Source organism: Meriones unguiculatus, chromosome 17 (assembly GCF_030254825.1).
Source record: "Meriones unguiculatus strain TT.TT164.6M chromosome 17, Bangor_MerUng_6.1, whole genome shotgun sequence".
NCBI classification, from domain to species: domain Eukaryota; kingdom Metazoa; phylum Chordata; class Mammalia; order Rodentia; family Muridae; genus Meriones; species Meriones unguiculatus.
In genome coordinates this window covers 17337384-17458909 of record NC_083364.1, presented here as the reverse complement: position 1 = coordinate 17458909, position 121526 = coordinate 17337384, and the positions used below count along the sequence as shown (strand labels likewise).

General features: G+C 58.2%; 9 protein-coding genes across 24 annotated transcripts; 4 read left to right on the top strand and 5 right to left on the bottom strand.

Annotated features, from left to right (window-relative positions):
* Positions 1-11122: 11122 nt before the first annotated feature.
* Sppl2b (signal peptide peptidase like 2B) lies at positions 11123-25178 on the bottom strand. 4 transcript variants are annotated; one of them, XM_021648885.2, is made up of 15 exons: positions 25028-25178; positions 18410-18529; positions 17466-17648; positions 17032-17121; positions 16746-16885; positions 16515-16657; positions 16283-16379; positions 15666-15782; positions 14609-14690; positions 14377-14451; positions 14244-14306; positions 14057-14156; positions 13651-13728; positions 13077-13237; positions 11123-12404 (listed from the first exon to the last, which is right to left on the bottom strand). In XM_021648885.2, exons 1-15 carry the CDS (start codon positions 25073-25075, stop codon positions 12126-12128), a joined length of 1776 nt encoding a protein of 591 aa, XP_021504560.1. In that variant the 5' UTR covers positions 25076-25178; the 3' UTR covers positions 11123-12125. The 4 variants fall into 4 exon arrangements, with proteins under 4 accessions (XP_021504560.1, XP_021504561.1, XP_060227122.1 ...); XM_021648886.2 differs by having other exon boundaries at positions 16515-16654; XM_021648887.2 differs by having other exon boundaries at positions 12265-12404; positions 13022-13237.
* Lsm7 (LSM7 homolog, U6 small nuclear RNA and mRNA degradation associated) lies at positions 25165-30104 on the top strand. 3 transcript variants are annotated; one of them, XM_060371140.1, is made up of 4 exons: positions 25165-25236; positions 25774-25867; positions 26933-27004; positions 29861-30104. In XM_060371140.1, the coding sequence occupies exons 1-4, from the start codon at positions 25231-25233 to the stop codon at positions 29989-29991; spliced, it is 303 nt and encodes a 100-aa protein (XP_060227123.1). In that variant the 5' UTR covers positions 25165-25230; the 3' UTR covers positions 29992-30104. The 3 variants fall into 3 exon arrangements, with proteins under 3 accessions (XP_060227123.1, XP_021504536.1, XP_021504535.1); XM_021648861.2 differs by lacking the exon at positions 29861-30104 and adding an exon at positions 27683-27948 and having other exon boundaries at positions 25176-25236; positions 25777-25867; XM_021648860.2 differs by lacking the exon at positions 29861-30104 and adding an exon at positions 27683-27948 and having other exon boundaries at positions 25179-25236.
* Positions 30105-37124: 7020 nt separating this feature from the next.
* Positions 37125-47485, top strand: Lingo3 (leucine rich repeat and Ig domain containing 3). Of its 3 annotated transcripts, none has more exons than XM_060371137.1 (2): positions 37125-37242; positions 44176-47485. In XM_060371137.1, exon 2 carries the CDS (start codon positions 44223-44225, stop codon positions 45990-45992), a length of 1770 nt encoding a protein of 589 aa, XP_060227120.1. In that variant the 5' UTR covers positions 37125-37242; positions 44176-44222; the 3' UTR covers positions 45993-47485. The 3 variants fall into 3 exon arrangements, with proteins under 3 accessions (XP_060227120.1, XP_060227121.1, XP_021504588.1); XM_060371138.1 differs by lacking the exon at positions 37125-37242 and adding an exon at positions 39548-39858; XM_021648913.2 differs by lacking the exon at positions 37125-37242 and adding an exon at positions 39548-39922.
* A 3617-nt stretch (positions 47486-51102) lies between these two features.
* Oaz1 (ornithine decarboxylase antizyme 1) lies at positions 51103-53815 on the bottom strand. Its single transcript, XM_021648912.2, is given in 6 exon segments — positions 51103-51510; positions 51579-51664; positions 51742-51914; positions 51993-52079; positions 52081-52138; positions 53578-53815. Coding segments are annotated over 6 exon segments (684 nt in total). The 5' UTR covers positions 53724-53815; the 3' UTR covers positions 51103-51376.
* Positions 53816-64072: 10257 nt separating this feature from the next.
* On the top strand, positions 64073-67404 carry Jsrp1 (junctional sarcoplasmic reticulum protein 1). The gene is made up of 6 exons (XM_021648855.2): positions 64073-64190; positions 64461-64498; positions 65329-65434; positions 65722-65901; positions 66672-66748; positions 66864-67404. Exons 1-6 carry the CDS (start codon positions 64073-64075, stop codon positions 67338-67340), a joined length of 996 nt encoding a protein of 331 aa, XP_021504530.1. The 3' UTR covers positions 67341-67404.
* A 475-nt stretch (positions 67405-67879) lies between these two features.
* Amh (anti-Mullerian hormone) lies at positions 67880-70713 on the bottom strand. Its single transcript, XM_021648850.2, has 5 exons — positions 70084-70713; positions 69661-69803; positions 69365-69470; positions 69113-69275; positions 67880-69011 (listed from the first exon to the last, which is right to left on the bottom strand). Exons 1-5 carry the CDS (start codon positions 70481-70483, stop codon positions 68153-68155), a joined length of 1671 nt encoding a protein of 556 aa, XP_021504525.1. The 5' UTR covers positions 70484-70713; the 3' UTR covers positions 67880-68152.
* Positions 70714-70803: 90 nt separating this feature from the next.
* Positions 70804-77119, bottom strand: Sf3a2 (splicing factor 3a subunit 2). Of its 3 annotated transcripts, none has more exons than XM_021648926.2 (9): positions 76987-77119; positions 73935-74098; positions 73749-73820; positions 72938-72984; positions 72565-72674; positions 72140-72189; positions 71925-72065; positions 71757-71825; positions 70804-71679 (listed from the first exon to the last, which is right to left on the bottom strand). In XM_021648926.2, exons 2-9 carry the CDS (start codon positions 74058-74060, stop codon positions 70900-70902), a joined length of 1395 nt encoding a protein of 464 aa, XP_021504601.1. In that variant the 5' UTR covers positions 74061-74098; positions 76987-77119; the 3' UTR covers positions 70804-70899. The 3 variants fall into 3 exon arrangements, with proteins under 3 accessions (XP_021504601.1, XP_021504598.1, XP_021504599.1); XM_021648923.2 differs by lacking the exon at positions 76987-77119 and adding an exon at positions 76613-76757; XM_021648924.2 differs by lacking the exon at positions 76987-77119 and adding an exon at positions 76598-76724.
* An 11-nt stretch (positions 77120-77130) lies between these two features.
* Positions 77131-79267, top strand: Plekhj1 (pleckstrin homology domain containing J1). The gene is made up of 6 exons (XM_021648928.2): positions 77131-77264; positions 77355-77422; positions 77493-77559; positions 78517-78607; positions 78686-78749; positions 78834-79267. The coding sequence occupies exons 1-6, from the start codon at positions 77171-77173 to the stop codon at positions 78942-78944; spliced, it is 495 nt and encodes a 164-aa protein (XP_021504603.1). The 5' UTR covers positions 77131-77170; the 3' UTR covers positions 78945-79267.
* A 518-nt stretch (positions 79268-79785) lies between these two features.
* On the bottom strand, positions 79786-121237 carry Dot1l (DOT1 like histone lysine methyltransferase). Of its 7 annotated transcripts, XR_009587164.1 has the most exons (30): positions 120906-121237; positions 111295-111338; positions 109722-109796; positions 107114-107177; positions 105357-105585; positions 101850-101944; positions 101296-101358; positions 97219-97274; positions 96501-96580; positions 93821-93889; positions 93302-93408; positions 92586-92627; positions 91534-91641; positions 91213-91444; positions 90863-90976; positions 90358-90449; positions 90172-90273; positions 89798-89935; positions 89354-89479; positions 88707-89191; positions 88483-88618; positions 87828-87974; positions 87096-87225; positions 86029-86606; positions 85615-85820; positions 84918-84982; positions 83713-84663; positions 82489-83119; positions 81595-81713; positions 79786-81490 (listed from the first exon to the last, which is right to left on the bottom strand). XR_009587164.1 is itself a non-coding variant. In XM_021648917.2 (29 exons), exons 1-28 carry the CDS (start codon positions 120984-120986, stop codon positions 82524-82526), a joined length of 5211 nt encoding a protein of 1736 aa, XP_021504592.1. In that variant the 5' UTR covers positions 120987-121237; the 3' UTR covers positions 79786-81713; positions 82489-82523. The 7 variants fall into 7 exon arrangements, 4 of the variants coding, with proteins under 4 accessions (XP_021504592.1, XP_021504591.1, XP_021504596.1 ...); XR_002476836.2 differs by having other exon boundaries at positions 81595-83119; XR_009587166.1 differs by lacking the exon at positions 82489-83119 and having other exon boundaries at positions 120906-121235.
* Positions 121238-121526: the final 289 nt, after the last annotated feature.

Genomic DNA, 121526 nt, shown 5'->3' with positions numbered 1-121526 from the left:
GTCGCTGACGTTTGTCCCCGCAGCATTTCTGCATGTCATACCTATATCGGACTCTGTGTTTGTGCACACCTGCGACTTCAGCGCTTGAGAGGCAGTGGCCGGAGGATGGCTATGCGTTTGAGGCTAGCCTGGGCTACAGAGTAAAGGCTGTTTCTAGTTTTTAGAGAACAAACTTAGTAAAAGAAACAAACAGATAAACATGCTATTAAAGACACAAAAAAGTGGGGCTGGAGAGATGGCTCAGAGGTTAAGAGCGCCAGCTGCTCTTACAGAGGTCCTGAATTCAATTCCCAGCAACCACATGGCGGCTCACAACCATCTATAGTGAGATCTGGTGGGCAGGCAGAAGGTTGTATAAATAATGAATAAATCTTTAAAAAAAAAAATAAAAAGACACAAAAAGGTTGACAAGATGGCTCAGGGGATAAAGGCACTTGCAGCCAGGCCTAATGAGCTGAGTTCCCTGACCCAAAGTGGGAAAGGAGGCCCTGCCCTCTGCAGGCTGTCCTCTGACCCCAGCGCACAAGCAGGCGGCTCTCCTGGAGGAGGCACGCTCGGGCCCCGGCTTTCCCTCAGTGCTCTCTGGGAAGCCCACTCCACACAGAATGGTGCTACTTTTTCTTTTCTGATCTCATCTCTTCCGTGTGGACGAGGCTGGCCCCAAACTCATAACCTAATCAGCACAAAGCCACTTATTTTCACTTCATTTGCTGAGTGTGGTGGCGCAAACCTTCAATCCCGGCACTCAGAGAGGCAGGAGTGACAGGCCAGTGAGGGTTCCAGCAGGAGGCCCTGCCTCAAAAAAAGAAAAGAAAGGAAAAGAAAGAAAGAAGAAAAACAGTAATCATTTTATTTCATTCTGAAGCAGGGCCTCATGTAGCCCAGGCTGGCCCTTGGACTCCTGACCCTCCTGCCTCCACCTCCGGAGCGTGGGCGTGACAGGCATGTGCCACCATATCCCTGACACTCACGTGGGCCCGGCTGGGTTGTCACTCAGCTAATTCTGGCATCTCCAAGCTGAGCCCAAGCCAAAGCATCACATCCCGAAGGGAACCCGTCTCTGCTTGAAATGGCCACTCTGAACCACACCCACATGGCCACCGCACACACAGCAGAGGGGACAGGGCTGTGGCCCGGCCGGGACAACACTCAGGGTTTTATTCTTACACTTGCTCTTCTGGAGGGGAAAAGAAACAAACCGTCTTTCTGAATCACTCACCGAGGGACAGAGGCCATAAAGACGCATTGAACAATGAGGTCCCTGCCTCGGGTTGCAGGGGGGACCTCACGCTGGTCACACACACACACACACACACACACACACAGCTTGCTTGCTCCTTCCCTGAAGTCACCACCTGGCTCTGCCTAGTGTCTCCATTCACAGAGGACTCGCTGCCATTGACCCTGAGCACAGAGGTGCCATTCAGCACTCTCTCTCCACAGTAATTGCCCGGGGACTGCCCTGGCTGTAAGACACAGCCCCAAATGGGACAGATCCGACTCTGTGAACTCGGAGAGACCTGAGCCAGAGAGACCAGGCTACCAAGGACTGCTTCACGGGAGCCGGGCGTGGTGGCATATTCATTCCAGCTCTCGGGAAGCTGAGGCAGGGGAATTCCTGTAACTTCCGGACAAGCCTGGGCTACCACGTCAGACACTGTCACCAAAACTTAGGGGGCAGGTGGCCGCAGGCTGTGACCAGCTCTGGACCAGAACAGGGGTTCGAAGCTCCGGCTTAGAGGCCCAATCTCACCCAACACCTGGTCAGCAAGGTTTGTTGGGGGTACACGATGGTCCTCTGAAGGGGAGTGTTTGTCCTGGAGGACGTCTCCCCGAGATGCAAAAACATCCCAAAGCTTCTGCGACCCACCTGTACGGAGGGTCTTGCAGGGAACACTCCCATTCAGGCAGTGACCCCAGTGAGCGTGCAGGTCGCCTAAGCCCCGCTCTGCGGGCTCCGCTCGTGGTCTGTGGTGGTGCCCTGTCCGGGAGACTGCCCCCCCCGACTCCCCAGAGAATGCTCACTGAACAGGTGGGTCACTGAGCTCTGAGCCTACAGCACCTGAAAAGAGCAAAGGACTCTCCAGAGCAGCGAGCGAAAACCCGCAGACCGTGCCGGGAGCCTGTGTTTAAAGTGGTTATTAGGGATGTAAGAGACGCCTGGGTGGTTAGAGCATTGGCCGTTCTTGCAGACAACCTGGTTCCGGTCCCAGCACCCACACGGCGGCTCATGTGACTCCAGTTCCAGGGATCCCGACGCCCCTTCTGGCCTCCTGGGCATCAGAGATGCACATAGCCCACAGACATGCTTTCAGGCAAAACGCTCATACACATAAAACCAAAAAAAAAATAAAATAAAATAAATAAAGCTTACATTTAAAAAAAAAATTAAAAGGGGCTGGAGAGACGGCTCAGAGGTTAAGAACACTGGCTGCTCTTCCACAGGTCCTGAGTTCAATTCCCAGCAACTGCATGGTGGCTCACAACTATCTATAATGTGATCTGATGCCCTCTTCCGGTGCGCAGGCGGAGTGCTCTATAAATAATAAACAAACAAACAAATATTTTTTAAAAAAGTAAAAAAAGCCGGCCTCGATGGCTCACGCCTGTGATCCCAGCACTCGGGAGGCAGAGGCAGGTGGATCTCTGCGAGTTTGAGGCTAGCCTGGTCTACAAAGAGAGTCCAGGACAGAGAAAGCCTGTCTCAAACCAAAACAAAACAAAACAAAAATTAAAAATAAGCCCAGCGGGTAGGAGTTTGGGCGAGGGCGCTCACTGCAAGCCCGGAGGCCTGGGTTTGATCCCGGGACCTGCCTGGTGGGACCCCAGCCGCTGCACGCTGTCCTCTGACCGCTCAGCCTCCTTGGCACACTGCCCCACGAGCACCCCCCCCCCGACACACACACGCACAAGTAAACACAGAATGAAAAGAAAACTTTAAAAGCCAGGCACGGCAGCAGACTCCCTCAACGCCAGCCACTGAGAGGTGAAGGCAGGAAGACCAAGAGTTCTAGGTCACCCTCATCCACAAAGCAAGCCTGAGGTCAGCCTGGTCTACGCGAGAGCCTGTCTCAGAACAAAACAATGTTTGGGGGGGGGCGGAGGGAGGAAGGAACGAGGCCAGACTCACAGACACCAGAACCTGAACTATGAAGAGACAGAGGTGTAGAATGTGAGGGAGGTCTGGGAGCCATGCAGCCAACAGCCACCCCACTGGGGGATACACCGGCTTGTTTCTGTCCAGAAAAACCCTGTGCCCGCAGCGCCAGGAGCGGGCATCAGTGGCCAGGCAAGGAAGCTTCAGAGCGGCGCCCAAGCTGATCCCTAACAGACACACGGCAGAGTGTGGCTGCTCGGGCCAAAGCTGGCCGGGGCCTCCGGGAGCCCATGGAGACGGCATCCCAGAAGCAGGGAGGCCTGGCACAGACAGAGCAAAAACCCAGCTGGCCACATCTCTCTTTGAACCGGAGAAGACTGTAGAAGCCAGAAGCCTTTGCCAGCCTCTCCCGGGGTGGCCCTTGAATGGCATTTTTGTGAGGGGTTGGGGTAGGGAGGCCTGGGGCCTCTGACGCCGTCCTCGCTGGCTGCTTTTTTATTTTCTTGCTTGTTTTGTCTCATTTGACGGACTGTAGGTCTGCAGCAGAGGGCAGCCGGCCTTTGTGATTCCTGAGACTCCAGAACTCTGTGACCTCAGGCGCCCACTGCCACGCTCAGCTCAAAGTGGGTTTTGTTGTTTTCAAGTCAGGGTCTCTCTGTGTAGCCCTGGAACTGGCTCTGTAGACCAGGCTGGCCTCCAACTCAGAGATCTGCCTGCTTCTGCCTCCCTGAGTGCTGGTACTAAAGGTGTGCGCCAACACACACGCACGCACGCACGCACGCACGCACGCACGCACGCACGCACGCACGCACCGCCCGCCAGGCTGAGGGATCCCTGTGTTAAAATCTAAAGTCAAGCGGTGGAAGACAGGAGAGACAGCTCAGCAATTGGGAGCGATGGCTCCTCTGCCAAAGGACCTTCTTAGAGTTTTGAGCACCCGAAGTGGGCGGCTCAGGACCACTGGTAACTCCAGCTCTCTGAGGTCCTCCTCGGGCTCCTGCCCTTTGCACAACCTTCTCCGCCCCACAAACACACACGTGGCTTAAGATAAAGCTTTTTAAAACAAAATAAGGCGGAGAGCGGCCGGGAAGACCCTTGGAGTCAACCTACAGCACCCTGGTCACACACACACTCCAAGGCGAAGTCACGGCAGCCACAACTTTCATCCCAACCCTTGGGAGAGCAAGGCTGGGGGATTGATGTGAGTCAAGGGCAGGCTGGCTTAGGGCGAGGGCCATATATTGGGGCCAGGGAGGCGGCTCAGCAAACAAATGCACCTGTGGCCCAAGGTGACGGCTGGAGCTCCATCCCCAGGAGACAGACAGGTACCCAGGGCTGCCCCTGACCTGCACACATGCTTACAAGCAAAAGAAAAGAAACGGATTTGACGACGGAGCTGAGGCTGCAGCTGCCCCCTCCCCTCCCCTCCCCTGCCACCCATGGCCTGAGCGTCACTTTGTCTCTCTGGCTGCATGGAGGCAGTTTTTTTCCCTGACAAGTGGATATTTAAACTTCAGAGAATGATGCAAGATAGAAGATTCTGGAAGATTCTCCAAGCTGATAATCTCAGGCTCCAAAACTATTTTCTATAATGGGAAGGTAGGCAATTAAGCGGAATGAAAACAGAAGCCACTGCTGTTTGAAGGTGGCCTTGGGCCAGAGAGCCCCAGACACGCCTTTCCAAAGCCACAGAAAGGCAAAGTTGTCAGCCGCCTGAGGGAGATGGGAGGACATCCCAGACACACTGACCCATAACTCAGCGGCTGGAGAATTCTGCTCTCCGAAGTCCAAGGATGGCCAAGAAAAGCTTCCAAAGGCTCCTCTAAGGTCCAGACCACAGCTAACTAGAGACAAATCACAAGTGGTCAGATTGGCATCTGAGCCTGGGCAGTGGGCGTCTCTGCTGGACCCTGGCATAATCTGGGAAGCAGAAGGGGCTCAGGAGACTGAAGCATGAGGATCGTGAGCTTGAGGCCAGCCACGGCTGCAGAAAAGCCTGGGGCGTGCTCACCCATCACGCATGAAGCCCATAATAAAACATGGAGCGGCACACGCCTGTCTTCCCAGCACCCGGGAGGGTGGAGGCAAAGGAATGCGTGGTCATCCTCAGACAGCTACAGGGAGGCCTGCCTGGTCTCATGTCTGAGACCCTTTCTCCAAAAAGAAGAATTAAACAAGAGACTCAGCTGTGAGCTGGAGAGACGGCTCAGAGGGTAGGAGCACTGGCTGCTCTTCCAGAGGTCCTGAGTTCAATTCCCAGCACCCACACGGTGGCTCACAACCATCTGTAACGTGATCTGATGCCCTCTTTTGGCCTGCAGGTGTACATGCAGGCAGAACACTGTATACATAGTAAATCTTTAGAAAAAAATAAAATAAAAGACTCAGCTGTCATTTCAGCTAGTGGCAATGAGATGGCCCTGAGTATCGCCAGCTACCATGGTCACCCAAGCTATCCATCCCAACCTGAACCTCTAAGCCACGACATCTGGTTGACCTCTTCTTCACCTAACTGTATTAGTGACCAGGGGTTGGGAATGAACCGGGGGCGGGGGGGGAGAGGAATGCCTGAGGCTGGAGGCCTGGGGACCGAGCTGTGACCCTGAACTCAGGGTGCCTTCAGTTTCCAGCCTCCTGGGCATGGCAGGGGAGTCTCAGCTTCCGGCCAGCTTGTCCTCCATGCCACCCTAACACTTGGCAGTGCCGGTTCTCCACAGAGTGGAGCAAGAGGAAAAACAAGGAGCCTGAGACAGGATGCAAGGTCTTGGTCACAAAGACACCAGACACTGCTGGGAGTAAGCGGTGCAGGATGCCAGCCCAGCACTCGGAGGTCCTAATGCTGCGGTCTGGGGTCCAGGCAGCAGGGGGGTCTGGCCTGCCTGTGCTCCCAGCCCTCAACGCGGGAGTGCGGGCAGCTCTTTGAGCACACTTCTGGCCCTGTTCTAACCTCTTACTCTGAGACAGACTCTCACTCTAGCCTTGAACTTGAGAAGCTGGGGTGACAGGCCAGGCTGCCAGCACGCTTACCCCTCCCTGTCCTTTCTCCTCAGCTCCAGCCGCCCCCGCCCCCATCCCCCGCCCTGTCCTGGCCCCAATCGTGAAGGAAATCACTCAGCAAGCATAAGAGAAACTCAATCAGCTTGCTCTTTTTCTATCTCTCTTTTTGTCTCTGGCAGTTTTTTTGTTAGTCTTGCAAGGGAAGAGATGTTTGGGAGAAGGCATTGATGTGACCTCTGGAGTTCTGTCAGGACTATAATATGCCCAGAAGAAAGAGAAGCTGCTGCTGGTGTGGAAGGCACAGGCAGCCTCGAAACAGGGCGGGGGGAGGGGATGGCAAAGCTTAGAGGCTCAAAATGGAGCTAAGACACCCACAGCTCCGGGAAAGCATCTATGTGGAGCCTAAATTCACCAGGGGACTCGCTGCCAGGGCCAGAGTTCTGCCTTCCTGTCCCTGTCCCTAACCCGGGCTCCGTAGCTATATCTCTATTTCTCTCTGTGTCCGTCTGTCCCTGCCTGACTCTGTGTCTCGCTTCTGTGTCTCGCTTCTGTCTCTTTCTGTGTCTGTCTGTCCCCCCTCTCACACTCAACAGCCCCACCTGGCCTCAGGATCATCAGAGGGGAGCCCAGAGTCCTGCTCTGGCTCCTGAGAGAGGCAGATGGGACAGGTGTGGATGGAATCCGGCCACCCTGCACCCTCCCTGGCCAGCGCCAAGCTTCCCACACTGTGGCTGGAGACACAAGAGTGTCCTCCGCATGTCGCCACACTGCGTCCTGGGCTCGGCTCAGTGGGGACACTATGGGAGACCAGGATGAGGCAAATCCGCATACACTGCCTCTCGTCAGCCTCGCAGGCGCACATCACCAACGGTGCCATGACCCCAAAACCCCACACAGCTGTGCCCAGCTGTCCATGGCCACAGATGCAGTCCTGTGGATACAGGAGAAACACTCCACACAGCCACACGCCAGCCACTGCCCAGCCCTCTCGTGGCCACGGGTGCAGCCACACAGGAACACACAGTCACCTCTATCCTCGAGCGTACTCATAGCCAGCCTGGGCCGACTCCAGCCCGGAATGGCGTGTGGCATTTGGAGGCCAGCAAGGAGGTGCCCAGCACTTGCCAAGCCCCATCTCTGCTGACGGGGTTCGGGAGCCCCCAAGTAACTGGATGATTGGGGGAAGGAGGTGAGCGAGCCCAGCCCTCAGGAGACCCAGAACACAGCCTCTGTTAGGACTCACCCATGGGTGCCACGAGTGAGTTCTGATCGGATCCAGCGCAAAGCGCTGGCCCCAGGCAGCCATTGTCCACACACAGCCCCCAGCAGACATTAAAACACGCCCAGGGCTCCCTTAATGTCCCACCCTCCGTGAAGGCCCTCCATGGTCCCCTTCTCTCCTGAGACAGAATCTTACTGTCACCCTGGCTGACCTGGAACTCAGAGATCCACCTGCCTCTGCCTCCAGAGTGCTGGGATTAAAGGTGTGCACCCCACATCTGGCTCCCCAACTCACCAGAAGGGCCCCCTTTCCCTGCACCCACCGAAGGGGTCTCCTGGAAAGCTGGGGTGTGGATGGGGAGGTTTGGACGGGTGGGGTCCCTGGTCCCCCTCCGAGCCGCATCTGTGCACCCTGAGAGCCCTGACCTAGCTCCATTTGCTCAGCCCTGGCTGCTCCCAGCCTGCTCCCAAGCTTGCTGCCTGCACAGCCAGGGAAGCCTTCACCGGGTAGCCCAGCTTTCCACCCTTCGCTCAGTCACACACCCTGGAGCTTTGCAAACTACACATTCCATCTTCCCAAGGGAAATCTGAACCCCGAGGGGCTCCAGCTCACCGAGCTCCCGCCTTCCAGCCCAGCAGAGAGAGCCTCCCAGAGACAGCGGGACATCTGGGAGGCAGAGCGAGCTGGGCTTGCGGGGAAGGGCGGGGCCTCCCGCAGGTAGGAGTTCCCCGGGCGGGCGGAGTACCACCCTCTCGGTGGCCACACACCCCAAGCCCCTTGTCCTTTGGTCAGGGACCTGCCCTACTGACTGCACCAGAGGTTGGGGTTGGGGTTGGGTGCTGTCCACACGGGCAGGAAGGGAGCCTGGAATCAAGTCTGGGCTTGTCTAAAAGGGTGGGGCCCTGATCAGCTGGGTGGGCTTCCTGGGCTTCATGAAAGATCGAATTGGCAGGCAAGGGATGAGGGACAGAGGACGGAGCCTGAGGATTCTAGGGTCCCCTTTAGGCAATAGGCAGGATTGAGCTGAGTGTTCTCTTTCTCTCTCTCTCTCTGTCTCTCTGTATCTCTCTCTCCTGGAAGGGTAGCCCCAATGGTCTTCAAACTCACTTTCTAGCCATGGATGACCTTGAACTTCTGATTCTCCTGCCTTCACCTTCCGAGTGCTGGGGTGACAGGCACTCAGTACTGGGGAAAGACCCCAGGGTGCCTGATGCCAGGTGAGCTCTCTGGCAACTGAGCACCCTAAATTGTTTTGTCTGTTTGAGCAGAGTCTCATCATGTAGTCCTGGTTCTCCAGAACTCCCTATGTAGATCAGGCTGGCCTGGAAATCACAGAGATTCTCCTGCCTCTGTCCCCCAAATGCTGGGGTTAAAGGTGTGTGCCACAATACCCCGGGGATTTTTGTAGATTAAAAAAACCAAACAGCTGAGTGTGGTGGCATCCACTGTGATCCCAGCACTCAGGAGGCAGAGGCAGGCAGATCTCTGTGAGTTCCAGATCAGCCTGGTCTACAGCATGAGTCCAGGACAGCCAAGACTACACAGAGAAACCCTGCCTCGAAAAACCAAAAACCAAACCAAACCAAACCAAAACCAATGTGTGTGTACATGCCATGGGCACCTAACCCCCCTGGAGCTGGAGTTACAGGCAGCTGTGAGCTTCCCAACACCAACACGGATGCTGGGAACTGAACTCAGGACGTCCGAAGGAGCAGCAACCAACCCTGGGCTGAGTTCCACCCATCCATCCCTGACCTGTCTGCTCAGAGATGCCCTCCAGGGCTAAATCAGAGCAGCCATGTCCAGCCATCCTTTCCCCTGGGGCTGAGGAGCTGAACGCTGGCCTCGTATCTGTGCAGCATGAGCGCATCTTCCCTCCCAGGATCACTTCCTCCATCCCTTCATCGATTGGTGGGAGAAGCTCTCTGCCTCCTCTGTGATTTATTTGAGGGAGCCGTGCGCAGGGCTGGAACAGGGGCGTCCCTGAACCCTCCCCAGGTGAGGCACTGTGGCCTCCTCTCCCCTTGGCTGGCAGCCATGCCCCTGCTTCAAACACTACATCCTGGCTCTAGCTTCACCCATGCCCCACGTGCCTTGCTGGCTGCAGAGAGGTCCAGCTGATGGATGACGTTGTGCGCCTGGCTCGTGATGACGACACGGCACAGTAGTTGAGAGCGGGCAGGTGTGACCCCCTAGAGCTGGGCTCCAAACCCCATCAATCCGAAGTCTCCAGGGAGGCGGCGTCAGCTCGCTTCACAGGGAACAGCTTGCTGCCTCGCAGCTGTGGCGCTCACTTTAGAACCCGATGCCCTGGACTTCCTTTTCTTTTCGTAATTTATTTTTATTTTACTTGCATTGGTGTCAGATCCCCTGGACTGTTACAGACAGTTGCGAGCTGCCATGTAACTGCTCTTACACCGAGTCCAGGTCCTCTGGAGGAGCAGCTAGTGGCCTGCCCTTGGCTTCTTAAGAGCCCACGAAATCCTGCCAATAGAAAACAAGTCCCCCAAGCCCTGATAACCTCAAGGCTGCCACACCCACACTCTCTAGCTGGGCACCTGTCCCTTAAGTGACTCCAGGGTGGCCTCCTCCCGAGGAGACGTGGGTCTCGTTCTGCTTCATCAGGCTGAGTCCTGGGACCCAGGCGGTTCTGGGACTCACCTAAGGTACACCTGCAACCAGAGAGGAGCTCCCAGCCCCAGGTGCTCCCCGGGTAAAGGCTGAGCAGGACAGATGGATGCTTCAATGCATGTATTTGCAGGTGGGTGGGTGGGTGGTCCCACCATGAAACAGGGACCACGGACAGGGCAGGGAGGCCTCACTGCGAAGTGTGCCCGTGCGGAAACACTCCTGCCGGTAAGTTAACACGCCAGCACGGTGCAGCGTCTGCGCACGGTGGAGCATTCCTCAGCCGTGGGGAAGAACAAAGGAATATATGCACTTCCGGGTCAGAACCCCAAAGACTGCAAACAACATCTCACACATTACAGCCATGTCCATAGCTGCACAGGTCACAGCAGCTGAGGGGCAGGAGCAGCTGTGTGCCCAACACAGATGGTGGGTGGATGGGTGGATGGGTGGGTGGATGGATGGATGGATGGGTGGGTGGGTGGATGGATGGATGGATGGGTGGGTGGGTGGGTGGATGGATGGATGGATGGTGGGTGGGTGGGTGGATGGATGGATGGGTGGGTAGATGGGTGGGTGGATGGATGGATGGTGGGTGGGGGGGTGGATGGATGGATGGTGGGTGGGGGGGTGGGTGGATGGATGGATGGTGGGTGGGTGGGTGGGTGGGTGGATAGGTGGACTCTGACCTAAATAAGCTTTTCTTTCGATTTTTCAAGACAGGGTTTCTCTGTGTAGCCCTGGCTGTCCTGAAACCCAGTCTGTAGACCAGGCTAGCCTCAAACTCTCAGAGAGCCTCCTGCCTCAGCTGTGTTAAAGCTGGGATTAAAGGCGTGAGCCACCACAGCACAGTTGTGTTTTGTTTAAGACAGCCTCCCCACACAGCGCTGCCACACAGCCCAGGCTGGCCGTGAACCCAGAGGCTCCTGCCTGCCTGTGCTTCATCCTGGCTGGGGCTGTCTTCCTGACTGGATACTAGGCTGCTCGGCAGGAGTTGGGGAGCACATACACAGCTGGTCTCCACACACTGAAGACATTCCCTTCGTGCGAAGGGAAGCAGGGCTCAGGGGTGACAAGTGGTGAGGAGAGCTGGGCTCCAAGGTCTGCGCTCTCCCACTGCAGGCGCCATCAGGGCTGACAGCCAGGCTCCAGCCACTCTCCAAAGACAGGAGGCCGGATAAGTATGAAAAGCTGTTTAATCCCTGACACCCTAAAGCCGGGGCCCTCGGGTGGCACCACCTCTGGCCAGCTCAGAGAAGGAAGAACTGCATGGGCACCCAGTACAAAATGGCTTGTTAGGTCCGAGTGGCGGAAGCAGGTGGCCACAGTGCTCCTGGGCCTGTCTATTCTGGTCAGACAGGGTGCCTAGGGGAAGCCCTCCCTCCCCTCCCCAGAGCACTGCCCAGCTGTGGCCACCCGTCACCCTGCAGCGGACACCCCTTTCCATGCAAGTGTGGTGGCCACGGCCCCCAGGCTCCATCGCAGTTTGTGGGGACCCTGGCCTCGGCCTTGGTGACATGCAGCATGTGTGGTAGACTCCCTGCAGGCAGATCTGTCATGGAGTGCAGAGCCTGGTTGGTGAGGTAGAGGTCGGTCGCCGGGTCCGGAAGCCACTGCTGGGGCAGAGGGCTGTGGCCGTGGCATGGAAGGCTTCCACGTCTGAACTGAGGGCAGTTTGCTGGGGCCGTGGACCCATCCATGCGTGGCCAGCCTTCTCCACTCCACCCTGGCGTGGAGCCTCGGAAGGGGTACAGACCCCGGTGTTGGCCCAGGCCCTTGGGCAGGGTACCCACATTCAGGCCCCCTGTGGCCGCTCCCAACATAGAAACCTGTTGGTCAGGATGTTGCTCTGGCCCCAGAGAGCCCCGTCCTACCGAGGGAGGAGCGGCCGGCTGAGGCGTCCGCAGGGAGAGCAGCGGCAAGCACCAGAGCAGCGGCCTTGCATGGAGGGGCAGCGGGGGAAGCTCTTGGCCTGGTGCAAAGCTGAGCTGGGCGCTGGGTGCAGCTGTGGTGGGCGGGGCGGCGTGAGGCCTCAGAGGGCTGAGCACCATGTTAGGGAGGGCACGGCACAGGTCCACCACCTTGGGGGGGTGGCGGCTGTCCCTGCTCCCTGCAGGTCCCAGGTGGCCAGCATCTGTGTGATGGAAGGCTGCAAGGGCCCAGCTCTCGCACCTCCTCTTCCTAGGCCGAAGTCCCTGGCTGCACCACAGGGCTGGGCTGGGCTTGGTCCCCATTTGTGGGGCTCGGGAGACTGTCCATGGGACCATCAGGATCCTTGGTGGGGCCTTCAGCTCCTGCCTCCTCGGGCACAGGGGCCTCCTCGGGCAAGGCTGCCTCCTTGGTGGGCAGGGACCTCCTGGCTAGCTCTTCACTTGGAGGCCTCTGGGAGAGGGGGGCATCCGCCATTTTCTCTGGTGCAGGCTTGTCTCTTAGGGCCCATGGGGATTGAGGTGCGTCCTTCTACAGAGAGGAGGGGGCTGTGAGGCTGGGACAAGTAGAGGGCAGACCCCAGTGGGGCAGGGCCAAGCACAGGTGCGGGACACCTAGAGCAGGGGGGCATGCAGCAACCAGCCTGAGCCAGAAACCTCCAGCCCAACACCATTCGGCACACAGGCTGAGGAGCCCGGCCTCTGAGGCCGGGGGCAGCAAAGCCTGAGAGCAGCTGGGTGGGACCCCTGCTCTCCCTCTCTATCCCTCCCCGCCCCTGATGCTCCTCCAGAGCAAGCCAGCCATTCCTACAGTCCAGTCCACGCTGTGGGAAGCAGTGACCCTGGAGCCACAGGCGTGTGCGAGCACACGGCTGGCCCTGGGCAAACTCCCGCCTACCCCAGCAGCTGCCCGTGACAGCAAGGATGTCCTGGTGCACAGGGCCCACACAGCCCTCCACTGTTCCCCCCATCCTCTCTGGCTGGCTCGAGATCCGGGGGAAGGGGGGCTTTGGCAATGCATCAGAAGCATTCCCAGCCTTGGGTCACCAGAGAGTCCCCGCAGGAAATCACAAAGCCCCAAGCATGATCTTCCAGAAGCAAGGGACCCGGGCCAGGGGCTCAGTAGGAGCACAGGAGGTTGGACTCAACTTGACCTGGCGGCCTTAGGGGGCTATCGCCGCAGTCATAGCAAACCGGTATTCACCACAAAGCCGCTGCCTGTCCAGAAGGTGCCCAGCTCCCGGCGCCACAGTGCCACGGTGAAGCTGGTCAGCAGCGTGCAGGGGACCAGGTAGAGCAGTGCGGGCTGGCCACGCTGCATGAAGACAAGTGCCACGAACGTCACCAGGAGGCCCAGGCCGTAGGCTGCAGGGAAAGCCAGGGTCAGACAGCCTGCTCCTGGCAGGGCACCATGTCAACAAGGAGGGAACAAGGATAAGGAGTGGGGACGGCATGAGTCGCAGGCTGGGCATCCCAGAACTGTGGCAGCTGAGGCAGGAGGTCTGCCAATTCAGGCCAGCTGGGCAACATGAGGTCCAAAGAGAAAAGCCAGAGGGCAGTGAGGTCGGGGAGGACAGGGGTGGCTTCAGGAGCTTGTGCAGAAGATGCCGCCACCACGCCGGGCAACCTGGGCCGGACACACTCCAGGTACCGGCTACTCCTGCCCAGCCCCACCAGGTGACATTTGAAAGCAGCTTGGGACAGGTGGACCTCGGGACTGGGGCCAGAAGCTGAGAGACAACAGGCGGAGAAGGGCGGGCCAGCGGTGAGGCACCTACCAATGGTACAGGTCACAAAGTAGACCCTGGAAGACTGGGTCTGGATGTCAAACCTGTGGCAGTAGGCCACCAGCAGCCCTGTGGGGAGGACACAGTCACCACAACCGTGCATGGCCACAGGAGGCCGCAGTGGGACAGGAACGGCAGCACCAAGCCCACACTTCTGCATGTCCCCTTGGCTGTGCCAATGTCACGGGGACCCAGAGGGCTCAAGCAGGACCTGGAGGGGTCCTGCCACAGTGGACGGGGACAGTGAAGACGCATACACCCCCTAGGCAGCGGTGGGAACCTGCCACGTGTGCCACTCCAGAGGTCACCTTGTCCGCAGATCCTTCCTCAACTCCCTGCAGGGGCTTCATGCCCCGCAGCCCACCTGCCGGCCCTGCCCCACGCGCTCAGTCCCCACCTGGCACCAAGATGTCTCCGAAGCCCAGGAGGGAGAAGGGCCGGTCACACAGGGACAGCGGAGAGGTGTTCAGCCTGGGCACCTTCAGCACCATGGGCAGCTGTGGGGAGAGCAGGGCTTAGCCCAGAGGCTCTTGCCAGCACCCGCTGGAGCCCGAGGCCTGAGGCCCACGGGGCGGGTGGCCTACCTTCTCGTGGGTGGATGAGTTCGAGGGCCCAGTGGCCACCTCCACCATGATGCTGTTGCCGCTCTGCAAGAGACAGGCTGGTCAGGCGGGGCAGGGGAGGGGACAGGCGGCTGCGAGGGCGAGGTGGGCCTACCTTGGTCAGGTAGGGGGTGACGAAGACAAAGAAGACGTCATAGATGAAGAGCACCATCAGCAGCATCGTGCAGGCCTGCAAAAGCCAGCGCCTGAGGAGCTGCCCAGCCCGAACCCACCGCACCAGGCCGCCCCACCATCCTCCCCAACACCCTGGCGCCGCGTGCGAGCGCCCGCCCAGACCCTCCGGACCCGTCGGGGAGCATGCTGCCCTGTCCACTGGCGGCCCTCACCTTGAAGGTGGGCAGGCGGATGGTCTTCAGCATGTACAGGCAGAAGGCGATGCCCAGGGTGTCCTGCAGGATCCAGGCCCAGCTGGCAGGGGAACGCTCAGTAACTCGGAGCTCTGTCCCCGCCTCATCCTATAAGCAGCCACCCCGGCTGCCAAAGGCTGCGCCCACCCTGTCCACACGAGGCCTCAAAAGCCACAGTGCCACCAAGAGCAGGTGGCAGGGCTGCCCAGCAGCAGGGTTCCCAGACTGGCTTCAAGCAGATGTGGCGTGGGGCTCCGTGTGGGGTACAAGCCAGTGTGGTTGCTCCTGGACACTCAGCCGTGGCACTTAGGGGCTGGGACTGCTTGGACAGGGCCGCGCAGCCCACAGTGAAGGGCACAACCAGAGAACTGTGAGGGCGCGACTCCTGCTTCTGACCGTCACTGTAGCCACCAGGTAGGACATGTGGGGACAGCAGGGGCACAATAAGGCTGGGTGGGGGCTTGGCTCTCCCCCATTCCTTCTCCGAGGAGTGTCTGTTAGAGCGCCAAGTAGCACGGAGGCCAGGAGTGCTTGGCTGCCCAGGGAGAGACTTGGGCTGTGCCAGAGAGTGTCAGTGCCGAGCAGGAGCCAGGTGAGGACAGGCAGGCGGTCCTCCGGGCCATGGCGCCAGGCCCCTGCCTTCCAGTGCGGTGTTTATGTGTAAGAGCCCCGTGGGAATTCAGTGCAGGAGAAAATGGAGTGCCCCATCATTATGGGGGCGGATGGCAAGTGGCACCCGGGCATCAGGTGCTGCCTGAGCCCACGCCAAGACAGTGGGTGACAAACAGTGGCTCCGGGCCAGCATGTCCCCTTGCCCTTCCCAGGAGCCGGGAAGGATGGACAGAACCTTTATCTAGATTCCTATCAGGGTACGGGCTCCGGGCCAGGCCTGAATGAAATGGGACACAGGCAGAGAGCAGCCGCGGTGGACAGCCCTCCTGATGGACACACCAGGCCAGGCTGGGCAGTGGGGGCACCCGAGGACAGCAGAGACAAGTTGACAGGGTGGCTGTCAGAAGGACATGGCGGCACTTACTGGTCCTCGTTGCGGAAGATACCCCACACTACGGTGACAGTGACACAGAAGAGTGCCAGCAGCAGCATGCGGGCCTGTGGGCGCTTGTGGAAGTATGGCAGGTTGTTGTCGGGGACCCTGGAGGGGACCAGCCATCAGCACCCCTCCTGCCCACCCCCGTGCACTTCACCTCCACACCGCCCTGAGCCTCAGCTCTCACCTCATGCCCGCCGGCGCCTCCCATCCTTGAGGAGGAGCCCCTGACTATGCGGCCACATCTCTCAACTGGCCAGGCCCCTGTGGTTCCAGGACAGCAACCTGAAAGGCCCCTATCCTGCCAGCGCGGGCTCACAGCGCCCGGGGCTCCCTCATCCCGCCCCAGGCGGCTCTGAGCAGCATAGACCCGCAGAGGCCTGTAATGCTCACGCTCTCTTCTGGGCCTATCCTCCTCCACTCCCATGGGATCCCCAGCCATGCCTGTGGCTCAGCTGGCTATGAGGAGGCACGGCCCATGGGCGACTGGAGGCCACCCCCCAGCGACCAGCACTTAGCGAGCACCTGCTGTCTCTCTGAATGCGCAAGCAGGGTGGCAGCCGGCAGGAGGCAGGTGGGAGGGCACTGCCAGGCCCGGGGCTCACCTGCACGTGCAGAAGGGCAGCTTCCGCACGCAGGGCGCCAGGCAGCTGTAGAGACCCGTGGAGGAGGCCAGGCAGAAGATCCCGATGATCACGTAGACTGCGGGGCCAGGCCGGCAGGGTACCGGGAAGGGTGAGGGGTGGGACGGGCAAGAGATCAAAAGGGCGGCTAGAGCCTCCAGGATCTTGGGGGGGTCTGCTAGGGAGGGCAGGGACCGGCGGGCGGGCGGCATACCCAGGCGGTCATAGAAGTAGTAGAGCAGCACCAGCATGACGCAGCACATGACAACAAACACGCAGATCATGACGGGCGTCACGTCCACCGCCTCATCCTCCTGCTTTTCGGGCCCATCATCCCGCTTATGCTTCATGTACCTTCTTGGAAAATTTTGGGATCACCCAGGGCCACAACTGGGTGGCTGCCTCCCGGCCGCTCCCACGGTGCCTACTGTCAGGCAGCACTCACCTCTTCACGTCACGGCTGCCAGCCCAGTAGCCACCGAGGGAGACAGTGCCCACGGCCATGACGAAGATGATGACCATGTTGTAATCCATCACTGGCTCAGTTGGTGCATACAGTGCCGCTATTACCGAATGGCCGAAGCGCTGTCCCCAAGAGGAGAGTGGAAGGTCACCGGGCCCCAGCTTCACTCCAGACCCACACAGAACCTCCAGGATGTGCACCCAGGCCCCAGGCCCCACGCCCCAGACTCCAAGCCCTCCCTGTCCACTCTGCCCTGCCCGGTGCCTACCCTGAAGATGTCCTGCAGGTCCCTGTGGCTAAGCAGGGCCACGGGGATACTTATCTCCTCATACTGTGTCCTGTTGCCTCCCGGGGGGACCTGCAGGCAACAGGACGCGTAGGGTCACCCCAGCCCTCTGGGTCACCACCACGCCTCTTCCGGGCACACCACAGCCTGCTGTGCAGAGGGCAGTAAGGCCCGGGGTTCGGGTTGGCAGTACCAGGCACCAAGCCCTGGGGCTGCTCTGCACTGTCCTGCTCAGGGGCCACTCCACGTCTCCAGCCCATCAGCCTCTGGTCAGACCACAATCCCTGTGGCTGTGGCTTCCTCAGGGAGCCTGTGCCACCCACCATTCCAGCGCCCCACGGCTCTTTCAGCATGCAGAAGCCAGAGCACCCCAATGCTTCCAGAGTATCCCAGAGGTTAGAGACCAGGCACCCTACCAGCCTCTCCTTGCTGACTATCAGCAGCCCGCGTGCCCCACTGCCCTGGGCCAGCCGCACTTTCTCGTAGAAGGTACAGTTGCCCCGGGCCACCATTGTAATTTGGTTGGTGAAGTCTTCTGCAGGAAGGTCAAGGTAGGAACAGAGCTGGGTGTAGCTCAAATCTCGAAGCTTCATGAGAGACTGCGAAGAAGGATGGACTCAGGGTCACCAAGTCCCACCAAAAAGACAGGGAGTAGAGCACATACAAGCTATTGCTGCCGGCATGCTCACGGAGAAGCCAGGCCTGTCAACCCTGGCTGGGGTGGGGGACAGAGGGCTGCACTGAGGCTGAGGGGCGTGCACAACCACACAACATGCAAGGCTAGGAGCAGCTGCACCAGGACCACGGAGCCCTCACTCCACAGCGGCATGGCCTCAAACGCCTGGAGCGTGCCCTGGCCTCAGCGCTCACCTCAGTGCAGCAAGCACCGCTCAAGGCTGAAAAGGCATGCAGCCCACTGAGACCTCGGGCCTGCAGCCTGGGGGCCTCGTGCGCAGCCACACATGCACGCATGTGCACGCACACACACAGTACACAGAAACTCATGCACACACCATTAGCGTAGGTGGGAAGGGGTGAAGGGGCCCTCTCAAAGGACAGGCACCTCCCTAAGAACAGCGTGGGGGGACAAGCAGCCACGGAGGGATGGACATTCGGCCACCAGCTGTGGGCAGAAGTGACATGCAAAGGGCACAGACGTGTAACGACAGACCCTAGGTGCCTAAGGCTGTCACTTCTGAGGCCCCCTCTGCCACAGAGTGGTAGTGGTGGCCAGGGTCCCCAGCAGGCCTGCCTCCCCGTTGCCCTCAGCCACCTTCCACTCCTGAGCATGAAAACCCAGGCGCAGAGGCAGACCGCAGAAATGGGCGTCACCAGCAGCGTGGCCTGGCGTGACACTCACCACTTTGCTGAGGTCATGCGGCAAGTGGGCCCACTGCGGGTTGTAGATGATGCAGTAGTCCCTGCCCCGGGTCCCACCAGCCTGGGACACCACATGTAGCACACCGAACTCACAGGCCACCTGCAACGACAAGGCAGGCGCAGACTTCAGCTGCAGCAAGCAGCACTCAGAAAGGGGTGCTCATGGCCCTGGTCTTGAAGGACACCAGCGGGGGGGGGGGGGAGCGCAGACAAGGAGAAGGGCACCTTTCTGAGCAAGGCATGGTGGCACAGGACTGTCATCCCAGCACTTGGGAGGCTGAGGCAGGAGGACTGCTATGAGTTTGAGGCCAGCCTGAGCTACAAAGACCTTGTCTCAAAAGAGGGGGAGCTCCCTCACTTCTGTCCCTTGCACACTCCTCCTGACCAAACGTCTAGCTTCTGGGACAGGCAAAGCTGTCCATGCCCTCGGGCAGCCAAGTCACAGAATGGTGCCGAAGAGGGGCCTCCAAAGCAGGGAGCTGCAGGGACACAGCTAGTTCCCAGAGCCAGCTGCTCAGGAGCAGCCCTGCACAGGTGCCTGCAGCCCCTCACAGGGTCCCCAGCAGGCCTGCCTCTGCAGTGCTCTCAGCCACCTCGGATCCTAAGTGTGAAAACCCAGGTGCAGAGAGACTGAGGGCCCACCCACAGACCCTGGGTAAGGGGTAGGAGCCGGACCTCAGGAATGGTTGGCTCTGAAGACCAGCACCTACCAGGTCCGCCTCAGCCTCTCCCCAGTGGCTTGCTACTGGGGCTGCACAGGCCCTGAGGGAAGACGGTCACTCTCTGGACTACAGCAGAAAGGGGTCCTGGGACAGAAGCAATGGCTGCTTACATGCCCCGGACCCCTGCTGTGGCCTTGAGCTGGGGGTCCCCCCCAAACCACACACGGAGTCAAGGAAGGATATCTACAACCCCTAAGAGTAGCACATGGGGGACAAAGCAGGCCACAGTCAGCCCGGACACACAGCTGAGGCTCAGCTCTCTGCCAGAAGAAGGCTAGACACCCTGGCCTTCTCGTGGGCCTCTGGTCTGGCAGGAGCTGGAAAAGGGAGGCAGGTGCGGAGGTGCCGGCTGACTGTCACAGCTGGAAGAGTGTGAGCCAGAACAGGGCTAACGAGGCTCCACCTATGGCAAGAGGCAGACATGAAGGAGCAGGGGCTAGGAAAAGGTGTCTGATCCACCCTCAAAGGCGAGGTGGTGGAGCAAGGCAGAGGCTGGTGAGTTAGAGGCCGGCCTGGTCCACACAGGGTTTCACCATGGGGTTTTGAGTGGGCTGAGGCTGGCCAGTCAGTCCTGCCCAGCTCTTCAGCAGCAGTGCCCAGAATGAGGAGGCTGGAGGCGTCTCCCCACCCATGCTGCTGTACCCAGCCTTTCCCCGCTGAGGGAGGTGAGGCCATGACAGTGCTGAGTTTGAACCTGGCCAGAACATCCTTTTTGATAGCCTTACAGCCACCCAAGACCAATGGGTCCTCACTGCCCAGCCTCCACAAATAGGTTTTCAGAGCCAGGCAGTGGTGGTGTGCACACGCCTTTAGATCCCAGCACTAAGAGGCAGAGGCAGGCAGATCTCTTTGAGTTCAAGCCAGCCTGGTCTACAGAGTTAAGTTCCAGGACAGCCAGGGCTACACAGAGACCAAAAAACAAAACAAAACAAAACAAAAAACAACAACAACAAAAAACAAAACAATAACAACGAAAAAAAAAAGGTTTTCTGTTCAGGGCCTCAAGGGGCTCACTAGTTAAAGGCTACCTGATAACCTGAGTTCCAGCCATGGGACCCACAGGGTAGGAGAGAAAAGACTCCTATAAATTGTCCTCTGACTTTATCTGTGATGTAGCATGTGCATGCAAATACACAGAGACTGAAACACAAACTTTTTAAATTGTAGTCTCATTACATAACACTAATCCTTGAGTCTTAGAGTCCCTCGCATTTGTAAAAACACCATAAAGTGTCATAGCACAGCAGGTCCCTGCTGCTGACACCACCACAAACAGGCTGCCGAAGACAGAGAAATCAGGCTGGGAGGGAGCTCAGCCTGCTTCCTGCAGCTGCCTGCCACAGCTGGGGCAGTCACTGTGCAGGCTGCTGGGGTAGACTCACCCAACAGACCTGCTAGGACAATGAACCTGCCGTAAAGGATGGAGGGGGCGTCAGTGGCGTGACTGTTACAGGTGGAACCAACTGTTTGCTCTAGGTCAGCTCTAAGGCCTGCCTCACAGTTCACAGTTCACCGTCACGAGGCAGGGCGAACAGCAAGGAAGCAAGTGCTATTTTTGGCAGAGTCTCATGTAGCCCAGGCTGGCACCTGACTGAAGATGACCCTGAACTTTTGATCTTGCCATACCCACATCCTGAGTCATTTTTTGGTGGCAGGGATGGAATCCCTGTCTAAGCATTCCACCAACCAAGCTGAAGCCCTGCCCACAACTGCTAAGGTTTTGATGAATGGGATGCGCCTGTGAAGATGCCTTCTAGACCTGTGTTTACATCCATGGATCATGGCTACTACCAGCTTGGTGGGTCATAGAGGGAGCCAGCCAAGCTCCTTCGGTGAGCTGACTATTGCTGTGGCACAGTGGACCAACGCTCAGACACTCACCAGAGAACACACACATCAGCCCCCAAGGCTCAGGGCATGTCACTCAAGATAAGCAGGGGTGCCTAAGGCTCGGGACTCTACCACAACTTTCATAGGCCTGTTGAAAAGGCCAACCGGGCAGCACTGGGGAAAACAGCCCAGGACCCGCCAAGCTTGCCAGGAGACCCAGGGACGCACTTTCAAGACAGTGCTGCCAGCTTTTCAGGGCCGGCCGGCCGGCCATGCTCCTGCAAGGACACACCATAACTTCATTACCTCCCTAAAGCTCCACCTGGGTGGAGTCACTGTCATGCAGAAGATCTCTCTGGGACAAACAGCTTTTGTTTATGTCTCCCCCTACACCCCCGTAAGTCACCTGACACCTGGGCTCCTCAGGGAGAGACTGGGTGACGCCTGAGGACCTGCTGTGGAAACAGGCGGGAACATGGGAACACTGGCCCAGACACTGACCTGCAGCTAGCAGGACTGGCAGGCTTCCCGCCAGAATGCCTGCGTTTCTCCCACAGACCTGGATTGCCAGCTTCCCCCCCCCGGGGGGGGAGGGGCGACCTTAGCTAACTCAGATAAGGGGCCCCTATCTCAGCCTGAAACACTTATAAGGCCCTGGTCACCTCCAGGTGGCAGCATGGGGCAGGCCTGGTTGGCCCAGTCCCCACTGGAGGCCCTGGCCATGAGGCCCAAGCAGCTAGGGACCTTGTTTTCAGGCCTACACTACAGCGGCCCAACACGGGCTCTGCTTATCTCCAGGGAGAGCTGGGCCCTGTGATAAGCCATCACCAGCTCAGAAGAGCAGAGACCCCAGGACTCAGAGCGTTGGCCCAAGTCACCCCTGCCTCCTTCCTACCCTCCCCCAAAGAGGGGCACAATCAGAACCGATCCCCTGCACTTCTCAATGTGGCCCTACAGCCATGTGCCTCTCCTTTCAGGAGGGATTTGGGGGCTGCAGTGGAGCCAGAGTCCACACCCCAACTCCTCCTGCAATCCTGATCTTAACCCCCTCCCTCTCTCCTCCCAGTCCCACCCTCCCTTTGTCTTCCCCGATCCCGTTCCCCTAGTCCTTAGAAAGGGGGAACCCTCCTCCCCTACAAACTAACCCCAAACTATCAAGTCTTGTCAGGACTGACTGCATCCTTTTCCTCTGTGGCCTGGCAAGGTTGCCCTGCCAGGGGGAAGTGATTGAGGAACAGACAAGAGTCCATGTCAGCAACAGCCCCTGCTCCCCTTACATACTAGGGGACTCAGACTGAGCTACCTATTGGCTACATCTGAGCGGGGGCCTGGGTCCTCTCCATGCATGGTCCTTGGTTGGTGCTTCAGTCTCTGCAGGACCCCCTGGGCCCAGGTTTCTTGACTCTGCTGGTCTTATGGAGCTCCTGTCCCCTCCAGGTCCTTCTTTTCCTCCATTCTTCCTTAGGATTCCCTGTGCTCTGCCCAATGTTTGTGAGTCTCAGCATCTGCTTCGATGCCCTGCTGTGTGGAGTCTTTCAGAGGCCCTCTACAGTAGCCTGTCCCTCTCCTCAGCTGCTTCTGGTGTCTCTTCTATTTGCCCTTCTGAATGAGAATTATGCATCCTCCCTAGGGTCCTCCTTGTTACTTAGCTTCTTTAGGTCTTTAAGTAAAGTTTTATTGGCACACGAATAAGTCTTCCTGTGGATGAGCCCATGGTTCCTTCCCCACCCAGTAGCAGGGCAGCTGTGCCGGGGGCCTTCAGAGCAGACAGCACTGCCACCGCCCTTGCCAGAGCACAGGCAGCCCTGCTGTGGGCTCGGGATGGGCTCTGTGAAAAGTGGCTTTTGTGTAAAACGGAAATTGATAGAACTGCCTCTCTTCACAGTGGTCATTCACCAGCACAAAGGCGCATTCACGGTCACCTGCCCTGCAGCACACATGGCAGCCTTTCTACTCAGAAGCTGTGGATTCCAGCGCCACAGGAACAGCACACCAGCACTGAACGCATCAGGCTCTTTCAAGAGCCAGCTCCTAAGGCGTGGCCACACCCAAGAGGACTGGAAACCAGAAGCCCCCACCGCATGTTCACTCAGACACAGCCGCCAGTCCCCAAAACCATCTAAAAGGGGAGGGAAACCAAGAGGACACTATGGGGAGGAGGAGGCAGGTCGCCCGAGAAGGAAGGCTGGGCCCTCAGGAACACGAGGCCTGCATAGCGCACCTGGACCTGCTGCACGCTCCTTGCCTGGTAACAACTTGAGACATCAGGTCTCTCAGGCAGGGTCACAAAAAGGCAACGGGCCCAGAACTGCCACCAAGACAGCTCCAGCTCAGAGTTAATCTCCCTGTTGGGTACCCAGACCAGGCTGCGACCCAGCCAAGAATGGCAACTTGTCTGCTTCCCACCAGAAGTGGGGGAGGGAGGGCCAGTTGTCTGCGGGTGGGATTAGGTCCAGGCGACACATCATCTGCCCAGCCAGGACCAGGCCTTTTTGCGCCCACTGCTTCTAGCCCGGAGAAAAAAAGTTATCTTTTGTGGAAAGAGCTTCCCCAGGAGCAAGTACTTGCTGCCCACAGCGACTTCCTGTCCCATCCTTGGCAAACCCCTATTAATCCATCCAGTGTCACTGTCCCCCTGAAAAGCCCTCCATCAGACCAGAAAAAGAGACCTGCACAAAAGGGACAGGTCTTGGGGCAGGTCCAGCTGAGACTAGACGTCCAAGGGTGTTCTGCAGTAAAAAAAAAAAAAAAAGCCTCAGTGGAAATCACCTACCCGAAAAGGGCAGCAGCTTCCAGACAGGCCAGTGGCCTAAAAAATATGATGTTGCGCCCCTGGACTGCTGGCAGGATGTGGCAAGCCCTGACACACTTTCAAAAGCTCATGGCCAGCCAAGAGCGGGATGTGGGGATAAAGGGCCAAAGAGGGATGTGGGTCACATGCTTGGCGGGGCAGGAACCACGCTTGCGGGGAGTGCCTTAATGCTTAGCCAATCAGGAGGTGCATGCCAGTCGTGCCCGCACTGGGGAGGGAGGCTCAGGCAGAGCTGCAGGCTTACCGCCCGGCTGAGCTATAAAGAGAGACCCTGCCACAGAAGCCCACAATCTCAAAAAAAGAAAAGAAGGATTTAAAAAAATGATCCAGACCCTTGTTCCGTGAACACAGCCCATGAGAGAAGAGGAATAGGTGTACAGTAACATGCACTTAGGACAATACTCACAGGACGCCCTTCTGACCGTCCCAGGAAAACTCAACAACTGCCCTGGGGTTGCCCAAGGCTGAAGCACTCAGCATCCACTGGATCTGGAGGCTGGTGCCACAAAGAGCAAAACAAGGAATCTAACAACTAAGCCAGGTGTTGTGACACAGACCTGTCATTCCGTTACCTGAGATAAATGAGACCCGTGGTTTGAGTTCCAGGTTAGCCAAAGCCTCATAGGGTGTTCTGGGCCAGCCCGAGCAACATGGCAAGTCAGAGACCAGCCTGGACTGCGGAGCAAGCCGGAGTCCGGCCTGGGCTGTGGAGCAAGTTGGAGGCCAGCCTGGACTGCAGATTGAGTTTGAGGCCAGCATGGGGTTACATAGTGAGCAAGGCCAGCCTGGGCTATACAGTGAGTTCAAGGCCAGCATGCGAGTTATCTCAGAAAGCAAAGCACGGCCATAGCCAACCTTCCGCCTGGGCACCAAGTCGGGGCACATCCCCGCACACCCTGAGGACTCCATAGCAGCAGCTCGTCCCCCGCGTTCTGCACCGACCCTGAGGTGGGGACCCCCTCCGGCCCAAGGTCACGGAGCAGAAGCCGGGGCGCGGAGCTGCGAGCACCTCGGGGGCCGCTGCTGGACGCCCCCGGGGGAGAAGCCCGGAGACTCGCTCCAGTCTGCAGAAAGGGAAACTGAGGCTGGCAGGGGCGGCGGCGACGGTTGGGGGCCCGAGACGCAGGGCGGGCCAAACCCGACCGGAAGTCTCCGGTGGCGAGAGCCAGTGGACCGCAAGGTCACAGCCACGATCACGAGTGGTGTGGCCGAGCCGACCCGCCGTGGCGCTCACCTGGGCCGCGAGCAGCAGCAGGGCCACGGCCAGCCGCGCCGCCGCCATGTCCGCCGGTCCCACCGCAGCTCTAAGCGGAAGGTTTCCCGGCAACGCCTTCGGGATACAGCGACGCGCATGCGCCGAGTTTGCGCGTGCGCGAACGGCGCTCTCCTTAGAAAGGGGCGGGGCGGCGCCTGCCCAGAGCGGCGCGCGGCGGCAAGATGGCGGTGAGCACTGTTGGGTCTCGGGGAGATCGGGGCTGCGGGCACGAGGGCCGGTGGAAGCGAGAACCGGAGAACACAGAAGGACGAAAAAGAGGCTGAAGGACGCCTGAAGACGGATAGGGAGACAGGGACGCGGAGGGATGAGAGTCACGTGGGACTGCAGACCTGGCGACATGAGATGCTGATTGGGGACTTGGGGATGCTGAAGCGGGACATGGGGATACAGACCAGGTGGCATGGGATGCCGAAGGGTACAGATGCGGGACATGGGATGGTGACCAGGTGGAATGGAATGACGCAGGGGGACATGGGTTGCAGACCAGGTGAAGTGGAGATGCACACAGGAAATGTTGGCGATGCACACGAGGGACGTAGGCGTGCAGACTTGAGCATGGAATTCAGTTTGAATGGGAGATGGCGATGAGGATGCAGACAGGGTCATGGGGCTTTGGGATTGTAGGAGGGAGTCTCTGACTGCCACCCCCAGGCAACAGGGATGTGAGAGGGCTGTGCCTCTCTCATTGGTACCCCACCCTCCAGCAGGACAAAGAGAAAAAGAAGAAAGAAAGCATCTTGGACCTGTCTAAGTACATTGATAAGACCATCCGAGTGAAGTTCCAAGGTGGCCGGGAAGGTGAGTGGGCACTGCAGGTCTCCCTTACCAGAGCTGGTCTGCTGTCACAGCAAGCAAGGGAAGCCACACGCTGCAGGCTTTCACAAGGGCCAAGCTTGGTCATTCTGTACCAGTGAGGTGTTCCCCAACTGTGGGTAAGGAAACCCAAGTCCCAGGGAAAGGGAGCCAGGTGGGGTTAGTACCTAGACCAATATGGATGGATCCTGAAGGAGGGGGCCAAAAAGGAGCTGGATGGAGGCAACAGGAAGGAAGGTTGGAAGGAAGAAAGGAGTGTCCTCAAGTGCCTGGGTGTAGCAGGAATCCAGAAGGTTTCCCAGTGGCAGGAGGATTGAAAGTTCTAGGCTAGTCTGAACTATGTAGGGAAACCCTGTCTCCAAAAGTCAGTCAGGGTTGGGGCTATAGCTCAGTGGGTACAGTGATGGCCAGTGTGCCCTGGGCTCCCTTCCTAATACCATGTAAACCAGGCGTGGCTGTACCAGCCTGCTATTCCAACAGTAGGGAGATAAAGGCAGGAGGATCAGGCTGCCTAGGGAGTCTGAGGCCGGCCTGGGCAAGTGAGACCCTCTCAAAAACAAGCAAACAAACAAAAAATAAAACAGAAGAAAGCTGTTTTGTGTTACGTGGAAACTATGTAAAATTCGGTTTGAGTGACCATAAACTTCTATTGATACTTGGCCCACCACAAATTCACTATCTGTAGCCCCTTCCACACTGGAAGGAAGAGGGTTAGAATGGGAGATGGCGATGAGGATGCAGACAGGGTCATGGGGCTTTGGGATTGTAGGAGGGAGTCTCTGTCTGCCACCCCCAGGCAACAGGGATATGAGAAGGCTGTGCCTCTCTCATTGGTACCCCACCCTCCAGCAGGACAAAGAGAAAAAGAAGAAAGAAAGCATCTTGGACCTGTCTAAGTACATTGATAAGACCATCCAAGTGACCATCCAGGCTACCTACCACTCAGGGACACATTTCCCCATGAGTTTTCTGGGGGCAGCTCTCCCTTTGTCTGGGGGTGGGGTGGGGATGACAGCGTTCTCCTTCTCTCTCCTCCCCATGTTCCTCAAGCCAGCGGCATCCTGAAAGGGTTTGACCCTCTGCTCAACCTGGTGCTGGACGGGACCATTGAGTACATGCGAGGTGAGATGGCCGAGGTTATTGCAGGGATGCCGCTGGCCTGTTCCTGCTCCCCACAGCTGTGGACCTGGGGTGCAGGTCACTCCCTGAGAGCTCCAGTGTCTGACCGCAGCCTGCCAGGAGTGCCCCAGGCTTGACACGTCCAGCTCGTGCCCCTCAGCTAGCTGGCTTTCTCCGTAGCCCTTGGGACGGCATGAATAGTGGCCACTGTCCTCTGCCTGGGGTGTCTGCTCACATCAGCAGCTTCGGGGCCCCTTGGACTCTCAGCGGGCACCTAGCAGGCCCACCCCATAATGCCCTGAAGAGTTCTGCACCCATCAGGTTGTCCCCTCCCCAGCACTCGTGACAGTTTCTAATTGCTTACCAGCTCCACCTGCTGTCCACCCTGCCTCGGCTGCCCCACAGACATCTCCTTAGTGTTTATGGGGTGAGCATCAGCCCTCTAAGGGTCTTGTAGCACCCTGGAGATGGGTGGCTCTTGCTTAGCCACCCTTGTGGTGGTGTGGTACAGCCTGTGCTGGCCCAAGTGTCCCTGTGCACAGTCAGCCCTGAGACCAGAACGTCTGGTCTGTCAGAGCCCAAGAGAGCTGTGAGTAAGAACCGTCAGGACCCTCTGAGGCCCTGACTGTGTTCTGCTGGGGCGAAGGACATGCCCTCAGTTCCTCCTGTCTCATCCCCCAGACCCCGATGACCAGTACAAACTGACGGAGGACACGAGGCAGCTGGGGCTCGTGGTATGCCGAGGCACCTCAGTGGTACTCATCTGCCCGCAGGATGGCATGGAGGCCATCCCCAACCCCTTTGTGCAGCAGCAGGATGCTTAGCCACCAGGGGAGGGTGGCCTGACCCGGGACCACCCTTCTGTGGGTGAACTTCTGTTTGGTGTTTTGGTCTTTCTGGTTTTGTTTTGTTTGTTTTGTTTTTTAATAAAATTGCCCACTTAGGCATCCCGTTCTTGTCCCCCACCCCTTCTGCTTTGTCGCTCTGGTCTGAGCAGCCAGGGCTGGGTCAGGCCTAGCTGGGACACCAGGGCCTAGGGCAGACCACAGCAGGAGACCAGCACAGGGAGAAGCCTGGGCACCTAAGGTCCAGCAGTCCAGCTGGCCTCACCTCACAGCCTTTCCTCACCGGATGGGCTATGCCAAAAGGATCACACCTTGTGGACCTGGCCAGGACCTGGCCTTCCCCCCACATGGCACCCCCTCCACCCTGGGAGCAGGAGGACCTGGCACATGCAGGCACACAGAAGGACGCAGGGGCTGATGGGCCTGGGATGGCTACCAGGGCAGCAGCTAGGGCCGGAGCAGGGCTCTGCCTCAGGGCAGGCCAACAGACAGACTGCAGCTGTGCCCTGGCCTTCGCTGCTGGGGATTTAGAGAATTAGTTCTGTTCCTCAGAGTCCCTCCCCTTCATCTGGCTTCCTCCTGCTGCCCCTGCCTCAGGAACACAGATACAAAAGCTGGGTTGGACCTCACAGCCACAGCCCCCAGGACCAGTCAGCCCACTCTTAAGTTTCCCCAGGCAGGGGAAGCCAGGGTCAGGATCCCTACTCCTCAGTAGAGGAAACAGGACTTGCAGCCAGCCAACCCCACTTAGCACTCCCAGAACCCTCGGAGGAAATTGTCAGTGCCGCCAACCCTCCCCCAGCTCCCCCAAAGTCAAGTCAGCAAGGCTTGTTCCTGACCCCCTCAGAACTGCCACCTCTCCAGGCGGCGGACAGCCCCTCCCCGCCAGCATGTCGTGTAAGTTAGGGGAAGTGTGCCACCCTTGCTGAGCTCCAGTCTCGAGGGAGCACGGACAACCCTGCCCTGTCAGAAGGAACGGACAGGTCCCAGGCCCTGGAGATTCGGAGCGCAGAAACTGGCATGAATTCACTCCACTTCACCTGGGAGTGACTGAGCAGGCCCTAAAAGACCTAACCAAGCTGCCCATCGTGGGGGCGTCCGCACAAAGTGGAGTGTGCCCTGCCAGCTTCCAGGCTACTTTCCTTGAGGGCCTCATGCTGTGAGCAGGACCGTTGTACTGACTGCCCTAGGCCACGAAAGGAGGGTGGACACCGTGCTGGGAGCTGAGCCCAACTGGAAGGAGCTCAGAGCCTCCCTTCTCCCACAGGAGGGCCTGGAAGCCGCAGCCACCTGGTTTTCCGAAGACAGAAAACTGCCTACCCTGTCTCCTTGTGGCCCGCAAGCGTGAGGCCAGGCGTGGTGGCCACACCTGTTAGCCCCACACTTGGGAGACTAAAGCGGGGCATATGGTGGCTAGTTCCAGGACAGCCTGGGCTACAGAGTGAGGGCCCCCCCCCCAGCGGTCCAGAAACCCCGGGGCGATGGGGGAGGTTAGCGGGGAAAGGTGCTTGCCCTCAAGCCTGATGGCCTCGGTTTGGTCCTACAGAGTCGAAACCCAGCTCCTGCGGGTCCTCTGACCCCACGCGCACCATGGTACTTACACCCACAGATACAAACACACAAACGCGATGAAAACCAGCGGAGAACCTAGGGGGGACTGCCCGCACACTCATGTGAAACGGTAAAGAACTTCATGCTGCCGCGTTAAGATGTGACGGCCCAGAAGCTTGCCCACACAGCCCTGGGACAAGCGGCAGAGCGGGGTGCACAACATGTATAGGAAAATCCCGTTTGTGGTGAACATTCTTGTTTTTCGAGACAGAGCTTCTCTGGGTAGCCCTGGCCGTTCTGGAACCAGCTCTGTATAACAAAAGCCGACCTTTTGGCCTCAAAAGACCAGCCTGCCCCCGCCTCCTAAGTGCTGGGATTAAAAGCGTGCACCACCACAGCCCAGGATGGTGAACTTTTTTCTCTCTCTAATTTTTATAATTAAGAGGCTTGTCTGTACACGTAGGGGTGTTCTGCCTGTGTGTACGTCTCAGCACGGGGTGCCAGGAGCTCACAGAGACCAGAAGAGGACATGGCGCCCCCTGGTCAGCCGCTGTGACAGCCGGACCCGACCCTGTCCTCTGGAACAGCAGATGAATGTCTCCTTAGCCCCTGATTTGTGTTGTTTTCAAGACAGGCTTTCTCTGTGTAGCCTTGGCTGTCCCAGACCGTGCTGGCTAGAACACAGCCTGCCTCTGCCTCCCTGAGTCCTGGGATTAAATTTTATAAACATTTTGAATATCTTGTCTTCTTTGAGCGTGGCACACATGGGTGGGAGCACGGCTTGTGGGAGTCAGTCGTCTGCTTCCACGTGGGGTCCTGGCGATCGAGCATGCTCTCTTCCTCTGTCAAGCTTGGTGGGAAGCAGCTTTGGTCACACCATCTTGCTGGCCCTGATTTTTATTTTATTTGGTTTTTCAAGACAGAGCTTTTCTGTGTAGCCCTGGCTGTCCTGGAGCTCACTGTAGACCAGGCTGGTCTTGAACTCACAGGGATCCACCTGCCTCTGCCTCCCCTGTGCTAGGATTAAAGACACACATACCCAGGCCTGGCCCCTAATATTTATTTATTTTACTTACTTACTTATTTATCCTAACTTTTATTTTAAACTTGAGATTTCGCCGGTGTGTGACTGTGAGCTTTGCAGACAACAATGTCCTGTCTCAAAGTCAAAAGGTCGGACATGTCCACTGCCACCTTGGGGAGGGAGAGTGGTTTAAGGCCTCGGAGAGCCGGATCCAGCTCTGCGTGTTTTAATATTTTAAAAAGGAGAAATTTAATATTTAATGTTTTTCCTTAATGTTACACTGAATTTTTAATACTTGACTAGGAGTCGGAGGGAGACGCGCAGACATGGACGGGAGACAATGGGGGTTTAGGGAGAAGAGGCCGAGGGGGCGGGGCAGCAGGGAGCATCCAGGCCGCCAGCCGCCGCCCACCCAGGATCCCGGCCTCCGCCCTCCCCAGCCGCTCCCATGCGGATGGGCCAGCCCCGGATCCCGGCCTTCCAGCTTCCCAGCCTCTTCGGGGGCCGCAGCAGGGGCCTCCCGCCGTCAGCCCAGGGACCCGGCCCGCTGCGTGTGCCCGTCACCACGGCCCTCCGAGTCCAGGTCTTCGCAGAGAGGCCGCGGGTCCTGTGCCAGGAGGCCCCACTCGAGACCCTGCGGACGGGGACCAGCAGACAGGCCAGAGCTTGACCGCAGATCGTCAGGGCGCCCCCGAGAGGTCCCGGCGCGGCAGCTTCCAGAAGCTTCAGAAAGTGGGCCAGATCCTCCGGGCTCCAGCGGTCAGCACCTCCTCGCCCCGCCTGCCTGGTCTGCCTGCCCAGCCTCCAAGCCCCCATCTGCATTCTGGCGGGGCACCTACGCCCAGAAACTCGCACCCAACTCCTCCCAGCCTCCGCGGACCCCCGGCTACCCACAGCCCCTCTCCCCGGTGCTGCTGCTGCCTCCCTCTCCTCTGTGGCAGGGGGCCCTTCCCTAGCCACGCGGCACGTGGGGATACAGACAAAGGCAACACGGGGTGCTGGGAGGGATGAGGGGATGCAGTGCCCCGGGGGGAGGGGCCGGAGCTGTAGCTTGAGGATAGCCCGCTTGTGACTGCGCAGGAGACCCGGGCACCCGTGCCAGCACCACACAAATCAGGTGTGGAGATGCGCACCCATCATCCCGCGCCGGGACTTCCTGGAGGTGGGAGAGTTAGAAGTTCAAGGTCACCTTTGACTACAGGGGTACGGGGAGCAAGCGAGTGAGGACAGATTGCAGCCAGGGTCACAGAAAAGGGACGTCTCCTCTGTCTCACCCCGCAGGTCCATCCCAGACAGGCAGCGGGAGGCCTCGGCCCAGCCCTGGTGTGGTTCCGGAGGAACCCAGACGGCTCTGTGTAGAACGGAGCCTTCTGCCACCCGCATCGGAGACACGCGCTCTCTGCTCAGTGGATTGGACAGATGAGGCCTGACCGTGAGGAGCCGAAGGATCCAGGGGCTGATGGCTGATGGCAAACACCCCAAGGGAGTCCAGCCCCATGTCACAGCCTGAAGCTCTGGAATCTCCTTGCAGCGCCTCCAGAGAGGCCCAGTTACGTCCTCGATCCCTGATCCCGTGGGCTCTCTCCAGCTGTCCACATCAGGAACGGGGGCACCCAGGTCTCTCACACAATAAAAATTATAGTGGGTGAGCCTCAGACCTCTCCAGTCAGGACCTTCTCGGAGGCCTGTGGCCTCCACCCACAGCTCACGCGCCCTGCCCAGCAGAGACCACAGATCTTCCGGGCACAAAGGCCCCAAGGCCATTAACATTCCCATGCTAGGCAGCAATGTGGGTGTGAAGCCGAGGGGGATAGCAAAGGTAGGAGATGGAAGCTGACAGGGCCAGATTGGGCAGTGCAGGATTCTGAGCCCAAGTATGGGGCCACTGAGGCAGGAGGATCACGAATTCAAGGTCAGTCTGGGCTATATATTCAGACCCAGGAACAAAACCAAAAATGTTCTGGCCGGATGGCGCAGTGGTTAAAGGCGCTTGCCGCCTGACGCCCGTCCCCAAGACCCACATGGCAGAGGTGAGGACTGACTCCCACAAGTTGTCCTGTGACCTGGACATGAGCTGACCCACAACCACTTGGGGAACTGAGGCTCCAACAAGCCCCTGGTCGACCCACATTCCCCCTCGCCTACTGTCTCCCTGGCTACTAACCGTCAAAAATAGGTCTGTGATTCAGCCGTATCCGTGGGTCACTTGACACCACTCATCCGCTAACTGCATCCTCCAAGAGATGAAGTGACATCAGGAGCCCGGGCAGAGGGGGCGAGAGTGTGAACAGGATAGGACCCCACCTGGAACTCCCCCCCCAGTGAGTTTGGGGGCGTTCCAGGGGCGGGGCCGCTGCCTAGAATACAGTGATGGGCTGGGAGTAGAGCTCCAGCATGAGCTCTTTGAGCCCTGCCAAGACTTGGGTTCACCCTCGACAGGACACGACAAGCCACAAAACCCAAATCGATCCGGAAGCTCCCCAATTCCTTCCGAAACCAGAGGCAGAAGGAACATTTCCCAGCTAGTTCTGGGGCAGCAGGTCCCACGGACGAGGATGTGTTGGAGACGGACGCCGGAGGCTGGGGCCCCTCCCCACCTGGGCAGAGAGCTTTCACCGCCAGGTGCTGGCAAGTGAACCCAGTCAGGAGGCCGCACCTGTCATCCTGGCTCTTCAGGTCACAGCACTCTACATGGAGATCTGAGGCCGGCCTGCGCGGCAGAGCGGCACTGTCTCGGAAAACCTTTATTCGCAGCACCTCACCGAAGAACGCTGAGGCAGGAGGATGCTGAGCTGCAGGTTTGGGCTACATAGCTAGACCCCGTTCAGACATGGGCAGTGAGATGGCGCAGGTGAAGGCACTTGGTGATGATGGCTTGAGTTCTGCCCTGGGACGCTCGCAGGTTGCCCTCTGACCTCTGTGTGTGCAGTCGGGAGGCGGCGGCACACTCCTGTAATCTCAGCACTCGGGAGGCAGAGGCAGGCGGATCTCTGAGTCTGAGGCCAGCCTGGGCTACAGGGCTACAGAGAGTTCCAGGACAGCCAGAGCTACACAGAGAGACCCTGTCTTGAAAAAAAAAAATTGTGGTTGTGTGTATCCCAGCTTTTGAATTCTGGGGACTCCAAATTAGGTCCTCCTGCTTGATAGCAAACACCTTTACCTACTGAGCCAGCCGCTGGCCCTAGAAAATATTCCTTTTCTCCCCCTCCTCCTCCCCTCCCCCTCTTCCTCCTTCTCCTCCTCTTCCTCCTCCTCCTTTCTACGGATGTGTTGCCTGCATATCTGTGGGTGCAGTTTCTGAGCAAGTCAGAAGTGGGGTGCCGGGTGCCCTGGAGTCATGGGTGTTTGTAAGCTCCCCGTGGGTGCTGGGAACTGAACCAGGTCCTCTGTGAGAACAGCTGGAGCTCTAAGCACTGAGCAGTCCTTGTCTAGCCTAGAGGCCATCCCCTCCTTTTCTTTCTTTTCCTGTTTTGAGATAAACTCTACATGGTCCCGGCTGAACTAGAGGCCATTCCTTCAGAGGTTTCTCCGCGTTCCCTCTGGAGCTGAGTCCACACAGGAAGGACCCTCGCCTCGCCAGGCAAACCCGCTGTTCTCCTCCCCGCCAGGAGCGCCCTGTGTCCCCCAGTTTCCCTCCAGGGCCTGTTTGTGCCTTTTCCCATGTCCCCACTCTGTAACCGTCCGAGCACTGTTGTTGCGCGCAGGCAGGCAGCCGCACGTTTGCTCAAAGCCACGGGGGACATGGATCTGACTCAGTTTACAGAAGGGGCAGTTAGGGCTCGCAGAGGTCTGTCGCTGCCCGGAGGACACCTGGAACCCGCCCCCGCCCACCCTACCTCCAGGGACCGCTTGGCCTCTGGTTACACTGGCGGGGCCGCGCGGGTCGGCCCAGCAGCTCTCACCCGCGTTGGAGGGCACCACGTGACTGCGTCAATCATCATCCAGAGGGGAGGAGGCGTGGGGGCGGGGCATCACGTCTAAACCCAAGCCTGCGTGTCGGGGTCCTGACTGAAGGTCAGGGTGGACTCTGTCCCCGGAGGGCAGAGCTGAGCGGGCCTGCCCCTCCCCCACGCCCGCCCGCTCCCCCCGCCAGCCGGAGCCCCCCCTTCACTCCCAGGTGGTCCATCTCCATGGCAACGTCCCATCCGCAGGTGGTCGTAACCTTAGCAACCAGGTGCCAGCCACCCTCCTGCCTGGGCGGCTGTGACCCTCCTGTCACCCTCCCACGCAGCTCCTCAGCGAAGCAGCTCTGAGGAGCTGCGGGTGGGTAGGAGTGAGGAGAACTTCGGGAAGGCTGAGCTCAGAGAGGGCAAGAGACATCCCGTGGCCACACAGCAGCTGGCCTGGAGACCTCGCCCCCACCCTCCTCCAGGCCTTACACGCGAGTTCAGTGTCTATTAAGCACCAGCTGTATGCGCGGCTCGAGCACATCTCCGTCCTCAGCTGACTCCCACGGGTAACACAGCACCGGCTGGGGGGAGAGGGCAGAGACTGCCGTGGTCTCCAGAAGCCCCACGCTTTCTCCTGCCCGGACCGTGCCCATCGGGTTCGCCGTCAGCGATGTCGCTGGTTCAAGGGAGAGGTGACAGCCTGTCGGACCCCGAGCGTGTGCAGGGAGGCCGCGCTGCCGGGGGAAGGGGGAAGGGCAGACATAAATAGGATGAATGAGAAAATTATAGGATATCTTAGGAAATTGCAGGGAGGCTGGGAACGGGGGACAGAAGGCGGCCGGGTGGGGATGTGAGTCAGGAGGAAGCAGGGGCGGCGGGGAAGACGCGGGGAAGGCGCCCTGCTCCGTAGAGGGAACAGCACGTGCAAAGGTCCTGCGGTGGGAGCCAGGCCCCACCCCCCTGCTCTCCCTCTCCCATCTCCAGAGCAATGAGAGGAAGCGGCATGGAGCCCCTAAGCGCCCTGGGTTCCCCGGGAATTAGAGCTTCAGTCTGCAGCGCTGGATACTGGAGCTCCCTGATCCTCAGAGGTGGGCGCCAATCCTGGCCTCACACAAGATAGGTCGGGCCTGGAAGGGGACCCAGGCGGTCGGCTGATGTCCCCAACCCTCCCTGGCTCCACCTCTGGCTTTGGTTGTGGCTGTCTCCCCATCCAGGGCAAGCTCGGGACACATGTATCCCCCGTAGTTTTGTATGCAGTAGGCTCAACAGGAGCCCCCAGGACCGCAGAGACTCAGAGAAGGGATGCAACCTGCCTGGGATCACACAGCATGTCAGTACAAGACAGAGCCAGCCTAGTGTGATGCGAGGGTCTACCTCCAAGGATGTTGTGGGGGTCACTTTTTTTTTTCTATCTTTCCTTATCTTGGAAGGGAGCTCCTCATCCACTCCCTGGCCCCGTGGCTCCTGGAGGGACCCAGTCTGTGGCCTCCCAGGATGCAGTTTCTGGGCCTCAGGCCAATGTGACAGTCTGGGAACGGAGCCTGCTTGAGTCACAGGTGGCGGAGCCAATGCCAGGCTGCCACCGAAACGCCGGAGGACACAGAGGGCACACGGGGAGGGGGCCAACGCAGGATATGCCCCTGGCTCCCGAAGCTAGGCCCACAGGCCACCCCACACTGGGGACAAAGGCAGCCTGGCGGCCAGCACACTCACCGCACGGCAGGGAGGAAGGGGCCACATGCAGCCAGCTCCTGGGAGTGAATGATCTGGGGTGACACCCTGCCCTCTCCCACCTCTCCCGCCTGGGGCCCACCCCGAGGCCTGAGCCCCTGGCTGCGGCACTGCTGGTCCTGGACGGTCCACACAGCAAACTGCGGTCCCTTCCTGCTCAGTGTGTCTTCCTCAGGGAAACCCCTGGTTCGAGCCTGGGGCAGGACTCCAGCTGAAGGCCACACCTTTGTTTTTAAAGATTCGTTTTATTTTCTTTTACTTGTTTGCTTCTCAAGACAGGGTCTCTCATTGCAGCCCTGGCTGTCCTGGAACTCACTCTGTAGACCAGGCTGGCCTTGAGCTCAGAGATCCTCCTGCCTCTGCCTCCCGAGTGCTGGGATTAAAGGCCTGCACAGCCTGTTGATTTGTGACTGTCCCAGGCCAACCCCCCCCCCCTGTGTGGTGTGTGTGTGTGTGTGTGTGTGTGTGTACAGGAGCCTACAAACCAGAAGGGGGCATCAGAGCCCCTGGAACTGGAGTTTCAGACACTTGTGAGCTGACATGTGGGTGCTGAGGTGGGAGCAGCGGGTGCTCCAACCGCTGAGGCTTCTCTCTAGCCCCCCTCGTCTCGGGGTTCCCTCCGTATGACACCTCTGTAGCATATGCACGTGCCGAGGTGCCCAGCCAGGTCTGTCCCAGGCGCAGGTCTGCTCCAGGAAGGGGGGTAGCCATAGCGAGGGGGGGGGTTAGGTAGAGGAAGGCAGCAGGGAGCAGCGGGGAGCCAGTCAGCGAGGAGCAAGGCCACTGCGCCGTGCTGATGGTGGAGGCCTGGCCTGGGAGGGAGGGGACCCGGGGGAGGTGGTGGTTTCCAGAAGGTTCCAAAGGGACAGGCTGGCGTGTCCGGGGAGCCCTCCAGCCTTCCTTGGTGCTCGGCGTGGGGGGGGCCGGGAGGCCGGGGAGGCGCCAGGCACGCGGCATGCCGGGGGGCCGCGTCCCCGTCTGCCCCCGAGCCGCTCCAACACGTGTCGCGCGCGCCCCTGGCAGCTCGCGCGCGCCCCGGCCATGCGCACGGGGATGCGAGGCGGGGACGCGCACGGCGGAGCCCGGGAGGCGGCGGCGGCGGCGGCGGCGGCGGCGGCGGCGGCGGCGGCGGTGGCGGCGGCCGCGGCTCGTGGCGGCTCCGAGCGGTCCCCGCGCCCTGTCCGAGGAGGAGCCGCCCGGGTGAGTGACAGCGCTGCAGTCCAGGGACCCCCGCCGGGACCCCCACGCGCCTTCCTCTCCAGCCCCCCTGCGCCCCCCGGAAAACTTCGGGGTCCTCCTCGCCCCCGGAGATGCGGAGCCTAGAGGATCCGAGGGGCGCATCTCGGGACGCAGCCTGGGGGACGCGAGACGTGGATGCGCACTGCGGCAGGGGGACACCCGGCTTGGAGCTGCGGCTCTGCGCGCTGAGATCCCCCGCCAGCCAGCGCAGGGCGACGCGCGCCAGGCGGGTGGGGGGGTCTGCGCGCGGGACTCTGGCATATTCGGGATCCCGGTCCTGAGCGGAGGGACCGGGGTGCCGGGCAGGGGCCCCCGCTGGGCCGGCCTGTGAGCCGGGAACGGCCACCGTGGTGGGGGCGGCCGCCCACCCCGTCCCGGAGGCCTGCTGTCTCCCCTGGGGACTGGGCCTGGCCGGGGAGGCCGCTGGGCCCCATTCAACAAGTTGGGAGGCGCACGAGCTCCGGCTGGACAGGTCCCACCCCGCTTTGAGACCAAGGGCTCCGGCGCCACAGCCCCCGAAGCACAGGTGTCCCTCCTCCCGGGGGAATGGCTCAGGACTTGGGGGTCTGATGCATTTCAGAAGCGGCATTGATGCCAGGCGGCTTCTTGATGTGTGTGTGGGGGGGCAGAGCCGGGGCCAGGTCTGAGACCCTGTGGGCCTGAGTCGCATGATTGGGGGGGGGATTGGATGCCTGCCATTTGGTGGCGGGGAAGGGCTGTTGCGGCTTGGAACCTGGTGGGAACTTTTAGTAAGAACAGAACTGTCAGGCTGAGGGTAACCCCGGGGGACTCCCTGGAGGAGGCACACCAAGGCTGTAAGAAGGTGAAGGACAAGAGGCAGAGGGGCTCGGCTGGAAACAGCAGCCCTGAGCTCCTGGGGGCTTAAACAGCGCAGCCCTGGCTTGGATGGTGACAGGTGGCCCCGTGGATGTCTCCTGCGCACAGACACCCGGATGAAGTAGGGTAGGAGGAAGCAGGCACCCAGGATGGGGTGGGATCCCCTTGAGTTTCCTAATTGCGCTTCTCTCCCTGGTTCCTTTCTACAATTGACACCTTCCTCACCCCACCCCCACCTCCGGACCAGGGGCGACAAACCCCAGTTCCATCCCAGCCCTGAGACTGCACCAGAGCGGCTGGGAAGTTCGAACATTCAACTCCCACCGGCTCCTGCTTGGCGGGCCTCAGTGTTTCCATCTGTAGAGTGGGGGTGGCCACAGCCACCCACCCCCGGAGGCAGCCAGGCCTGGGATGGCGCCTGGCAGGGGAGGAGCGCGCGCTCCCGAGGCTTTTGTGCCTCTGCCCACAAGGCTGTCACTTCGGGCCCTCCTGACTCAGTACCGACTCACCAGGTAGGGAGCCTTTCAGGAGAACTTTCCCCGGCAACCTGGTTGGGGATGGGCAGCCCCCGTGAGCCACCCACACCTTCCCGTGTCAGTCCCGAGGCTTGAGAACGCGCTGAGGGGCTGGTGTGAGGCTCACATTCCAGGGCTCATGGGTGAGCGTGCTGGGTCCTCGGGCCCTCATCTCCCTCTCCTGTGAACGCCACCATGGTCTCGGGGCTAGCGGACAACCAGACGAGGCACAGGCTGGGGCTTAGGTGTTCGCCGATCTGGAACCTTCTTGTCCTTCGCTGCTGTGGTGGGCAGCCCACCACTCCCCTCAGGCCCAGGCTACTAAGGAAACTGGGTCAGGAACCCCCCTGCTCCCCAAAACGGTGGAAAGGGACCCGTGGCAGATGGGAGGCTAATTAGGGCCTTAACGAACTGCCATAGATTAAAAGCCCCAGGAGGGCTGAGATCTAGGACAAAAGAATGTACCAGCCGTGGGGCTGGGGGCTGGGAGTGTCCCCAAGAGTGTAGCTCAGAGTGGGGGTGCTGTGTGAGGGGGTGCCGGGCCGGTACTCACCCAGGCTTACCCCTGCCCTCTTACTGTGGCGGGGGACCCAGGGCTGAGGGACAGAGGCCACTGAAGCCCGTCTCCCAGCACTCGGGCTCATCCTCCCCCAGGACCGGACCTCAGACTCTTGTCCTAAGGGGGGACAAGGGAACAGGATCCCACAGCCATGCTCTGTCTCCCTTAGCTGAAGGCTTTGTCAGATTCCTCCCAGAATCCCTAGCCAGAATGTTGGGGGCTGGGAGGAGAGGCCCCTGTTTTCCAGACTGCTCCGTGGGGATAGATCTTGGGGGTCTCGATCAGGCCCCCACAATGTGATTCCGGCAGATGTCAGACCCCAGGGCGGCGAGCAAAACCATTTTCCCCTCCACAGGAAACGGTGCCTGGCTGCCGGAAGCCACACACCCGTCCCTCCACCGAGCCACGGTGGCCCTGGGTGTGAGTCCACCCAGCTGCTGGAAGAAGCCAGGCAGTGGGGCGGCCCAGGGAGCACCCCAGCAGCCTCGTGCTGCGGCTCATGGCCCCCTCTTCTCTCCACGGAGCCATCGTCACAGAATCACTGAGGTTTCTGCCCGTCATCCACCTGCCTCCCTCCTTCCCACAACTCCAAGGTGACCTGGGCCCCAGAGGACCCAGGACAGTCCTCAGCTCTGGCTCATCAGAAGTGTCCTGTCTACACAGGAGGTGACAGTCCCCAGGCCCCACCATGGCCCCATTTCCATAGACTGAGAACAGCATCGGGCATACAGTAGGTGGCTACTAAATGCTTGTTGAATGAATGAGTGTCAGAGACCTAACCTGGGTGGAAATGTCTAGAAGCAAGCGGTCAGTGGACAAGCCTCTAGGCTGAGTTTTCCTTCATGTCCCAGCCCAGGGGTCCTGATTGGCCCTGGCCCTGGGTGTCTGGAATGTGTGCGTACATGGAGGTCACAGGACAACTGGTGGGAGCTGGCTCTCCCTTCCAGGCTTGGCGGCACATCTCTTGCTCTGGACTCCTCCCTGGCTCCCTACTGTCCCAGGCACCGAGTGGGAATGCCCAATGCCCTCGGCCCACCCGGCACCGGGACAGGGATGGGCTGACCTGCCCAGCCCTGCGGCCCCCGACCCACTCTCTCCTGGGAGATTTTCCAAACCTCCATTTGATTTATCCGTTTGCATTTTTCATGTCTGTTCATCCACAGTGAGCGACAGGTCGAAGTGGGCCACCTTGTGTGGGGCTCCGTGGTAGCGAATGTCCAGAAGGGGACAGTCAGCCGCATGTGTGGGTTCCCAGGGCTGGAGGGGGGGAAGGGGTGATGGCTCATGGCTCATCAGGTCTCTTTTGGGGCGATGGAGGTCTGAGTTAGAGGTGTTCGTTACATGTGAATGCACTTAGAGGCCCTGGGGTCCAGTCGTGCAGCCTAGCTCGGGGTGACAGGAGCAAAGGACTGGGAGGACAGTGGCCAGTGAGCCCAGGCTTCAGGCCTTGCCAAGGCCGCTGCGCTGCGGCGGGTTCTCATGCATATTCATGAGTCGTGTCCTTGAAGACTTAGGCTGGGCTCTTCCGTCCGTGGGGGGCCATACCAGGCGTGCCAGACCCTGGAAGCCCAGCAAGAGCCATCTCAGTGGTGGCTGCACGAGCCGGCCCAGGCAGCCTGCCGTCAGGGGTTTTACCATGGAGGTGGGGGAGGAGCCAGAAGGTTCTAGATTCTGGCCCACGGTCTAGATTCAGGCAACGGTCTGCTCCTATGGTCAGGTGCAAGGCCTCAGAGAGGCCCTTGGGGCAAAACTGCCTTTTTGTTATACTTTTTTATTCTTATTTTTGTGGTGTCAGGAATGCAGCCCTGGGTTTCTTGCGCGCTAGACCAGTGCTCCACCCTGGCCACGCCCCCAGCCCCTCACTGGGGGATTCTAGGCAGAGGCTCCACCCTGACCAAGGTCCAGCTTTCTTTTCCTGTTTTTCTTTTTCTTTTCTTTTCTCTTCTCTCTCTCTCTCTCTAACTTATTTGTGTTTTGGGTGTATGGATTTACTTTTTTTGTTTGTGGATTTTTTCGAGACAGGGTTTCTCTGTGTAATCCTGGTTGTCCTGGACTCACTTTGTAGACCAGGCTGGCCTTTAAGCGTAGATCTGCCCGCCTCAGCCCCCAAGTGCTGGGGTTAAAGGCGTAGCCCCATGCCCGGCTACTTCCCTCCTCCTAGACTGATGTCTTTATATGTACAGTATGTCCCCTGCATGACTCACTGTGCAGCACATGTGTGCGGTGTCCCAGGAAACCAGAGGGTGCTGGATCCAGGAAATAGTTACAGGGGTCATGAGCTGCCTTGCGGGTGCTGGGGCCCGAACCTTGCAGAGCTTCCTGAGCTCCCCAGCCCTTTTGACTTTGAGAGAAGGTCTCACCAGGTTGCAGGATGTCGTCCTGGAACTAACAGCCCTTCCTCAGCTTCCGGGAAGGTGGGACAGCAGGTGTGTGCCACTGCTCCCTTAGGTTTGGGGTGTCCTTTTGGTTTTGTTTGACAGCATGCCAGCACTGGGTGGGGTGTCTTTGGGGGCCGAGCAAAAACAAAACAAAACAAAACCCTTTTTCTGGCCTGTCAGACACAGGATGGAGCTGGGGCAGCTCAAAGTCTCCAGATGTGAGCCTGGGACTCGAGGGGCCAATCTGGCAGACACCAGAGATGTCCCCATCCCTAGAGCTGGACTGAGGGGAGCCCGGGGAGACACACACAGGACACACAAGCAAGGAGTGTTCAGCCAGTCCTACTTCCTCATGTGTGCCAGCACCTGGGAGGCTGAGGCAGGAGGATTGCTGCCGGTTTGAGGCCCGCCTGGGCTATGGTATCTCAAAGTCAACAGCAAGAATGAAAAGGCCACAGAGTATTAGAGTCCTCAGACTTCGAGAGACACTCTGCTTGGGGCCAGGACCTAGAGAGATGGCTTTATGGGAATTTCCTCCCCAAGGCCACAGGGCAAGAGAGGGGACAGAGAAACCAGCCTCTCCACAGCACCTGGGTGCACCCCATCCCCCATCCCCAGGGTCCCGGACACCCTCTCCCTGCCTGCCTTCCTCAACACCAGGCACCAGCGACCTGGAGTGCTCTGACCCTACAGTGATCCGAAGGCTCTCAGAGGCTCCCGGGCTCCCGCCCTCACATGTCTGTCAGGCAGGAGAGCGCAAGCAAGGTCCCCGGCACACAGTAAGCAGGGCAGGGTCCCGGCCGGGAGCAGGCCTTTGCTTAGAGGCTACCCAACCCTCCTTACTACCCTTCCTTCTCTAACAGCCTGTGGAGGAGATGGCAGCGCAGGCCTGCCAGGAGAGGTTAGAGTTGAAAAACTAGGTCACCCTTTGAGTGGCCCCTGCTGGGCTGGCTCAAGAGATCTGCTGTCCCTGCCTGCCTGGAGGAGTAATTATAGAGAGAGCGCTCGCCGGGGCCCTGGAGGGCTCCCATGGCCGAGGTCGGAGGGGGTGCAGGGGGAGGCCGGGGTTCAGTGGCTGCGAGCTGGCAGCACCTAACCTGTCTGCGCAGCGCGCTGTCTGCCAGAACTTGAGGTTCTTTTCTGAGCCTAGCTACCCTGGAGGCAGAAACCAGGACTGCGTGTTCACGACCACCCACACAGAAGGCCAGCCTGGGCTACCTGAAGGCCCACCCCCAAAGAAACCACACGTGCAGCAGAGTCTGTGAGGCTTGTAGGGGGCTGTGAAGGAAAGCCGCGATGGCTCGGTTGTGAAGGGCTTGTTGTTCAAGCCTGAAGACCTGAGTTCCAATCCCCACATCCCACAGGAGAAGCTGGCACAAGGGCACACTTCGGTATCTCTGAGCTGAAAAAATAGGAGGACCCCTGGGGCTGGGGCTGAACAGCTTAGCCCGGTCAGCAGACTTTGGGTCCCATGGAGAGACCCAGTCTCAAAATACAAGGTCCAGAATGAATAGACAAGACTGCGCCTAAGTCTTGGATCCACAGGAGTGTGCACACAACACAGACAAAGGGAAGACAGGGTTTAGGCTGGGCTCCACCCTGACCACGGCCCCAGCCCCTCACTGGGGGATTCCAGGCAGGGGCTCTCCTTTGGACCTATGCCTTCCGGTCGGCCTCACAAGCCTGGTGTAGTCAGTCACCAGGGCTGCCCATCTGCTCTGTGGAACACTTGAAGACAGGGATGCCAGCAGAGACAGAGGAGCCGGCAGTCTGGCCCGGGGGGCTTCAGCTGCTGACATGCCATAAATAGCTACCTAGCAGATGGGAAGCCTTGTGGCAAAAGAGGCCACTCAGCCCAGCTGGCTCTCTGCTACCTCGACCCCTGGGTCTGGGCTACAGTCAGGCAGGCGCTGCAGGTGTCTCGGCACCCAGTGGCATCTTAACCTCCCGCCCACTCTGGCCCTCTGCCCCTCCTGTAGCTCCATTAATCTTCCATCCACTCTTAGGGCTTTTTTGCCCTGCCTGTTTCTCCATCCTAGCGCGCCTTTCCCATAGCCACTGAGGGTCACCATAAGTCACCCCTTGGGTATCCACAGAGGGGGAGGTGTCCTCTGTCACAGTCCAGGACTCCAGAGAGCCAAACTCAGAGCGTCCACTACGCCTGGTCCCTCCAAGGCGCTGGGCAGGGACCGTCCCGGCTCTGTTAGGTTCTGAGACACAAGTCTATCACCTCGCTCAGCTTCCGCCTTCAAGTCAGCCTCGCCTACATAAGTGAGTCTGAGGCCAGCCTGGGCTGCAAGGGAGCTTCTCTGAAACCTCATCCACCTGTTCCGGGTGTTTCATGGAGCCCACTGAGTGGTCTTTGAGGACTGAGTCTCTCACTGAACCCAAAGTCCTCAAGGGCTCCGCAGGTGTGTGTCAGAGCCCCGCTCCACTTCAGGGCTGAGTAATACTCCAATGTGGTGGTCTCAGGCTGTCCTGCTGTCCGTCCGTGGGCCCTGGGTTTCCATCACGGCTGTTGTCACTGTGGGCACCTGTGTGAGGTTTCCCGGGGGTGCTGCCGTGGGTGCCGCGGAGACTGATGTCCCTCCGTTTCCTGTCCCAGGGCGTCCCGGACGATGCTGGCGCGGCCCTAGGCCTAGACCCTGCACCATGACCTGCTGGCTGCGTCTGCTGGGCCTGCACCTGCTGCTGCTGCCCATGGCGCCCCCGGCCGCGGGCTGCCCCGCGCGCTGCGAGTGCTCCGCGCCCACGCGCACCGTGGCCTGCGGGCGCCGCCGGCTCACCGCCGTTCCCGAGGGCATCCCGGCCGAGACGCGCCTGCTGGAGCTGAGCCGCAACCGCATCCGCTGCCTGAACCCCGGCGACCTGGCCTCGCTGCCCACCCTGGAGGAGCTGGACCTCAACCACAACGTGATCGCCCACGTGGAGCCGGGGGCCTTCGCCAACCTGCCGCGCCTGCGCGTCCTGCGCCTCCGCGGCAACCAGCTGAAGCTCATCCCGCCGGGCGTCTTCACGCACCTGGACAGCCTCACCCTGCTGGACCTGAGCGAGAACAAGCTGGTCATCCTGCTGGACTTCAGCTTCCAGGACCTGCGCAGCCTGCGGCGGCTGGAGGTGGGCGACAACGACCTGGTCTTCATCTCCCGCCGGGCCTTCGCGGGGCTGCTGGGGCTGGCCGAGCTCACGCTGGAGCGCTGCAACCTCACGTCGCTGTCGCCGGAGTCGCTGGGCCACCTGCGGGGCCTGGGCGCGCTGCGCCTGCGCCACCTGGCCATCGCCGCGCTGGAGGACCAGAACTTCCGGCGGCTGCCGGGCCTCTCGCATCTGGAGATCGACAACTGGCCGCTGCTGGAGGAGGTGGCGCCCGGCAGCCTGCGCGGCCTCAACCTCACGTCGCTGTCCATCACGCACACCAACATCACGGCCGTGCCGGCCGCCGCGCTGCGCCAGCAGGCCCACCTCGCCTGCCTCAACCTGTCGCACAACCCCATCAGCACGCTGCCGCGCGGCTCCTTCCAGGACCTGGTGCGCCTGCGCGAGCTGCACCTGGCGGGGGCGCTGCTGGCCGTGGTGGAGCCCCAGGCCTTCGCGGGGCTGCGGCAGATCCGCCTGCTCAACCTGTCGGACAACCTGCTGTCCACGCTGGAGGAGAACACGTTCCACTCGGTGAACACGCTGGAGACGCTGCGCGTGGACGGCAACCCTCTGGCCTGCGACTGCCGCCTGCTGTGGATCGTGCAGCGGCGCAAGACGCTCAACTTCGACGGCCGCCTGCCCGCCTGCGCCAGCCCCGCCGAGGTGCGCGGCGACGCGCTGCGCCGCCTGCCGGACTCCGTGCTCTTCGAGTACTTCGTGTGCCGCAAGCCCAAGATCCGCGAGCGCCGGCTGCAGCACGTCACGGCGGCCGAGGGCGGCGACGCGCGCTTCCTGTGCCGCGCTGACGGCGAGCCCGCGCCCTCGGTGGCCTGGGTGACGCCGCGCCACCTCACCGTCACGGCCTCCAGCCGCGGCCGCGCCCGCGTGCTGCCCGGGGGCACGCTGGCCATCACGGACGCGCAGCCCCACGACAGCGGCACCTACACGTGCGTGGCCAGCAACGCCGGGGGCAACGACACCTACTTCGCCACCCTGACCGTCCAGCCGGCCCCCAACCGGACCCGGGGCGACGGGCACAACGAGACGCAGGTGGGCGCCCGCTTCCCGCTGGACGTCACCACCATCCTGGTGTCCACCGCCATGGGCTGCATCACCTTCCTGGGCGTGGTCCTCTTCTGCTTCCTGCTGCTCTTCGTGTGGAGCCGCGGCCGCGGGCAGCACAAGAACAACTTCTCCGTGGAGTACTCGTTCCGCAAGGTGGACGGCCCGGTGGCCGCGGCCGGCCAGGGAGGAGCGCGCAAGTTCAACATGAAGATGATCTGAGCCAGCCCCACGGTGGGCGCGGGGCTTGGGGGGGGGGCCTCCGGCCAGTCTCAGCCAATTTCCACCTATGCATATTTTTTTCCCAGAGGGGAAGCATGGCGGCGGCTACAAGTCAGCTCACAGGCAGAACTTCCACATTTGCTTTTTGTGTGTGTGTGTGTAGATATCTGCGGACTGTTTTCGAGCAAATCACTTTTGCAGGTCCTGAAGTGTTTTCTAAGGGTTTCAACCTGTCTTTCCTGCCCTTTGCTGTGGCTGCTGTGCTGGGACCCAAAGTGCTGGGGACACTCAGGGTCCAAAGTTCCTTATGCAGGTGCAGGATGTGGCCCCAAAGTCCTGCGTCCTCCGATTGTCCCACTGGGCAGGCGGGTCTCCCAGAAGACACAGTGTTTTCAGTGGGAGCCTCCTCAGCCCGCGGTAACACATCCCGTGCCATACACAGGGCCCAGGGCTGCAGTAGGGACCCCGGGCAGGCACTGGCCCGGCTCCTGCCCACTGCTACTCGGCCAGCCCAGGGCTACCCCAGGCCTGCGGGAGCCCTGTCCCCATCCCTCCATCCCGCCAGGAACTTCTGGTCCGGCGGGGTCGCCTGCCAGGAGAAGCCATGTCCCCATGTCCCCTAGAGGCCCCTCCACCCTGCCTAGACATGCTGGCCATCTGCTTGCAGGAGGGCTGGCTGCGCTGGGTTCCAGGAACCTGTCAGGCCACCCATGGCCGCTCTGCCTCTCCGCAGGGGCCATCGCCCATGCTGGCAGGGGTGGGCAGGCAGTGGTAGGGGCGGTGAGGGCTCAGACATCAGACAGGGTCAGGTCATGACCCAGCAGCCTGTCCTAAGTTCCTCCCCGCTCCCACCTCTGCCTGATCACAGTGAGCTGCTGACAGGGGGACTTTGGGACTTAACCAGAGACCAGGAAGGCACAGCAGGCCGCTGGACATGCAGTAAGACAGGCTGCAGCTCTGCCCCTGCATGCCCAGCTGTGATTGTGGTCCGCTGCGACCCTCCACGTCTTCCTTTGCAGAGCAGGTCTGAGCTGGCAGCCTTTGCCCTCAGGCCAGGCTCACAGAACCCCTGATTGGGTCCAGACGAAAAGGCAACTTCACGCCAGGCAAGACTCAGCTCAAGCTTGGCTGGGAACATAGGGACCCTTTGGTCCTGCCCTCCCCAAAAAACGGGTCAACAAGACCCGAGTGACTGGGTGGAACAATATTTTCAGACTCTAGCCCTGAGCTGGACAGGACGGACCCCTTTGGTCCTGGAGCACCCTCTTCTTAGCCCCTGTTGCCATGGCAAATCCAGGGCCCTCAAACAACCACCAACGAAATCCAAGTGCCTTTAGAGTCCTTAAAAGACAGGAGGGGTACATTGCGGGCAGGGCTAGGGTTCACAGTGTCGGTACATTACACTAGGGTTCCCCAGTCCCAACAACCTCTATCCTCACCCCGCTGTGTTCGACTGAAATCCAATAAAACAACCTGATTTAATATGAAAGTCAGATATTTAGATATTATTATTCCCATGGCGGGGGTGGGAGACTAGGTAGCCCACTCCCTTCAAGGTCGGGAAGCTCCATGGCGCAGAAGAGAAGCTGGTGGTGGCAGAACCCCACACCAGTCAACACAGCACTGGCTGGGAGGCTGGAGAGTCAGGAGTTCAAGGTCAGCCTCAGCGTGAAGCTGACATGTCTACAGTCAGGGCTGAGGCTGACCTCACATGCAGGAAGCCCTGACCACCTCAGACACCTGCCATCACCAGCAGCCTGTAACGTGTGTCTTATCCAAACAGAGGCTGCGGGAGTTTAGGACTCCGGAGGTGGTCAGTCTCAGAAAGATAAATAAATTGGCTACACTGGAGTATAGGTGAGCCTGGCAGGGTCTGGGAAACGGACACCTTTACTGCGGCACAGTGGGGGGGGACGACTCGGTATTGGACGGAGCACCAGGGGACAGCCTAGGTGGCCCTCCCGAGGAGCTGAGCCTCTGGGAAGTGAAGGTCCTGGGATGCACTGTCTCAGTTGTATTTTTCCCTGAAGAGAAGCCATGGGAACGCTTGGCTCAGAGAGCGCAGCCTGCTTGACTTACTCTTTTACATTTTGTATTTTAGCTGTTATTTTTGAACAGAAACTCATGTAGCCCAGGCTGGTCCCTGAGCGTGCAGTGATGGTGAACTTCAACTCCGATTCTCCTGCCTCCCCACTCCTGCGTGTACGGTGACAGCGTATGCCACCATGTCCACCTCTGTACCGCCCCTACCCCTGCCCTAGGTCACGGTCACTCAGTGTCACCTCCAGACTTCTGTCCCCACGGCATCCCAGGAAGGCCCCTCCCCACCCTGGGCCTGACACCTCCCCTTTGAAGGGGACCTGGGTGGAGGCGCCCGGGCTGCTGCTGAGTTCTTGGGGACTAGGCTGTGTGTAGGGTGGTTCGTGTCTCCGTGTGTCCTCCGGTCTGGATGTCTGTCCCCATCCCAGACCTGTGGTGGGTGCTTGCCAGTGTCCTGGAAGATGGGTGCCATCCCGGCATCACAGGTGAGCAGGAGTCAAGAGGACAAGCCATCCAGGGGATGGGCCCATCTCGGAGGGCCCTCCTCAAAGGGCACCCTGTCTGTGCAGCCCTGCTGCTCACGTGTTTCCCCAAGTGCCCGCAGCAGCAAGAGCAACTCTGGTCAGGCAGGGGGAGCTGCTGAGGTAACAGCTCCCTCCTGCCAGCTCAGCCCACCCTCAGCAGGCAGCCCTCCCTACTCAGGAGCTGCCCTGGGCTGCCGGCACACTCGCTGTTTTAGGCCACAAGCCCAGTATAGGGCACTTTAAAGGTCCAAACAAGAAAACATGTTCCCAACTTGTGGTCCAAGCCTGTTATCCCAGCTATTAGGGGGCCGGAGGCAGGATTTTTTCAAGGTGAGCTTGGATATTGTGAGACCCTGCCTCAAATAAAAATAAAAGCCAGGCGATAGTGGTGGACAGCTTTACCCCAGCACTCAGGAGGCAAAGGACAGGGATCTGTGTCAGTTCCAGGCCAGTCTGGCCTACAGAGCAACTTCAGGACAGCCAGAGCTACATGGAGAAACCAAGTCTCAAAAATAACCAAAATATTTAAAAGGAAAAATAGGTCTGGGAGCCTGCCTCAGAGGTGTAGCCCACCGGTGAGGGGCTGGAGGCACGGTTATTGACAAGTAGTTGCCCAGCACGTGAAACCCTTCCTTAATCCCTAGCACCACAAGACAGAGGGGCTGGAGAGACAACTCAATGGTTAGAAGCATGAACGGCTTTGCAGTATCTGACTTTGGCCCAGCACCATGTTGGTTGGGCTGTAACTCCAGCTCTGGTGGATCCAATGGCCATGGTCTCCTTAGGCAACTCCACACGCGTGGCACAAACATACTTGCACATGCAATTAAAAAAATTAGCTGGGCTCAATGGCACACGCCTGTAATCCCCGCACTCAGAAGGCAGATCTGAGTTCAAGGTCAGCCTGATCTAAAGAGTGTCCAGGACAGCCAGGGCTACACAGAAAAACTCTGCCTGAAAAATATAAGTAAAAATAAGTAGGTGGCGGCGCTCACCTCTACACCCAGCACTTGGAAGGCAGAAGCAGGCACATCTTTGTGGCTGGCCTGGTCTACACTGCCAGTTCCACGGCAGCCAGAGTTCCACAATGAGATTCTCTCAAGAGACAAGGCAAGTGAGGGATGGAAGAAGAGTGACCCAGCCTTGACTTTGCTGCGTGGCGGCCTCTTGGCTGTCTGCTGGGCCTGTGGCCACACCTTTTTGGGAGCACGGCCCTGTGAATGTGCTCTAGGTGATGGTTTCTGAACGGAAAGGGAGTGGTCAGGCCTGCATGGCACTTTTGCTAGTGAGGTACCCTCAGCCTTTGGCTTCTGACAGTCCGGCTATGTAGGGCAGGCTAGCACTGGAACTCAAACCCTGCTGTCCTAGCTCTTCAGTTACTAGAATGAGAACATGGCCTCGTGGCCGTTTCTGAGGGAGGCCTTGGTCAAGGAAAACTGCCCACTGGGAAACATGGAACCTGAATGGCTGTCTCACAAAGCTCAGACTACCAGGTCCTTGACTGGTAACATCCCAGTGCTTGTCGTCCTCCTGACGACCACTCTCTATGACTGGTAGCTCACACACCGCTGTCTTCCCAAGTCTCTGACAGTCAAGACACTGCCTCTTGGTGGTCTTGGTGGTTGTCATGTCAGGGTGCCCAGACAACCACACATTGCTTCTAGGTTAAAACAAAGGCAGCTGGGGTACCGACAGGGGCCTGTCAGCTCAGCACTCAGGAGCAGATCATGATTCTGGGTCATCTTTGGCTACACAGGAAGGTCAAGGCTAGCCTGTGCTATGAAAGGCCTTACCTGAAAAAGAAAAGGATGTGCGCGACTGGCCAGTGCATCAGTCTCCACAAAGGCATGCAGGTGCACAGGAGATCCTGAGTCTTTGAGGCCTGGAACTTAGGACTGCCAGGGCCTAACATCCCCCACAAGTGGCCACATGCATTGTGACCTATGTTTTCCGCTCTATCCACTGGTCCCCAAGGTTGTAGGCTCTTAGTAACCTACAATGACACTAGTGGTAGCTCGGGCCCCTTCTTGGACATGGAGCTTCCTCAGTCCTGTGCACTAGTCTCGCAAATCCCAGCAATACAGGTGGAAAAGGCTTTCACTCCCAAGGCCCTGCACCCTTTCCTGTTCACCCACTGTTCCCTGGCACACTCAGGGCTGCACTGGCCCCCAGATCTGCCAGTCTCATAGGTCCTTGCTGGACCCTCTAATCCCCGGCAAACATTACTGGTAAGTAGGTCCTATACTGCCTACAATCCAGCTCCAACCCCGCAAGGCTCCAGTGCACAATAAACCCATGTGCACTCCTACCCAGCCTGTCCCACACCCCAACCTACAGTGGCCAGCAGATGCGTGAAAGTCCTCCATTTCAGCCACTTTAGCCATTTGCCTGGGGAGCAGTAAGAGGCTACAGCCCTACCACACACTTAAGCAGAGGCTCAGCAGTGACTGAAGGCCAGGGCCATAAAAACCCTAAACACTCAGGGAACCCTGGAGAGCTGGCAAGAGCCCGACCCAGCCCTGGGGGCAGGACACAGACACAGCCAATGAAGGAGATCACTTTATTGGTTTGAGCCAGGGGAGGTGACACTATCTATCTTGCCAGGGAGGCTGCTCTAGCACAGGCCACCTGACCACCTTAAACAGCAGTAAAAAGTAAAATAGAACCTTTATTTAGAGTTAAAGCCAGCACTTGAGTGTGACAAACACAGCATTCAGCTCGAAGAAGCACCCCGCTAATGGAGTGAGCGTTTATTCTGCACAATCACGACATGTGGGCAAACCCGGGAGAGGGCACAGGGACGCTGGGCAGGGCTGGCACCTAGTCCTCCTCGCCCGGGTCCTCTCTCTCCAGCGTGTAGACCATGAAGCAAGCGTCGGGTCTCTTGGGGACGAGGGGATGCCCGGGTCTCACAATCTCAAAGCCAAGAAAGCTGAAGGTTCGGAGTAGGGCGGCTGTGGGGGACACAAGGTCAGACCTGGGGCCAGAGCTTCCCTCTCCAGGACCCCACAGAGACACTTACCTCTGTCCTCGCGGTTCTTGGGGAAGCAGATGAAAACGTGGTCGGCCCGGAGCTGCTCCTCTGCAAACTCCAGGAGAGCTGCGAAACTAAGAGGAGAAGAAGGCCATTAGCCCCCTATGACAAGGCCCCAGATCCCCTTCAGCCCCAAGGGGAAGTGACCCACCTGTCCTTGCTGCCCTCAGGCAGAGGTCCAGCTGGGAGCTCGATGTAGAGGCCACCACTGGTCCACACCGCCCTCCAGGTGACCTGCTTGGCCTCCGTGAGCTTGGACTGGATGCTCAGGACCCTGGTCTTGTCGTTAGACGTTGGCTCCTCTGTCACATTCAGCTGCTCGTCCTGGGGAAGCAGGGCTGTCAGGATGGCCACCTTGCTGTGCCAGTGACAGGCATTCCCAAGGTCCCCCCAGGTACTCACGGAGTACAGGATGCTAGCTGAAAGACTGTGATCCCGCTGACTGTTCCCTCGCCCACCTGGGATCTTCAGGGGTGGGTGAGGGACATCAGGAGCACCACCGAGGCCCCGGACCCAGGTTACTACAGCAATGAAGGGCGACCCTAGAACTGCAGGAAACAGTGCTCAGGGGTCCCCAGGGAACAAGACTGAGCTCAGAGGACCCAGGTTAATGGCCCTCACCTCTGTGGCTCTGCCCCTTCCGTAGCAAGGCAGGGAACTAACAGGGCCTCAGGCTATGTCACCTCAGCACTGTGGTTCATGGCAGGAAGCTGAGCCACCCCACTCCCCATGCTGCCAACTCTGCCTCTCAAACCACACCGCTTGCTCCTTTCCAGACTCAGTCCCAGCCCAACTTAAAAGTCCCACCCTCCTCCCCAGCCTCTACTCAACAGCTACCAGTGACCTCAAACTCCATCTCACCCAACACCTCTATCAATGCTCTCAAGTCAGGCAACCCCACCTGCCCACCCTTTCCCACTGTCACTCAACAGAACCCAGAACAGCCCACATCCAAGTTCCCACTGTCACCCCAAAGCCCACTCTCTACACCTATGCCCTTCCCAAACTAGTCCCCACCTGTACCCTTCAGGTGCGACTCTCCACCCCACCCCCAAGTCACTGCAGACTGAACTGCCCAGTGGACCCAGAGTCCACAACCCAACCTGCCTCTTCCACCTACTCCCATTCCTGGGGTCCAGTTAAGGACTTGCTAACCCCTTACCGCACGCTGCCACCCCAACCACTGACTCCATGCTTTCCCAACTTAGCACCTTGAGTAACCCAAACCCGACCACTTCCAAGGTCCTAATTTTGACCCCGTCCTTCCACAGTACATGCAATCAGCAAACCCAATCTAAGCCCTAAATCTAATCCCAGCCTACCCCCAACCTGGGACCCCTCAACCGACAGAAGCTCCTCTACCAACAACCCAAATCAGATCCTAGACTCCACGTTAAAATAAGTCCTCTACATGAAGCCACGCATATAACTTCGAGTCCCTCCACGACAACACCCCGAATCCGAGTCTTCGGAACTTCCAGATCCGAGAATAGGCCCTCTTCCAGAGAACCCGCGATTCATCAACCCGAGCACCCGCCCGCATTAAACCCAGACCCTACACCACCCTACAACCGAACTGAGTCACATATTCGAGGCGCCAAGCCCAAACTCCAGTTTCCAATATCCTTCCCGAATCCCCCACAAACCTAGGGCTCAACTTCCAACACCCGCTAAATCGGATACCAGGTTTACACGACGTAACACACCCCATCCTCCACGCAAACCATCCCCTGGTCCCCAACCTGCAACTCCCTAATCCCACTAGAATCCCAAATCCGAGTCCGTGACCCGCACCACAGGCCCCGCCCCGCCCCGCCCCCGGCGCGATTGTGGCTGCCACAAAGGGGCGGATCTCGCGCTGCCGGGACTTATCTGGCGCCCGGAGGCCGACCCCGCTCCGGGCCTGCGCGGACTGCGCTCCCCACCGGGGCCTGCGCGGGCGGACGCTGTTCTGGAAGCTTCGCCACGGCGGGGGCAGGGCTCTCACCTCTCGCTGCTGCAGCCGCCGCGGCTGTGCTGACTAAGGAGCGGCATGGTGCGGCTGGCGTGGAGCGTGGCGCTGCGTTTGTCCCCTTCCTTTTCTCTGGCGAAGCAGTGGCTGTTGAGGATCCGCTGCAGGGAGGATTTCACCATCCGGCCGCTGGGGTCCGAAACCAGCAAAACCTCCGCAGCACCCTGCGCGCCGCCGCCGCTGCTCGCCGTTCGCAAAATGGCGCCGGCGCCGCCGCCCGCTTTTATACGCGTCGTCACCGCCGGCCACGCCCCTACACGCAAGCGTGAGGCGACGAAAGAACGGGGCGGAGCCACTGCGGCCGCCTGAAAAGAAAACCCAAATACGTCCCGCCCCCTCCAGCTTTTGATTGGTGAACGTAGGAAAACAGACAGGCGGTTTCCGCTGATGATTTGCTGGCGCTCGGAGATTCCCGCCCTCTAGTGTTTGTGTCACTCTGCGGGAAGCGAGACAGGAAAAAGCACGCTCGTCCCGCCCCCTCGACACTCTGATTGGTCAGCGCGGGGGAACGGCTCGCTTCGTCCCCTCTGAGGATTGGTTAGAGCGCGGACGAGCCCGCCCTGGAGCTTTTATGGCGTTAGGGGCGGGGCCTCGGTGAAGTCGCAGTACCTGACTCAAGCCCCGCCTAGCTCAGGCCTCACGGCTAGGCCTCAGCGCCTCAAAGTAGCACGCCTCGACTCGTACCTGTGGCCCTGCATTTTTGTCGTCTGTCGCCTTCTCCGTCTCACACTATTATGGTCCCACCCACGGAACGCCCCGCCCCGAGAGGCTGATTGGCAGGACATAACAGTCAAGCTTATCTGGGCCGTTTGCTGGGTGCCCATCCCCCACCAGACACAATTATTCTAATGACCTTGTGGTAATGGATGGTAATAATGGATAATAACGTTCTAGATCGGAACTCTACATTTTGAAAACAAGTTAAGGATTTAAAAGAAAAATCATTTAAAAGTTAGGATATTCCAAATCTAGAGAAATATTTCGTGTCAAATTTGAATTGAAAAATTTTTCTCAGAAATAATTTAAAGGTTTTTTTCCTTCTTTTAGTATTATTTATAGAATTTATTATTTTTTTCTTTTCCTTTTTTTTTTTTTTTTTGAGACAGGGTTTCTCTGTGTGACCCTGGCTGTCCTGGAACTCTGTAGAACAGGCTGGCCTCAAACTAATAGATCTCTCTGCCTGCCTCTGCTCCCCAAGTGCTGGGACTAAAGGCATGCACCACCACCGCCGCCTGACACTTTTTTTTGTATTTCAAACTGCAGTGTAATCCAAACAAAAATCAGAATTCAGGAAAAGCCCCTGGTGCTGGTGCAGGCCATTCACTCAGAGTTCGGCAGGAGGATTGCTGTGAGTTCCAAGTAAGCATGGACAAAAACAAACAAACAGTGTCCGTAAATAGCTGGTCCTGCTGTGGTGGCACACACCATTAATCCCAGCACTCAGTAGGCAGACGCAGGTGGATCTCTGAGTTCGAGGCCAGCCTGGTTTACAGAGCAAGTCCAGGACAGCCAGGGCTACACAGAGAGACCCTGTCTCAAAAACAAAAAAAAAAAAAGCACTGGCTGCTCTTCCAGGTGATGTGTGTTGAGTCCCCAGGCCCAGGGGATGGCTTGCAACCACCAGCAGGTCCTGTTCTGGGGCCTGACGCCCCTTCGGACCGCTGTGGCACCTTGGGCCCACGGGGTGCACAGACAGACATTCAGGCAGACAACGCTCTCATAAAGTAAGTAAATGGTGTTTGTAGTAACAAAAATAAGATTTTAAAATTCAAAAGAGAGGAGGGCAGAGAGCCAGCTCCACAAGGGCATGACATCAGAACCCGAGTTCGAATCTGCAGTGCCCACAACAAAGGCCTAGCACTTCCGTGAATGCCTGCGCCTCCAGCGTTGGTAGAGGATAGAGGAGAGGCCCAGGGATCGCTGCGGGGACGGCTTCACCCCAAACTTCCGGCTTCCAGGAGAGGCCTGTGGGAAAGCACCGCGAGGCACCTCACACGCACACAGGGGCGGGCACAGGCCCCTGCACACTCAGGCACGTACCGCACACACCACTAAAGCTGAAATCTGCTAACAGCACTGTCTTTTTTCCTTTCTTTCCTTTTTTCCTTGACAGGGTCTCTCTGTGTAGCCCAGGCTGTCCTGGAACTCACTCTGTAGACCAGGCTGGCCAGTTGAATGCTGTGCCTTCTGAGACTAAACATGGTCACACATTGCCTGTTTGAGCAGCTGTTTGACGTAGGCAGCCATCTTTCACTTCCCAGTTAAAATCAGAAGCAGTTTCATCCCCGGACTATAAGGGACATGTGAGAAGGAAGGCAAGGGCCCTCAGCCGTGTGAGGGGACTAAAACCTCTGCTCTTGAGGGCTCACAGCCTGTGACTCCAGCTCCAGGAGCTCCCACGCGCTTCGTCTTCCGGCCTCTGTAGGCGCCGGAGAGGCTCTCGGTTGGCTTGAGCAGGCTAGGAGCCAATTTGGATGTGTTAGAGTAGACTCCGTCTCCCCACAGTGGGAGACGGTATCAGATCTTTCCTGTTGTGGGGGCTGGCAGGATGGCTCAGTGTGTAACGGTGCTTTCCGGCGAGTGTGGCAGCCTGGCTTTGATCCCAGGGGCCCACATAGCGGGAGGAGAGAGCCGGCTCCTGATTGCTGTCCTCTGTGCTCCATTTCTGTGCCCACACACAACAGAGACATAAAACGTGTGTGGTGGCGCACACCTTTAGTCCCAGGGCTTGGGAGGCAGAGGCAGGTGGGTCTGAGTTCGAGGCCAGCCTGGTCTACAGAGAGAGTTCCAGGACAGACAGGGCTACACAGAGAAACCCTGTCTCTGGGAAAACAACAACAAATGAGGCCCCCATTAGTTACTTTAAGGTTCCTGTGTTGGCACTGGAGGGTGGGAGCCTGTGCTAAAACTGGCAACAGAAAGTCGAGAAAAGAGGAAGCATTTACGGGAAACATCACAGTGCCTCGACTGGCAGACACCCTGAAAAACAGGGAGAGGCGTGGTCCCCTGCAAGAAAGAGCTCCTCCCTGCAAGAAAAGCTCGTGTATCAGCATCAGTATCCGCACGGGGTTGGTTTTACTCTTCTGCGGTGCTGGGAATGGAACCCAGGGTCTTGAGGATTCTAGAAAGTTTCACGCTGACCGCCCCGCAGCCACTCACTGGGGGAGCTGTCAGTCGGGGCTCCAACCCTGATCAAGCCCCCAGCACTGCAAGGGGGCATTCTAGAGGCTCCATCCCAGACCCTCATGGCCTGTCTTTGGCTCTTTGAATGGTTTCCAGTTTGAATAGGCCCCTAGGACAAACACTTTTCTCCTGCCTTTTTGCATGTGTCACCCATGCCACAGCGCCCGTGTGGGGGTCAGAGCAAAGCCTGGGTCAGTAGGTTCAGTTCTTTGACCAGGTAGGTCTTGAGGATTGCACTCAACTCTGCAGCCTTTATCCACTGAGCCACCTTTCCAGCCTTTATTTGGTGTTTTAAAATACGGTCTAGCCTGGCGCAGTGGCACACACCTGTAATCCCAAAAATAGGGTAGGCAGAGGCAGGCAGATCTCTGTGAGTTCGAGGCCGGCCTGGTCTACAGAGCGAATCCAGGACAGCCAAGGCTACACAGAGAAACCCTGCCTAGAAAACATTAAGATAAAATAAAATATGGTGTAGCTTTGAAGCCCACCATGGCCTGAAACCAATGACCTTTCAGAGGCTGACACAGGATCCACCATGCCACCTGGCATCCAGTATCTAGGCCTGCTGAGAGGGGTCACTGTGGCAGTATTTCCACAGGACACAGTCAGGGCAGAAGGGCAAAGGTCAGAAGCGTTGGGGCTTGCTGCCCCGCCTGACGGCCTGGAACTCACATGGCAGAAGGAGAAAACTGACTCCAAAGCTGCCCTTCGACACCCCTGCCAGTGTGCCCAAGCAAACAAACACGTCATTTGAACAGTTTTAAGTCAACAGGATTAACCAAGCAAGGCAGCACACACCTGCCATCCCAGTGCCTGGGAAGCTGAGGCAGGAGGATTATCGTAAGTTAGAGTCCAGCCTGAGCTTCAGCAGCGTGAGACCCCGTCTAAGAAAAGAACTAAGAAAAGAACACAAGATAACCCGGGTTTTACGGTGTACCCCTGTAATCCCAGCACTTTGGGGAGGTGGAGGCAGGCAGATCTCTGTGAGTTCAAGGCCAGCCTGGTCTACAACATGAGTCTCAGGACAGTCAAGGCTATGATTGTGCAGAGAAACCCTGTGTCAAAAGACAGGTCACGGGGGCTCAAACCTTCAGTCCTCTCATGCAGAAGGGGCGCAGGTAAATCTGTGAGTTCGAGGCCAGTATGGTCTACTTGAGTTACAAGCTTCAAAAACAAACAAGCAAAAGTTAACGACAATTTTTAAAGTGTCGGGGGGGGGGGGGGAGAGGCTGAGTTGATGCTTCAACCGGTAAAGACTCATGAACAAACAAGCCTGAGCACACACATCTCAGCACCTGGCAGGCCTGTATCAGCAGGGCGCAGGCTGCAGGAACTCTGTGACCACAGTCCCCACCCCAGCTGCTGCTCAGGGATAAAGCCTGGCCATGCTATCACCTGGGGATGAGGCAGGGGCGGACCCAAAGTGAGCTGGCAGTTCTTGGGGTGGGGAAGGTGTTTTCCAATACTTCCCCCCCCAAAGTCTGTATTTGCAGCATTTTATTTTGCATTGTTTTTCTCAGTGTGTCCATTGGGTGGCTGGTACCGGCCTGCCTGGGGCGGCTCGGGGAGAGGCGTGGTCTAGGACTCTGTAGGACGTAAAGAGCCAAGGAAGGAGAAGTGGAGAGACCAAAAAACAGAGAGTGTGGCAGCTTGGAGGAGGCTGCTGGCTGCGGCTGCTGTCGGCGGAGATGAGCCCCAAAAGAACCCTCGACAGGGAGAAGTCAAGGGGTCTGCACCCCCGCCCCGCTAAGCTTGCTCTTTTACGGAGGGCTAAAGGCTTGGTGGGAGGGAGGTAGAGGCTTAAACACCCCAAATAAACTAGACTTTAAAAGCCAGCACAAGGGCTGGAGAGTTGGCTCGGTGGTGAAGAGCGCTGGCTGCCCTTCCAGAGGTCCAGAGTTCAATTCCCAGCACCCACACAGTGGCTCACAGCCATCTGTAATGCGATCTGCAGTGTCCTCTTCTGGTGTGCGTGAAGACAGCAAACTCATATATATAAAATAAATAAAAAAATAAATCTTTAATAAGTAAATATACACCAGTACAACAGCTCACACCAAGCCCAACCCTTGCGAACCAGTCTTTTCCATTTTCTTTGATGGGGGGGGGGTGGGTTAGCTTTTTAATGCTATTTATTTATTTATTTTTGAGACATGGTTTCTCTGTGTAGCCTTGGCTGTCCTGGACTCGCTTTGTAGACCAGGCTGGTCTCGAACTCCCAGAGACCCACCTGCCTGTGCCTGCCTGAGCGCTGGGATCATAGGCGTGCGCCACCGTTCCTAGCTGACCTTAATTAATTCATTTGTTTTCGCCGGGCTGGCCTGAAACTCAGGCCGTGCTTTTGTGGGTCTGGGGGGGGTGGGACCCAGGGCCTCCTGCAGGCTAGGCCGGAACCCTATCCCCGGAGCTCCGGCGCATTTCTTTCTTCACCTCTGTCTGGGAGGACGGTGAGGCACGTGCCTGCCGCAAGCCGCCGCGGACGGCAGAAGCTGCACCTCCGCTTGGGGCCACCGGGCCAGTGCTAAGGTCCGGCTCAGGTCCGCAGGCTTGGAGGCAAGCTCCTGCCCCCAGTGAGCCAGCCCTTCGGCCCCAGGGCGTCACCCTTCCTGAGTTTGGCTCCCTGGGTCCATGTCAGCCGGCTCACAACCTCCCGTAACGCCAGCGAGAACTAAATGCGAGAACTAAATGTTTATTACATAATGTGTTCATCTAGTCACTTTACATCCCGATCACAGAGCTTACGCTAGATAACTGAGTTTACCCTAGTAAACTGAGTGTAGGTTACTCTCTGTCTTTAGAGAGGTAGTATATTTATTTTATTTTATTTTTTAAGATTTATTTTTTATTTATTTACCACATATACAGTGTTCTGCCTGCACGCCAGCAGAGGGCGCCAGATCTCACATTAGATGGTTGTGAGCCACCATGTGGTCGCTGGGAATAGAACTCAGGACCTTTGGAAGAGCAGCCAGTGCTCCTAACCTCTGAGCCATCTCTCCAGCCCCGAGGTAGTATATTTTTATAGCTTACTTAGTTGGTTAAAATGAGCATTTGATTTGAGAGCACTATGATCAAAATGTTGCTTGTGGTTGGTTCACAAGTTATTGCTTTGTTCCAGTAGATAAATGACGTGTGTATTCACGATTCAAGATGTACCCTGTGTTGATAAAGTGGCACTAATGATGAGCTGACATCTCTCTGCAGGTGTCAGCTGTTCATACTGCTGCTGAGCACGGGTCTGAAGCTTGTCTTCTGTCCGACCTCCTTAAGAAAGGTCTTGAAGTAAACCTGTGTCTAAATTTTGAAGAGTGAATATACACTTGTAAAATATGGCACCGGGGGTGCGGTTCATAAATCACTGTTTTCAAATTACCTTCCAATCGATTGTCTAATAATATATTTTTTTCATAGAAAATTCCTAATAAAAATATCGATAAAATATTGACTTGTAATGGAAACATCAATAAAGATAATTATGTGGGGCTGGAGAGATGGCTCAGCAGTTAAGAGCACTGTCTGCTCTTCCAAAGGTCATGAGTTCAACTCCCAGCAACCACATGGTGGCTCACAACCATCTATAATGTGAACTGATTCCCTCTTCTGGCAGATGTAAATGCAGACAGGACACTCATATACATAAAATAAATAAATCTTTAAAAAAAAAGATAATTATGTTTAGTTTTATCACTGTTTTTCAAAGGAGTGAGAAAATATTTCATCTTGCTTTTCTCCATGTCTCTGAAATAATCATTCAAAGAACCGTATAAGCCACTTATGCAATGAATACAACCAATCTGAAGAGCAATACACAAAGTAAAAAAAACAAGATTTATTCTCCAGGGTTGAAATTAATGAGTTGCAGTCAATGAACTTCAGTATTTTAGAAATCAAAGCAGGTACCTCCACGTTCGTTTACAATAAATTCCACCGGCTTACTAACACCTGGTGATGAACAACAGGGCAGCAGCAGAATGACCTTAACGTTCTGCAGCCGGTGACCCTTCCATTCAATGTCAACACATGTTTCATGAAGTATCTCACTATCTGGGAAGGAAAAATAGCAAATAAATAAATAAATAAAAGAAATAAAGAAAGAAAAGAAAAACACCTTGTGTTAAATATCCAAATAAAATGAAAATCTGATCTGAATGCAGCATATGACCATAGCTCTTTACCATTTGTGTGTGTGTGTGTGTGTGTGTGTGTGTGTATGTCATGTGTGTGGCTATTCCCAGGAGCCAGAAGATCTGGGAAGGGGTCAGAAGACCAGAAGTATCAGATCTCCGGAAACTGACAATATGGACTGCTGTATGTAGCTCAGCTTGGGTGATCAGAATCGCTCAGGGCCTTCGCAAGAGCGGCAGTATGTGCTCTTAGCCACGGAGCCATCTCTCCTGCCTCCCCTTTTATTTAAAAATAATTAGATTTGTGTCTTTAAGTGTTTTGCCTCCATGTATGTGTGTGCACCACATACATAAATTGTAAATAAAATTATAAATTTATAAAAACAATAGAAGAGCCAGCTGTGGTACTGCACGCGTTGAATCCCAGCACTTAGGAGGCAGGAGCAGGTAGACGTCTGAGTTGAGGCCAGCCTGGTCTACAGAGCTGTCTCCAGGACAGCCGGGGCTACACAGAGAAACCCTGTCTCAATAAAGAAACATACTGTGGGTGCTGTGTGATGTTCAAAGCATGCGTGGTCCAATGGTGCGGACATCCGCAAAAAGCCTGAAGGCCCGAGCTGGAGGGTCACACACACCTGCCATTCTTTCTCTCAGGGGGTGAAGGCAGAAGGATCAGGAGTTCAAAGCTATCTTCAGCTAGTGGGTTCTAGGCCAGCCTGTGCTACGTGAGGCCCTGCCTCAAAACAAAAGCTGGCTGTGAGGTGCAGGCCTGTGACCCAGCTTGAAAGGCAAAAGCTGCGCTTTTGAGGTCAGAGCATCCAGGGTCACGGACCGGCTCCTCCGAGGTTCGGCTGGTTGGCGGCAAGGACTTGGACCCCTGGAATCCATGTGATCAAAGGCCTGAGCCGGGGAACCGGGTCCCAGAAGGCAGCCTCTGACCGCCACACCAGCTCGGTGGCACAGGCACCTGCGCGGGAACTTACACTAAGTATACAAATGTTCAAAACATAAAAAAGTGACAGCTTTGACACTGACGGCACGGTTTCCGGGCCGCTGGATTGGGCTGAGCTGGGCTCGTTGATTGACAAAGCAATTCCATGGGCAGATGATGAGGTCATGAACAGAATGTGTCATCATGAATCAGTTCCTTAGTGCCCTGGGGTGTTGCAGGGCAAAACACAGGCTCCCCAGCAAGTGGCCCTCTTTGGCAAAGTGTTCTGCTTGAGGAAGTCCTAGGGGAGGAAGCCCTCTTCTACCTGAAATACTGCTTCGCATGCACACGAGGAAGCTGAGGCTCCAAGCTGGGCTGTCACAGGCTCTGGATTCCTCACAAAACCTTGTTTACCCGTGTGCTAGGAGTCCACACCCAGGGAGCCACCCCTGACTCCAGTTCCTTAGTCTAGTCTGCATAAACTCTGACAAAGTACTGCACCCACAAGGCCTACCATTCTACCCCCAGCGAGGGGCCAGGGCCGTGGTCAGCGCTGGAGCCCAGCCTAGAACGCCCAGGGAAGAGTTGAGGCCCCGGGTTCAATCCAGCGCGAGCCACTGGCAAACCGTTGTGAGTGGCCCTGGAACTCAGGGCAGGGATGAGCCAGACAGAACTCAACAACAGGATGGCTGCTGCTGGAGTCACAGACGCGGGGGGCTGCCGGGCTGTGGCCTTCGCACAAGCCTAGTTCGACACTGGAGGTGGAGGCCGTGTGCTGGAGGAGGGGTGGCTCGCCGCTCGGCCAGTGGACCGGTGTTGGGGTGGCGGCCACCCTGCCAGGGAACGCATGGAAGCCCCTCCTCCTGGCTCCCTGGCTCTGTCCAATTGGTTCCCCAGCTGTCCCCGGCCACCTGCTGCTGTCCGTCAGGGCCACCCTTCGGTCCGCTGTTTGTCAGGCCCAGCTCGGAGGCTGCAGGGGAAGAGGGGCTGTGGGGAAGGCTGGAGGAGGTGTGGGTTTCCGGAGCTGGGTGCAGGGATCTCTGCTGTCCGTGAGGGTCTCCAGGTCCGGTGGCCACCGCCCCTGACACACACAGAGGTAAGGGCAAACTCCCACCTCTCCTGTGTTTTAGGCCCCTCCCCCATGGGGAAAAACCTACCATGGTTTAATTTGTTTTCTATTTAATTGTTTTTTATTTAATTTTAGAAAGTATTTAATCTTATTTTATGTGCATAGGTGTGAGGATGTTAGAGTCCCTGGAACCCGAGTTACGGCTGTGAGCCGCCCTGTGGGTGCCGGGTATTGAACTCAGGACCTCTAGAAGAGCAGCCAGTGCTCTTAACTACCGAGCCATCTCTCCAGCCCCTTTTATGTCGTTTTTTAAGTGACATCCTGAAATGTTTATTTTTTTCATGAGTGCGCACAGAGGTGCTCAGCGCTGGGGTGCATGTGTGGTTGTGAGGAGCCCACCTGGGGAGCCTCCTTCCTGTGGGGTGTGGGTAAAGGGGGGTGAGGGGTCGACGTCACACCATCTGGCGTAGCTGCGAGCTCTTCCGCGTGCTGAGCCATCCCGCCCAGGCCATCCCTTCTCTGTTTCCAAAGCGTTTTCGTCTGGGCATGGGGGCCACGTCGACACTGGCGGAGGCCACGGAGCACCGCCTTCCCCAGAAGCTAGGCCGTGAGCCTGGCTTCATCCCTGCCCAGCCTCTGCTCTCAGTTTCTCCATGAGCACTGTGGAAACGGAGGAAGGTCAGCGTTGGGGTCGGAAAACCCGCAGGACCTGTTCCCTGCTCCTCCGTTGTCACAGCGAGGGCCATCTAGGCCAGGTCGCCGGAGCCCCCCAAGTTCTGGGTCAGGCGGAGGTCAGGTCTCAGAGTTAGGTGGCCAGCTAAGGGTAGATTGGGAGCAAAGGCCTGGGGAGGGCTGGCCTTCCAGACTGACCCATCCCGATGGCTTTAAACACTGGATAAAAATAGTCCATGGTGTCAGGGAACATGAGCTGACCACGGGAGCGGGGTTCCAGTGTGGGCCTTTGGGTCCATTCCTGTGTGACCTTGGATAGGTTCTGTCCCTCTCTGAGCCTCTGCTGCCTTCCTTGTTGCTCTGTGGGTTCTGGGGCCCTCCAGTGGCTGGGCGGTGGGGGAGGGGTCCCAAGGTGGGGCTGAGGCCATGCGGGAGTGAAGACAGAGATCCCGCAAGGCCACATCATGTCTCCCTGCCCATCTTCCAGTCTCCATGGCAACCAGGGGCTTGGAGGATCTGGACGGGGGTCTGGGCAGCTGCCTCCCCAGTGACGACCTCTCCTTCCTGGAGGAGCCAGCTCCAGGCCGGCGGCCAGACGGCAAGGCAAGAGGTACCGTGACCCTTGAGAAGCTGCTGGCCCAGCCAGCACGGGCAGGACTCAGAGCTGGGCTCTGTCCGCCACGACCTCCTGTTCCAGGGGCTGGTTGCACAGACTGGCATCCACAATGAGGCGCATGCCTTTGGGCAAAGGCACCTCTGAGCCCCATGTCCCTGCCATCTGACATGGAAGCTGTGATCACTCATTACCCGGCAAAGTAGGGAAAGATGGGATTGGTCAGAGGGGGTGAATATCCAACCTTCTTCCTCATTTCACCTACAGGGACATCCAGGCCAGCCGACTCTAACAGCTGGACACAGGTGAGGAGCTGTGGCCCTGGGTATTGGGGACAGGCTGACAAAAGCACTCCTCTCTCTCTCTCTCTCTCTCTCTCTCTCTCTCTCTCTCTGAGTTAAGGTGACCCAGGCTGCCTTCAAACCCAAACCTCAAGCATGAGCCTGACTTCTGAGCCTCCTGCCTCCCCTGCCCTTAGGGACTGGATAACAGCTGTGCCACACCTGGTTTATGTGACCATGGAGATCGGAGCCTTGGGTGTCCTGCCTGCTGGGCACACTGTAACCCCACACTCCTTTAAAGTTTTTTTCCCTTCATTTTTATTACTTTATGTGTTTTGTCTGCATGAATGTGTACCTCACGCCCGCAGAAGCCAGAAGCGAGCGCTGTATCTCCTCCTGGAAGGTGTCACAAGAGACTGAGCAACCATGTGGGAGCTGGGACTCGAACCCAGCTCCTCTGCAGAAGCAGCCGGTGCACTAGCCGCTGAGACCGCTACCCAGACGCTAATGTAGTTGTATGTATGAATATTCATATGTCCAGATATGAATATTCACACCTATGCATACATATATAATTGTTTCTGCTCGTCTTTTCTCCTCCCACTAGGTGGCTCCCGGGGCTGTTAGCCCTGCGAGCGGGCCGCTCCCCGCTCGGCTGGGCCCCTCCTTTCTGATCTTTAGAGACAGGAGTCTAACTGACGCTCGGGCTGGCATTCAGCTCCAGGCAATCCTCCTGACTCAGCCTCCTGAGGGTTGGGATTGCAGAATGAGTCACTCCAGCTCACTTGTGGGGAGGTGGCGCTCCTCAGCCCCCTCCCCAGAAGACATCTGGACTGTCTCCCCGCGCCCTGCAGGTCCTTCAGGACCCTGTGACTGCTGGCGCTGCAGACGGCGGGGCCAAGAAGATGGAAAAAGAGCTCGCGGCCAAGGAGAGCGCAGGAACCAGCAAGGCTGCAGCAAGTGGGTCTGCTGGGGCCAGGGTGCGGTGGTGTGCGCCTCTCTGGGTCAGCATCCCCAGGGGGCGGTGGTGTGCGCCCCAGGCGCGCGGGTCAGCATCTCCAGGGGGCAGTGGTGTGCGCCCCGGGGCCAGGGGGCGGTGATGTGCGCCGGGCGCGGGGGTCAGCATCCCCAGGGGGTGGTGGTGGTGTGCGCCCCGCCGGGTCAGCATCCCCAGGTCGCGGTGGTGTGCGCCCCGCCAGCCGGGTCAGCATCCCCAGGCGACCTACCGACCCACGCTTGTCCCGCAGGCCCCCGGAGCGTTCCCGCGCGTAAGAAGTCGCAGGCTGCGCCCCCCCTGAAGCCGCCCCCACCGCCGCCCGCGCCACCCAGAGACGACGAGCTGCCCTGGGGAGACCTGACGCTCAACAAGTGCCTGGTGCTGGCCTCGCTGGTGGCGCTGCTGGGATCGGCCCTCCAGCTGTGTTGGGGTAAGCTCTGCGGGGCCGCGAGTGAGCCTGCGCAGGAGCGGGAGCGCGGGAACACTCCGAGGGGTGGGGCGGATTCCCCCGCTTTTGGCCAGGCTGTGCCTCCTTGCTCCTGAGCTCGGGCCTCTCTCCCCGGTGGGTGGGAATGGCCTGTGAGTCCCAGGGTCACACGTGGCCTTCCAGCCTTATGGTGTCTGCCTTGAGTTTTCACAACCAGGCCCTGGCTGACCTCAAACTCACAGAAATATGCCTCCTAACTGCTGGCATAAGGGTGTGTGCCGCCACCACCAGTTTTGTTTTGTTGTTTTTTCCAGACAAAACTCTCAGGTAGCCCAGGCTGGCCTCCTGCTTTGACCTCCCAAGAACTAGGATGGCAAGAACACACCTTGAGCTCTGGCTTTTGGGCTCACTTGGTAGCACAGGCTAGCCTGGGTCTCATGGCATCTCTCCAGCCAGGATGACAGGCATATATGGCTCTTCCACTCCTTCATTAGAGAAGGGACCCACACCCCACCCTGGGGCAGAGAATCACTAGCCCCCCCCCCCCCAGTGCAGCTTGGGTGGGGAGACAATGGCCACTCCACAGGGGGAATAAACAGAGAGGGAGCAAGGTCTCTAGAAAGAGGTTGGCGTATCTGGGCTGCAGCTCCCTGGGAAGCTGGAGTTGATGGCTGCAGCTTGAGCCATGCCGAGAGTGGAGTTCTGGGAGGGAGGGGGAGGAAGAGGTGGATGTGCCCCTCCCCATCCTCCAGCCCAGACTGACTGATTTTCAGACGCAGTGGCTGGGGAGCCTGCCCCCCAGCAGTGGGTCCTGCCCAGCTCTCCACCCAAGAAGCCAGCGTCACCTCCGGTAAGCCTTTCTCCCAGCGTTTTCACCCGACGGGGCTACCCATTCAGGGAGAAGGAGGCTGGGCCTGTGGGGGAGGTAGGCAGGGACCCTAGGACCCCGCTTTGTCTCCCTGCAGCCTAAGCCCCCACCCTCAGTGCCCCCATCCAGGCCTCCCGAGCCCACGCCTGGGCCACCCCAGACCCAAGCACAGATGCTGGACAGGCCTGAGCGTCCTGGGAGCCCGGAGGCTACAGAAACCCAGGAGGAGCCTGGGGGATCCTCTCCGGACGCCTCCGGGGAGGAACGCTCACCCCTCGGGGACCGAGGGACCCAGGAGAAGCCTCGGAAGGAGAAGCCAAGGAAAGAGGAGAAGCTGAAGAAGGAGAAACCAAGGCGGGAGAAGCCAAGGAGAGAGGAGAGGCCAGGGGCCACCAGGGAGCCCCGCCAACCCCTGCCCAGGCGCTGGGAGGGGCGGGAAGGAGGCCATCGGCCATGGAGGCGGGACTCCAGGGACCTGGGGCGTGACAAGCGGCAGGCCTGGGCTCCCCAGAGACGCCGTGACCACGACGACCGGCCCAGACAGAAGCACCGTGGGGGAAAGGGGCGAGACTGACCCCCCATGTCCCGGCGTGGATCCCACCTCCCCTGTCCCTGAAGCCCCAGGAATAAAGCCTGTGTGGCGACGGCCCCTTTGTGCCTGGACCCTGAGGGTGGAGGAGCCGGAGATGGGGTCAGCGAGATGTAAAGAGGGGCTATCCGAGTTCCATCCCTTGACCCACTCCAGAGGGAGAGAGAGAAGGGACGCCGTTAGTTGACCTCTGACCTCCATCTCTGTGCTATGCAACTGTCTCAGCATGCGCAGCCAGGCCTGGCTTAGGCCCTGATTTTCCTGTCTCTACCTCCAGAGTGCTGACAGCTACACTTGACATGGTGCTTGGTTTTTTAAGAGGTGTGTGTGTGTGTGTGTGTGTGTGTGTGTGTTGGGATATGCAAGTGTCCTTTGCTCCTGATTCATTCTCCAGCTTCCATTTTTGGTTTTTATGAAACAGTTTTGCTCTGTAGGTTCAGGCGTTTCTCCTGCCTCAACTTCCTTCCAGCCAGACACCTTCCCCTCCACATACACAGATCAATTGATTGAAAAAGTAACAGGGTCCAGGAGTTTAATGCCAGCAGTGGAGAGGCAGAGGCAGGTGGCTCTCTGAGCTGGAGGCCAGCCTGTTGAGCTCCGGCGTAGCCAGGGCAACGCAGAGAAATCCTGTCTGGAAAAGAGTAAAGTGATGCGGACCTGGGGACCGAGAGCTTCCCCATGGGTGTGTGGCTGTGGGTGGGGAAGAGAGAGGTGACAGGAGGCCCCACCACCCACAGACACCCCAACTGAGCGTTTGCTGATCTTTATTGGGACACTGACCGGGGGCAGGGCGGGCGTCACCGGCAGCCGCACTCAGTGGCCACCATGTTGGGGACGTGGTGCGCGCTGATGCGCTCCTCGGACAGGCTGATGAGGAGCTTGCCAGCGTAGGCAGTGGGCACGCAACAGGGGACGCGCCCTAGGGCGGCCCCGCGGGCCAGCATCTTCAGCAGCAGCACCACGTGGTTCCCGTAGCGGGGGTTGCGGTCGGACTGCGGCCACGCGCAGGCGCCTTGGCAGTTGTTGGCCTGGTAGGTCTCAGGGATGAGGACGGAGCGCTCGGCGCGCAGGTCCACGCTCAGCTCGCGCAGCGCGCACAGCCCTCCGGCCGCCGTCCCCGCGCTGCGGCCGGGCCTCCCGCGCCCTTCCCGCCCGCGCCACTCGGCGCGGAGGCCCTGGAGCGCCTTCAGCAGCAGCAGGGCGCGCAGCGGGTCCCCGGGGCTGCGGGAGTCGCGGGAGCCGTTGGGGCACAGCTCCAGCAGCCGCGACAGCAGCGGGGGCGCGGCGGGGGGCAGTCCCGGGAGGTCCCGCAGCTCCGCGGCCGCCGCCTGCAGCTCCACAGCCACCCTGCGGGCCAGGCCGGCCGCCCAGGGAGCGGAAGTGGGGCCGTGCGGCGGCGTGGGCGCTCCCGCGGTGGCCGCCGCGGGTGGCAGCAGCAGCAGCAGGGGCTCCTCCCCATCCAGCAGGCGTTCCAGCGCCGCGGGGTCCGACAGGTTGACCAGGCCCTGCGGGAAGCTGGCCAGCTTGTCAGGGTCCAGGGCCAGGCGTGTGTGCGAGGCCCGGGTCAGGGGCCCCCGCAGGGCATGGACCAGGCGGGTGAGGGTCTCTAGGAAGGGGTCAGAGCTGTGTGGCAGGTCCTCCGCCTCTAGGGACAGGCTGGAACAGAATGCAGTGGGCCAATTGTGAACACGGGAGGCTGCGCCGCCCTCCCCCCTCCCCCCCCCATTGCGGAGGCATCTCTCCAGCCCTGAGCGCACCTCGGCTGTGGGAAAGGCTTGGTGTCTAGCTGGCCGAGCGCTGGCTGCGGTGACGGTGACGGCCCGGCAGGTGGCAGCAGCAGGGTGGGAGTCATGCGCGTGAAACAGCGGGAGTCAGAGCCAAACAGAAAGGCCTGCAGCTGGGCAATGCTCAGGATGGCACCTGCGGAGGGTGGGCACTGCTGGCTGGGGGCGGGGCTAAGGGCCGCCTCCTTCCACGCTGTCCCCGCCCCTCCGCCCGGGCCTGCCTACCTCTGTGAGGCTGAAAGGTTAGGGCCAGACCAGGGCCGCTCCAGGCCCTCTCTGGGAAGTCCACGGCCAGCACCAAAAAGCGGGTGTCTGGGGTCGGACAGAGGCTCTGTGGACACAGGGACTCACTCAGCTGGGACCGGGGATGGCCAGGCCACAGGCACCCCCCCCCCCCACTGGCAGTGGACTCCCAGTTGAACTCCAGACCCCAAGAACCTTCCATCAGGCGGAGCAGTTCCTTCCCCGCCCCCAACAGAGCGCTGTGGAGGGATGGCCCCGTGCAGCTAGCTCTCTGGTACCTGAGGGCCCTGCAGTCCAGCCCCTGTGACTGTGACCTGGGGCCCGGGGCCAGGGTACAGCACCAGCAGGGCCTGCTCCCAAGGCCTGGCCTCCCCGGGTGGAGGCGCTTGGAACTTCAGCAACAGAGTGGGCTCCCATAGCACTGCGGGCAAACGCGGGGGCAACCGAGTCAGTAAGTCTGTCCTACAGTCCCTCAGCTAGACTGGGGATCTTCTGGGACCACGTGCGCCTGAAAGATCCTCATCAAAGGGTCTTGCTGAAGGGACACGGTGGCCGGGGGCCCTGCTTGGTTGTCTGCCTGTCTGGGAAGGGGTGACCGCTGGAGTGTGCCCTGCCACGGTGGTCTTCGCGGCTCTGCCTGGCAGCCAAGCAGGGGGACTGCCCACAGCCCCAGGGTACAAGGGTACTGAGCCACCACATACCTTCAGCCAGATGCAGGGCCAGGAACTGCTGTGTCCCGGTCTCCCGCAGCCAGGCCCCCAGGTGCTGCAGCGCTGCCAGGGTGGCCTGGGAGCCAGGACTGCAGACTCCAAAAGTAGCCCGGTCTTGGGGCTCCCAGTGAGATTCCCGTACAGCCTCCAGGAAGGCATGCTCGTAGCTGTCCAGGCCCCCGACCACCCTCAGGGAAGCCTTGCTGGTGTTCCCCTGTCCTCTCAGGCTCACCAGGCATGAGGGCTCTGGGGCACTGCTGGGAGGCCAGAGTCCATCCTCCAGGAAGATGAGGCCCCTGGTGCTGGGCGCCAGCTCTTCGGGGGTCTCAGCCTGTGACACAGGCCCCAGGGCCAGCAGTAGTGCTAGCAGAGAGAGGGGTGACCTCTGCATGGTGGTGCAGCAAGGGTTGGGCGACCCTGCTCTTATGTAGGGCTGAGCCTGAGCTCCTGGGAGGGACACCTCTATCAGCTCCGGAGGTGACCTTGGGGGCCCGTGTCTGGCGCCCTGCACGCCCGGCAGGTGGGAGGCAGCCTTCTCAAAGGGCTTTCTGTCCTCAGAGCTGGGCCCCCAACTGCAGAGGGCAGAACTGTCCTTGGGTAGCTCCCATCCGCCTAGAGCCCACCTGGAGGACCTTCAGGCCCGGGTCACCACGTCTTCAACACAGGCGAGCAGTACCCACCCCCACCAGAAACACACTGCAGACACCGAGACACGGGGGAGGCTGTTTAATAGGCACAGGACAGGACAAAATAGAAAACCTTCCAAGGACTGGCCATGGGAAAAGACCACACACGCGGGGCAACTGCTCAGTTGCCTGGGGGAGGGGGAGGCATGGTCCCAGGGCCCTCTGAAGGAAGGGGAGGCCTTAGCATGGGGGGCATAGGAGCTGGGTGCACCCCAGGGTTTGAAGGGTGAACTCCTGGGGGCTGAGGGTGGACCCCAGGGGCAGCAGGGTGGACCCCAGGAGGAGGCTGGGGGTGCACCCCTGGTGCCTGAGGGTGGATCCCAGGGGCTGGGGGATGGACCCCAGGGGCCTGAGGGTGGACTGCAGGGGCGGGGGGGTGTACTCCCGGAGCCTGAGGATGCACTGCAGATGTTGGGGGAGGGTGCACCCCAGGGGCAGGTGGGTGCACCCCAGGGGCTGGGGGATGGACCCCAGGGGCAGGTGGGTGCACCCCAGGGGCTGGGGGATGGACCCCAGGGGCTGGCGGGTGCACCCCAGGAGCTGGTGGATGGACCCCAGATGTGGGTGGGTGGACCACTGGGGCTGGCGGGTGCACCCCAGGAGCTGGTGGATGGACTCCAGATGTGGGTGGGTGGACTACTGGGGCTGGGGGATGCACCCCAGGAGCTGGTGGGGGCATCTGGGGAGGTCCAGGGGGGCCAGAGGGGGCAGGCCCAGTAGGGGGCATGGGGGGGAGGGGCAGGCCACCAGGAGGAGGTGGCGGCAAGGCATCAGGGAGCGGTGGGCGAGGAGGAAGGCCATTCATGAGTGGGGGTGGGGGCCGCTTGACACCTGGGGGTCCCGCTGGGAGGCTGGGCGGGGCCGGGGGCTTCTCCATCTTAAAGTGGAACTGAAGAAAAAACTGCAAGGGGGGAGGGCGGGTCAGTATCACAAGGGTGGGGGTAGGGATGGGCACCATCCACGGCCTGGGCACCGTACCTGCTTAGTCTCTCGGTTCCAATGGGTCCAGAACTTGCCCTCAGCCTTGTCAATCTCCCGGCTTGGCACCTGGAGGAGGAGTCAGAGGCTGCAGCACCCCAGGGAGGGCTGGATGGACAGACAGCTGGGGCTGGGTCTAGCCGCCCTCCTGTCCCACAGTGTGATTACCTTGAAGGCGATGGTCTCGTAGGGCTCAGCGGCCATGAGCAGGTACTGCCAGCGGCGGTCCGGGGGCTCAATCCTCTGCTCGTAGGCAGACATGAAGCGGTGGCGTGGCATGATGCCCTCTGCGATCTCAGGATAGTCAATCTGTGGGATGCGCACAGCAGTGTTGGCACCACCTCCACCCAGGTGTCCGGTCCACCTGATTGGCCCCAACTCACCTGGAACAGCAGGCTCTGCTGGCCCATCTCTGTGTCCCTCTGCTTGGTCACTGTAACACAGGACGGGTCTGTCACGTATGCAAGGCCTGGCCTCTCTGGCCCCACAGTAGGGAAGGCCTCGGCAGAGCGCAGCAGCCCTATGTGGTGCTGTGGCACAGCCTCCCCGGCACCCTGCTTGCCAAAGGCGGCTCTTGGGAACATGGCTTCCTGCCAGGCAGGTCACCCAGGGGCTTCTCTGCTGAGGGGCTATGGGAGCGGGGATAGGTGCTCACTGGCCACACGGGGCCCCTGGCAACACATGCAGGGAGGACAGAGAAAGCGGTGGCTGCATCCTGGGGAGGGGGTATATCCGGTGCCCAGGCCTTGGGCTCATTCATGCCACAGCCGACAACCGTGGGCAGGCCGCCACACACCCACAAACCCACCTTTGTAGCCAGGGCGGCCAATCTTGACAAACTTCTTCACCTCTACCTTGACCTTCTCCGGGGCAGGCTGGGCGGGGGCCTCCTTGGCCTCCTTGGCAGCTCGCCGGGCCCTGCACACAGGAGATGTCATGTCAGTTCGTGAACCACCAACAGCCACCAAGGCCAAGCACCCAGGTGCCAGAGGTGCCCACCCCGCCCCGCCCCGCCTCCGTGTCTGCCGCTGTCCTTGCTCTTCAGCCATCTGCTCTGCACTGAGCCGGTCAGGCCGAAACACTGGGCAGAGCATCCAGATGCAGGGGGCCTTTTCCCTCCTCTCCCATTAGCCCACCCCAAGCAAGGGCTCCCCTCGAGTGGCAATATTGTAGGGGCTCACAGGTTAGTTTGATGTTTCTTCCCTTGGGTATGGGCCAGGTAGCTCCCCTGCAGAGAGAAAGGAGACAAATGTGGCCTGGAGCTGGGTGGAGCCTGAGAGCCTTCAGGGGACGCAGCGGCTGCGCTGCACTGGGGAGACAGGGGCTCGCCTTGGCACTCACCACTTCCCGGGAACCCCTCTGTGGTCAAACCAGCACACTCCAAACATCACCAGGAACGGCGGCTGCCTGGGGGAGCTCCCGACAAAGGGGTGGGGCCTAGGACACTGCTCAGCACCCACTGCCTGGCACCTCAACCGGTCCCCATTTTCAACACATGTGTCATCCACTGCTGATCGGTTGGTCATTTAGTGAAGAAGGGGGAGGAGGTGACTTCCCGAACTACCAACGGATTCCAGAGTCCTCTCCCCAGAGAAAAGGAGAATAGCTACATCCCCTCCCTGAACCCCCAAATGGGGAAGCCGCGCTGCTGCCCTGGCACACATTACTATTTATAAGGACATTCTCAGATCAAGCGTGCTAACTCCCGCTTTGATACCAAAGACAGTGAAAGGAACAGGACAGAAGGGGAGCTGGCATCCAGCCAGGCCTGCAGTGAGCTCCAGGCTGGTCAGAGCTGCACAGTGAGAGCCTGCCTCAGCAACTGGACTGGGTGTACCGCAGCTCAGGGGCAGCACTGAGGGCCAGGGTGAATCCCCAGTGCTGAGAGAAAAGAAGTTCAACCAAGCCAGACCAACACTGATCGAGAGCCCCTCTGGGCTGGCGCGAGGCTCGCAGAGTCACACACTCGCGCACAAAGGTAGCAGCACATACCTCATTGTTATGCAGGGTCAGGCAGAGTTTGCACTCATAGGACCCCAGGTGGTTCTTCATAAAATACGGGTCCTGGGAGAGGAGAGACGCACCATTACACCACACAGCCTGGCCCTGGGAACTGGGGACTGAGGCGTGGGAGGGAGGTGTATAGGTGCGGGGGCATCACCCTCCTCCAAACACCACCTTGTTGATGTCGATGGTTTCAAGGGCCAGCTGCCGCAGCCGCTCCCTCCGGTCCCGGTTGCTCTCGGAGGAGGAGGCCACGCCCCCACTCCCAGTCTTGCCTCCAGGTCGGTGCTGAAAGTCCATGGTGCAGGCCTGGCGACTTTAGAGGACAGGAAAAAAACCTGGAGAAGCAAGGAGAGTAAGGCTCAGAACACCGCAGGCAAACGGGCCACCCTGGTCTTGAACTCCATCCTCCAAATGCTGCAACTACAGGTATGAGCCACTATTACCATCTATGTAGTCCCGGCTGTCCTAGAACTCTATACTGCCCATGCTCCGACAGCCCCTGCTAGAATGGAAGGATCCCTCTCCCCAACAGGCCACACAGGCCACGTGGAGTTTTTCCTAGTCTGCCCTCCAGAGAGCACTCAATGCTCTGTACCAAGGGTCCCACCTGAGGCTCAGCCAGAGCCTCCTGCAGTGTTCTCTGACAGTGGATACTTTACAGACGACTCAGTGCCTGCCCCAGGCCCTTGGTTTAAACCCAGAGGTAAACTCAGACAGCACCCAGGAGACAAGTGGAGGGTGTTCTTGTCATCAAGGACTGGAGCCTCATACAGCAAAGGGGGCTTTGTAGGCATGGCCAAGAATCTCAGGGCCAGGCTTCCGACTATCTACATCGTCACAAGTGCTTGCTGAGCATGCAGACCCTGACATCAGCCCCGAAGGAAGAAGAGGCCAGAGCAGGGACTCCAGAGATGCCGCGATGGTTGAGAGGATATGCACTGAAGATGTGGGGCAGGACCAGCCTGCTGGAGCTGTGCCATACTCAGCCACACAAGGACTGAAGAGATGCATCGCCTGCGTCTTCGAAAGCCGCCAGGAGACACTCCCACAGAGGGAGTTAGCCAGGCGTGAGAGCAGAGTTGCAGGGGTGGCGGAGTCGGGTTCTCGGGTGAGAGAAGTAGCGGCAGGGTGGAAACTGCTCCAGTCCCTGGCGGAAACAACTCCCCAAAGCACAAGACTCCTGACCATCCTTCCTGGAGAGATGGGGTACCCAGCCACCTGCTTGAGGGTACAACTCAGGGCTGGAGCACTCATCCAGTATTCACGAGGACCTCTAGGATGAGTGCCTGAGGGTGGTGTATGTATGTGTCTGGAGCAGTTTTGCAACATCGCACAGCTGAGCCACCTCCTCAGCCCACGCGGTTTCCAGCCTCAGAAAACACAGGAAAAGGTGGGGGCACGGTGGTGTACACCTTTCATTAGGCCCTTATCTCAGGCCGAGGTAGAGGTAGAGGACATCTGGGTTAGTCAGAAACCAGACTTGGCTGTGCAGTGAGACCCCATCTCAGATAAAAGATAAGGGGGTGGGTGGGCTGGCAAGATGGCTCAATGGTTACAAACACTTGCTGCTCTTACACAGGACCTGCCGTCCAGTTCCTAGCTCTTAAACTGGGCGGCTCAAAACCACCAGCTCCAGCTCCAGGGGATCTGACATCCCGTTCCGGACTCTGTGGGTACCACACTCACACAGGCAAACACATAAGCAGAGAAACAAACACGGGAAAGCACTTATCTTTCTGCTTCCTGACTACAGAGGCCAACAAGACCACAGCTGACCACACCTTCATACAGTAGGCCGCAGTGAACAAATCAAACAGCCAGGTGTGGTAGCATGTGCTGTAAATCCCAGTACTCCGGAGGCAGAGGCATGACAACGTATGTGAGCTGGAGGACAGCCTGGTTCACAGAGTTCCAGGTCAGCCACAATTATGTAGTAAGAGCCTGTCTGAAATAAGTTAAAAGTTCTGCTTATGACCGGAGGGCACACAAGTGAAGCCTGAAACAAGAGGAGGAACGGATAGAAGACATGAGACCTACAGGACCATCATAAGATTACTGATAAACAATCAACAGGGAAAGAAAAGTAGCATTTGTGAAGATAATGGCCTGGAACAAAGATGAATCGCTTTTTAGTGGATATACAGTTACCTTTTAATCCCAACAATAAACCTACTCCAGTGGGTGGGGGCAACCAGGGTTCTGACTAACAAAAAGAAAAACTGGGGCAACCAAGATCAAAAGATACTCCAAGGTGGGCTGGAGAGCTGGCTGGGAGGTTAGGAAGAGCACAGGCTGTTCTGCAAAGGTCCTGGGTTCAATTCCCAGCAACCACATTGTGGCTCATCACCATCTATAGTGAGACCTGATGCCTTCTTCTGGTGCGCAGGCGCACACACACGCAGAATGCTGCATAAATAATAAGTAAACAATGATAATAATTAAACAAACATACTCCAAGGTGCCAGGCCGTGGTGGCGCACACTTTTAATCCCGGCGCTTAAGAGACAGAGGCAGGCGGATCTCTGTGTTCGAGGCCAGAGCGAGTCCAGGACAGCCAGGGCTACAGAGAAACACTGTCTCGGAAAAAAAAAAAAAGAAAGAAAGTAATAAAAGGAAAAATAAGAAAATGGAAAGAGACTCCGAGAGCCCGAGGCACCCCGGCGGCCACCGAAGCGACACAGAAACCCGCGATCCCGCTAGATACCCAACGGGCCTCGCGAGAGCGCGCCAAGCCTGAGAGGAGCGGGCGCCGCCGCCGTCCCGGCCGGCCCCACGCTCCCGCTCCCAACCCCCCTTCCGGCGGACCGCAGCCGGGTCAGCCGCCACCAACGCACCGCCTGGCTCCTCACCCGCGCCCAGAGCCGCGCTGCCCGGGCTCTGCCTCCGCGATGGCCACGACTTCAGTGTGCGCACGCGCACAGCCGACTACGCAATCACTTCCGGGAGCAAAGACCGCGGAGTTCCGCGTGTGCGCATGCCCGGCTGACGGGCGCCGCTTCAGGAGGCGCGAAGGAAAGGAGCGCCGGGGCACGAAGTGCGCACGCGCGTTCCCCCTCCCTCCCTGTCTCTCCGCCGTTAAGTGTGAACTATCGCGGCAGGACGGAGACGTTAGGTTTCGGCGGCCCGGGAGTGCGCTCCGCTCTTCGCGGGCGGCTATGAACCTAGCTCGACACCTCCCGTGCGGTGTGTCTGACGGTTGCTTAAGGACGGCAGATTCCCTTACCTTCCGCCTCCGTGACCAACTGCGCCGACGCGACAACGAGCGCCACGCAGCGCGCAGGCGCAGTAGTCCTGCCGGGACTTCCGGGGTCGCTCCCTGAGACTTTTGTGGCGCTAGTTGCGGCTTCGCGGAGGACGGCGGCCGGGAGGCAGGGCACGTATTGGTTCGCGCGGACCCCGGCGGCGTGATGCGGTACAACGAGAAAGAGTTGCAGGCGCTGTCTCGGCAGCCGGCAGAGATGGCGGCCGAGCTGGGCATGCGGGGCCCCAAGAAGGGGAGCGGTGAGGCGGTCGGGGCCGCGGCTGGGGCGCTGGGCGGCTCGGGTGGGCGGATGAGGACAGTTCCGCGCTGACACCGCCCTGGGTTTGCAGTGGCCAAGAGGCGGCTGGTGAAGCTGGTGGTGAACTTCCTCTTCTACTTCCGCCCGGACGAGGCCGAGGTAGGGGCGTGGGGGGCGCGGGGGACCCGCGCGGCCCGGAGGCCGGCGCTCATGGCCGTGTCTCGCGCAGCCCCTCGGAGCCCTGTTGCTGGAGCGCTGCAGAGTGGCCCAGGAAGAGCCCGGCGGCTTCTCCATTAGTAAGTGTGATGGTCCTCGCCGTCCTTACTTCGAACTCTGCTCCGCACACCTGTCTCCCTTTTACTCCCTCAGGAGCCTCCGACATCTGGGAGCCCAGCGCCCCTCCAGCTGTCACTTGTCCCCGGGTCTGGGTCCCGCTGATGCGGTCTTAGTTTCTATCCCCACCTGTGCAGCCTGCGCAGAGCTGGGTATTGTATAGGAGAAGCAGTCTCTGCCACAGGGAGGGGCCAAGAAGTGACACTATCTCAGCCTTCTCTCCTGGCTGTCTTCATCATCCAATGAGGCTCACCATCTGTATCCCTATCTTCTAAGTTTTGCACGTGTATGTGGAGGCCAGAAGTCAGTTTCCGGTGCCCTCAGCCAGCCACTTGCCCCGTCCGCATTCAAAACGTTTATGTGTACACATGTATTTGGGTGTGAGCTTGCCAGTGAGGTCAGAGAACAGCTTTTGGCAGTTGGTTCTCATCGTCCACTATGTGGGCTCCCCACACCCAACGCTGATGACCAGGCTTGGCAGCAGACACCTTCACCCCCTTGGGCATCTCAGCAGCCCCTCCTGGGATGTGTTTTTAGGCTAGCCTGGCTGGCCAGCAAGCCCTCGAAGCCCTCCCAGCTCCTTCCTCAGCGCTGAGGTTACACGTGCACCGTGCTTTGGCACCCTGCTAGGAGTTGTGTGACAGGCACTTTAATGAGTGTGCCGTCTCCACAGCTGTTGGTGCAGGGCCCACCCTAATGACCTCACATTAGCTGTTCGCAATAACTCAACCCCCCAGCAGGTCCCTATTTGTGGGTTCAGGATCAGGACTCTGGAGGAGCCAAGCCAGCCTGTGTGGTGGTAGAACGAGAGAAGGTGCAGTTTGGGACCCTGGTGAGAGGTAGCTGGTCCTTGTGGCCAGCAGGATGTGGGCTGATTGGACACTGACCAGAGCTGGCTCCCTTTCTTTATTCCTTTCCAGGCTTCGTGGAAGACCTCAGCAGGAAGTATCACTTCGAATGCGGTAGCCAAGAGCAATGTCAGGAATGGATGGAGGCTCTGCGGCGGGCCAGGTGGGGCTTTAGGGACTGCAGGGAACTTGGGAGAAACATGGGGGAAATATGACCAGTGAGTCCAACCCTTTCCTCCAGCTACGAGTACATGCGACAAAGCCTGGTCTTCTACAGGAATGAGATCAGGAAGATGACAGGCAAGGTATGCGGGGCTGGAGGGGTGGGCCAGCCTTGCGGGGCAGCTTTCCCTGGCCCTGCTCACAGGCCCCGTGCGCCCCCACCGCAGGACCCCCTGGAGCAGTTCGGCATCTCCGAGGAGGCCAGGTTCCAGTTGAATAGCTTGCCTATGGATGGGCGGACTGCTTGTATTGGCTCCCAGCTAGATGCGTTGGACTGACCATCGCTGGGCCCCTGGCTACTCTGGGAGGTATATTTCAGAGGCTTAAAAACATCTGTTCAAAGCCAGAGGTCCAGAGAGGTGGGCAGGCGCTGTGGTCCCCACCCCCCATGCCATCTCCCTTCAAGTGACATCCAGGGGCTGAGCCTGGCACAGCTCCCATGTCCATTTTCAGATGAATGTATAATGCTAGGTAAAGCTGTGAATGGTGAGGGTTCCCCTCAGCCAGCTGTGAACCCCACTCCTGCTGATACGCTAGAGCAGGCCACGGTGCTGGCCTTCAGTGCCGAGCCTGCTCTTTAATAAAGGTACCTCTTTTCCAAGCCAGTGGATTGAGTGGGGAGAGGAGGGCGCACGGGCTGCTGTGCCAGGTTAGGGTTGTCACATCTAGTCCCAGCACTCAGGAGGCAGATCTCTAGAGTTCGAGGTCAGCCTGGTCTACAAAGGGAGATCCAGGACAGCCAGGACTACACCGGGAAACTGCCTCAAAAAAGCAACAAAGAGCTGGGCTGATGACACACATGCACAAGTGTGGGTAGGGGGCTGGGGGACAGGCTCTGCTCCCAGTGTACCCCACACTAGGCTGGACACTCTCACTGAGATGTGAAACCTTGCCTGGCTCGAGGGTGGGAGGGCACATCTAACTGGGCGTCCTGGGGGGGGGGGGGGCTGAGGAACAGGACCAGCATTCTGCCGCTTGGTAACGCCATCTGGAAGCCTTGCCTCAGTCAGGATTGGAGCCTTAAAGAGAGGCTCCTCCAGAGACCCTGTCGGCCTCACAGTGGGTAGACACACTGCTCTTCCGGGTCAGATGACAACAGGCAAAGAAAGAATGGCACAGTGAAGTGAAAACGGCTTTTTATTACTGTGTCTAGAGGTGGCAACAATGTGTGAGATGCCTTGGGGAATCAGGGGAGAGAACAGTGCACCCGTTAAGTACAGAGGTCATTACAAGACAGAGCAAAAGCTGCATCAAGTTACAAACAGGCCAGGCTGCCAAAAAAAGCTGTGTAGGTTGAGGGTGGGAACTGGGAGGCGTGCCAGGCAGAGTCCCCCTTTGGGCTAGCTTGGGAGTGGGTCCCAGTACGGAGGGCTTCCTATCAGTTCCTGAGCTCAAGCCCTGTAGCCACCGTGGGCTGGAGAGGCAGGGACCACTGAGGCAGCCTCACCCTGTGTGAGAACCATCAGCCACAGGGTGCCTGGGGCCACCGTGCACCACGCTCAGTTTACTGTGGGTTCCCGTTTCTTATGGGCTCAGGAGAGGACTTGCAGCTGTGCCCGGAGCACCTGTGGCCCACTGGGCCATGCGGGCCACGAACATGCAGTGTCTGTCCCCTAACACTCAAGTAAGGTGGAGGCAGCCACCATGGAGCAGCCGCTGCCAGGCAGCAGGCGGTGTACAGTGTTCACTCAGGGTTTGTTCCAGGCCTGGGCTTTGCTAGCTTTGTTCCGGCCGCCCTGCTCTGCAGCACCTTAGCTAGCTGTGGTGCGCAGGAACAGGCCCGGCGGACATGAGCACCATCGTAGGGGGGGTGGGATATGGGAGAGGACACCAGCACCGTCTTCACAAATGCTTTGGGAGGCAGGTCAGGCTTGGGGGGGAGCCCAACATGGCCTCTCCCCCACAGCCCTCTTACCCCAACTGGAAGCGAGCAGCATCAGGGTGGTCAGGGCTGTCTGAGCAAGCCAAGCCAACCCTGGCCTCTCTGCAGTCACGCCCAGTGCACCTATCCCCAGGACCAGGAAGCAACTCCTAGACACAGGCAGGCGGTGACCAGAGGCCCTGGGCAGCCCAGCATATCTGGGCTACACTCCTGCAGGGTCCCTGGCCAGTGCCATTTTTTGTGTGTGTGCATTTGAATAAATAAAAGTATTTTTCCTCCTCACTTTTCTCTCGTTTTCTTTAAAGTTCACTGTGCATTATACAATCTAAAAATAAATGCAGTTGAGTCTATGAAATTTATAAATCTCCATCACATCTCTATAAAATACTGTCACTTATCATGTGACTCTCTTATACACAGATGCCAGGGGACCCGCAGTGGGCCAGCCCATGTCACCTGGCCAGCATGCCCCGAGCCAGAAAAGCAAAGAAATACAAAGTAAATGCACTTGTCACAGGAGCCACGGAGCCCTGCAGTAGTGGCCCTCGCCTGGCAGCACCACTCAGCCTAACGGCACCCCAAGTCCTGCCTCGGCCCAGCCCACACCCACCGCAAAGGGTGAACAGCGGGGTGTTCACAGTGACCGTAGGCGCGTTCCGAGGAGGGGGACCAAAGGTCAGCCCCCATCGGGCATGCCTGGCATGCCTTTGGCGTCACAAGCTGGGGGGGGGGGGGGTGGCGGCGCATCTGAGAACTGTTTAGCCACGGTCCACAAGTAGGACAGCACCCGGGCAGAGGTGGAGACGGGCAGGCATGGGCTTGCTGGTGAGATAGCACCGGGACGGAGTCAGGAGTCCTCATGGTGGCCAGCCCGGCAGGCCAAGTCTTTATACGATTCTCTCTCACAGACACTTAGACGTCTCAAGAGGTTGCCTTGGACGACTTTGATGGAATAAAATAAGTCAGAATTGCTTATACTTTAAAAAAGAAAACGATAAATACTTTATCTAAAACTATCGACAGTACAAACTGGACCAGTCCAGCACCTCCTGCGGTGCCGCCGATTCACAGTGGCTCCATGTCCGGCTCCGCCGGCCTGGCAGGCAGCAGGCTTGGTCCACACCATCCTTGCATAGGTCGTGGCTGAGGTAGAAGTCCTAATTACCTGCAGGGAGGAGGAGGAGCACAGGTTAGATGCATTTAACATGCCCACCTCAGCTGAGCTGCCCCGCAGGACACAAGGGCACAGGGGATGTTCCTGGCAGGTGCCAGTGGGCCCAGCCCCCTCCGGCTCTGCCTTGCTGAGCACACACAGTGGGTCACCTGGAGAGGTTCTAGCCCTAGGACTTCCAGATGGCATTGACCAGGCTGCCCTATGCCCAGGCTACTGCCATCACATGGCTGTACCCGATGGAGAAAGCCAGAGGGCTGCCACCTGGCTCTTCTTCACTCACAGGGCATGTCCCTACCACCACGATGACAGCCAGGCACAGTTTCGCAGCCTCTAGTCTGCAAGAGGTGGCCAGGGACCTGCTCCCTAGACCGTAAGGCCCAACTTTGTGCTCAAGGATGCAGCTTTCTGCCTATGGACAGCCTAGAACCTCACCCACTGACTACCCCCTATTTCCCCTCAACAGGTGGACTAGAGGGCAGAGGCCTTAGTCTAGAGCTACAAATGTGACTCCATCTTTCAGGGCCTGCTACGGGCCAAGAGCTCCATGGTGGGTGTGGGCTACCTTGGCTCTGTTCTGCCACACTTGAATCTTATCACCTCAGTTGTCCTCTCAGCTGCTGGCTGAGGACCAGGTAGTCTTGCACAACGGTGGCCCTGCCTGCCTCCCTTAGCCTCCCATCTCTACCACTCAGGACCCCGGGTTATCTGCCGAGCCCTGACAGCCGTCTTCTGGGTAAGAGGAGGGATGGTGTGGCTCTAGCCTTACCTTACACAACATGAACTGCTAGCTAAGCAAGGTCTTTATCGAGGCTTAACCCCCGAAAGGTGCGCGGCATAAGGAGGCGGCATGCCAAGGGAAACCCACACAGCAGATGGCCCCGAGGAGCTGGCCTGTGGGGCTGCGGGCGCGGCCTGTGCCAGGGCCAGCCGGGGCAGGGGCTGGTGGTGCACCGTGAAGGAGGGGCGGGAGACCTTGTGTGGGAGGGAGGCGAGCTTGACAGATAGAGAGGCATTAGCAGGCTGCAGAGAGGCGGCAGAGGAGGGGGGTAAGAAAGCGTTGTTAGCCGGGAGGGAAGCCAGGCCCTGCAGAAGCACTGGCTCAGGGTTAGAAGCCAGCAGCGCAGGCGGAGGAGGCAAGGCGACGTTAGGAGGAGGGGGTGCATGGAGGACAGGTGGCCCCGCAGGGGGCCGGCCCAGGTGCTGAGGAGGAAGTAGGGGAGGTGGAGGGGGCGGCCGAGTCTCAAGGGAAGCCGCGGCCTGAAAGGAAGAAGCCGAGGTGCTGGCCGCCGCCTGCAGCGGGCTCAGGCCCAGCGTGGCACTGCTACACACAGCCCCGCTGCTGACGCCAGCTCCAAACGGGTGAGCAGAGGCGGAGGGCACCGCGTGGGTAAAGACACCTGTAAACAGGAGAGAAAAAGCAGCTTCAACAGGTGGCACGGTCCAGGCGGGCGAAGCAAGAGGAGCACAGCCGCCAGCAGGGAGAAGCAGAGGACAGCGTGACTCCGGTCCAAGCGCAGGCAAGCAGCAAGCAGCAGGCTCAGTGAAGGACACTTACCTGCCAGGCCGAGGCCCCGCCCCTCGGGCCCACCTGCCCGCCCCTGCCCAGCCGGGAGCGTGCCACGCCTGGCCCGAGGCCCAGGCTCTGCTCCGCCCTGTGTCTGAGCAGGCCCTCCTGGACTCATTCTTGCACCAGGCCCGCTTCCACGGACCGGCCATGAGGCATGTGGGTGGTCACCTCAAACAGGGGATGCCCCAGAAGAAAGGACTGCCCTAGTTACAAGTGCACCGTGGTCTTCTGAAAACAAGAGGCATGCGTTATGAGGCTAGCCAGCAGTCTTCTCCAGTCACATCGCCTACGAGGTTGGCCTGCAAGGTCACACGCCCCTTTTGCCCTCTGGAGGGCGTGAAAGGAGCCTCTAAGTAGCTGGTGAGGGGCTGAGCTCCTGGACTGGGGCCAGAAGTCCTCAGAAGTCGGCCCTTCCTTGCCTACCTCCAACGGTTCCGCCGGCCACCCCGGAGGAGAAGCTGCCCATGGTGTGCGAGTTGGTCAGTCGGGTCGCAGTGGATGATACATGCACTAGGCCTGCGGCAGTCGGCACAGTGCTGAACAAGGACTGAAGCACGGAGGAGCCAGCCACAGAGCCCAGGTTGGCCTGCAGGGACATGGGTCCCAGAGTAAACTGGGGCCCTGGGGTGAAGGTGCTCAGGAAAGGCCGGGGGGCCTGGGCAGTGGGCGTCGCACTGCCCGCAGAGGAAGCCACAGTTACAAGACCAGGGCCACCGAGGAGGCCACCTGGAGGCACAGCTGCAGCGGAGATGAAGAGGTTGTGGCCACCCTTGAAGTCCAGCTCGCGATCACGGCCTTTGCTGGCCCTGCTACCATGTGGCAGTGTGGCCTTGTCCGCCGGCCCGCACGGGGGCAGGGCCTCGCCTGACTCCTTGCCCGCATTGCCCTCGCCCTTCAGGCCACCCAGGCCCTCCGGCTGCCGCCTGCTGAGGAAGGGGTTGGCTTCTGTGGTACTGTCCTTGCCCCTCTGGGACGGGAAGCTCAGGGAGGCACTCAGGCCGGTCACATCGGGGCCCTTGTGGGAGAGGGAAGCACCGTCGTTGAAGCTGTGTAAACCGAGGTCTGCAGCGAGGCCTCCGCTGAAGGCCAGGCCGTTGGGAGGATTAGCGCCAGGGCTCGGTCCCTCAGCTGGAGCCAGAGAGCCGGCAAAGCTCTTCCTTGGGTGGGTGGGAAGCTTGGCCTCAGCAGCGGGCTCCTCTAGGGCCGGCCGGAAAGAGAACAGGGGGCTGTGGCTCAGCGCAGAGCCAGCCTGCAGCGGACTGTCCACGGCCTTGGCCAAGCTGAGGTCGGAGATAGGCGAGAAGGTGGACTTCCATTTGCTGCTGTTTATGGGCTCGCTTGAGGGGGCTGACTTCCTTCCCGCTAAGCCACCACCTGATGGGAAAAGTCAGTGGCCATGAGCTGAGCCTGGGGCCTGCTGCTTCCCGTGCCGGGGAAGTGCGCTGAGCCTACTATGGGGCTGACAAGTGCTGGCAGAGGTGACGGGGTCATACAAAGCAAGGGTTCTGTTGCTGACACGATGAAGGCCTCCCCCAGCCCGGCATCCGTGTAACAGATGTGCTGCGGACTGGCCTGCGCTTAGCACAGGCACCCCCCTCCAGGCTCGAGGCAGGGAGCACATTACTCACCATTTTCCAGCGTCTTTGGGGGAGACTTGCTTTCTAAGGAGATTGTTGCAATTTTTCTCTCAATTCTGTGCAAAGAGAACCATCATTGACATTTGATGCTCAGACAGGACAAGGGACTGCAAGTGTGCATGAGTCAAAAAAGGGAGGGTCCAAAGGCTGCCCTCAGGCCCCATGTGAAAGAGACCCAGAGTTAATCTAGGCAACCAGCAAAACTAGGGCCTGCGCTTGGGCTGTGGTAGAGGAGCACAGTGTGCGGTGGGTGACATCTCAGGCAAGGCGATGCAGGGCCGCCCTGCCCCAGCCCTGCCACCCCCGCCCCCCCGCCGGAGCTTAGTGCAGCGCTGGCCCGGCTCAAAGGCAGCACATCTGCTCCACCACGGTAAGCAACAGTGTACTGTGGGTCAGGGCATCGAGCCACAGTGACTGCACCGTGACACTGAAAGGTGGACACATGGGACCTCATCAATGCTCACACGGCCTCCAATGCAGCCACAAAGCAGGTGGGGAGAGGTGGCACATGTGACTGCTCAGATACAGGCAGAGCTCCCAGAAGCCTTCATGGAAGCACAGACACCCCCACCCCCACCCCCCGGCAGGACTCCACCCTGGCCACAACAAAGAGACCCAGGCCGGCACCAGGGAGGGCAGCAAGAACCCTGGATGACGGAGCCAGTGTGCACCTACCCACAGGACTCACCGGGTACTGCTGGGCTCGTCCTCAGAGCCTGGCTCCTCGTCTGAGGTCAGCGGCGAGTAATGGGCCCCATTGGTAGGGCCCAGGGGCCGCTCCTTCCTGAGCACCGGAGGCTGATCGTGGTCCTGGTAGGGCGTGGGGGAGCTCTTGAGGGAGTTCTCGGGGGATGAGATGGCTGTGATCTCCAGGGGCTGGTTGATGTTGCTGACCTGCGGGGTCAGGGGTGGGCAGGTGAGCGACACATGCAGGCCAGGATCTTGGGAACCCGGCAGTCACAAGCTCCTTGTGAAGGTACAGATGGGGAGAGGGGAGGGCCAGCAGGGCCGCACAGCAGCCACTGTCCCTGCCCGCTGGACTCCACCCCACAGCGCTCAGGAGCGGCCTTCCCCTCCCTGCCCTGACAGGCCCTGAACTTACCATGGAGTTAAGGTTGAGAGGAGACCCAGAGGACTGTGTGAAGAGGCCAGCGACAGCCGGCAGAGCCCGGCGCTTGGGGGATACACCCGTGCTGAGGCTTGGGGTTCCGGCTGACGCACGCTTCCTTCTGCTGCGCTTACGACTATCCTGCCCGTGGTTCTGTACACAGTCCCCACGGGTGCCAGAGGTCAAGGGGCTGTGCCTGGTGGAAGGCGACTGCTTGGAGCTGGAACCGGCGGCGATGCTGAACACAATCCTCCTCTTAGCTTCACTCTCTGGGTCGGAGAAGGCAGGGTCGGAAGGCAGCTCCCCCTTGCCGGTGTCCGGCAGGGGACCCTGGGTGGTCACACTCAGGCGTGGACTGGCTGCGAGTTGGTGGCCAGGAGAGGCAGGGCCGGAATTGCGGGACTGCGGCAGCAGAGGCGGGTGCTGTGGAGGTGTGCTGCGGGACCCCATGCTGGCGAAGAGGCTGCCAGGGCCAGAGGACTCTTCGAAAACAGCAGACTCCATTCCAGGGGCCAGAGGTGCTGGGCTGCTGGCCAGGGCCCCGCTGATGGCCACGGAGCCAGTGTAGAAGCCTGCCAATGAAGAGAATAGTTTCTCAAGGAAGGCAAGAGGGCTACGAGAACACCCCAGCCTGGGAGGGGTGAGCAGAGGTCAGGAGTGGCTTCCTACAGAGCTGAAGCTCCTAGAACAGCTCCTCAGCACGAGCAGGTGTAGGCAGGCCAGGCTCACAGAGGACACAGCCTCCTGGCTCCAGTCACCTGCAAACACCAGAGCGCCCTGACAGCTGTCACTGCCTGAACCTTCTAGGAGCACCACAGGAGAGCTTTCTGGAAAGGGTCCAGACCTTAAGCATCTCTCAGAAGAAGGTGCCTATCCTGTCCTACCCCAAAACAAATCAGCAGGGACAGCCAAATACTCAGTCCATTCTGGATTCAGAACCTCAGAACTACCTGCTATGTGGCCTCAGCCCTATTTCTGTCCCACGGGAGGATCTCTTCCCCAGGGAACATGCCTGACAGCTAGTGAGGAGAGTCTGCTATGGGGTGGAGGTAGGAGGTCACCTGTGGGTCCCAGGGCGAGGCTCTTGCTCCCTGCTGCACTGGCCCCTGCACCATGGGCGGAAGCACCGATCTGCTTTTCAAGTGTGGATGAGGAGTCTCGGGGCTGCGGCACAGGGCTGGGAGTGCTCCTCTGCAAGGGAAACTGCCTGGTCAGAGTAGAGTTGAGAGTAGCAGCCCAATAGGAGCCAGTGGGGCAGAAAGGCTGCAGGCAGGAGAGGACCCAGAGGGGACAGAGCTGTGCTGAGCCTCAGAGTCCAAGCAGAAAGGTCTGGTCACAGTCAGTTAACAGGCCCAGGGCAAGACAGTCACAAGCCAAGGACAACCACCACCACAGGAGTTCAGTCCAGGCTGGGACACGAGACCCTGCCTCAAACAGGGCAAAAAGAAGGCATGGCCGCCCTGTCCGCCTGGCCCATCCTCTGTGAACAAGTCGGTCACTCCCGATATGCGGCCATTCGAAACAGCAGCCCAGGGCTGTGCCTGTTACCGCTGCTTCCGTGGCTGAAACTCCCGAGAGGACTTTCCTAGCTCTTCTCTGCCTCTGCCTCTTAGAGAACTCCCCAGGGCCCAGCTACATGGCAGCAGTTACCTGTGGACTTGGCTCTCCCCAGTTGCAGCACTCACCCACATGCTCAACGATCATAAAGACCGAAGCTGTTCCTGGAGGCCCCCCACAGCTAGTGCCGCCACCACCACCACCACTCCCACCACCACCTGGCCTGGCACACTCACCGCCCTCTCGGCACGGCTGGGCAGCACCACGCTGGCCAGTGGGATGCTGACAGGCAGCTTGTTGGGCTGGACTGTGCTAAGCGGAATGCTGACAGGCAGGCTGGTGATGGTCTCCCCATGGCTGCTGTAGGCACGCTCCTTCACACCCTGCCAACAGATGGGAGCTCAGCCGGAGGCACACCACAGAAGCCATCCTCAGGTCATGGGTTGGCAGTCCAATGTTCACACCACATTCCTTGTGTGAAACTGAAGACGCTGCTCTTTCCCCAGATTCTTCTCCCTGCCTCTGTCACTGGGACCTGTCACTGTGGGCCACCTGGCTCCCCAAGATTCCTGCCTGTTCCTCCCAAACTCCCCTCCATCTCTGTGCATACGGTGGAGGCTCCAACCCCTCAGCCCCAACCCAGATCCCCCAGGCAACTGGTTAAACCCTGCTCCAGCAGGTGAGCATCCGAGTCCCCCAAAGACAGAGCTGTCTGAGGGAGGCTCTGACACACCTGCCTCTGCAAACAGCACGAGGCCTAGGGAAGCCAGTCCCTGACTCTTCCCAGGCCTCCACACTAAGCTTCATCCATCCTACAGGTGAGAATGCCTTTGGAGGGCTGCGGTCGCCTGCTCCACTCCTCACACACCAGGCTTCTGAGCAGCCCCTCACCTTCTCACTACCCTTTTCGGAGGTGAGGGGCGAGGTCGCCGGGGAGGCCAGTGGTGGATCCTGGGGGCTGAGCTTCATGCTGTTGGACAAGCCGGGGCTTTGGTAAGGAAGGCTGCTCTCCTTGGCGTGCTCTGCCCTGCAATGAGAAGCCGGTCATTCTGCTCATGCCCAACAGCCCCAGGGCAGCAGGTGGTGGCAGAGCCCCTACATGCACCTGTGCTCACCGAGGGTGTGGCTCACTGGCAGCTGCTTTGCTAGCCCCGCTGTGGTCCTGGTTCATGTGCCGCCTCAACACAATCTTGGCAGGTGACAAGCGGGTATAGTCAGGCAGAGCCAAGCCAGATGACTTTTCTAGACGAGGCCGGCTACTATGGCTAGGGGTGCAGGGTACGACCTCCTGGTCCAAGGGGGAGGCCAGGTACTGGGGGGTGTTCTGCTTGGACGAGGGCCGACTGGCTGCACTGCAGAGCTCGTAGCCGGCGGCATGGCCATTCATGGAGAGCTCGGGGCTCATGCTGCTGAGGTGTGGCAGGGAAATCTTGGCACAGTCCAGCTCAAGGCGCAAGCGCCCAGCATCAGCCTCCAGGTCTCGGCCCAGGGCACCCTTGCCACGCAGATGCAGGGACAGAGCATCATCTGGCGGTACACAGGACTTCAACTGCAGGAGCTCCTGCTGGCGCTGGCTCTTCTCCAGCTCCACAATGCTGATCTACAGGGTGGGAAAGTGTCACAGAGCAGGCTGGGCTGTACCCAGCAAGGAGGGTAGCACATGAAGGTGGCCGTACCCACCCCCCGACCCCCGCTGTCCATCGTCACAGATGCCCTTCTGAGGATGGGAAAATGGAGTCTGGTGTATCACACCAACACCCACCTGCAGCTCCAGGCAGTGTCGCTGCTTCTCTGAGATCTGGCTCCTCAGGGCCTGCTTCTCTTTGCGCAGGTTCTCCAGGGATAGGGTGGACCAGTCCAGCCTCAGCTCCTCACACCGGGCCCTGAGCTGTGGGCACATGGACAGGAGTCTGAGCAGCTGAAGGAAGCAAGGGCCAGGCTCTCTGGCAGCACCCTAGATGCCTCCTGTGGTGGTGGCACATGGAATCACTACCCACTCACAAAGAAGCAGGGGTGAGACAGGCCCATGTGACCTAGCACTGGATAGAACAGGAGGGAGCTGTCCCTGGCCTGATCCTTGCAGAGCCCAGCAGCAGGGAGGAGGGGATCCAAGTCCAGCACCAGGGCCCAGCTCTGGGCTATGAGTGAGCCATCCAACCCCCCACTCCACCTACACACACAGCAGCCACAGGGCTCCCGCACACACCAGCCGCAGGCTCTGGCTCCTCAGCTCACTGTTGTCCTTCTCCAGCTGCTCTGACTGCTCCCGCAGCTGCTGGTTGTGGGCAGAGATCTCCTTCTGGGCTTGAATCAGGTCATTGTAGGTCAGCGCCTTCACGCCCAACTGGAGATGCAGAGGACAAGGCAGGGTGAACAAGAGTTTCAGTGCACAGGAAACACAGGGGACGAGAGCCACCCTACAGCCCCAGCCCAGGATAGCCGAGGGCACTCTCTCCCTCCAAGGTAACCGGCTAGCCATTCCATGGTCAGTACTTCTCTAAGGACAAGGGAAGCTGGTCTCTGGCTGCCCCACTGAACCCTGGTCAGGTGTGTGCTAAGGTAGACATTGGGCCCAGTCACCTCATCCAGCTTCTGTTGGAACAGCCTGCGGATCTCTTCCTTCTGGGCCTGGCAATGACCGAAGAGCTGCTGCGCCGTGCCCAGCAGTTGTGTGTTCTTCTCCTGCGAGGGAGGACAGAAGCAGGTGACCTCAGCGCCCACCAGGAAACCCTAAGCTGACCACTGACAATAAGAGAGCCTGCACACCTTCTCCTGGTCCAGAAGCTTCTGGAGGTTGGCCTTGTATTGTGGGGTCTTCGTATAGTCCAGGAACTGCAGGTACTGGATCTTGAAGGACTCTGGAGGTAAACAGCACAGCATGTGAACGAGGGCTGATGCCAGCACCCATCCTTGAGAGAAGGAGTGGAGGCCAGCAGGCACAGGGAGGCTACATGGGGCTTAACCTGCTGCATGGCCATCCCTGCCCACAACTTTATCTTTTCTCGAAATGTGGGAGTTCCCTCTTGGCAGCACGGACAGCCCTAACCCTGAGAACAGGTTCCTCCTTCAAGTCAGGGACTTGGCAGCCTTCCGTGTGTGGTGGGGTTGTTTTCTGTGACTGCTGACGAGTCACAAATCCCCAGATATGGCCTGGGGTCCCTAAGGTAAGGCAGTATCAGCTATTCACAGGGACCACCCAGCATGCTTGACTGGGATCCCACCATTTCCACAGCCCCCACAGACCGGCTTCAAGGTCAGATCCATGACCCACCTAAAAGCTTCTGCAATGCAGGCGGGGTGGGGGCCACCAGCAGTGGATTGGGCGAGTGGAGCTGTGTGCTCGGAGGTAGGTGGTAGAATGGGCTGTGAGGTGGCCTGTATGCATCTGCAGGAGAGAAAGGGGATCCCCATCACCAACCATGGTCCCACAGGCAACAGATGCCTCAGCTTGAACTCTCTGGCTTTAAAGCACCTTTGTGATGCAGAAGCCCACAGAGCAGGCCTGGCTCGTGACACACAGTCCTGATAGGACTCCAACAGGAAGGATCCCACAGCCACTTGAATGGGGATCTGATGGGCAGGACTCACCCACGCTGCCATGCAGGACAGGAAGAGACTCACCCTGGGGTGAGGCTGAGGGTGGGGCTGGGGGCGGAGAGCGCAGGAGATCCAGTGCACTTTGGCTCTTCTTGGACTTGCGCTCTGCACTTGCAGCACTCATTTTCTTGGGCCGCCCGCGCTTCCGGCCAGCCATCTTTCTCCCTTTCTTGTTGAGTTTCTTCTTCCGGGCTTTGGAAGGAGATGGCTTTTTGACAGTGGCCACACCTGACTTTTCTTCCTCAGCACCAGAATCCTGGAGAACATAAAGAAGGTGGTGAAGGGCCACAGCCTTGGGTACCCCACCTGCCTGCCGTGTGCAGGGAGGGCCGGCGCCTGTCTCACCGCAGGGGCCTCCGTGGTGCCCGCCTTGCCCTCAGGGACCTTGGTGGGGGTGGCTGCGTTGCTCTTGTTCTCCCGCTGCTGCCGGCGTCGCGCTGCCTCCTGCTCCTCCTGGAGGAAAGTGGTGGACAGGTGTTTAGGATGCTGGAGGATCCAGCTCTGCCCCAGCCACACACACAAGACACTGGGAAAGGCCCCACAGCCCCTCTGTGGCGAAGACACGAGCCTGTCATGGTGTTGTGGCCCAGGACTGCCCCTGCATTGATAGCTGCAGGACCACAAGGCAAAGAAAGCATGGCACATGAAAGCCAGCATAGACACCCAACTGCCCCACTCAGCAGGACAGATATAGGCCCCAAAGAGCTAGGCAATGCCAAACCACAAATTAAGGACATATTTCCTCTTGGCACAACACGGCCACTGCCGACTTGAACCCAGCAGCTGAGCCAACCTTCACAGAGTGCAAACCTGCATGCCCTTGTGGAATCAGGGCGGAGCTCAGACCCCAGCTAAAGATATGCACCGTTCACAAACTCTGGGGTGTTGGGTGGCATGCACTCCTTGGTGGTGGTAGAGCTGCCTGTTGAGCTGTGCACACTCCTGTAACGCCAACAGCTCACCGCTTCACCAAGCAACAGCTGGTAGAATGCTGTGCTCTCCTATTAGTGCCCATGTGGAGTGGCTACATCTTTGCTCACATCTCTCCAGAGACAGTCACACGATAGCCCATCTCCAAGTGTCCTTGGAAGCAGGCGACGGTTCTAGAGAAGTGCCTGCCATTGGAGCACAATGCCCCGCCATAGGGTTCTAAAGACAGGCACCCTCAACTGGGAGTACACAGCCTGACACTGGGACACACAACACTGTGTGACCGGGACTGTGCTGGCCCCTGGCCCCTCTGCGGGACCATCACTCTAAGAAAGACTGACAACCAACCCACTACAGAGCTTAGGGCCTTCGGGAAGCCTGGGGTCCTTGGTCATACACACTACCAGCACACACAACCATTCACCATGATGCTTGTGTAGAATCAGTCAGGGGAGATGCAAACTTACCCTGAGTTTTGGATTTTTCAAACTAGAAAAATAGTTTTCAAGCTAAGGATAAAAAGAAAAAGCCATTAGAAGTGAGCCCTGAGCACGAGCACAGGTGGCCACACATAGATGCTGTGTCCCACAGGGCTGCCAGGCACACCAGTGAAATATCAAATGTGGCACAGATGGAGTAGTATCTAGCCCAAGGCAGCTATCCTCCCCATGACTGCTAAAGACCCAGGGCCAGGACCACCCAAGAGGGACCCCAGCTGCCATGCTGGGAGCTCTGTGTAACACCACTGGCCATAGGGGGAGCTCAGGCCTCGTCTCAGGAGCCCTGCTTGGCTCTCCCTCTTTACCCACAACAGGAAGAGCAGGTCACAACTGCTGCTGGCTGGCAGGTGCCAGTTTACAGCACTGACCCAAGGAGGACAACCGCCAAATTGCTGCCTCTAGAAACCTAGAGGCAACCAGGACAGATGGAGAACAGAGCTTGGGCTCGCACACAGAAAGCTCTGGCAAGGAGGGAAAGGCCAGCACACAGCTGGGGAAGGCTGCTGGGAACAAGTTGAGAACGGGTAACATCAAGACCAGAGGCCTCCAGATAACAAGGAAGACCAAGGGCTAAGACCCAGAGAGGCCAGGGGGGAACGGCCTGTGAGTCTCTTCCACTCTGTAGGGCAACAAGTGGGACACACAGAGGTAGCTTGACGTGCCGCGAAGCTGTGGGCACTCACTATGGTGCGGTCAATGGTGTGCAGGTAGTAGGAGACAGGCTTCCCAGTCCACGACACAGAGCCCTTCAGGGGCGACAGCTCCACCACACGCATGATGGTGCCGATGTCTGTGGGCAAAACAGCAGATCAGGACTGTGGCAGAAGGCCTGAACCCTGAGCTACTGCGCACTTGCTCACAGCACTCTGCACAACAGCACCCCCCAAGCCTGCCCGGCTGCTGAGACAGGGGAATAACCTGGGGGCCCTCAGGAACAAGGTGGCAAGCCCGTATGAAGAGGGTCAGGCTTTGAGATCAGCCAGTATCAAAGCAAGCATACAGATTCTGAGCTGGGCCAGTAGTCGAGCCCACAGGATGGCTGACCCCCTCCTCTGGAAGGACCATGTCTACAAAAGGACAGGTGCTGTACGGTGGCCAGAGGCTGGGGAGCAGCTAGCTAAGCAGTTGTAGGACAGAGCCCCATCTGACCAGGCACAGGAAGCCGGGTCAGTACCCTGTACACTGCTGGGCCCAGAGCTCACCACTCAAGTTCCTGCTGTTGATCCTGAAGTTCAGAGGGGCAAAGGGCTTTGAGGATACGATTCTGCCGCCTGCAACACAGAAACCCGTCACTGCCTCGTGTGCAAAACACACACACACACACACACACACACACACACACACACACACAACTGGCAACCACAAACTAGGGCACGGATTGGGGCAGCAGTGAGGAGTGCCTGCCCAGAAGATGCTGGTTCTCACGAAACCCCATTGATGCTCACCCAACCCTGCATAGAGCACAGTAACCTTGCCCTGTGGTGACATCATGGTGAGACCCAGGACCACCACAGGGCACAGAAGAACATGCTGTGCCCCATGTTACCAGGAGGAGAAGCGGGGCATATGGGCCTGCTGCAGCAGCTTCCTTTCGAACCCACAGGGAGGAGACCCACAGGCATGGCGGCTCAGTGGTTACCCCAGCATTCTGTGCAGCTAAGAGAGCCTGAAGAGAAACTGGGCTAAGTAGCAGGACCCTGGTTTTAGAAACAGAGCTGAGAATCTGATTGACTGCTGTAGCCCTTGAAGCTGGGGAGGTGACAGCAGGGGACAGGAATTAGAAGTGAGTCCTAAGAGGTAAACAGCTACATCAAACCACAAAGACTCTAATAAGATTCAAACCCATGACAGCCACACAAGAAAACTTTAAAACACAGTAGTCTAAGTGTGGATGAACATCCCTTTAACCCCAGGATGGGGCAGAGGTGGGCAGATCTCTGAGAGTAGGCTAGCCTGGTCGACTTAAAGAGTCTACGTAAAGAGTTCCGTGTCAGTCAAGGCTACATGGGGAAACTCTATCTCAAAATAACAAAGAGCCCAACTCTTGGGAATGTAGCAGATGCTTTTCCATATATAAGACAGCAGTGGGGTGGAGAGGGGAGATTGACACAGCATCATGAGACCCAGGCTGGCTTTGAACTCCTTCTGTAGCCCAGGTCAGCCTGGGAGTTCTAAGCCTCCTGCCTTGGCTTCCTGGATGCTGGAACAGGCTTGAGCTCCACACTCAGAGTCATTCAAAAAACTCTATCTGGCACGGTGGTTCCTATCTGCTCCCAGCACTGGGGAAGCTGAGGTAACATTGTTCTGGGACAGCCTGGACTACACAGTGGGACTCCTTTCTGAACACAGCTGCTCATTCTGTTAGGGCACTGGCCTCTAGCCCCACTCAAAAGTCCTGCTTTCTGAGTCCTGTCCACCAGCAAAGGGGCCCAGACAGGCCAGAACAAGGTCAGGTTCATGTTCCCACTGTGTGGGAAAGCAGCAGTGAATAATGGGTCAGGGTGGAAGGACACAGGCCAATCTGGGCACTCACCCTATTAGCTTCCCTAAGCAGCGATGGAAATGATCTACTACCCACGAACACCCACAAGTGGGTACTTGTGCTCGATAGTTTTGGTCAACTTGACACAAACTAGGGCAGTCCAGGAAGAGGCAACCTCAACTGAGAAAAATGCCTCCATCAGACTGGTCTGTAGTCAAGCCCAAGGGGCATGTTCTTGATTGGCTGCTGTGGGAGGCCCAGCAAGCAGTCCTGAGCAGTGTCAGTAAAGCTGCTGAGGATGAGGCCGAGCTAGTCGGCAGTCTTCCACCTTGGCTCCTGCCTCGAGTTCCTGCCCTGCTTTCCTTTGGTGATGGAGTATGATCAGCTGTGCAAACCACATAAGCCTGTTCCCTCACAGGCTACTTTTGGTCATGATGTTTACACAGCACAGAAAGCATACTGGGACAATACTGCAGTGGTGGTCAGCACGAGGGACGTGGGTCTCTGAGGGCAGGGAAGAGGTTGGAGCACTGCCACTGAAGGCTGGGGCTCGCTGCCATCAAAGCCTGGCCCACCTAATAACTGAGCATACTGGCCCTGAGGAAACAGGCAGGAGACAGGGCGACAAGTTAACCTAGAATGGATGACCCGTAAAGGAACAGGCTTGACCCCAAACAGGAAGCATTCAGACAGAAGATAATGTGGTAGTATACACTGTGATCAAGTTCAAGGCCAGTCTGGGTCTTGGCTAGCCGCCATCTACAGTGGGACCCTGTCTCAATACACCAAAGGATGAAGGGATGAAGAAATGAAAATGAAGTAGGGGTAAAGCTTAGCAGACTGCCTGCTTTATCCTTAGCACCCCAAAGTAACTAATTCTAAGGGCCTCAGGGAGACGAAGGACAGGCCCCACAGCAGATAGTTGCCACAGCTGTGATCCCTGCTCCCTGCATGACAGCCGCAGGCAGTGCAGGTCACAGCGCAGACAGCCCTGGCTCTCCGCAAGGGACAGCGTGGGCCATGTGCACTCCTCATTCTCAAGCAGTCAGGGCCAGCTCTCCATCATGTCTGAAAGGCACAAACGTGTGTGTGGCTACAAAATAAGCTCCCAGGTGACAAGCCCTGGTGTGGGTGCGGCAGATGACTGCTTCTGAGGGGGTCAGCTTTTCAACCATCTGATGGCTGGCTGGGCTATATTGCGGCTTAGGTGTCTCTGGCCACCAGGCCCTCCCTTTGGCCATCCATCCCAGGAGCTGGGGAAGGATGGCAGGAAGCAGGTAGAGCTGGGGCTGTCGTGAGTGGGAAGGTGTTGCTGAGGACCTCTTAAGGACGACTGCTGTGCCGCGTGTGTTCTTGGAGGGGTGGTGGTACGAGACATGTGGATGGGAGGGCTGCGTTACCTTCCTTCATGTTTGCGAATCGCTCCTTCAGCTGGTGATCCACCTCAGGACCAAAGGCAAAGTTATTCACAAATATAACACTGCAAAACAATGTTCCAGTTCAGTGAAACTGAGGCTGTGCGCGACACAGCCTGCCGCCAGCCCCTGGCAGGAGCTGCCCCCCGGCTGCCCACCCACCTGAGGTGAGCACAATAAGCAAGAAAGCAGGGGCACGAAACAGACACAAGCTGCCCCAGGAGGAGGCCGCAAGCCCTTGGAGGAATCCAGCACCAGAGCCTGTTTTGAAAACTAGCACTTCTGAAATAAAGCAGGCTTCCTGGAAGCGCCCTAGCAGCGACAGAGTCCAGGGAGGGACTGCTCAAGCCAGACAGGTTAAGCACAGGGTATGAGCACGGGAACACGGACAAGCAGGCAGGTGCAATGTGACAGGCAGGCACTACCCCCAGGAAAAAACACAGGGGTGAGGCCCCAAACTACCTGCACAGCCTGACACACTGACCCCATGACAAGGACAGCACAGGATGCTCCAGGGCTGCTGCACCCATGTGGGACAGACAAACAAGGGCAGGACAGGGCCCGCAGCCAGGTCAGTGCCAAAAAGGGACTCTTAAAACAGCAGCCGCACACTACCCCCCCGGACACAGCAGCCACCCACATTTGGACAGCAAGTCACAGAGGTCCCAGCACAGCCAGCAGCACAGCCCACAGCTGGCCGTACCTCGTGTTGGCGATCCGTTCCCTCCACTCCTCCGAGAGGAAGTCACCTCGTTCCAGCTAAGAAAGAAAGGAACACGCTTACTCACCTGTTTGCTCAGCTTGAACCCAGGCCCTGCAACTGCCGTGAGACATGGAATGAGCTGGGTCTCAAGGTGGGAAGGTGACCGCGGACAGCCAGTGGACAGCTCTACAGAGAGCTAGGCCTGAGCCCCAGCAGGAAGCAGCATCCACTCAGGGACAGACAAGAAGATGGTGTGTATCCAGGTGAGGAGCCACAGCGTCTGGCTACCCACCCTCCCTGCACCCCGGACTGTGCCCCGAGAAGAGCGTCGCCCAGACCTTTTGTAGACCCTACAGACATGGGATGTAGCTATGTGGCTAAGAAGCCACTAAACCCAGCATCCTTGTCCCTTGTGGCTGTCCATGAGAGCTGTGCCTGCAGACGATGAGGCTGCTGCTGCACCACCTGGGTTAGTACCTGCTCGCCGCACAACTGGCCCAGAACTATGGCCTGCCCACAGCAGTACACTTGCTCCCGCACCCCAGTGTATCAGCACTGACGTCAGCACCACCTCCTTCAGGGTGCCGTATGTTAAAGGGAAACAGCTTTTACTCCAACTGCCCAGAGCTATGGCACTCAGAGATCCAAGTAATCTGGATTGTGAGTTCTAAAGACCACCAGCTGCAATGCCAGGCCTGAGCTCCAGGAGCTCTACATGGGGGCACAAGGGTAGCAAGGTTTATGAAGTCCTAAAGGCAGGGACACCCACAGACGGACGGATGGACATACAGCATGGTCCGTCCGTGGTTTGGTAACAACAGGACTGCCGCAATACAGGACACTCAGCAGGGGACACAACAGGCAAACTACTGACCAGAAGTGGTTTGTATCAGCATCGAGAACTGAGGGGAGAGAGTGATGTCAACCATGGGGCATGGGAAAGGCCCACAATGGAGGCCTCGGGCTGTGGAGTGACAGGATAACGGTACCGCAGAGCTGCAGGTCCAGAGCCACCCTGCTAGGATAAAGCGGTCCCTGTCCAGGAGGAGCTGCTCAGGCTCTGTCCTTCTGTGCGCAGAGAAGCCACCAGCAAGGCAGGCTTGAGCTTGGCTGGCCAGAGCCCCTGTGGACTGAGCACATCGGGCCAGAGCCTGCCTCTTTACTCCTCACTGACCTTCCTTCTCTACTCTGCTCTGCTGTACACATCAGCCTGACATGGGAACAGGGCTTAGGTCAAGCCCCCAAAATGCAGGGCGGTCCCTGGGCCCTAGGGCATCTGGCCTCTCAGGGGGCTCCTAAGCTAAACCAGTGGAAGCAGAGACCAAGGCCCACACCATCCCTGCTGTGTAGCCCGAGCTGTTGGACAGATAAGCAGAAGAGCCATGTGTTCCCTTATACCCTAGGTGCTGGGTCTGAGTTTTAACCCTACAGTGTGTTCAGAGACTCCCAGGGAGAGTACTGCAAGGCCTCATGATCTCCTGGCTCTCTGTGGCTTTTCCTGTCGCTAAGAGTTGAGTTCTACCTCTGTGGCTGTAAGAATGGCTACAGGCTGACTCCACTCCAGGAATCAGATGAATGCCTGTCATGACCCCTGAGCCCACTGTCCAGGACAGGCCTCCCCCTGCAGCTGCGTCAAGTGTGGAGCCAGCATTCTTCTGCCTGCAGGTCTTAGTGCTGTCCTGGCCAGCCAGGCAAGGAAGTCTGGGGAGCCAGAGAGCTGCAGTTTGTATCTGGGCAGGGTCAGGGACTCTCAAATTCTAGCCGTCTGGCCTGGGATGGAAGGCCAGGTCTGAACCAGCTATCTGCTACTGTATAGGAAAGCTCCCCGGCACACACCATTCTGCAGGGAAGACCCTTTGGACAGGAAGTCCCCGAAACCGAGCACATGTGCTAGGCCCTCCTTCCTGGAGTGTACAGAAGAATAAGGACGGCTGAGAGGAACACTGTCATGCCAGCTGAGCTGCTGAGCTGCCAGGGAGAAGCTCAGGTATACTGAGCCACCTGGAAAGGACACTCTCCTGCCTGTCACACTGCCCCTGGCTTCTCAGTACGCTCCAGGTCCCCAACTTGGGAGAACTGTCAGGCATGCTGGGGTCCGCCTTGGGGATGTACCTGTCTCTGAGTCATTTCTGCTCCTGTAAGTGACCCCTCGCCCACACTCCTGGAACTCCCCAATAAAACCCAAGAGTCCACCAAGCTGTATTTTGTCAGTTCCCTATCTGGGAAACATTTGTTTCCCAAGCAACAGTGTAGTACCTACACCTACCAACACGAAAAAGGCAAAAGGGAGAAGAGGGGCATCCAGCAGGACAGCATCTACGAAACAAGTGGAGAAGCCTGACACAGGCCCCACTTTGGCCCTGGGAAGGGCCAAAAAAGGTCAAAATGGATGAGACCCAAAAGGCCATGCTGACAGGGACCCAGCCACAGCAAGAATGCATCCCTCAGCCTGGAGCACAGAGCGGATGCAGACGCAGTCCCAGACAAACTACCCAAGGAGAGGGCCTCAGCAGGACTGGCTCCCCATGGGACGCCTCTGCACAACCAACTCCTCTGACGGGGCTGCCTGGTGAAGCTGCAGTCAGGGCTCACAGCCAGAGGCACCTCTGCGAAGAACTGCTTACAGAGCTGTACTGCTGCCGGGGTGACGGGATGTCAGGCACCCTCTGAACACATGACGTCACCAAGCACAGGAGCGTTGGGCGGCACCATCTGCAGAGATGGCATGGCCCAGTGTCTGCCCCAAGCTGGATTAGGGCCCATGGAGGGTGGGGGAGGGGAGTGCCTGAGGCCCTCACTGGAAGCCGGTGTGGGCTGGGAAGAGCCAGGATCGATTCAGCCACTAGAGGGAGCAGGTGAGCAGACCCGGCTGGAGGGAGCGCCCTAGAGGCCACTGCACGGTGGGTGGCAGCAGCCCTGGCATGAGGCGGTTCTGGGCTATTTTTAGGCTCCCCTGGCTTTTCTCCTGCGTGCTTCCAAGCAGCAGAGGCAGGGCTCACGCTTGCTGCAGACACTACATCAAAGCCATGGCACTGCACAGCCAACGCAGGCGCCTACGTAGATTCCTGGAAGTGGCTGCCAGTCACTCAAGGTACCATGGGAAGCCAGTGTAGCCAGAAGCAGAGACCAACAGCCACTCTATCCCTGATGCCAGGTTGCTTCTGATGGTCGCCGAGGCCTCAAGAACTATTCTTATCCTTAGTCTTACTCCCAGCCGTAAGCCACGGGCCACCTGCATGAGCGTGGAGACCCATGAGGACCCAACAACGACAACAGCCAACATGACAAACAGCTGCCAGACACACCTACATGGCAGGCTTAACTACATGGGTCATGTCATCCAACAATGACAAGCAGGATCTTCCTGAAAGCTGTGCCACTTTTCAGACGGAGGACTCCTGTGTGTGGGGGTGGGGTGGGGGTGGAACTAACAGGCCCCCACAAAAAGTACAAGAATTCATCACAGTTAATATGCAGGTGAAGAAGGCACATTTGGAACTTCCCCAGGTCCCAGGCACAGGTATCAAGTGGGCCTCTCTCCTAACATTCCACATGGGACGCCTTCACCAAGAAAGCATGGGTGAGCTGGACTTAGAGCACAGCTCTCAAGTCCTGCTCCGGGAAGGGTGACAAATGCAGAGCAGAGGCAGCAGAGTGGTCAGCCACAGCAAGTCACTGCAGGCTGCCCCTCCCAGCTGGCCCACAGGATGGCTTGACCAGACTTCCAAATCAAGAACCCAGGGGTCCAGACCCCTAAAGCCACGGCGAGCCCAGAGTGCAGCTCAGCAGAGAGTGCTTGCCCAGTCTGGTAGTTTCCACTCTACTGAGCTAAGACTCTACCACCATGGCCCACGGTCAGCACGTACTGTCTCAGAATGGGTGCCAGGACAGGGAAGCAGGGAAGGACAGGACACAGCTGAGCTCTACAGCCAGCTCCAGAGCCTGCACCTGCTGTCACAGAGGGCTGTAGCCACAGAAGACAGCATACGGTCACAAGGCAACACTGACTGGGTTAGGAGAAGAGGGGAAAGAGGCTGGGTGGGACAGAGGCCGAAGGCATGGAGCGATGGCACTCACTGTGTATTCTGCATGCTTTTTTCCATACCATTTCATCCACTTCCTGAACTCTCGGTCCATGGTCTGAGGGAAGAAAAGCACACCAGCTGTTACAAACTCAGGGCGGCTGAGGCGGCGGAAGGCGCACAGGCTCCGTAGGATCACACTGAACAAGATAGTGGAACCCGTCTATAGTGACCCTGCTGTGGAGCAGGGGGGGGACACCCAGATGAGGGGCCATGGTAGAATCGCAAGGTTCCCAACTTCCAACAGAGCTCCAAGACCATCCTCTCCAGCCACAGTAAGGCTGGTCCCTATCCCATCCTGGGAGGAACGGGGTGGGTAGAACAGGGTGGGGATGGGACAGGGAGCATGGCCACAGGAATGGAGCGCAGCCCCATCCTCACTCAGGAGGAGGCAGCAACTCCCTGCAGGGACTGCAGCGTGCTCGCCCTGCAGTGCCGCAGAGCCTGCCAGGACAAAGGCATGCTGCTGGGGGTCACAGACAGACCCGGCCTGGAGGAGCCGTGCCCAGACAGAGAAGCCCTAAGCAGCGAGCACACGCGGCCGCTCACCTCTGCGTACTTGGCCGGGATGTCCGCTTTCTCCACTCCGTAGTGATGCTTGCAGCTGGTGGCCGCAGCGACCTGAAGGACAACCTGCCCCACACCTTCAGCCAGAGAGACATACATCAGTCTGCGCGACCTCCACAGAGCCCCAGTGGCCTCAGCCACCTGACAATGCCCCTTGGCACAAGAAAGGAGGCTATTCAAAGGCACAGACTTCCCACCAGAGGATGTCTGACGATCCAGTACCCACAATTCTGTGACCATGGACCCAGCCTGTTCCCCCTCGGCAGTTTGGCAGGGCCTGGGTGTTCCCACATGAAGATGACTATCCTAGGCATAGCGGTCCTCAGAAAGGCACTTGTTCACTCAAGTCCCTGGAGAGCTGTAGCTAGTGGGCCCAGCAAGCTCCCTGACCTAACAGGTCTGCTCGGGATGAGGAACAAAGCAAGAAACCCAGAGACTGCTGGCACCTGGCACCTGCTGGCCTATGCAGCAAAGCTAGGTCTACCAATGTTGCTCCATGTTGTCAGAGATGGCGAGTCTCAGGACGGCCCTCCACATTTTAAACGGCACACACTGGCCCGGGCACAGTGCTTTCAGGAACAAGCAGCACGCTGCTCAGAACCACGGGGTAGAGAAGCCTCATATTACATACAAGCACTTTAAGTAGATGTAGGGCTGACTGGAAGGCACCCCCTCACAATGTTAGTAGAGTGAGTAAGACCTGAAGTTCCGCTGCCTCGGGAGGGGTTCTAGAAGGTGAGGGACCCAGGAGGCTCAACCCTCACCACTGGACCAGCAGCTTCTAAAAGCTGGAGGGAGGGGGCTGCAGAGATGGCTCAGAGGTTAAGAGCACTGTCTGCTCTTCCAGAGGTCCTGAGTTCAATTCCCACCAACCACATGGTGGCTCACAACCATCTATAATGAGATTTGGTGCTCTCTTCTGTCATGCAGATGTACACGCAAAATAGAGCACTCATATGTAAAATAAAGAAATTAAAAAAAAAAAGGCTTTAAAAAAAAAAAAGCTGGAGGGAACAGCTGGGCCTTTTCCAGCATCTAGCTCCTGCCCCATCAGGTACAGGAAAGATATCCTGTGCTGACATGACAGTTTTAAGTCAACGTAACAGAAGCTGGAGCAATCTGGAAGAAGGGCCCCTCAACTGAGAAAATGACCCCATAAAACCCAGATGTAAGCTATTTTCTTAATTAAGTGATTGATGGGGAAAGTCCCAGCCTATTGTGCTGGCCCTGGACTGGTGGTCCTGGGTTCTATAAGAAACCTGAAAGCCAGGCACCGTGGTGCACACCCTTAATCCCAGAATTCAGGAGGCCGAGGCTGGTGGATCTCTTGTGAGTTTGAGTCCAGCCTAATCTACAAAGAGAGTTCCAGGACAGCTAAGGCTACACAGAGAAACCTTGTCTCAGAAAGCCAAAACAGAAAGGAAGGGAGGGAGGAAGGGAAGGAAGGAGAAAGAAGGGAGAGAGGGAGGGAGGGAGAGAGTAAAAGAATGAAGACAGAAAGGAGAGAGGGAGAGAAATAGAGAGCGCAAGCAAGCAGGCTGAGCAAACCATGGGAAGCAAACCAGTAAGCAGCACCCTCCACGGCTCTGCCTCCTCTCTCCTGCCCTGTTTGAGCACCTGGCCTGACTTCCTCCAATGACAGACTACAACCTGGAAGAAAGAAACCTCTTCCTCTCCAGCTTGCTTTTGGTCATGGTGTTTCATCAAAGCAACAAAAACCCTAACATGCCCCCCTCCCCCCGCAAAATGGACACCATCAGAACTACAAAACTTATAATGGAAGTTTTGGTTACTTTGTAAACTCAGCTATGTTACATAAATATGTTTTTCTTTTAACCCCAAGTGTGGGATTTTAGTTGGGCTACAGTTTGTCCACAGTCTCTCGTGCATGGCATGGCTGTTGCCAGCTGATAGTACCTTCCACATGCACAGGGGGAAGGGCGTGGTCTAGGGCTCTGAGGATATAAATATGAGAGCCAAGAAAGAGAAGGTGTGGCATGTGACAGTTTGGAAGGACCCAGAGATGGACAGTGTGGCAGTTGGGAGCAGACAGATGGAGAGAGAAACTTGGGGATGCAGCAGCGTGAGGAGACTGCTGGCTGCTGTTGATGGGCCTGAGTGCAGCCCTCTGTGGGGCTTTGCTGGATTAGGTTGAAGTCTGGTGCCATTTATTTGCGATCAGTCTATGACGGGACTCCCTTTTCTCAGCAGGGTGCTAAAGTCTTCCCTGATCTGGGTGACCCCAGGTCTTGTAAGGAGTGTCACACAGCCCTCAGGGTGGAGGCTAGACCTCTCTGTGGCTAGCTAGCTATTCCTAGAAATGTGCCACCCTGCTAAGACTTAAGCAGTGACCTTCAACTGTACTTGGGGTAATCAAGTACTGTGCTCTCCTTCTTGTGATAGGACCATGCTACTGCACGGGAAATGAGGCGCTGTACCACTACATGCAAATCACGTATCCCTGACCCTCTGACCCCAGCAAATCAAACACATTCAGCCTCAAAATCCCTCCCACTGTCCAAGGATTATAAATCCCTGATTTCATATGAACATGCTGGGGGTGCATGCATGCTGCTGACTGGCTATGTGATACTATCAGCCTGCACCATGGCCGTCTGAGATTTGTCATTCATCCCCTACCAGCCATGCCTCACTAGGCCTGCCCTCTGGTCCACTGGGCCTGGGCTTTGCCTGGCCTGTGCTGCAAGCTGACCAGGCATGGGCTTTTCGCACACTTCTGCCACCGTGCACAGACAGCATAGCTGAGCTATAACACTCTGGCATCTCTTAAACTTTGGCATGCCCGAGATTCCATCGCCACCTGTGATCTCATGCTGAAAAAGCTCAACTGTGGAATACCCTGTGGAAAACATTTTCCACACCCTGGCCTGGCACATGGGTATTGCTCTGAAGCACTCTAGCTGCCCCTGAGGGAAACAGAACCCCCATTCTCCACCCAGAGACAAGTCCCAGGCCCGTGCTGAAAATCAGGCCCCACTGAAAGAGAATAGCAGCCCTAAGAGAACTCAACCCTAAACAACCAGGAGAAGGACAGTCTGGGCTCCCGTCCCCACTCGCCTTCTCTCTCCTACCTAGTTGGGGAGAGGAGGCTTGGTGGAATGGAGATAGAGGTCTCAATACCCCAAATAAAGTGGAGTCTTAAAAAAAGAATGCTCCAACAAGCAGCCACACAGGCAGCCCGGCAGCACTGCTCTGTCTGTCTGTGTGCATGTGTCAGTGTCTGCCCTAAGGGTAAGGCTGCACAAAGCTGTGACCAGAAGTGTCAGGGACACTGCTCTGGCTGAGGAGCTGCTGGGCCACAGCCCGTGCAGGGGTAAAAAGAGGCAGCAGGGCTGAGAGCTCTGGTGGTGTGGGGAGCTCCGGCTCACCAGTGTCTTCCGTGAGAAGACCCTTTAGGGACGCGTGTGCAGCCCTGGGAGCGCTGAGCAGGCTGAGGCCCGCTCAAAGGCTAGGCTGCAGGACACTCACCACTGCCCAGGTCTACAAACAGGTCATCCTCGGTCATCTTGATCTCGTCGATCATCTGAGCCACCAGGTCGAAGGACGTCTCCCCATACACCTCCGGGGAGAAGGGCTCGTAGTTGTTGAGCTTCTCGGGGTCGGTGACGGAGTGGTTGTACACCTGCTGCAGGATGTGCCGCAGGAGCCCATTGGACGGCCTAGTATTCAGCTTCATGGGCTGTGTGGTGCCCTTCCACTGGGACAAGAGGGGACATGCCTGTTACCCTTCATAGCAGCCAGCACCATCTACCGGCACCCAAAACTTGGAGGCTGAGGCAGGGGGAACACTGTCAGTTCAAGGACAGCTGCACTAGGCTTCTGGGGGCAGCTTTAATCAGGCTGTCCTGTAGTGTCACCTCTTGTCTTAGTGCTGTGGCTGGCACCGTGTTCATGTCCTATAGCAAACACTAAAACGGCTGGGGGGAGGGGGAGGAGTACACGCCTTTGATCCTAGCACTTGGGAAGCAGAGGCAGGTGGGTCTTTGTGAGTTCCAGGTCAGCCTGGTCTGAGTTCTAGGACAGCCACAACTACACAGGGAAACGCTGTCTCAAAACAAACACAAAAGCTGTGCCCCACTGGTAAAGAGCCTACTTACTTGTTCACCCAGAAGTGCGCAGATAGCAACTCACAGCTGCGCATGTGCTCCGATGAGGGCACAGGATCAGCCCCTCCAAGCCAATTCAGGGTACACCAAGAACAACCACTGACAGAACCTTAGAAGCTTCCTGGCCCAAGCCCAGCCTGCGTCCCAGGAGCCCTCCTACCTCCAGGCTCTCTGGCCTTGGGAGAGAGGCTTTACCTCAAGCTCTCTGGGAGAAGAAAACAGCACAGAGCCACAGACCCGAGCGCACAGCCAGGCTGGCCCTGCACGTGTACACCTCGACATGCCTGCCACTCATCTGCTCACCTGAGCCACCAGACAGAAGAAGGGCTCCCCACAGGGGAGAAGGGCTGGACCTGCTGGTCTCATGGACATGAACACAGTGCCAGCCACAGCACTAAGACAAGACGAGACACTGCAGCTCAGTTAAAGCTACCCCGCAGAAGCCTAGTGCAGCTCACCCGGCTGGAGTCTCCCAAGGTAAAGGTGGCAATGGCAGGATCAGTGCCCAGTGAGCCAACCACTGCAGAGCTGTACAATCGTCTTAACTCAAGAACTTGCAAAGCCGCTCTGTGCCATCCGAAGCTTCTCCGCACAGCCAGGTCCTCCATAAGAGCGCTCCCTGACAGCACAGAACCCCACAATGGCCTAGTGCCCGCTCAAAGCCCAATGCCAGAGGCGCCTGTGCCTTCTAGAGAGCTCGCACCCTATGCTCTGCTGTCTGCATCCAGCTTGTCCACTAAAGCAGGCTGCTGAAGCATAGCTTTCTGCAGCTCTGCTGGGAGCAGGACACTCAAACAGCAGGCAGAGCAGACTAGAAGAGGCCTGAGTAGAGGCTCTGGGTTATGACCAGCTGCAGGGCAGAGGAAAGCGGCTTCACACAGGGATGAGCACAGACGCAAGGGTCTGTGTAGCAGTAATGACCCCAAAGCCACTTGAGAAGGCTGGCTGGAGCAGCTGGGTCCTGATGCCCTGCCACCCAACCCCCCTGCCTCACCATGCCAACTAGCCTCCCCACCACCGTTTCACAGGCAGCAGGAGGTTCACTGCCCTGGGAGCTCCGGAGCCAGCACCATGCAAACCCACTGGGGAGTGCACAGTTGAAAGTGAGGAGCTACCTACCAGCTGGTGGATGCTGTCGATGGCACGGTTGTATTTGTCACACAGCCTCTGCATGCTTTCAAAACTGAAAAAGGAAAGAGAGAGTATGTTATTAGATTATAATGTACCCAGCTTCATAGATGTGTAGAGCTGGGTAACTGAATGTCCCACTAGAACCTCATGTGGGGCTCCAGAAGCACCAACATGGTAGGACAGCCAGAGGCTCCACGCTCAGATAGTCCCTGGCCACAGGAGCGAGCCCAAGGGCAATTTGTAGGTCTACACTTATACAACTGCAAGTCAGACTGTGTCATTTAGACTTCAAGAGCATGTCATCATAAAAACTGGGGCTAGGGCTGGCGACATGGCTCAGCAGATAAAGTAGGAGGTCCTGTGAGGGAGCCCTCAGAACCTACGTAAAGCTGGGCAGGGCGAGGGACCTATGGTCCCCATGCTTTAAGGCAAAAGGGGACAGGGTTGGCAGGTGCAGCACTGAAAACCAGGAGACTATCTCATACAAGGGAGAACGTGGACAGCAGCCTAGGTTCTCCCTCACTGGTGAGAAAATGGGAGGCGGTGCTCACCCACACCTTTACCCGAAGTCAGGAGGTAGAAATATGGAGATCTGGTCAATGTTACAAGGTCAAGGCAGCCAGGCATACACAGTGAGACCCTGACTCCACAAAAGAAAAGAAAGCAGAGTTGGAGCTGGAGAGAGCCCAGAGGTTACAGTACTGGCAGCTCTTCTAAGAGGACCCAGGTTCTGTTCCCAGAACCCACATGGCAGCTCACCACCAGCTCTAATTTCAGCTCCAGGGGACTCTATGCCCTCTTCTGGCTCCTGTGGGCACTGCTTGCACATAGTGCGCAGACATACAAGCAAGCACATGTTCATACTCCAAGTAGCAGTAAATGAAGTCTTTTAAAAAGGAAACAAGCAAGTAGAGTGCCCTGGAGTGCATGGGCAGTGGACTGAACTCCAGCTCGGCATCAGGCATGACCAAGTGCAGGTAGCCTGGAGACAGGCCTGGGGCGGGACCTCTCACTTAGGGGTGTCTCTGAGAAGAAAGGCAGCAGAAGAACGGCTCTGGGGACACGGGTACAGCTCCATCCCTGATGCTCAGAGAGGCCCTAAATGTCCAGGGGAGCCCATGATGGGGGTGCTCTCGGGCACTAATACACACAGGCAGCCTCCCCCCAGAAGCAGCAGTCACACAGGGCCACGTGATACACTCCACTATGAACCTGGACTGGCCCCAGGCTTACACCGTTCTTTTAGAAGGGTCTCAGGCCAGCAGCAGCCACAGAACAGAAGCATGGCTTCCCTCAACTGAAGCTGCTGTGGAAAAGCCAAAGCAGGGTGAGGTAATGGCACACACAGCCACAGTCCCAGCTACTTAGAAGTTGGGTTCTGTGAGCCTGGAGCTTGAGGTCAGTAAGGTAAGAAAGTCTACTCTACCACCAGTGCGGCCGACAGCTCCAACACCAAGGCTCTGGGTGAGCTGCCTGCAGGACAAAAGGAGTTTCCAAGGCTCATGAGCTTCACAGAGGCAGTTAGATGTGCGGGGTCACCCCAACTCTGAAAGGACAGAGGCTCCCGCTTTGGGGCAAAGTTCTGGAAAGAGTGAGCTCTGTTGTGGATGTTTTGGTTTATGATATGTAAACATGTTTCTGTTAAAATTCCAAGTTGGGAACTTTAGTTTGTCCACACCTGTCAAGTGTCTCGTGCACAGTGTGGGGGACTTTGAGGGGTATAAATATGACAGCCTAGAGGAAAAAGGCATGGCTGCTTGGAGGAGGGATGCTTACTGCTGGCTTGATCTGCTGCTGTGCTTGTTGTTTGCTCATTTGCTGGTTACCTGGACTTTTGCATTTCTGGACAACTGATATTGGCATTGCCCCCAAAATCCTAGGACCCTTCCCTGCAGGAAGTAGCAGAGAGAACTCCGCCCCCTGTCCCCACTAACCTTCTTTGTCTCTTACCAGGTTGGGGGGTTGGAAGGGAGGTAGAAGCATTTAATAAAAAGAAGATCAAGATCAATAGAGCTCTCCTCCGCTCACACCAGATACTAGTCATGGGGTGGGAGGCCCAGCCAGGGGACTGGCTCAGGTCACTAAGGCTGGCCAGCATCACAAGTCCTTTCTCAAAATGAGGTCAGAGGTCAAGCAAAGCTTTGCAGGCAGAGCCCAGAATGAGGCAAGCTCTGAAAGGAGGTGGAGCCTGGGCTGGTCGGTCTCAAAGAAAAACAAACCCCACTACAGGCAGCATTCCAGGGATGCCTTCCCTTCTCCACCCACTCTGCTCAGAAAGAGAGGCCACAGCTAGGGCCAGGATGGGCCTTACCCAGTACCTACCGTGGTGGAGCAGTAGAGTGGAATAGCAACAAAGAGCCAAAGGCAAGATTCTGGAAGGACCTGCTGCTATAAAAAGGCCAGGAGCTCCCATATCGGCCCTGGTAATGTCACACATCAACTGAAGTATGTGCAGTGGGGGGTGCCCAGTGATGGCCAGAGCACTCTTCTACCAAGAGAGCTTCCTAGGTGCCGTAGAGAGGTGGCTGGCGAGGGTGTGGGGAGTCGGACAGTCTGGAGCGGCAGCCAACAGCCGGTCCACTTCCTTCCTGCTCACCTTTTGGTGTCATAGTCAATCAGGACATAATTCTCCATGGCCAGCTTGAGATCCGGGATTTCCTCGCAGACCCACCTGAAATAGAACACAAAGGTGCTGCTGGCCTCAAGCCCACACTTTGGAGTGTGTGTGTGTGTGTGTGTGTGTGTGTGTGTGCGTGCTATTGTGCAAGTTCATGAGGAGCTACTGAGAAATCACACAGATTTTATGAGGCCAAGGTCAGTGTTGGCACTTGGAGAAGAAACAAAGTCATGTGCTATGGTTAAAAAGTAGAACAATAGCTAAACCCAATGACACAAAGCCAGCCACCCTGGCACTGGTGAGTGGGGCTGAGACAGGAGGTCTCCAGATCCTAGACCAGACTGGGCTACATAATGGGACCTTTCTCAAAAAAAAAAATAAAGAAAAGAAAAAGAGGGGGACCTAGCAAGATGGCTCAGCGGGTAAAAGCAATCATGGCATAGGTGAAGAACCAACTCCACAAAGCAACACACATATATACATACACACACACAAACAGTATAAATAAACTCTGGGGGAGGGGCTGGGCGTGGCAGGGAAGAGCAGGAGGAGTTCAAGGCCATACAAGGCTATCTAGGCACAGTTATATGTTCAAGAACAGTCTGCAATACAGCAGATAATTTAAAATTTTTTTTCCTGAGACAGGGTCTCTTCACACAGCCTCGACTATCCTGAATGCACTATGCAGACCAAGCTGTAACTTGGCCTGAAACTCAGAGATGTTCCTGCTTCTGCCTCCCAAGTTCTGCTGCGTGAGCCCAGCTTCTCTCCAGCAACCAGACACACTCTTCTAAAAGGAGCTTCCCAGAACCTTTCAACAGATGGTAGGCAAGGCTTTGAGCCCTTCAGTTATTTGTGCACAAGGGTAGAGGCTGTGTGCATATGTACCTATGAATGCACAAGACGGGGTGACTCTTGCAATATAAAATACGTGGTGGTCAGAGGACATCTGCAGCGGGTCCTCTCCTATCTTCACATGGCTTCGAGGGATGAAATCCAAACCAGCTCTGTATCTACCGAGCCGATGGCCTCTCTCCACTCACACCGCTGCCTCCACCTCCAAGCACTCAATGGCAATCTGACCACAAATCTGGTCTCTACCGTCTGCCAGGGCTTTTCTCCCACTAATCTATGCCCACTGTTTTAGGAGCCGTAGGAGAGGCTCCATCCCAACAGGCACAGGCAGGCACCCTGGGCAGCATGTCACAGGACGGAGGCCCTTAGTGGTCCTCAAATTCCTGTCTTTCTCCAATCCACCCAGAGGTGGGGACTAGTGAAGGGATGATAGGGAGCACAAAGACACACCCAGTTCCATCTCACAAGAGGTGGCAGCTCAGACTCCATTCCCGCAAGGCAGGGTGGACAAATAACTGAGGTTTTTCCCTGACAAGCACAGTGTGTGGCCAGAGCGATGGAGAGCTGCCCTGCAACTTGATACATCTGCCAGGGCTCCTCCTGTCCCAGGAGGTCCCAGCGAGGACAGCACAGTAGAAGTGCCGGGAGCCTCAGGAAGCAGGTTCCAACCCCAGGGCTCACCCCACGCAGCACTCACCGGATAGTCTCGATAATCTCATGAGCAGCATCATGGTGCTTGTCCTGAAAGAGAAAAGGCCGCACAGTTGGTCCCCAGCAACCACACAGTGGCACCCTAATTCATCTTGTTCTGCGATGCACACCCACAGCACCTGGACCCCATAGACATGCTGGCTGACTCAACTCATTCCCCTGAGCTGGAGCATGACTCAGACCTTTGTCTCCATTCAAAGACAGCGGGTATAGGCAAGTCCTACAGAATGCCACGGAGCCAGTGTCCCCACCTACAAAATGGGAAACAGCAGATGCCACAGCCACTGGCCAGCATACGCCAGCATACATGCATGGCCACTTAAGGCCAGATCTCCAATCTATCACCTCAAGATGAAACACAGGATGGGAATTACACACTGACAGAAAGTGACAAAGGAATGAGGAAAGGAAGCAGGAGGCTCAGTGTTCTCACCTCCCTGGGCAGGCGGGCCAGTGACCCTAAGAGCCTGCAGCCCTTCGCCCTCAACTGCACACCGGCTTCACACAGCCCCAGCTCCATGACGGAAGTGAACTGGAGGAAGACTATGGCTATAGGCCTGCCTCATGACAACAGGCCACAAGTGCCATCACCTTCTGCTGCAGTGAACCCTGTGCTTCGTCAGGCATCCAGCCACAGACCACACAGATGGCAGGGAACATCCAGCACCGCCCAGGAACACTGACTGACGTGCACTTGAGTGCCCCACGACCTAAGTTCATAGGCAGTCTCCTGCTGTGGCTGTGTGGAGATGACCGCACTCAGACACGGACGATTCGTGGTAGGAAGGCACAGTAAGTGCGGGGCTCAGAAGTTCATGAAGCTTCCGTGACCCACATGTAGGGAGGGTCTTGCAGGGAACACGAGCCGTCTTTCAGCCACTCCCATTCAGGCAGTGACCCCAGTGAGCGCGCAGGTCGCCTAAGCCCCGCTCTGCGGGCTCTGCTCTGCGTTCTGTGTTGGTGCCCTGTCTGCAGTGAAGCGACTACCCCCGTCTCCCCAGAGCAGCCACTCAGCAGCAGGCTGTACCCAACTGTCGGTCCCCAACTGCCCCACCTCTTCCTTCCCACTGTAGAACAGCAAAGGCACTGGCGGGCACACACACTTTCATGTCTTCCGCGGTCAGCATCCAGGGCACCCGCCACTCTCCTGAGGCTGTCTTGTCCCAAGGTCACCCCAGCCACTCCCGAGCACTCAGGGCGCAGGACAGCAGCCCGACTTGCTTTGGAGACTGGGCAGAACAGAGAGAACCTACCGGCGCCGGTACTCGGCACCGCTGGAAAGGCAGGGCCCACACCATACCACACCACGCGGTCTGGGCCACTGTCCGCGCACTCAGGAGCTGCTCAACCTAGGTGGTTCTCGCAGCTCTCAGGCAAGCACAGCCCAGGCCCACCACAAGCTTATTCTCAGAAAGGGCTTAGAAGTGCTGGAGTGGGAGAGGCAGCTCAGTGGTTAGAGCACCAGCGGCTCTTGCAGAAGATCCAGGTTCAATTCCCAAAACCCACACGATAGCTCTCAACAGTCTGTCACTTCAGCTCCAGTGGATAGGACACCCTCTTGTGGCTTCCACAGCACTGTACACACACGGTCCACAGATATACATATAATAACACAACTACACATAAAATAAAGAAAAACCTACATGAGATCTACATAATGAGACTTTGTTTTAAAATAAAACCAAACAAAGCCTCACCAACTGCACACACAGCCATCCTGACACTCTGCAAGCAGGTGGACTGCTGCAGGTCTCCTGAGCCACATGGAGCTCAAGACGAATAAGTAGAACTATCTCAAAAAATTAATTAATTAACTAATTAATTAATTAAAAAAGATATCCTTTAATCCCAGCTCTCAGGAGGCAAAGACTGGCAGGTCTCTGTGAGGTCCAGGACAGCCTGGTGTACATACAGAGCTAGTTCCAGGACAGCCAGGGTGGTTACACAGAGAAACCCTGTCTCAACAAACAAACAAAACAAAACACAGAAAAGGAAGAAAGAGGAAGAGAGGCAAGGGGAGAAGGGGAGGGCTCCACTGGCCTAGTGCAGCGCTAGACAGTCAGAAGGGATCTAACACACTCTGGCACCTCTACAGAGGGCACCAACTTTAGTGGTGGGCACACAGCTCCGCAGCAGACCTTGCCTGCCATGCACAAGGCCCTAGGTTACAGGCCCAGCCCTGTCAACAGAAAACACAACACGCGTGACTGTGCACTCAGGAGGCTCAGGCAGGAGGCTGGGAATGGAACTCACAACCTCACCCACACTCTGCCAGCCCTCCGATACCATGCGACAACCCTAAGCCTTGGTTCTCTGGAACTGGAGGCTCTCCCAGTGGACTACCTGGGATGACTCTACCCATGGAGGGTTCTAAGCTTCCCAACTTTCCGAGGGCCACACTCTGCGCCCTGCCGGGCCCTCTGTGTCCACAGAGAGGCCTGAGCCATGCTGACGAGGAGAGCTGATTCTCTGGGCTGTGGTCACGCCCTGACCACTCACTGGTCTCCAGGAAAGGGAGAGGTATGCAGCCACCCGACAAGGAAGGGACGAGTGGGCACAGCCTCAGGAGCTCAGGCTTATGAGAGGTGCTGGTCAGCCTCTACTGGTTAACACATCTGGGGTGTGGTGAGACATCAGAACTTCACTGTGGATGTCAGCTAAGACAGTTGGTCCTTTCCTCTTCCCCAGTGCTGGTGATGTAGCCCCAAGCCTTGACAACACTAGGAGGTTGGCCCCTACTGAGCAACTTCACTTCTTTTGGATTTGTGAGCAGGATCACCAATATAGACCAGGCTAGCCTGAACTGCCTAATCTTGCCCTGGCCTCCTGAGTGCTGCTGGGCTCACAGATACACGCCACTGCGCCTGGCTCATCCATGCTCTTCTCAGCACCACCACAGTAGTTCACTTCTACAAAACAGCAGCCAAGTGGTCAATGGCATACATCTTCAGTCACAACAGACAGAGGCAGGTGGATGTCTGTGAGTTAAAAGCCAACCAGGGCTACCCAGAGACACTGGATATTTAAAAAAGAAGAAGAAAAGAAGGCAGGCGGGCAGGTGGGCAGCAAGCAGGGCGTGGTGGTGCAGCCCTTTAATCCAAGGACTCCAAAGCTAGCCCCTGCCAGTACCCGTCAGCTGCTCAGATCACACGCAGGGTGACTGACAGCAAGCAGAACATTGCCTGCATAGGGCAGAAGAGGCAGAGAGCGCACACAGAACCCAGAACAAGGTTCTTACCAAGGATCAGCTTAAAGGAGTTAGCATCCCCACCCCAGTGCCAAAGGCCTGTGGGAGACAGAACACGCATGACCACAGCGATCCCGCAGTGAGCAAACCTGAGGCTGCATCCTGCAGAGAAGCCTGGAGAGGCCTCAGACAGTGGAGCCAGTGACCTCTGGCATCAGCAGACAGTCCCACACAAAGCAGGACTAAGAACCCTGGCTCCAGGTGGGCAGCTCACCCAGGTGTGCAACGCCCACCGCTCCGCTCCTGCTGTCCCACATGGCCCTGCATACTGCATCCTGTGAAAGACCCAGAAAGGGCCACACAGGGATATGGTCATATGACATATAGAGGCTCAACCTGATCAGCTGTCCCAAGAATGCATACCACATTCCAGGTTTGGGTTGTGTGCCCGCACTCACACACACACACACACACACACACACGGAGGGGGGCACTCATAACATCTCTAGTGGCTTTGGACTGGGGGCCTCTCCATGCTCTCTATGCTGGCCTGTAACTGTGGGCTCAAGGAATCTTCCTACCCAGTCTCCCAAGTGGCTGGGACCACAGACAAACTCAGCCTAGAGAACACTTTTTTTTAAAGATTTGACCCTGAACTCAAAAGTCCACACAGGGTCCCAGGGCCTGTGGGAATACCTAGCTTCCTGAGTGCCCACCTTCCTGAAGGCAGAAGGAGGGTATGGGGTGGGGCTCAGAGGTCCATGGGAGGACAGTGTCCTTGCTTAGCTAAGAGGACAGAGATGAGGCCAGAGCCAGCCTGTCCATCTGTGCCAGCTGCCTGCCCTGCAGCCAGCCACAAGGGCTTGTGACACCACCTGCTCTGGCCCAGTAAGTGACACAGGTAAGGCACTGACAGGAGTGACCATGCTCACCAAGACCCTTCCCTGGCAGGACTCTTCCTTCAGAGCATGAGGGCAAAGGACAGTGGCTCAGTTCCCCTTGTCTGAGGAGAGCTGGGACAAGCGCTGAGGGAGGGCCGCCAGCTCTGCCCAGCCAGCAGTGCACTGCACCCGGTCGCTGGGCAGCTTTGACTAGCTGGCACGGGCACCGCCGAGAGGCTAGGAGCTCACAGAACTTGTTCTACATCAGAGGGAAGGTAACAAGCCGGGCACCCTCGCAGCACCTGTAACCCCAACCAGGGTGTGGAGACTGGGTACTGGAGCCTGCTGGCTTCCAGCCTAACTGAGAAGGAAAATCATCAGGTCCAGCAAAGGGCTGTGCCTCAAAGGAACAGACAGTGACAGAAGAGGACACACTCACACACAGCACATACCTGTACAGAGTCAATAAAGTTGAGTCTATTTTAAAAACCTTACCTGGTGTATATGAACACCCTTATCAACACTGGTGCCAACCCAGTTCTTTTCCTGTCACTCCATCCTAGGATGAAGGTAGAACAGATGCTTCAAGGGCCTAAGACCTGGACCATCCCACACTCAAACGCTACAAGCCAGGAGCAGGGGCAGAGGCAGAGGCAGGGCCACAGTGTGGAGCTGCACAACACATGTCCGGAAGAGGTCATGTTGAGACAGAAAGTATACTCATGGCTGCTCAGGACAGATGACTGCTCACGGGGGTGACAGACTGTTCTAGAACTAGACAGCTGTCACAGTTGCCTAGCCTATGACTAATCCACAGATCCTGCCAGGTACTCTGAATGCTGGTTTTTGGTGCTGGGGAGAAACCCAGGGCTCCCCACAGGCTGGACAGGTGCCCCACGATGAGCTGGATGTATGAGCTAGGCACAGCGCACCCTAGCACGCACAAAGCCATAGGCTCCATCCCCAGCACCACATAAACCAGGCAGCTGCTATGCCGGCACAGGTGAGGCAGTCAGGAGTCCAGAGACACAGAGAGAGGGGAGAGAAGAAGTGGAGGGGGCAGGGAGGCAGCGGGGAGACTGCATGCAGCTCCTCCTTGGGCAGCTTGGCCCTGCCTGCGCTCCCGGACTACTCAGGCCATCAGCAGAGCTGCAAGTGGTTGTGAGGCCTGTGCAGGACCCCGGAAGGCAGCCCCAGAGCTGGTGCCCGTAACAGGCACTGTGTTTAATCAAGCCAGCAACAAGACAACACTCAGGTGCTGCACATCCCTGCTGCACAGCGCCACCCCACGCTCTGGATCAACCAACCTGGCCTGCACTCCGAGGACCGTGGGAAAAGAGGGCAGGACTGCCACAGCAGAGAGCCACCTACCCAACCCGAGATTGCGTGGCAGAGCTGTGCCCCTGAACTTCAGGCAGTACCCCGTGATCTTCCTCCACAGCACTGACACCCAGAAACCAGCTCTACGGGGCCCAGTACCTGAGCTGCCCCTCTTCCAGTTGTGGCAACCACAAATGTCCCTAAAAACTGCCAAGTGTCAGCTCGGGGCGGCCCCCATGAGCCCGGCTGACTAACCTTTCCATAAAGCAGAAGCAGTCACGCCTGCCAAAGTGTCACACACTTCCCACAGGCAGTCCTGTGGAGAGGTGGCTCTTCCTCACTAACCTAACAACTTCCCTGTTGAAGCAGGGACACAGGAACACTGCTAAGTGCATGAATCTATGCACACAAATCAAACATGTAAGCTGAAGCCAGCATGACATATTCATAGCACCTGGGAGAATGAGACAGGACTGCTCAAAGTATGAAGCCAGCCTGGGCTACACGCTGAGGGCCAAACTTCCCTGGGTACAGAATTAGATCATCTCAGGAAAGAAAAAAGCAGCACTTCCACAAAGAGGCCCAGCTGGGGGTTCCCCAGCAGCCCCCAGGCTCATCACGAATAGACTAAGCAGTTTGAATGGCAAGCACACAGCCAATGAATGCTTCACATTGCCAAACATGGAAGCCCCCGTCATCACTCCTTCCCTTCTGAAGAAGATTGATGGCCCACACAGGCAGGCTAAAGGGCAGCCTGCCTCCTGCCCACGTGAACATGGATTAACAGGGACACTTACCCAGGAGGTCAGCAATAGAAAATACCTTCTGAGTCACACTGGGGCTGGCTCACTCTATCCACAGCACGACTCACCCAGCCACCCACGGGACTCCCGAGCTCACTGGAAGGGACAGGCCACCACATACAGCCTACTGAGTCACCAACAGGAAGGCCAGCCTGGCCCTCCCTCTCAGTTTGTCCCCTAAGCCGCCTACCAAGCAAATAGCTAAAAATGGCAAATGCATTCTTTCTGCCAGAGGGGTCATTCTGTGAGGTAGCCCTAAACTGCTATAAGGTCTACCCCTCCCACCTGTCAGTTGTCCAAACCTGGTCCCCAAACTGGGCACTTCTGAGTGTGGGCACTCAGAACTGGGCACTCAGTTTATCTAAGAAGCCAGGCACCTGCTCAGGGCCACACTCTGTTCCTAATCTGCCTGTGAAGTTCCAGGGCCAGGAGTGATGAGTGTCTTTCTGTCCTCTGTGCTCCCAGGGACACCAAAGGTAGTTTGCAAGTGCTTTTTACAAAAGATTTTGCAGCCAGACCTGGTGGCACATGCCTGGCACCCAGCACTCTGAGGGGGGCAATGACGGCCAGTTAGGTTATGCTGAGGCCCCATTTCAAAATGGACTAGACTGGGAAAGACAGTGTGCTCTGAGTGCCCAGCCTCCTCAGTAACGGGGTCCCAGGGCAACAGACTCTTCTGTTTGCTTCTTTCCTGGGGAGGGGCTTGAAACAGAGCCTCATGCATGCGGGGCAGGCAGGCGTGGAACTCGCTATGGAGCCAAGCTGTTCTTGAACTCCTGGTCCTCCTCCCCTTCCGGAGGGCTGAGATGGCAGCCTGATGCTGTGTGGTGTGTGCCAGGCACTGGTCCTGGCCTCCTGAGAGGCAGAACTCTCTCCAAGGAAGGTTTTCTGTGAAGCCTCTAAGAGCCGAAATCCACCCCCACCTGCCACCTGCTGGCTCAGGGGTAGACAGCAGTGTGACAGCCACAGCTGGAGAGGGCCTGCAGATGTCAGGAGCAGGGCTGGGCCAGCAGAGCCAACCCTGCCAAGTAAGATCTGGGCCAGCAAGGGAAAGGCGCTGGGCGGTCATTCCCATCCGCCACTGGAAAGCCAGTTCCCGCCAGGCTCAACTCAAGGCCTGATTCACGTGGGGCAGTAGCTGAGCCAGTGTCACTGGGTGAACTTTCATCTTTATCCCCAGGGAACAGGGTAGAGGAAAGCTGGCAGCAGCATTCCACTGGGGCACCAACAGGGTTGTGGGAGACATTTTTAACCCTTCACACTCAGATACACGACAACTTTGACAACTTTGGGGATGCTGGCTGGAGACTAAGCAGCCCATTTCTTGGTACTCCCAGGGACAACCTCACCTTGGACAAGCCCACCTGCAGGTATCTGGAGCTCACAGACTGACATTCTCTCTCTCTCTCTCTCTCTCTCTCTCTCTCTCCTCTCTCTCTCTCTCTCGCTCAGATACACACACTCTGGAGTGCAAGCCCATCACCCCAGCACTTAGGGCAGAAGCAGTATATCACTGCCAGTTCAAGGCCAGCCTGAGCTACAGAGGAAGTGCCAGGCCAGCCACCATATAACAAGAAAAAAGAAATAATCACAACAGAAAAACAGAAAGGCTGGACCATCTCAGACACCCTGTGACTAGCAGAGTAAATGACCACTAAAGCAGCTCACTGCCCAAAGGATGCTGTCCTTCCTTAGAGACAAGCCCAGGCCCTCAGACAGCGTGGGCAGGGGAGCCTCACATTTTCCCGGGGAGCACTCAAGTCACAGGGATTCACTGATCATTCACTGGACTTTCTGGAAAAAAACTGCCAGCAGAGGAGACAGTGCGATGGCCAAGAGGTAGGAGGCAGATGACAGAGGACAGTGGAAGGGAGGTTGGGGGTGGCTGAAGTGTGGCCTCAACTGTGACAGTGACCACAACTCACAGAACTGTACCTTGGGAAGAGTGGAGGTGACCCTTGAGGAAAAGAGGCTCATGATAAGGTTAGAACTTCTGTATCTCAAGAAGGAAAGTAGTAAGGAGCTTGTCTTCCTTTCTTCCACACAGGGTCTCACCAGGCAGCCTCCCAGACTTTCCAAAGCCACTCCAGAAGCCACCAGCACGAGAGAACAACTTTTGCCACTTCCCAAAGTCCCATTAACAAGAGGGAACAACCTCCCCAATTTCTCAGACGGTTTCTAGACAGGCCACCAACCCGAAACTCACTGTGCGGACCAGGCTGGTCTGGAACTCAAGAGATCCTCCTGCCTCTGCCTCTGCCTCTACAGAGTGCCAGGATCAAGGGCATGAGCCACCATGCCCAGCCTGCATACAGGCAGGTATTTTAAAGTTTCTCTTACGTTTGTGAGTGCCTGCATTTGTGCACACATGGATGCTAGGGAACTAACGGGAGTTGGTACCATGCCCAGGTCACAGGCATGGTGGCAACAATCTGCTGCTGAGCCTTCCTGCTGACCTCAGAAGAGCTGAAAGTGGGAATGTGTGGGGATTCTCAAGGACACACAGGGCTGCCCAATGGGAAGAGGCAGAGGACCAGCTGCAAGGGCATCCCAGGGCTCACATGTTCTATGGGGCCCATCCTCACCCAACAGCACCCAGAGGTCCCGACACTTCATCTGCTACTCAAAGGAGACACCGGGCAACCAGGGACCAGGGCAGTGACCTTTGCAGACCCTCCAGTGTCAGTACCCTTGGATGCGTCTGGCACTTCCACTCTGCCTGTCATTTTCCAAGGGTCATTAGGGTTAGGGGATAACACCCTCAACTTCCAGGGTCTCACCAGCCCTGCCCACCAACCGGAGAGGGCACGCTCCGGGCTTCCCAAGGCTCCTCCAGCCATGCCACCAACATAAGAGACAACTGCTCCAGCTTCTCATGGCCCTCCAGCCAAGTCCACAAACATCCGACCACACATGAGGGACAGACCGAGGTGACAACCCCTCTAACCTCCAAGGTCCTTTCAGTCTGGTCCACTGACACGACAGAATCGTCCCAACATGCCACCAAGACCGAGGACAACCTAAAGGACATGAAGGACACGGCTCCGCGACTTTCTAAGGTCCCGATAGCACCCGACCACCAACACCAGGCGGTGACAACGCAAGAGGACATAAGGGGATGACAGGAGAAGACAGCTTGAGGAGGCAGAGACCACAGCGCTAGAGGACACGAGCTTGACAACACGAAGGAACTACATCAAGGGTCGACACCAAAGCAGGGCGCCCCCGACCTCCCAGTCCTGCCCACGACGTCGCCTGACGCGGAGCTCCAGGCCGACAGCGCGGCCCGCCGCGTCCGGGCAACGGCAGCCGCGGGCGCGGGCCGGGAACGGCCGACGGCCCGCCGCCGTCCCGGAGCGCCGGGACCCCGCGATGCCCGCCCCGGCTCCCCCGGCAGCACACTCACGTAGACCGGCAGCGGCCACGGGTAGACGGCGGGCTCGGCGCCCACGGGCGACTTGAGCCTCAGCTCCAGCTTCTCGCCCATCTCGGCGCGCGCGGCCGCCGCACCATGCTAGGCGGACGGTTGGGGGAGGGGCGGGGCCGCCGGCGGGAAGCCCGGCGGGCGGACGCGGGCGGACGCGGGACGGACGGCTGAGGACAGACGGCCCGGCCTGCGCCTCGGCCGCGGCTCCCGTGCGGCCCCCGGCTCCCCTCTTTGTAGAAGTCACAGACCCGGGGCGTCTAGCGCCGCCGCCATCTTGGGCCGGCGTGAGGAGAAGGCACAATGAGCCGGGGGGTCGGGCTGAACCACTCGGCGCGCGCGCGCGGGGGAGGCCGGGAGCCAGGAGGCGGTGCGCGCCCAGAGCCTCCGCCCGCCGCGCCGCGCGCGCCACCCCTCGCACGCCACGCCCCCTTGGACTCGCCCGCCTCCGGCAGACGAAAGCACGTACGCACGCAAGGGCGCACGCGCGTCCTCGGTTGCCCTCTGACGCCCCCGCCAGCCGGAAGCGGGGACCCGGGGAAACCCTGCGGAGGACACCTAGCGAGACCTGGCAGGGAGCAAGTTCGAATCCTGGCTTCGCAG

What these genes read in the sequence shown, in the direction of transcription:
- Sppl2b (XM_021648885.2), bottom strand. Translation starts at nt 25,075, where the DNA reads ATGGCGGCGGCGCGGCTGGCCGTGGCCCTGCTGCTGCTCGCGGCCCAG. An exon ending in CTGCCCTTCTGCACGTGCAG is followed by an intron (nt 15,783 to 16,282) that starts GTGAGCCCCGGG and finishes GGTCCCCTCCAG; the next exon opens with GGTCCCCGACAACAACCTGC. An exon ending in TCACCCCCTACCTGACCAAG is followed by an intron (nt 14,307 to 14,376) that starts GTAGGCCCACCT and finishes TGTCTCTTGCAG; the next exon opens with AGCGGCAACAGCATCATGGT.
- Lsm7 (XM_021648860.2), top strand. An exon ending in GTTCCAAGGTGGCCGGGAAG is followed by an intron (nt 25,868 to 26,932) that starts GTGAGTGGGCAC and finishes ATGTTCCTCAAG; the next exon opens with CCAGCGGCATCCTGAAAGGG. An exon ending in GACCATTGAGTACATGCGAG is followed by an intron (nt 27,005 to 27,682) that starts GTGAGATGGCCG and finishes CTCATCCCCCAG; the next exon opens with ACCCCGATGACCAGTACAAA.
- Lingo3 (XM_060371137.1), top strand. Translation starts at nt 44,223, where the DNA reads ATGACCTGCTGGCTGCGTCTGCTGGGCCTGCACCTGCTGCTGCTGCCC.
- Jsrp1 (XM_021648855.2), top strand. Translation starts at nt 64,073, where the DNA reads ATGGCAACCAGGGGCTTGGAGGATCTGGACGGGGGTCTGGGCAGCTGC. An exon ending in ACTCTAACAGCTGGACACAG is followed by an intron (nt 64,499 to 65,328) that starts GTGAGGAGCTGT and finishes CGCGCCCTGCAG; the next exon opens with GTCCTTCAGGACCCTGTGAC. An exon ending in AACCAGCAAGGCTGCAGCAA is followed by an intron (nt 65,435 to 65,721) that starts GTGGGTCTGCTG and finishes CTTGTCCCGCAG; the next exon opens with GCCCCCGGAGCGTTCCCGCG.
- Amh (XM_021648850.2), bottom strand. Translation starts at nt 70,483, where the DNA reads ATGCAGAGGTCACCCCTCTCTCTGCTAGCACTACTGCTGGCCCTGGGG. An exon ending in CTGGACTGCAGGGCCCTCAG is followed by an intron (nt 69,471 to 69,660) that starts GTACCAGAGAGC and finishes CTGTGTCCACAG; the next exon opens with AGCCTCTGTCCGACCCCAGA. An exon ending in AACCTTTCAGCCTCACAGAG is followed by an intron (nt 69,276 to 69,364) that starts GTAGGCAGGCCC and finishes CACCCTCCGCAG; the next exon opens with GTGCCATCCTGAGCATTGCC.
- Sf3a2 (XM_021648926.2), bottom strand. Translation starts at nt 74,060, where the DNA reads ATGGACTTTCAGCACCGACCTGGAGGCAAGACTGGGAGTGGGGGCGTG. An exon ending in AGCAGAGCCTGCTGTTCCAG is followed by an intron (nt 72,066 to 72,139) that starts GTGAGTTGGGGC and finishes CGCATCCCACAG; the next exon opens with ATTGACTATCCTGAGATCGC. An exon ending in GGAACCGAGAGACTAAGCAG is followed by an intron (nt 71,680 to 71,756) that starts GTACGGTGCCCA and finishes CCCCCCTTGCAG; the next exon opens with TTTTTTCTTCAGTTCCACTT.
- Plekhj1 (XM_021648928.2), top strand. Translation starts at nt 77,171, where the DNA reads ATGCGGTACAACGAGAAAGAGTTGCAGGCGCTGTCTCGGCAGCCGGCA. An exon ending in GCCCGGCGGCTTCTCCATTA is followed by an intron (nt 77,560 to 78,516) that starts GTAAGTGTGATG and finishes ATTCCTTTCCAG; the next exon opens with GCTTCGTGGAAGACCTCAGC. An exon ending in GAGGCTCTGCGGCGGGCCAG is followed by an intron (nt 78,608 to 78,685) that starts GTGGGGCTTTAG and finishes CCTTTCCTCCAG; the next exon opens with CTACGAGTACATGCGACAAA.
- Dot1l (XM_021648916.2), bottom strand. Translation starts at nt 120,986, where the DNA reads ATGGGCGAGAAGCTGGAGCTGAGGCTCAAGTCGCCCGTGGGCGCCGAG. An exon ending in GAGATTATCGAGACTATCCG is followed by an intron (nt 109,797 to 111,294) that starts GTGAGTGCTGCG and finishes GTTCTATTTCAG; the next exon opens with GTGGGTCTGCGAGGAAATCC. An exon ending in CCTCGCCCTGGGACCCACAG is followed by an intron (nt 86,607 to 87,095) that starts GTGACCTCCTAC and finishes CTTCATTGGCAG; the next exon opens with GCTTCTACACTGGCTCCGTG.